Raw genomic sequence first — 134485 nt, forward strand, 5'->3', positions numbered from 1 at the left:
TAATGAAAGCATTATGAATAAAAATGAATAATTGTGCATAATGATAAACTTTACATGTAAAGTTATAGGTTTTTTATTATTTCATTAAAAATACAAAATTAAGCAGAGCTAATTCAACTCTGGATTTTTTCTACAGCCATGGCTTTTGAATGCTGTATATAAGTAATATGAAAATTAATCCAAACGCAAATGTTATTTAATAGAAAGTAAAATAAAGATTTATATTAATTATGAAGATTTTTATTAGAAATAAAAATCTGTACAGGTATTACAATTTGTAAACATCTAATAATTAATATGCTATTCTTTAATCTTAATCACTTCAAGTATGTGATTTGGCATCAATTCAAGGATACTGCATTTGTTTTTTTTATTTTCTTCATTGTGGAACCAAACTGATATTATTGCTTTCATCAGGTCAATTTTTGTGGTACAATTCATTTTTGAGGGTCATTTTTGACTATTACCCAAAGATTTCCAATTGGGTTAAGTCTGGGGAGTTGCCTGGAGATGGGAGCACTTTAAAACTCCATTTTTAAAAACATTTTTCAACTTTTTTGGCAGTATGGCAAAGAAATTTATGAGTCTTGGAACACTACTGTTTTGTGGGAATTTGTTTTGAAGTTGTCACAACTCTTCTTTCCTTCAGAATCTTCATACATCCATCACTTTCAACATACCATCTACTGGAAGTAATGAATAAGAGCCTTTTAATATTAGACAATCTCAGAAAATTTTTTTCTGGGAGTATAACTGATTATTAGGTATGAGCCGGTGATGTACTTTCATCTGATGATTTTCTGACGTATGGAACTGTTTGCCTCTATACATAAAAATGTAACCCATTGGAAAACATAATATTTCCAGTATTCATTTGTTCATTTAGAATGTGCTTTGGCTCACAAGCCCCTTTTTTGCATTGGTGGTGTTAAAAGCTGCTTTTTAGTTGGCCAACAAGCTTTCTCTCCCCAGCTGCAAGAAGTTGGCATCTAGCAGCTGTTACATGTAAACATCTGTTCCACTGGCAGCTAATTCTTGATTTAAGTCTACAGTAGATAATTTTGGGTTAAGTTTACTTTTTCTCACTAATAACCGATCCTGTGTTGAAGTAATTTTTCTTTTACAGTCACATTTGCCTTTATTTTAGGGTGAAAAGGAACCAGTTTCTAAACATACTAAGAAGCTGTCTGTTGTGTCATACTTTCATTAAGAAACACACTAAGAAATGTCTGTTGTGTCGTACTATTATGTTCAGAAAGCGAAGCAGTTTTCAAATGCTTTTTTGGAGTTATATCCATTATTATATTTGAAGATGCAGAACAAAAAATATGAAAATATGATTTTATAATAAAAAATAAAATAAACTTTCACAAAACACTATTTCTGAGCAATGACATTAAAATTGTTAAATAAACAATAACCAAAGAACAATTGGCTTAATTGCCAAAGAACAATAACCAAATGTTATACAGGAAACTTAAAGATTGGGTGGTCAAGCAGTGTAACCACAAAATAAAAAAAACTCCTCTGTTTGGATTAATTTGCATTTTACTGTAGATATATCAATGAAAAGTTTTAAATTAATTTTTTATTGATGTAGGATCTGTAAGTAGTATGTACTGTAAATAAATAAATAAATGAATATATTTATATATACGTAATTTATAGTAATTGGTACTGGAGGATATTAGAAAAACTGACAACAAAGTTTTTATACATTCCTGACTTTTATATAATGGAAAAATAATAATACATAAAAACAATTTAAAAAATACAAAAAAAAATTGATATTTTGTACTTTTTTCTGCTCCTCATTCCAAAAATTACCTCAAAAAAATTTTTTTAATTTGTTTGCATTTAAAAACGTTACACTGAAAAATAAACAACCAATAAAAAGTTACGATTCTTTTTTAGTGGTGGGGATGAATTACGATGAAATTTTATTATAATATTGTTATTAAAAGTTTATATAAAATAAAATTTTAAAAAATTCAAAAATTGATATTTTTAAACTTTGATCAGAACCCCCATGTTTTAATTACCCCAAAGTTTTCTTTTTGAGCCACTTGCACTACTACTATGCTTAGGAAGATATAAATTTAAAAAAAATCAGTTAAAAAATATGCAATAAATTAAAAGATAGCTTTTTTAGTTTTTGCAGAAGGGAGAGAATTTGGAGGCAAATTTCTTTTTTAAATGGTAAGATAAACATGTATTCATGTACTGAGCTTAATATAAAATGGGGTTTTGTTTGTAATTTTTGAGAAAATTAACCCCAAACAAACTATTTATCCTACCTTCTGGAGATAGTTACCAAAGTTTTACCAACAAATTGCGCCATATACACGAGACTCTGTGCCAAATTTCATTTCATTTTTCCAAAACGGTTTATCCAGTAAAAGTTTTTAATCTTCAACATACATATGTACCGAAGATCATTCCCCTCCCCCACTTTTTTGTGCTTTTTGGGGTCTGTTGGTCATGGAATGTTGAAAAATGCAAAAAAACCAATACCTCATTGTTTTGACTGATTACCATATTGTAGTTTCTTTCTTACAGCATAGCTCTTGAACTATGTTGCCATGAAAGTAATAGATCAGCGGGTGAATTTTATATTTACTTTCAGACTTCTATGAGTCAGCACAGTCCAAAATAAAAGAAATTTTTTTTTGTATAAGTCAAAATATATTAAAAGGCATTTTCAATTTTACTTTATATAAGTAAAATTAATGCATTTTCAGTTTCCCTTTTAACTTTTAAACACCATAAGTTCTTTAAATCTGAATCAAAATATCAAAATGGCTATCCTTATTATTATTTTCTAGAGTATTATTATTAATATTTTATGAATATGTTCAAATATTGTTTATACATTTTGCTTTACCATACAATTAATCATATTATCTATATATTAATTAATTACATACTTTAATGCGTAAAAAATCTTATATTTATTACCATTAAATCCTCATTCTGCAATATCTGTGTATAACAATTAACAAATTTATATTATTAGTATCAAAATTATTATTGTTAAAACTACTAATAAAAAAACATCATCAGTAATTAAAATTATGTTAGCCTACTTTATTTTACTTAATTTATGATATGAATTCAATGAAGTTCATATAATATTTGATAGCTATTATAAAGACAGATTATTAGGTGTTACTGTAATTTGGTTTGTGAATTAATTTTTTATATAATCCTGCAACTGACTCATTTCATTCAATCTTATTTATTTTTATTTTTAAAAAGTAAATGATAAACAATCAACATTCTAATTGTTAAAAATCATCAGTAGAAACAAATTGGTGCAGATAAGTATAAAAATATAAAACTAAAACTTGTACGAGTTTGTAAAAAAAATCCAGCAGAAAGCAGAAAAGGCTTTTGAAAGTTAAGATTGAAGTGTGAGCTTAAATACAGACTAACTTAAACAGCTCACTTGGATTAATCAGTCCATGACTGCAGTTGATTTTATTTTTATTGTGTCTTTATTTTAGAAATAAAGATAGAAAATAAATAATCATTTTGTAATGATTTCTAATTATTAATTACTTTGTTTTTCAGAACTTCTTTAAGTTTTATTTTTTTATAATTATATCTGTTTACTAATTTTCTAATCCTTGTAACAATGGTAATACATTTTTAACTAAAATTGTTATTTCTAGTCTTAATAAATTTATTTAAAATTAATTAGTATGTTTCACTATAAGAAACATATTTTTTCTATAACATTTTTATCTTGCTTTCTATTGTTACATTATTGTAACAGTTATAAATCGCTTTTGGAAAGGAATACATAAAAATAAAGAATAATATTGATCATGATGAACTTATGCTTCAGTACAACATTACATGATATTTTCACACAGCACAATATTCAAAAGCTTTTGTAAAGCCTTTACTTTTTCTGCTGATATTGTATACATTTTAAAATGCTTTCAGAATGTTATTTAACCTTTGAGAGTATTGCTGTAGTATATTTTTTCAGAATAAAAAAGTATTTGTGTAACAAAGTAAATTACACTTCAATATTCTAAATTATTTTTAACTTATATAATTCATGAATTTTTCAGTTTCTCCTCAATAAGTGAAATTTTACCCTAGTGCTTAAACTTAAAAGTAATTCTTTTATAGTTATAGAACAAATTTATGTGAGAACATGCATTGCATTGTTTACATTTAACACAAATAGTAATGGTGTAACATAATTATTTATACAACTGCAAAGCAATGTCGCGTCATCTATTCTGGAAAAAAGAGGGCCTATGGCCCCCCCCCTTCACGTGAAAATTTTACAAGGTTTACATTTCATTACACATGATTTTGTTAAATGTTTTTGCCAATTGTAACTAATTAGCTATTAGCTAGCGTTCATGAATCATGCACACTAACAACAACAAAAAGTTTTGCAATGAAAGGTTAAAAAACCTGAAAATTTTTAGCTGTTTATTGAGTTGTGATTTTTAACACAGGTCTAACCCCAATGTTTTCCTTTTTTATTTCGGAACACAAATATAATTTTAGATAAATGGTTCGTATCAAGAAATATAAATCGTTTGAACGAATGAATCGTTCCTGCAGCGGCCTGGCATACTACACTTTCAATTTGTAATTCACCTGGAGAAAGAGCACAAAGTCCCATGGAGCAAGTCAGGACTGTAGGAGAGTTCTAACAGTTTTATTCCACTGCTGCCCAAATACTTAAAGCAAATTTTGTAGTGGTGCACTTGAATGTTATCATGGTGAAGAAACCATGTTTCCATCCTTGAGTATGAATGGAGCTTCTTGAGAATTTCTACAGCTTTAGGTAGGCATTCCTTGGTATACCACTTCCCTGTAACTGTCCTCTGAGTTTTTAACACAACTCTAAAACTCTCTCACTAAAAAATAAAGTCATCATTCTCTTCTTTGCTGATCAAGATTTTCAAACAGCCATGGGGTTTCCTCAACTTTGAACACCCACACTTTGTTCTGAGACTTGATTGGAATATAATAATAGTACACCCAATTTTCATCTCGTTTCACAATACTGGTCACATAGAGAGATTTCTCATTTTCAAACTTTTACAAAATTTCATGGCACCATGAAGCACGTGCCATCTAATCATCAGTCAAGTTATACAGCAACTGAAGGGTTAAAAACTTTCTAACTTGAAGGTGAGCTTGTAGAATAGCACAAATTGCTGGTGAATTAATGCCAAAGAACACCTCTGTTTGGTCATAGATCTATGCCTGTCTGTCTCAAGCATTTTTCATACTGTGGTAATGTTTTCCTCAGTCATAAATGAAGATGGACCTGATCTTGAAGTGTAGGCAACAACAAAATTTCCTCTTTCAAACTCTCAGTACCACCTAAATGTTGTTGTACGATGAGAACAATCCCATCCAAGCACAGGAGTCACTTCCTCTAAATATTAATCATCACTTAACCCATGTGCAAAATTGAAGCGCAAAATTACCCAATATTCAGTTTTCGACCGTGACAAGTTTTTCTTTCACTGACACAGCTAAAAAGCAAATGACACTAAGACAGTGACTAGAGCAGCTTATGTTCTTCTTCTCCCTCTCCTTTGCTGAATGTACTTTTTACCACTGAAAGAAATGAATTTATTTGTTGATTTAACTTATCTACCCCAAATTTTCAGTTGACTGTATGCATATGAAGCATTTGATTTGTAAGTCACACTAGTCAAAGTTGCCCTTTTTGAAATAATTTGAGTTCAATATACAGCAAATTCTTGTTGTCAGCACAATGAACATTTCACTTGCAAAACTAAATGTTACCTGCATTTCAGTGCACTTTGAAGACAGCAGAATATTTTGTCACCCCCTCAGTTTTATGTCTAAGCCTGGCAAGAGATCTTATTCTTTGGAATGGCTATAACACTTTTGGTACTTATTGCCACATGTTGGAGTATCATAACCATTTGGATATGGCAATTTAACGTAGATACATATTATATCTTCACTTCTAATCATATTGTGCTGCAGTCCTTCATTATTTTTGTACATTTATTGTTTTAATAGATTTTATTTTGCTCATCTTGGTTTGTTTTCCCCTTAGCATTATTTTATTCTGAGATTGCGTAACATTAATTATAAAAATTTTATACATTTTTATGACCTTTGTACAGTTTTCACAAAATTTTATTATTGTTAAACTGTAGTGTAATATTCTTTGTTTATGTTTAAATGATAATAACTTTCCTTGCCATTCACTCATGATAAACAAATAAGATCAAATCAAATTTAACAATTAATTTTGCCCATAAAATTTAGGTGTATCAATATATGTTAGATATATTAAGTTTTTATGCGATTGCCCATAAAAGAGTCTAATGTATTTAGGGTGTATGTATGTATGTTCCACTATAGCAGCCCAACGGTCAAACTGATTTAGATGCATACATCTAAATCGGTTCCAAATGCAAGCGTTCCAATGCATGGTCATAACCATGCATTGGAATCCTTTCATTAGCAGGAGTGTCTTAGGCTATGTAAATATATATACATATGATTGAAGCTTACTCTTTTTCTGATTTAGCCTCTAGACCCACCAAAAGGTATTACTTCAGAGGATAAATGTGGATGATATGTATAAATGTAAATGAAGAGTAGTCTTGTACAATCTCAGACCAAAATGTATGTAGCAGTAGAAATTCGCCGGTTCAAGCGCAAATTTAATGAACTGTGAACTGTGAGCCTCTATCATTCTGTGAACTGGGTTTGAACCGAATGATTCAAATTAAATGAATGAATAATATTACAAAAATAATAGAATTAAATTTACATTAAACAGAATAAAATAATGTTTTATAATGCTATCAGCATTGCATTGAGGATCGAGCCCACTATAATTGAATTTGATGCTTTACAGGAACAGGGTAAAGTGGAATGGCATATGATGTTACTAATATTGCACTGGGCTGTGACGGTGCATAAACTGCAAGGGACTATCCTAGATAGAGCTGTTGTAGATTTGAGCACTCACATCTTTGCCAAGGATCAGGCCTATGTAGCACTGAGTTGCATGAGACAATTGGAGAATTTAGCCATTAGTTGTTTGGTTCCTAGAAAATTGCTGTATGATCCACATGATAAAAAGTCTCTCAAGAAACTCAGTGCTTGAGAAATCTGCAAGTTTTGATTAGTATACACCAATTAAATAAATAAATTGAAATATTTACAGTTTTCTCATTTGGCTCAGTATGTTACATATGTTGTTATATCCATAAGTTTTTGAATCGTGAATTTTTCTCGATTTCACTTAAAAGTACTGAAAAATAAAAACAATTATAATAGTTAAAAAACATGACTGACAAAAAAATAAATTAATTAAAATATTGAACTAAAAACCGACATAAAAGAAAACAAGGTGTGGAAAAAAAGAGGATTCAACATCGTTATGCAGTATTTAATTAAATAAAATAATGGGTGACCAATCAACTTTCAGGCAATTTTAATTTGTTTAAATATATTCTTCATGTAGTAGAAATAGCAGGCATTTAAGGTTCTCTAATGCTTAAGTTCTCACCAAGTCTTACACCAATAAGAAAAAATCTTGTCCTCCAATGAAAATATTTAAATGCAGTCGTGGAGGGGGGGCTCTGAATAGTAACTGTCCTGTATTAAAGAGCTGTAAAGATTAATTGGCCTATATTAAAAAGCCCCCCAACTGCATTTAAATACTTTTTTTGAAAGACAACCTTAATACCTGCGATTTATAAATCATGAAAAACGTATTTAAACAAATTAATGTATTAATTTAAATTAATTAAATTATTTTTTGTCTGAAAGTTGATTGATCACCCATTATTTTATTTAATTAAAGACTGCATAACGATGTGTAGTACTTTATTTCCAAACCTTGTTTTCTTTTTTTTAGTTTGATTTATTGTCATTTTTTTAGTTCTATTTTTTTTTTGGGCAGTCATATTTTTTTAATTTCAATAATTTTTTTATTATTTAAGGATTGAAGAATATTTTATATTTTGTTTTGGACATTGATTTATTATTAAAACAGTTTTAAGAATGAATAAAAGTTCTTTGGTTAAAAAACAAAAATTTAGCAGCTAACATTCCCTTGCAGAACTTCTCCAGTTTTACTTACTACTGTAAAAGAGAGATTATATTAAAAGAATTAAATTTCAAATTGATAAATTATTTTATAACTTTAAAAAACTGTTTTTTAACATATCTTATAAAGCAATGGAATTTATTTGCATTATTATGCCTTCATACCATGGAAATTTAACAATGTGGATCTTTAAAATTTATTACTATTATTTTTTTATTATTTTGTTATCATTATTGTTTTAGCTGTTTTATTTCAATAATAATGACATTCTTGAAATGAAGCTGTATTTTAAGAATGATATTTTAACAAAAAGTTCATCGATACCATAAATAATAAAGAAATAGAACTACAAAATAATAATAAAGGAACAACTTAAAAAACCATCATCCTGTTACAAATTATGCACGAATCCTTATAAACAATTGGTCTGAAATAATTATTGTTAAACTGAAAAATGTAGAACCCAGAAAATTAAAACAACATAATATTTTAGTACTATTAGGATTTGTTTTCTCTATTGAAAATGGTTATTTCTTTGACAGTATCAATATAGTTAGCAATTAGGATGGGTTTTACAACATTAGAAAGCTGGAGAAGTTGCACATTCATTTTGAAAGAATACTGTAATACCGAAATGATTTAATTAATCGGCTTGATCAAATGTGATCAAAATAAAATTAATAAATTAAAAGAAAAAATAATTTTGTAAATTCATCATGGTGTTGGGCTTTTAGAAGATTTTTTCAGAAATGATATGCAGCTCCTTTGTTAGTGGTCATAAATAAAGAAGTTGTGTCGGTGAAATATTAGTGGCAATTACATAATGACTTATTTGTAATTGTTATTTTTGAATTTCTTTTTAAGAAAGCTGTGATGTGTGAAAATTCTCTTCTTTTGATGTGATCTGTATTAGAATTGGCAAGTGAGTAGTTGCAGAATTATTACAACGCTGTATAGCTTAAAAAAGTACAAATTTGTTTAATTAATACTATGTAATTATACCAGCAACTTACTACTTTTAATACTAGTAAGTATACACAATGTTAATATCTAAATATGCCAACTTTAAAATGTTAATAACCAATTATTAGTGTAAAATAAATTTATTACTTCACTGATACTGTTGTGGTTTGGTTATGGTAAAACCATAAAATGATTTTATTAATCTGAAATAATTATTACTTTTTATAAAAATCTTCATGAATGGTAATTATTAGATTTTTCTTAATAAAATCTAATAATTTATTATAAAACTTGATTACTTATAAATTTTTATCTATAAAAAAATATATACAATGAAATATAATTATATTTTTATCATGTTGAAAGAAAAATTTACATAAGCTACTTTAGTTTTGCAGTTATTTTACTTTTATTTATAATACATTACAGTTAATGCTTGTGCAACTTGCTCTGTTACTTATTCATAAAAATGTTTGTCGCTTTCATGATTAAGTTATATGAAAGAAAAATATTTTTAAATGCATATTTCTGATGTTAGTGCTATTATTAATTGATTATAAATTTATCATCACTTAACAGATTTTACCACAGTTTTTAATTATTGTTTTGTGCACTGCGATTTCTATTATCTATAAGGCATTTCAATGGCAAAGTCTTTGATAAAATCTGCATGAAAAAATTAACCAGAATATTTTTTTTTTAAATGTGAATTTAAAATTCTATATTAAGTATTCTGTACAACTTTATTCACAAAACATAAATAATTTATTAAAATAATACTTCTTGTATATAATAATAAATGAAAATATCACTTGCAGCATTAAAAATTAAAAATTGTCACTGTCACACATATCCATTTGCTGCTAATTTTACTGCTGCAGCATAGCTTGGTGGACTTAGATCATACTTCTTCTGTTGTGTAACAACTTCATCATAAGGTGGAGGAGGGCTTGGTGTCCTAGGAGTTTCAGCTTCTGCTGCTATCTCAAAACACTTTAATAAAAAGAATAAAAAATCAAATGATTATCAACTAAGCACTAATTCATTACATAAATATTTCCTTTTTCTGTTTTTCCAATTAATTATAATACTGGCCATAATTTATTTAAAATTATGAGTAAGAAATTCTAAGTGATGTCTTCACTTAAGAGTTACATACCAGAAAAATGCATATATATGTTGTACTTAAGTCTGTCTTATTTACAGAGCATACATGATGTATTTCAGTTTAGTTCTATATCTTATTCTCTATAAAATCATTATTAATTTTCGTGTAATTTAATTTGTTGCTTTACACCATTTACTCATTTTTTTATGAAGATGTATGGATCAAATAGAAGATATAGGCTGTAAAGAATCATGTTACTTAAACTGTGATCAGTGAGAGTGGTATTCATACATTTATGGAACAATAATGTAGCAAAACTTATTTATGCATTAAGTTAAATGTACTTTTATAATTTTTTTATTTTTCAGAAATGACTTCTTATTTAAGAAGGGGAGGTAGATATTCTCACTAAATTAGTTTTCTTTTCTTACAGATGAAAACAAAGTTTCTTTATTTTATTTTAGGGTATAAATTGTGATGGAATAAGACAAAAAATTATTGGTATTTATGTAGTAGGCAGTCTACCTTTGTAGTTAGTTCTTAGATGGTGCCACCGAAATGCTATGTCAAAATAAGAAAATAAATACAGAAAAGAATAAATAAATGGACTAATTTAAGAATAAATGGAATTATTTTTATTTAATTAATATCAAAATTATAAATATAATGTAACCAAACTTAACCTGTGCTCATTAGTCAGGGAAACGAGTGAAGCAAGGGTAAGTTAAGTTTGATTAGATTATATTTGTAATTATAAGCATATAATTGTAACATGAGCAAGGTTAATTTCATATAAATATAGGCATTATTCACATCAATACATTTCATTTTTTGACACTGCATTAAAAAAACTCTTTTCTTTCAAAGATTTTCTGTATAGGGTAAATGAAAATAATCTGCTACTGTGATGTCGATGGAGATAAAACAATTACAAATTACAAATCCTTATTGAAATATAAAATTAATTAGAATAAAAGTAATTAAAAAAATATTAATGGATATGTGATACTGAATTACAATTACATTACATTACATTAACAAATAATTACAAGTAACAAGTATTACATTAACTAGTAATTACGTTAGTGATGGATAGCAACTTCTCACCAGACTGCTTTTAACATTTCCAGTCAGTAATTATGAGCTAGGATATATATTCACCCAGTGGTAATAAATTTGGACCAGTCTCACTCAGATTCAAACTGACAACCCTTGGTTTAAAAATACATCTTTAAACAACTTTTGTAGCATGCATTGATTGATAAAGTGAGCATAATTATTAAACCTAACATAATGTATGATTAAAACATTGATGAAATTAAAAAAAAGACAATTTTAGTATTTTTAAATTATGTTGTAAAGTGTGAAAAAAAATATAATCAATTTTTTTCTAATGGTAAAGTGGTAACATAACAATTTATTAGGAATATGCATTTCATTACACCTTTCTGTAATCTTTTCTGTCACCGTTGCTATTTTAAGTGATGTAAGAAAAAAATCTCATCACTTTATTGTACATATTCATCAGAAAATAATTATTTGAACTATAGTATAGGCCTAACTCAAACTGTTTCTCAGCAAGCCTGGCTTTATTGTTATTTCTGAGTTGATACCGTTAAAAAAGAAAATTAAAAAAAAATATATAATTACATTTATGTTTTTAACTATAAGAAATTTTAAAATAGTTACTGCATATTATACTAATTACAATCATTAGTTTGTTTTAACTAATTAAATGTAGGCTACTGAATTATTCACTCCACTGTACTTCTGAAAAAACCAAATTTATTTTGTCAGTGACTACACAGTCAGGTAAAATTTATGGTAGAAATGCTAATAAATACTCCAAAGTTAACAATAGTATGGTTTAATATTACATTATATTGATATATTATTCTTATATACAATTTCTTTTATACATGTAATTTATGATAAATAATAAATTAGGTATTATTACATTCAATACATAAAATATTCTTCCTGATATTATATTTCTTAATATTTATTATTAAAAATAATAATTTATTATTTTATTTAGTTTAATAAACATTAAAATAAAAAAATATGGTAATATAAATGGTAATATTTTACTTCTCTTCTTTTATAATCAAACACCAAAATTAAAAAAAAAAAATTCTACCCCTTCTACCCAACAAGGTTAAAATCCAGTACTGGCTATCAGGGTAGTAAAATAATGCTCCTTAAAAAAAATTAATAATAAAATCTAAATTTTTTATTAAAATATTAATATTTAAAAGGATCTTTTCTGAATTTTTGCAATTTGTAGCAAGAAAATATGGTTGTGGAAATGATATTGCTGAAAGCATTATTTGATAAAAAAACGAAAACCAGGTTTTCTTTGGCTGCCTCAAAAACCCTTTCACAGTTAAGCAAGCTGTAAATGTATTTTCCACTCTGGATAATAGTTACACCACAAAATTTTTTTATCATTATTATAATTATCAGTAGCCATAATCATCACATTACAGACCGTTTGGAAAGTTCTTGCCCTGACAAAGAAAATATAAAACTTCAGAAACTTTTAAATATCTTTTCAACTTATCACTTTGTAATTCAATATATTTAAACCAGTGACTTTCCACTTTTTTAATACCATCAGTTTAATGCAATTTGTCCACTGCAAAATAAGGGGTTGTCTCAGCTTTGACCTCCTCATTTGAAGTGAATCATTGTCCAGAAAGCCATTTCTTCAGGTTTGGGAAGAGAATGTAATTGTTAGAGCCAAATCCAGCAAATATGGCAATATAGAAGCACTTTAAAGCGTAGCTCATGCAGTTTTGCAGCAGCAACCTGAGACTTGTGTGTAGGCACATTATTGTAGTGAAATAACACTTTCTTTTTAGCTAGATGTGAATATCAAGCTTGTGTAACATAGTTTGAGCTTTTCATTACACTCCAGTAGTGAAGCATAATACTCCCTGGTGATGAACCTACCTTTTTCCAGGTAGTCAATGAAACCACACCACGAGAATTATAAAAAATTGTAGATATGACTCTTCCTGCAGATGGAACCATTTTTGCATTCTTTGGTGCATGGTAGCTGCTCCTATCCATGTTTGGATCGCTGTTTGGTCTCTGGCATGTTATGGTGAAGCACTGTTTCATCTACTGTTGAAACACAAAAGAACCGCGTTTAACAAAGTCTAAACCCTTGAGAAGTGTTTACTTGAATGTGTTTTTGGTCAGCTGTTGTGGCACCTATAGAATGGAAAGTTCTTTTATACCCAAAATATTATTTAAAATGTAGTTGAACACGTTTTATTGCATTGTTTGATTTGTTAGCACGTTCATGTACCTTCATGTGGTGATTATGTAATATAGCACTGTGGGTATTTATGATGACTTTGTCGGTACTAGCTGTTTTTGGGCATCCTGAGCATTCATCATTTTGAATGGATATACAACCATGTTTAAATTTAGCAGCCCACTTTTTTACCATCTAACACACTGAGGAGAATTCTTTAAAGTAGAATCTAACTCTTTTTTGTATGTCCATCAAAGTTAAACCTTTTAAAATAATTAATAACTGTTCAAACTTCAGTTTTATCCATTAATCAGAAAATGTCAGAACTTATTTCGTTTACTCAATCGCCATAAACAAGCAACTAAACACACATTTGAAAATTCGCTGCACATCATATGAAGGATCATATTTGACAAATATCATAGTTATTTGGTCAGACTTGTAATGTCTATCTTTCAGGATGAAAAATTTACAAACTATTCCGGCTATATTCAATGTTACTGGGTTTTGTTAAATTTCTTCTAGATGTTTCAGTCGGTAAATATAATGCGTTATTAATTAAACAAAAAATAACAATAAATAAATCAATTTTTTACCTGTTGTTCTAGAGTAAAAATCTGTAAAGTTGAGTCTGTTTCTTCAGGTACCTGGAGCCACTGGTCTGGATTGTATTCTGGCTTGTTAACACGTTTATGACAACAATAACAAATACAGACAACAACTATTAACATACCACTCATCATAGCTCTGAAATTAAATTTAGTACAGAAAAAATGTTCAAACAATGTTAATTAAAAAAGGTGATACAGGTTAATGCTAAATAAAACTAAATATTTATTATAAAGAAAATAAATTTGTCCAATTTCTGCATTAATTTTCCCATGCATTTAAAACTTTTACAGAGATTTTTATTTCATAAGAATGTTGTGTGGAAATTAAATTATAAACATAATTAGAATATTGAAATTATATATTATCTCAGTCCGTGAATATAATTAAAAATAATTATACTTTTATTTAGTAGAATATAATTATAAACAAATATATTCAATGAAATAGGTAGACAATTTATTTATTAAATAATTATTTATATGCAACAAATAATTTTTTATTTACATAATTAAGATTAGAGATTAGTACACACTACAGACTTTCTGTCTATGAGAGATTATGTATTATGATTATAGACTTTCTTTTGATCCCATCCATGGAAAGACTAAAGATGTGTCATTGATGTATGACATATTTCTTTTCATTTCAGTTTGTTCAAACATTAATGTAAATGAAGTAGGTTATATTTCTGCTGTAATTACTTATAAAAGAAAAAAGAAATGCTAAAAATATCCTCCAGTAAGCCAGAACTTATTATTCTGATAGTTTTAAAATTAATGAAAATTTTAAAAAGGTTTTATGAAAATTATGAGACATTCACAAACATTTTTTCAATATGACAGGAAGTTTTTTAAGCTTTTGTAAAATGCTTTTTCACACCACTTGTTTCTGATATCCAAATCATTACTATTTTTGTTATTCTTCAATGTATAAAGAGAATAGGGGAAAAATGGATATAGTCACATTTTGTCAGTTTTAGAGACCTTTTTTCCTTATAAAATAATAACTTTTAAAAAATTAATTTAAAAAAAAATTATTTAACAGTAACCTGTTAATAATGTTTTCTAAAAATATCAATTTCTACAAAAATGTAAATAAAAACATAAAAAAAAAAATACTTTGTTACTTTGACACAAAATTTAGAAAAAATTTTTAAAAAAGGGATTAAATTGTAGCCTTCACACTTTTGTTCTCTTGATACATTATAATAAATGAAACAAAATTTTATCTGAGAAATGGAAAATTAAAAAAAAAATATTTGATAAATATATAATATACTGTAACAAAACCGGTATAATGGACCTGAATAACGGATTCCTACCAATTAAGAAGAAAGTAGTAGAAAATATAATAATGGGAGGAATCCAGAAAGGGGCCCTACAGTAAAGGTAACAGGTCCGTTTAACAATTGTCTTTTGTAATACTGCTCACTGCCCACTGACATACCTAAACAGATTTTGTTCTGTGAGAATAGCTACCGGACCAGGGTAGGAATTTCATGGGAATGTGTGAGGACTGATAATCATTCTCACGCTTCGAGTTGGTTCCAGTCCGGCAGGTAAAGAAGATAGGAATATAACTACTCCAGGGAAGACCAGTTGAAAGGAGTATTGTGAAATCAGTTTAAAGGAGATGTTATGATGTCAGTCTGCGAGAGTACTACAATAGAGGAGTGATTTTGTGAGTTTGACATGATTAAGGTAACGTCGCAAGTAATTCCAGTGTACCAAAACAAGAAATGATTCTGTGAGTTACTAAGACTATAAGTGAAAGAGATAATGTACTAAATTTCATTCATAAATTGTTAGGGTAGTTTTATTTGTGAATAGCAAAGGTATTTGCAATAAAAGAACTTTATACTTGTCTTATATATGTTACTATTGTAGTTAATACAAGACTAGTGGTTAAAAGTGTTAAGACTGGTGGTCATGCTAATGAATTTTGTCAGTGGGACTGAATTCTGATTTCCAGTATTATTTATCTATATTTATCTACCTGTGAATAACTGACGATTACTTTAAATTCTGTTTTGTATGTAATCACTGTCTGTAATTATTATTATTATTGATTTGTCTTGTTTTACTTATGTTCTTTAACTAATAAATTGTAATTACTTAAACATTTTCAATTGTCAATCTCTCAATAACCTGAACAAGCTTCGAACACGTGACAATACTATAATGATTAGTCTGGCCTTTATTTAAAGGCCAGACTAATCATTATTGTTATTGTAAAAAATCATATTGCATCATTTGATGCAATATGATAATTTTTACAATAATAATTTTTTTCCCAATTAGTGAGTGCAGCCTATTTTTGTGTTAAACTTATTAGTCTTAGGAGATGTACCAGAAAATTGAATTGAGATTTGTAAGAAATCAATTTTTTACCAGCTAAATCTATGAATAAATAATATTTTGCTGACTTCAATTTCTTTAACCATTTTGTCAAAGTAAAATCCTTTTTATAACAAAAGTGTATAAATAAAATTTGCATCATTTTCATATATTAACCCACTTATTATTAATATGCTTATCACTACTAATCGACTCATGGAAACACTGAAGAATCAGATTCTTCATGAGTTGATTAGTAGCTCTCTAAACTGGAACAGTCACCAAACATCTAATTAGTTTGCATCAGCAATCGTCACCAAACTCATTCTTGATAATTAACTTATTAATATTGGTTAATAATTACTAATAACTTACTAATGCCAGTTAGTCTGACATAGATACACATTTCTTAGAGTATTTGTTACATTTCCTACAGTCTCACCACTACCCATTTTCCTTATAATATATAATAGAATTTATTTACTAAAAATAAAGTCAAAAAACAAAACAGGAAAAGTTGCATCTGTTCACTGTGTTAGATTTACACTAACAATGATCTAGGTTGTTGTTTGAGGCTGCCAGTAGAGTAAATTATATTACGTATAATGATAATCTTCAAGAAAATATGGTAAAGCACAGAGAATGTTGCTTGGAGTTAGTTTCTTCTTTGCGTGTTCAATGGAATAATCACTTTCTTTGCCTATATAAAGTTTTACAATATGTCTAAGTTATATAAATATATATAACTGTGTCGGTGGAATTCATGAACTGATGAGAAACTTAATAGATGTGTTGTATAATAAAGTGTGACTGTGAAAAAAAGGTAATTGTCTGTTAAATAAATATTAAGTTTTATTAAAGACAGATTCTTTATTAATAATATTTTATTAAAAATTGTTAATTAATTTTACATCTTATAAACTTAAATTTTAATACTCCTGCTGTAAGAAAATCTTTTATATGTCACCAAAGTGGAGTGAGGTTCTGTTTTAACTCTAATTTAAGGCATTTCATTTGTGCTTGTGATGCATATAGCCAAACGCGTTTTCTGATTTTATGAAATTTTGTAATGAGTTAGGCAGAGTGGCATTAATATTTATTTTTTCCATAAAATTGTTTGTTTAAAGGTGGCAGTGAATAAGTTTAATCCTTATAATTTGACAAAGTTATTATATTACATCTTTTGTTTCTTTCAAATTGTCGGGTCCCCTGGATACGTGTCCCATGGAGAAACTGTGTGGTATGGTAAGAATTTTATTTTCTGATACTGTAAACCCGGCGGAAATTCACTCGCGGATGTTAAAACGGTACGATTAAAAAAGTGAGTTTTCCGTAAAAATATTGGTAAGATGATGGAATAGTTTGTAAAAAATTTTTTTTTTTGTTTTTGTGGCAAAAAAAATCGCATTAGTAATTTTATTTTCAAGGACGCACGGATAGAAATTTTGAAAATTATAGAATTTATTGCGAGATCGGCATTGTCAGTTCTATCATCCATGATAAGCTGGATTTCTACAAAATGTGTTTTCAAGGCGGATCCCAAGTCGATCGAGTCAAAATCCGAAAGCCACCCGAAAACACATTTGTACGGAACTATTTTTTTTTAGAGGAAGGTAATATTTTTTTTAGATTTGTTAATCACATAATAACTTGTGATAAAACTTGTATTCATCATTTTGAATCGGAATTCAAACTTCAAAGTATGGAATGGAAAGGAAACATCCGAGTTCGTTCGTAGGAAAAATCCAAAATCTATGCGTCAGCCGGTAAAGTGATGCTAGCGGTATTTTGGGCTTATAAAGGCTTAATTTACTGCGATTATCTGGAAGAGTAATGTACAATTATTATCGGATACTATTACGAACAGCCAGAAAATAAAATGAAATTAAAATAATGGCGGAAACTGATGATGTCCTGATTCTTTCTTAAAGCGCAATTCTTTTGCATGATAACGCTCGCCTTCATACCGCTCGGAACACGACGGAAAAGTTGAGTCGGGAGGCGTTGTCACATCCAACTTACGTCTTGATTTCGCACCATGAGATTCTTTCGTTTGGTCCTTTCAAAGACTTTTACATGGCACAGAGATAGGCAACAATAAGCTCAAGATTGCAGGACAATAATGGTTAGATACCGTGGTAAATAATTCTTTACTTTTGGAATTCAAAAATTCATAGAAAGATGGGGCTAGTACCTAAATATAGAAGGCAGATAATGTTGAAAAGTAGCGTTAGTTTCAGTCACTTAATAAATAATAATTTTTATGAAGTTTTCGGTCTTTTTAATTATTAAACTACCCTCGTAGTAATATTGCTAATATACTACTTGTACAACAAAACTGCATGAACCCGAGACCTTTTGATAGCAGTTGTTTTATGTGGTACCGATGGAATAATATTAAAATAAGTACAGATTTATAAGATACAATAAAATATAACGATAACTATCGGCAATGATGGCTACCACTGCCATCATGATTAGTTGTCCATTGGACCTTCTTTTTTCAATAAAATAAAATACTTTTTAAACTTAATTTTTATAAAACTTAACTACAAAATCAAAACACATAATAAACAAACATATTAATTATAATTTTAAATATATTTCCACTCACTAAAAATTTTGTTTTAATGTATTATCCAAGCGCTTTCAGAGTCGTGTCTCCATTATCAGGGATTATTTAAAACTATGAATTTGTATTCGTGCATATAGTGTTATAAGTATGATTACAATTAAAATTAAAATTGTTATTTTCACAAAGTCGCTCGTCAATATTTAAAATAAGTTAAGTGCTCTGAAAGCGCTTGGATAATACATTAAAACAAATTGTTGGTAAGTGAAACATATTGTTTATAAAAATTGTAACTATATCTATACCAACAGAGCGAAATGTTAAGAAAATTAAATCTAAACAAACGTTTTACTTAAGTACTATCTAGTCTTTCAAATAAGATGGCTTAACAATAGTTGTAGTTAACTGGCTTAACCACCAGTTTTAGTTTTAAATATATCTTGCGAATTATGAAAACTATCTGTGCCCATATAACATATATCTTTATTAATAGATTTATGTTCCCTTTAAACTGGGTGCTATTAAAAGGTGTTTCTTTTCTAATTTCAGGATTGAACTGTGTAAAATTAAATTTATTATTTATTAGAAATTTTCTATTTCTATCAATCATTCTACCGTTCTCAAGAGAAACCATGAATTTGGCTTATTAAAAATGGCAATAATTTTACCATTATAACTAGAACTTAGATTGTCCTTAATTAAATATTTGCCAACACCTGCCTTTTCAGCTTTTTTGAGTACCCCTTTTAGTTTGAATATATCTTTCTGCTAAGCCGTTTGACTGATAATGAAAAGGGCTACTAGTAACAAGTTTAAAACCCCATTTGTTCACAAAATTTTTTAAATATAAAACTAAATTAGTTCGAGCTGTTATCAGAGTATAATAAATCAGGAATACCGTTTCTAGAAAATATAACTTTAAGTGATGAAATGGTACAATCAGTTGTTAAGTTTTTTAATTAAACAAATTCAAAAAACTTACTAAAATCATCTACTACAATAGTAAAATCATTTTCTTATATTTAAAAACATCAGTTCATGAGATGTTCCTAGGAATATCTGACCGTCACTTGTTTTTTTTTTTTTTTTTTTGTTAGATTTTCTGTATTTTAAATAGGTAACAAATACAATCTGAATTGATTCTCAAAAGCTGGTAATTTAAAATGATCTCTTTTGATGGCTTTATTCCGATTTTGAGGGTCTAAACTTATTCTTAATGTACCATTCGGCTTTCTAACTACCACTAAATTACTTACAAAATTTGTCAGTTCATATCTATTTTCAAGATAATATCTACACGAATCATTTTATTTAATCCATTTTTCAATTATGACTCTGATGGGAACACCCCTCTAAGCTATTACCCTTGGATAAATTTTAAAGTTATTTTATTAATTCTTCTCTATTATTTTGTTTATTATTTATTTTTTTACAAATATATATATATTTTTTTTACATTATTTTATATATATATATATATATATATATATATATATATATATATAATATTTATTTTAAACTAAATTTATATATACTTAATTTTTTTAATTTATTATTTATTTTTATTAATTCTAACTTACTATCAAATACATCAGTAAATTCTAAAAATATATTTTTTAAACTTAACCTACTTACATTATTAGTTGAAGCCTAAAGGACTTTAATCAACTGTATTATAATTAACTTCAACTTTATTTAAATATCTATCAAATTACACTTCAAAATAGTAGCTAAACCTAAAACAGCTGGAGTTTTATCTTTGCTTTTTACTACTTGAAACTCAATGAGATTGTTTTTCAATTTTTTTAAGGTACATTAAAGGTTTACTTTTACAAATATATCAATTTGTATACATCATGGTTAAATAACCTAATTTTATTATAAAGAATATCACCTTTTAGATTTAGTTTCTTTAGTATATCTACAGGCATAACATAACATTCGCTTCCAAAATTCAGTATAAAATTAATAGTTTTACCATTGATATGTAAGGCATCATCAAAAGAATTTATATCATTACCTGAATTTACACTACCTACAATTAAATTTTCAAATTCAGGCTAAATCTACAGAAGAACTGACATTATCTGACACTAAATTCACTTACAAATACAGAACACATATTAGAAATATGATTATACTTATTACACTTATGACACTGTTTTTGCTAAGCCGGGCAAATCATGACTTCTACCGTTCTTGGAACATAACTTATGTCGATTTCTAAGTGCAGGCCTATTACTCTTCGAATTGGCTGGAGTAGTAGTTTGCACTTTTGCACCTTGAGTTACCATAACGTTTTGATGGATACCATTAACTGAATGATCGCTAGAAATCCTTTTTTATGTAATGGCGCAAGTTCCGAAGATTTATAAATTTGGGAGCATTTCTTAGTATTTAAACTCTCTTCTTTCAATAATCTTTCTTTACGATGTACATCATTTAATCCTCTAATGATTTGATCAAGGATTAAACTTAATCCTTAATTGGTCAAAACCATAATCTTTATTTAAATTTTTAAGTGAGGTTAGAAATTCATCAAATGTTTTTCTCTCTTCTTTTCACACGTAAAAATTTGATGACACAACAAAGTTTCATTTCTAATAGGTGTGCAATATCTTTCAAAAGTCTCTAGTGTTTTATTTATATCTTTTTTATTTACTTCTGCTGCTCCTGACGCTTTAAAATATATTTAAAATTTTTGCTTCCATTTTTACTTTCTTGTACAAAGTAAAGGAAGTACTGTGATCGCGAAAATTCCGGTTTTCAGATATCAACGGAAATATTCATTTTGACCATCCCTGAATCTATTTTGACTAGTTTTGGCGTGATGACTGTACGTACTTATGTATCTCGCATAATTCAAAAACGATTAGCCGTAGGATGTTGAAACTTTGGATTTAGGGCTGTTGTAAGATATAGTTGTGCACCTACTCCTTTTTGATTGCAATTGACTGAACCAAAAGTGTCCAACATAGCCTAAAATCCAAAACAAATTGGATTTTGTACTTTTTCTTAAGTACAGCAATAAGCCCACATTGAGAGATTTTCAACGATTGTCATAAGTGGTACTTATTTTTCATTGGTTCCAGAGTTATAGCCAAATAAAATTTTAATTAATGAAATATTTGGATCTTACAAGGGGAAGGCACATCGGTTCGAATCAGACTTCATCTCTTTTTTTTTTAATTTAAATATATTGATTTATTAATAATTATTAACGTGTGATTGTAATTTTTTTTTACAATAAATAATAAATTCAATAACAATAAAAAAAAATATGAAAAAATATCAGAAATTATTAATGAAATAAAACTTTTATGTACTTTGCAATTTAAAAAAAATGTGCATATGTAATTTAATAGGCGTACAATGAAGTCATGTAGTGTCTACATCAGATTTCTAATATTTATCTTCCAAGTTACTTCGCAGTATTAAAGGAGGTTATTTCAGCTTATCCAATGTGCCGCCTCGGGCTAGGGAATTCTACAGAACTTTTTATGTATCGTTATATTTTATTAAAGAACTTCCCTGTATCATATTTAATACATTACATTTAAAACCGCTCCAATCTACGACTTTGCTATGTTATATATGATCCCGTGGTAAAATATTAAAATAAATACACTTGTAAAAGATACACTGTACGTGTAATGATAACTCTCAGCCATGACGGATGCCACTGCCGTCACGATCACTCTTCCATTACAGTTACAATATTACTACCCTGATCTCCCCGAATTATTAAAAAATAGATCTTTTGTGGGTAAATGACAGACAGGATGAAATTCTCTGTTTGGAAATAAGGAATTACTAGTTAATTGCTGTAAATATTTTCCAAACTCATTTAAATAAAAAAAAAAAAATATATGAATAGTCCAGAAATAAAACATAATATCTTAAGAACAGATGGAACACGATGCAAATAGATTTTTAAACAAATTAAGGAAGTGAAGTCATCCGGAAATTTGGTTATTTAACTCCATGAAAATTCGACGAATACATCAAATAACAGGATAATCGTAGTATAAAACTAAAATTAATCGGATTTCTATGCCTTATTACTTTTTAGTAAAGTTTGTGATTGTGATTTGTGTTTGCGCGAGTAATTTTTAAGAGGATTTTATTAGATATAATACATTATAATTTTATATCTTCACAAATTAGAAACGCAAAATATCGATTTAAGCATTAAGTTATTTATAACTTATTACAATACTTGTAATGATTTAAGCATTGCAACAGTTTTTAAACATTTTTTTTTCGAATATTTTGCCACGAAGTAGGGTGTGCATTCTTCAATGCGTACTACTTACATATACATGTGTGTATATGTAAATGGATATTTAAGCCGTTCGTTAATTGTAGTACTATGTTCTACAGAAACTACTCTGCAGTAGTCTCTGTTTTTAAAAAGAATATTAAACTACACTTAGTTACAGCAAATTTTTATAATTATTTAATTTAAAAATATGATTTGCGTTGTACATTTAAAAAAAGATGTAGTTTTTATTTATTATTTAGTTATGAAATTAAAATTCTCGCTTCATTCTTATATATAAACAGAGTTATCGATTGAACGACCCTGACGAGTATTTCCAAGTATTAATAGTTCAAGAAGGGGATAACAAAAATGTAAAGTAGTCGGAACATTAATATAAATATGCTTTGAATATTATTACGGAATATTTATACTTAAAAAAGTAAACGTTGTTTTTTTTTTTAAATAATGCAAGCAGTATTAAACGGATAAACTAAGCTTCAAACAATATGTCATTGGAATAGTTCAGGAAAAGGTCAGGTAAGGGCGTATCTCTGTAATTAATGAAGAATGACCGAAAAAATTCAAGATAGACACCAATAAATATATTGTCTACTTAAAAAAAAACCTGTCTATTTACAAAATATATTTGTCTACTAGTTAATCGCATTTTTTGAGTGATACAGCAGTTGAAAATTACTCATTTTAAAAGATAATAAAAAAATAAAAATAAAAAGTTAAATTTTTTTTTTTGTTTTTAAAAACATGCTCTTTAAAAAAAGAAAAAAAAATTGCACTCATTTTTTCTCAAGGAAGTACTTTTAAACAAAATTTCTATTTATGCATGATTATAAGAAAAAAAATCGTGGGGTACGCACTCATGTATACCAACCGTACGTTTTTCCTTTTAGTCATGCATAAATAAAAATGTATTTTTTATGTTGAGTAGATTCTGGCTGCTGAATCCTCCCCCGGCATTATATAACATCCAGGAGAATGTGCTCGAGAAAATTCTTTACCCGAGCAACAGATGAGACCCAAGTAATCTTAACTCGGCTAAGATGTCCTGTATGGACATACCAGGGTCACCCACGCTCAACTACTTGGCTCTCCTCAGAAGATCTGTTGGGCTTGCAAGGTCAAATGGTCCGTGTACTACCTGCTCTATGATTGCCAAATCTTTGGAACCATCCGACAAAATTTATACCTGGTTTCGGGTATGAAATTTCTATTAAATCAGAACGAAGGTATAAATCGTCTGTTGCGGTTCCTCTCCACCAGTACAATGAAGAATACGATTTAGTGATTTTTGTCCAATTTATTTATTTTATTTTGTATTTATTGTTGTCACTTGTCTATGTTTATTATATATTATTCCTGTTTCTTTATTGTTTATTTTTATTATTTATTATTTTTGTTGTTTTATATAACACTACCTGATAGTGTTACTGTAGTCGCTACTGACTATAATTGTTGATGCAACTGTAAATAAAAGCATTAAAAAAAAAATTTTTAAAGTAATTTCTTAAAAACAAAATTAGTACGAACTATTATTATTATTTTTTTAAAGCATGTTTTTATAAACGTAAAGAATTTTTTTTTAATTTCCTCTACAGAAGTAAGTTGCTTGAAATCATATTTGAAAAATTAAATTACAAAATTTCTATGCAAGTTTTTTATTTTACCATTATTTAAAAAAAATAATTTTTTGTAGTGTAAGTACTTAAACTGACAAGTAAGTTTTTACTTTTGGTTGTTTTCATTCTTTAGGAAATAAAATAATACTTATATGCAGTTTTATTTTATTTTGTAACCTGGAGTATTAGTTCCCGTTATTATAAACGATACCAGTTACTTATAATTAAATTAGATGGTTAGCGTACATAAATTTTATAAGGTAAGTTTACATTAGTTATATTAAGCTTCAACAGACACTTTATCAACTCATACTGAATCGATAGTCAAAATCAATCAGATACATACCTACATCTTAAGCTCCGTTTCTCAAGATGTTCCCTTTGTATTATTTATATGTATATAAAATATATGAAATGAACAAAGGAATATTCCATTATCACCCGATTTACGTCTCTGTGTAAATTTTCACCATTGTATGACGTTTGGAAATGAGTTTAATTGAGGTTGAAAAATTTGAGAATACGGTTGAACTACTGTAAGTTAAAGAAAAGCACGTAAAATTAGATTGTGTTTGGATAACGATGAATAAACTGTTCAGATCGAAATATAGTATATCATTTTTACGAATTAATTATCGATCAATAATGAACTGATCATTTCCGGGGTGAAAATCTCTGATTTATGGAGCCAATGTATCCTAGGTTTTGATCTGACTGAGAGGATGATAGTCTATAGATTAGCTCAGCAACATGAACCTTTTCATGTTCTCCGCAAAATGACCTAATCACTAAAATTTATATTTAGTAAATCTAGGTTTCTTAAACTCTTATAAAATTCAATTGTTTTAATTATTTCGTGTTTGTAATTCTAAAATATTTTTTCTTTTCAGAAATAACTTATTTTATCTTAAAAAATATATTTACAGTTACTTTTTTACTTTCATGCTGTATAATATAATTTATATATATATATATATATATATATATATATATGAGAATGTGACCCGCCGAGTCAGTCTAACTGTTAAACCCATCATCGAAATGTCAGCTGATTTTCGAAGTCGACAGTTCTAAGGTTCGAGTCCTTGTAAAGGTTGAGCTTCAATTAACCACACGTCTCAGGAGCGGTCGACCTGTTCCAGATTAGCCGGTACATTTACGCTTATATTGCATTACGACAAACCTGGCAAGCCGGTGGTAGGAGCGATTGCACTGGCCTGTGTACATACACCCAACCCGGCAGTAGCTGTAAAACTGGTTAGAGAAAACAACATTTACGGGAATGTAAGCTAATCGGGTTGCGACTGACGTGCTGTTACGCTCTTAGTTCGGTTAAGTTCTTTAGTTTAGTTCGGTTTTGTTCTTTGTTTTCGTTAATCCGGTGTTTTATTTCATTCATTTAGTTTGTTTTATCTGAACTGTTTTGCTGTTTGACTGTCTTACCCGGCGGTTGTTTAGCGTCGCTAGGTGAAGTGAACCTAAACCCACCGGGTTGGTCTAGTGGTTAACGCGTCTTCCCAAATCAGCTGATTTGGAAGTCGAGAGTTACAGCGTTCAAGTCCTAGTAAAGCCAGTTATTTTTACACGGATTTGAATACTAGATCGTGGATACCGGTGTTCTTTGGTGGTTTCAATTAACAACACATCTCAGGAATGGTCGAACTGAGAATGTACAAGACTTACACTTCATTTACACTCATACATATCATCCTCATTCATCCTCTGCAGAATTATCTAAACGGTAGTTACCGGAGGCTAAACAGGAAAAAGAAAGAAAGAAGGTGAAGTGAACCTTTGGGATATTTTGCTAACTTTTTTATATTTTGACTGTATATGAGTTTTGTAGTGAAATCTAGTTACGATAATATTGTTTTAGTGGCCCCGCATCAAATTTAAGCTTTTTATTGTGAATTACGGAATTTAATTTTGTTGTGTCGGCTGTTTGTTTACACCGGTACAGCTGTTTCAACTTGTTTTTAATGACATTGCTTTTTTACTGGTAATACAATTTTTTTGGCTATTCTGTTATTCCACGTTCTGGTGGGTCACGAGGTGTGACCTCGCATTCTTCGATCTCAATTGGTATATCGGGGAGCTGATGCCCCAGTCGAGAGTGGCTGAAAGAGGGGGCTTTACGAACAGCTGTAGTACATATTAAAGACCTGGATGCCGAGGTGACGAGGAATGAGGTTATGACCGCGATCAAGTCATCCACCTCTTTTGAGTGACACTACCTCTGCTAAGGTTACGTTGTTGAGGCCGGCGTTAGGTTGCACTCAAAATGCCACGGTGGTTCTGTCGCCAGTTGAAGCACGGTGGCTGACGGCCGGTGGGAGAATATTCGTTGGTTGGCAATCGTGCCGAGCTGAAGGAGGCCGGAGGTAAACTGCTTCAGATGCTGGGAGGTTGGACACACAGCCTCCACATGTAAGGGAATAGACAAGAGCCGTGCCTGCTATAATTGTGGTGGACTTTGGCATGACTTTACATACGTGTAAACACATCTTTTACAGGTGCATACGCTGGTTACAGACGAAGGAGAAGCTGGGACTAGTACTCATTCCAAAGAATACTATCAACTTCACGCTGACAGGAAAAGAAGAATGGGCTGCGGTTGAAAAGCTTGCCGCTAACATCATACAGCAAAAGGTGGTAGAACTTTGTGGATGAGGTGCGGATTAATGTAGATGTACCAGCCAGGATGGAAGACCTACGCTTGAGCATAAATGCCTGGAATAAGACCTTCAAGACAGTGGAGAAGAAATCGACCGGATAGAAAAGGGCTGACGGAGCGCCTCCTGCTGAGCCGTCGCACGTCCGCGCTTGCGTGGATGGTCGACGCTGATGATGCACGGGGACTCTCGATCCCCTGAGCTCGAAGGCACCTCCCGGGGCTGTGTTATGCTTAATTGCGAGTCAGCCCCCGGGAGGGGAATTGGTGAGATAGGAGGTTTAGTCGGTAGAACCCCGATTCACCAAAAAAAAAAGAAAAGCTAATCGGGTTATATTTTTTTTTTTTTGCGAGCTTCTTTCATATCTTGACGTTTCATGACCCCTCTAATAAAAACACACATTTAAGATTAAAAATTTCAAGAAGGATCTATGTACATACGTATGTATGTTGGTCTGTTTTTGATATCTCCAAACTAGATAGATGAATTGTATGAAATTTGAAATTACTATTTACATATATGGGACAATGATGTCGTTTAAATCAGGTCACAATTGATTTATAGTTATTATGTTTTTTTTATTCGATTTTAATCCTACATTTAAAATGACTAAATCGGATTAAAATCAAAGAAAACAGTTGATATATTAAATAGTACTCACTTCGGCTTGGTCAAAGGTTGAAAAGAGTAGGCTTTTGATCGGTGAACACCTGTATCATAATATAAAAATCTGTTTAATAATTATCCTCATTATGATACAGGTTCCACCGAATAATTCAAACGTTATAATACAGCCGTAGAAAAAAAGTATTTTTACAACTAATAATGCATCTTAAGACGCATCATTAACACTAGCATTTAAAACTGCATCTTAAGATGTATTTAGATATTTGTACGCATCAGATATCCGTATCATCGATCAGTTAAAACGATGATTATACATCTTGTATCGCTAAACATACTATCGATTAACTGAAATTTAATAAATAATGGACTGATGAAATAGTTTATATCGTAACTTTATGTATCATAACTTTCTACGGCGATAAGATGTACATGCAACTGTGGTTACATTTTTATAGAATGCTTTATTTAATATTATTAAAATAGTTAATGCATTTAAAATAAGGAATAATTTGATTCTATAAAACTTAACAAAATCTCATTTTAAGATTCCTGTGGTAGTATTATCATGTTGATATGGCAATTCAAGTAACTGATCTTGCTGATGCGAGTTGTAAAGTAAAAATAAGAAAGTTCTCTTATCTTGCCGAATAAATATTAAATAAACAAAAGTAGAGATATGTAATATATATACAAACATACATATATATTCATATAGTTAAAGATCACATGAAGAAAAAGGTTTGGACTAGATTTATTCTCACTTTAGAAGTATTTTAAAGCAACTTGTAAACAAATACTGTTAAAAATAGCTAATCATAAATAATATTTGTACTTCTGTCGATATTGTGCTGATGAATTTTAACTGTTCTGTAGCCAAAAATCAGTATCGATTTGACGTAAGAGTTATAAACAAAAAGATATAGAAATTAAGTAATTTTTTACAATCGATAACCATTTTAAATTTATTTTTGTTTTGGTAAAGTTGAATTTTATTTTTTACTTTCTACAACTTACAAGAGGCTTTGTAAATTTTATTAATTATTATTTATCAGTATAAGTAATAAAACTAATAAAATTTTTTTAACCGATTAAAATTCAACGTAATTTGTTTTGAGAATTATTTTTTACATTTTACTTTACCAATACGTTTCGAACTACAGTAATTTAAAATTTCTTTCCTTGATATTGGTAAAAATAAAAAAATAATTTTCGAAACATAATGCAACTTCTTCAATTGTTGATGCCAAATTAAGGTAAGATGCTTATTATTGGAAAACAGATAAATAAATTATAATTAACAATTTAAGATTACTAGTTACACATACCGTATAATAATTACGTACAATTAAAATTTTCACAAATTGTATTCTTCATTTTATAAACGCTCTTTATTTTATACATAAATTATATTTCATATGAATAAACAACCTAGTGTTTAATGAAAGTAATAAATCTAAAATTGTTAAATGACAGACAAAGAGGAAATGAGTGTGATATGCAATCATTTATATCTTCATAGACAGCCCTGTTTGGGAGATAGTACTATACATAATGTAATAAATTAGAAGTTTATTAGTTTTTCGTGTACAACTTCACAAGTTACAGTGTAAACAGTTCCTTTTATTATTTTAGGATTTTTATTTATTAAATAAAAATCATGTCAAATTTTTAATATTGTAGTGTTAACAACTGACTTTTCATCGATTCCTTATGAACATAACTTGACTAACGTAAGTTACTTGGATATAAAATATAAACTATCATATATAATTGAGCGTAACTGTTACATCGCACAAATTATATAAATGTTTGTTTATGCTTTAGGTAAAATTTAGTAAAACAATAGTATATCATTTATGAGGTGACTGATTAAATTTTTATCCAATTATTAGTAAATGATATTATCTTATTTTGACCGTTATTGTTTGAACGGAATTGTTATACGTACAATCATTGCTATTTCTGAATTTCATACTTTTGACTTCGTACAGGTTGTATCGTAATATAAAATCTAACTTGATATCGTTTGGATCAATTTAATTTTTTCTTTCTAGAGAATATAATAAATCAGTTTATTCATAGACAATACACACATGTTCACCCGTACATTTGCATATAAAAAACATCCATCGAAACAAATATTTTTCCAAAGCATTGTACTTTTACTAAAGCAAAACGTGAATTTTATTTAATAATTTTTGACTCGCATTAGTCTTACAGATTACAGTAGCAGCATAGCAATATTTACTCTCGCTTAAGTCATTCACTTGGTAGAACAATAACCGACATAGAAAAGTTTTCCAGTTTGATTTTTAATTTGGGTTTATTGCTATCTTTTATTATTTTTATTACTTTCGTCTTTTATAGTTCATTATTTCCTACATTGAGGTTGAGAAAAGAATTTGAAAAAGAGTTTTTGTCCGATTGCAATTTACGACAACACAGTCTAGATATTCCATTTGCACAAACTGTATATGAACGATTTCATTCATTACCTTGCTGTTACTTAACCTTTTGTTCAAATGGGAAAGTAAATACAGGAATTCGGGTAAAAATAATTTATTACGAATATCATTTAAGTTAAGTTTCGTTAATAAATTTTACTGAATTAATATTACTTAATAATACATTTTTGCGTTTTTTATTAGGCGGAATGTTTTTAAATGTATTATTTCCTATGAAAAGAGAAGATTAAGATTTTATATTACGGTAAATTATTATTATTACTTTAAAATTAATTATTATCTACTATGTATAATGTAGACTTAAATAAAAGTAAATAATTTAAACTAATGAACAATTTAAGAATTGAAAATTATCCTTGAGTCAAGGACTAACGTGGTAAACGCTATTCAGTCTTCATTTCACAACAAAAAGAGGTTATATGGTTGTCACCCACACGCAATCACCCTTAATAACATATATCAGTGAAGATAATTATCACTGACTGAAATTTTAACCGGTATAAACTGGATGATACCCTGCAATCTACCAATAAATAACGACCCAACACTAGGTTTCCTGAAAACTCCTTCCTACAACATAGTATAATAGAAATGTTTTAATTAAAAACTTAATTAATTTAATTTAAGTGTAGGATCTATGTTGATATGTAACATTACTATTAATCAATTAATGGTAAATTATTTATCGATTAAGCGGATTTCTTTAAACAGCGACATGAAGTTAAGCAATTTCTCATTTTGAGTTTGGGTAAAACTAAATACATAAATAATTTTGAGCAATTGACAGTTTAAAAGGGAATTTTAATTTTAGAATAAAAAAGAAAAGAATAAACAAAAGCTTAAAAAATGTTCAACAATTTTTTTTTAATTTAAAGAAACAATATCAATATCGCTTTGTGACTTAGGAGTTTTTTTGGATAATCTTAGGATTCATGTTTATTAAATAATTTTATACAAAAACATATATAAGTCTGTGAAATTTGTAAAGTTATTGTTTAGAATTATTTTTACAAAAATTATATTACTGATTCCACTTCGGTCGTGGATATTTTGTTTTACAGTTATAACATAAGTTATAACTAATATTTTATATTTATATAAGAATGATGCTACTCAAACTATTTAAAATCTATAACTTTTAATTTATTTTTCTAGAGTATTGCAATACTTAATAAAAGTACAGAAATACTAATAAATAATAAACTATTTATTATTTATTTGAAAACTGGAAACATTTTTTTATACAACCACTGAATTTTGTATGGTTTAATTTATGCAAATGTCTGAAACGTGTTTACATAAAATTTGTTGGCAATGACACATTATTATTATTTTAAATATATGATTTTTCATTAATGAAAATAAAATTTACATAAATTTATGCATACAATAATTATAACGATATAAATATTAATCATGTCAACATCTCATCAAGAAAATTGAATCAGAAATAACTTAAATGTTTTGGGGTTTTATGCTATCATCAGGAGAATTTAAAAAGAAATTACAACACATTTATGTTGATATTTTCAAACGTTTTGTATTAAAATTTCTAGGATAAAAATTTTGACAAAGACGGGCGTATTAGTTTGACAATAATATTATAAATGTGCATTTAATTTCTGAAGCTCCCGAGGTTTTTGTATGAGATCGATTTTAAATTATTTGTATTTATTCTATTCAGTGGTATTACGACACTGTTTGATTATGTGATAATAATAATCATAATAAAAAAAATAATAAAAATAATAATAATACTGTAAATTTAAGGAGAGGTTAGTTTTGCTCACCCTCCAAGAAGAACATTTACACCGGCATGAAGAGGCGGTGTTGTTGTCATATTTCTGTGTTCTGCCACTGGCGCTCTTTCCCTTGCAGCCGAAAGTAATGCTAAACGTTGTGCAGAAGGAAGCCCACTTATCATTATATATTTCATTAACGTTTCATAACAACATACATATGTTTTTAATAATTCAAATTAAAATTATTTATAAAATTTTCTATAAAAATATCATTAGTTATAATTTATAGGCTGATAATAACATGGACGGAAACAAGGCACATAATACATTAACTAGTGCGTCCATTAAATAAATTATTAATGTTTTTCAATATTATTCATACATTTAACCTGTTACTTTTTATTGCACGTTCATTTAATTTATCATAAAAAACTGAATTCTGTAAATACGATATCTTTTGTTTTTATCTTAGATAAAAACAAATTTGGTTAAAATAAATCTGTAAGAAAAAATTCTGTTTACATCCATTCTTAGACAACAAAATTTTAAATATTCTGTAAAGATCAATCGCTTTAAAAAATAATTCGGTTACATAACACAATTTATATTCATGTTAAAATAATATTATATTTTAAAATAACTTAATATAAAAATATTTTTAAAAGCTATTTTATACCATTTTTCTTGTATTAAGAGCACTTATTTCACAACATAAAGGCAACTCTGTTATTGAATCTGTTAAAAAGCATGCGCTAGAAGATAGAAACAATTCACTTATTACTTTGAGGTGCTGCTACCTAACGTTTAACAGTTGAATTTCTACCCATGTATACTGTAAAATCGATGGTTAAGCGTTTGTTTGACATTTTTCAAAACATTACAATTATTTATCGCCAGAAAAATTAACAGAACACTTTTATTCTATTTAATGATAACAGGCATAATTGAGAAATCCGTTCTATAAGTTTACTTAACCGACTAAATTGTTTAAATTATTTTTTTATGTAGTTGTAACAACGATTACCGGTCATTACTTTAATAAAGAAACTCAGATAAAAACATAAATGAAAAACATTCCAACCCTAATATAAAAATCAAACTCGAGACGTTCAATATAGTTTTTTTTTCTCTAAGGTACAAATATTTATTATAATTTTTTTATGTAAGATTGGGTCTTAACAACTATGATAATTAGCCCGGTGGAAATTGGTAGCGAAAAGATGTCATGCCCGATCATCGGGTTTCGAACCGGGGACCTCCGCTGACTACGGAGGTTTTTTTGAAAAAAGATTCTTATATTTTTATCGGTCATTTTTTTAATTTTCCTTTAAACTCACAGACTAATTCCCGGATTTATAAGTAGTTTTTAGTAACTATTTTATTATGATTATTTACTTGTACGTTTTGAATATTTTGAGTTTGAATGAATGAATTTTCTTAACAGCCGAATAAAATTTTTAAATTTCCTTTCAATGCTGAATTAACTTAAAAATTAAATACGTAACATCTAGTTTATAAATATTTTCTAAAACGGTTCAATATAAAATAACATTATTATTTGTTCGATTAGACTTTCTAATAGCTTTTGCTTGTATGTAGGTAATGGGTATGCTAACCCCGAGCTGGTGATTGAACTCGGTTCAACCTTTTGCATAATAATCGGCTCATTTGCCAACATTCTACCAAGGTAACTTATCGTAAAAAAACGAGTAAATTAAATCGGGAAAAAAAAATTTTCCTGATAATTGTTTAAGACGTCTAACTGGTATAGTAATATTTTTTGGAAGTTGTTTATTCTTTTATTTTGCTGGAAAAAACAGCCAAGTAGATAGGAAAAAGGAACTTAAAATAACAATGTTATTATTTTTGTAGTCTATAGTCCGTTTGATGCAATTAAATTAACAACTTTTATATCCAATAAAAAACTTTATAATAAGAACAAACGAGTAATTAAGCTATCAGAAATTTTGAGACTTGTTCATCGAATTTATTTTATTGTATCAAATATACTTACTTAAACAAAAATATCGATCTCTAAAATACCTTCTTTTTATTTAAATAATAAACGTTCATTAAGATCATTATCGGAATCAGTACAAGAAACATAATCTATAATTGTTGGTATTATCAAACATTTACCTTGCATATATTCTTAATTTACATGAAATTATTCACATGATCACTTTACTTTCCTGGCATCATAGCTCAGGGCTATGCAGCAAGATGGACAGTATGGCAATCAGTCAAAAAACTGAGTACGGGTTGTGTTTCATTTACCAACGTTCATGACCCCAAAAAACAAAAAATGGTTGAAAGTAAGTACATAAATTACTTCCAACATTTTGTACTTACCAATATGTACTTGTAATACCAATATGTACTTCCACATACATATTGTGTTACGTACAATATGTACGTGTTTGAAGCTTAATAACGTTTGATTGGATAAGTCTATTTTGATGAGATTTTGTACAGAGACTCTTGTACATGAGATAAGCTGTTAAAATTTTAGGGACGATATCTCCTCGGGGTGAGGTAGATAGTTTTTTGGGGTCAATTTTCCCAAAAATTTGCAAACACAACCCTACTTTATATTACGCTCAGTACATGCGTGATGGTTTTTTTACCGTTTAAAAGAAAAGTTTGCCCCAGAAAAAAGCTATCTTTTTATTTACTGTATATGTTTAATAGAATTTTTTTATGTTTTCTTAGGCATAGTAGTAGTGGAAGTGACCCTAAAAAATACTTTGGGGGCTTAATTGAGGGTGGGGGAGCCGATCAACTTTTAAAAATATAGATTTTTTGAATTTTTAAAATCCTTTTTTTGGTTTAAACTTTTAATATTATTAAAAGTATAAAAAATAAACGTTTTATTATAATAAAATTTCATCGTTCTCACTCATTCCCAAAAAAATATATCTTTGGTAACTTTTTATTGGGTGTACATTTTTCAGTAGAATTTTTTTTTAGTTTATCTCATTTAACACAGTAGACGTAGAAAAATCAAACATTTTTCTTGTAAGGTGTTTTTAGAGGTGGTGGATCAGAAAAAAATACCAAATACAAATATAGAAAATATACAGATATACAAAATTTTTAAACTGTTTTTGGTTTATTTAAAATGTCATGATAATTTTACGATAAAATTTTATCATAAACTACCCCCACCCCCAAAAATAGAATCTTAGGTAGCTTTTTTCATGTATCATGATTTTTTCACTATACAAGAATAAATAACTAATGCCAGGAAAGTATTACAACTTCTTATTTAATAGACAAGTAGAAGAAAAATCAAGAAATTTTATTAACGATGTTTAAAATTATTTAAATTACTTTAATTTACCTAAAATTTTGTGCATTATCATCTTTATATTCAATTAAATATATATTAAATTTATATTTAATATATAAATTATATGATATATATATGTTACGGTAAATTTGATTAATCCGGTGATTATGCATAATTAACGGGTAGTTTGTTTAATCGCCTCCAATGTTGTAGAATTTAATACATATATAACAATTCATTAAATATATCGATCATTTTACATATTCTCTATGTTCACATATTTTAAATATTAAAATAACAATTCGACTATAAACAGAAATAACTGAATATATTATTTAAATATTCAAAACATTACTCTTAATTAGTCGAGGTTAGCGAGCGAAGCGAGTGTAGGCTATGTTTGGTTAGATATGTTGATTATGTGTACTGACGAATCGTATAAGTTATTACATAACCTACACTCGCTAACGTAGTCTAATTAACGTTAAATATACAAATTATATATGTTATTCTTCAATGTTGGAGGCGATAATTCAAATTCACCGGTAATTATGCGTAATCACCGGATTAATAAAATTTACCTTACCATATGTTTAAAATTATTATACATATGTATACTAATACACAGATATATACAAATCAATATGCATAATATATATATATTTGTTATCTTTTTTATTTATTATGAACTAAAGGAATTAAATTAATAAAAATTTTGTTAATGCAATTATGTAACTTCACCAATTATTCAGAAAGACGATATTTTAAAATCATAAGCGTACATTAGAATAATTATTATAATAAAAACTAAATATTTTTATAAATAAAGTAAAAATCGGAAGTGATTTATGAAATAATAAAAAAGCTAAATTTAAAGAATAACTCATAATTTTTTCGCAAGATTTCCTTATCTCAGTCCAAAAACGATCCATACCTTTTGAAAATTTTAAATATTTCCTACAAATTTAAAAAAATTGTTCATTATTTCGAGACAGTATGGAAAAAAAGAAAAAGAAATAAAAACGTGTTATACATGTTGATATAAATCGTGATGATATAAAACACCGCTTAGGTATTCCACTGCCGATGATTGGGCGGGGACTCCCATGGGATTTTCTTGGAACTTGGTATTGGGACGTAAATAAAGACCGTAGTCCCCAGTGGAGGATCCCTTTGGGGTTTCTCACTTGAGGCGTGGTGTAAAGACCGAGTCCCAGTGAGGGGAATACCTATAGGATCCCCTCATTAGAGGCATGGCGCAGAACTTAAAGACCGTATCCCGGCTACCTGGGGGAACTATGGTTCTCGACGAGGTAGCTTGAGGCGATAGCACCCCCCGGAGCTGTGTTTGTGCTTAGTTTAGTGTCCGGATCCAGGGGTGGGATAAAAATGACGAACTCAAAAAATAAAAATGATATAAAACGTGCTTCCTGTTTATACAAATTAAGTTAACTATATTTCTTAAAAAAGTCTTTTTTCCATTTAAAAGTTTAATTTTAAAAAAAAAAATGAACAGTAGAATAAAATAGATAATAAAAACTGATAATGAAAACAAAAAAAATATACGAAAGGAATTATTACAGCATACAAAATATTTACCCATATTTTAGTTTTCATCTACTGGCCAATTTACATGGAAAAAGGGAGTTTTTGTTTTCCATGATGGAAGTTCTGAGTTCAGTCAGAACCTCCACCGTGAGTTCTGATCCAATCAGAGTTGCTATTTATTTCTCACAAACATACATTAAAAAATTTCCATAACACATGTCACATATGAATTAAATCATGAAAAAAATTTACTCGTTCGTTTCTAGCATAATTTGGCTACAAAGATTTGTTAAAAAGTTGTTAAAAAACAGATGACAAAAATTTGTTATAAAGTTTCATACAAAGTTGTGTAAAGATGTTTTTCTCTAATAATCTCTAATATTCTATACATTTTTTATTGTTATGAAAGAGCGGGCATCAACAGCTGCGATCATTATCCTGGTGGAATTTTCTAGCGTATGAAAAGATACCATGCCTGACCGGTATTCAAACCCGGGACATACGCCCAAAATGCCACCTACTCAGTCAAGGAGGTCGGCTGAAGATTTTCTTTTCGATTTAAGTAGCTTTAAAAGTATTAAAAAAGTTAAAAATTTTTAATTTTCATTCTCATTGGCTAATCGATATCGTATTTATAAATGTTATAATTTTATTCCTTTAAAATATATTTTCTTCTGTATTAAGAAAAAAAAATCATTACTCTTACGTGAAATTCAAAATGGTTGTTAATTAATTTATATTGCATTTTTAATGAAATCATTGCGTTGATAAAATAAGCCTATTATGATATAAATATATAATGCACTTTTATATTATTCTATTAAAAGTAAATAAATAAATTGAAGCCAATTAAAAAAAAAATATATTTCTCTTATCACACCCATGACCCGAGTGTAGATAGTCCTAGTAACGTATTCGTGTTGACTATATGCGTCGAGAGTACAGATTAATCGTCATTTTCCCGCTGCTACTTTTTCGTTACCATTTCTTCTTTTGTAATCGTAACGCATTCTAGTGGTAAGAGAACGTACTGCGCTGTAAGGACGATATTATGAAGGCCGTATTAGTCACGTGTTTCTCAGCTGTTTGTCTGTTCTTAACCTGTTTATTGTGCGTATTTTATGGTTAGGATTTGATGTCATTATGTGTTTAAAAGTAATGTTTTAATATAGTTTTTATAGCATTAACTATTACAGGTTAATAGATAAATCCTTTTTTTAGTATTGTTTTACTTTTTTGTTTGCTTTTTAGAGGGGGTTTTTAGTACAGTAGATTAAAAGTGAAAAATAAGTTTATTCCTATTATTCAAATTTACTATGTTACATTTAAAGTTGCCAATCTGAAAGTTAAGTAAAAAAATAAATAATAATAAAGTATGAATTTAAATGTACTAAAATATAATATTGTAATGCGTGTTTTGTATATGCTAGTGTATTAAGGATTTAGATTTCTGTAAAAGCCTTTGAACAGCACAAAACTCACAATCTGTTCAAGGAAAGGTGAGGTAAATGGGTTAGGTTATTCAAACATTATTAATTTTTTATAAATTCAGTGACTTTTTTAAGTGACGAATAATTTAAAAATGTAATGTCTATCGAGTGATTTTTTTTCAGAGAAGATAAATGTCTAATACTTAAAACGAAAACATGAAAATTTATTCAATTTTATATTTCTACTTTTTTTAGATACTGTTATGATATGATTGAGTAAATTTATAATAAAATGAAAATGACATTGTTAAAGCATTTTTAGTTTGAAGAATTAGATTTAATTAAATATTACTAGTATTGCGATACACACCTCATATTACAAAGATTTTAAAAAATTAAAAGAAGAAAATTACATATTAATTAACATAATCAATAATATTCCATAAAGAAATGTAAAACCTATCTGAGAATATTATTTACTTGTATATTTAGTTTTGACATTACGATGTGGAAAATCTGCAAAAGTCTGTGACCCAAGCAGCGTACAATTTAACGTAAGTACTAGTTAAATATTTGGTAACAAATTTATTAAACATTTATAAGTAAATAAAAGTTAATTTTTTAGACCGGCAAAATTAGTATGAATTATTTATATGAAACATTTTAAGCGGTTTTATGAATTTACTTTTGGATTATTATCGTTAAGGTAAATATTTCACCGATAAAATATTGGTATTACTAAAATATACTGATGGCGTACATTTAACAGATTACAACTTAACCGTTAGTTCTGGACTCTGCATGTCATCTTTTTAAAAATAATGAACTTAATTCAATTAAATCCATTCCACCGAGCCAGCAACCTCTGTTGTAGAATAATAGTATCTTGTCTTTCATCTGGAAGGTCATGGATTTGAATTTCCGGTCTAGGAATTGAATTTTCCCGGTCTAATGTGGTGTTTTTTAATACGTTAAAATATTTTCGGACGGTATTTCCGCTTGAAAGATTTAAACTTATTAAATAGAAAGTAATTATTAAAAAATAAATATTAAGTTATAAATGACATATTTCTCATAGATGATAAGTAACAATTTCTGTTTAATTCTAATATACGTTTTCAACACAAAAATGTCTGGATTGATAATGTTATTTTTGAAAGTAACTGAAGTCGTCTGGATTAATTTCATCCCATTACCTATGAAAAATTAATGAGATTAAAATTAAAGAATGAGTTTCACGTATTTACATGTCCACCTAAACACTTGTTCGTAAATAAATTGAAGAAAAAAAATGCATACTAAATATATATATATATATATATATATAAAACGGGGTAAAATCGGTGTAAATAGTAAATAATGAAGATTTGTAAACTGTAAATTCTAAGGCTGAGAAAGACCTGAATTGATGCTGCATACAAAGTGTATCACAAAGTTCTTCCGGGACTTTTATAACCTATTCTACTCGTGAAAATAATGGAAAAATTTAAAAACAGGAAAAAACTAAAATAATGGAAAGATTTTAAATTTGACATTTTTCTCCCCTAAGTTTTCAAAAACTATTGCAGGTACGGTTCTGGGATCTACTTTATTAGATTTTACAGGTCAAAAATCATACGAAGTCACTAATTTTGCCCCTTAATTAATGTCCTAAAAATTTCAGTTTGACTTCATTTCACCGGGGTAGCTGAAATCTGAACGAAATTTTTTCAAAGCTGTAACTCGCAAAGGAGTCATTTTAGGACATATGTTTAGATATACTTTTTCCATCATTTTCCCGAATAGAAGAGGTTATGAATGTTCCGTGAGAAATTCCTGTATATATATTCTTTTCAGAAATTTATGAATAAAAAAGACAGTAAAAAAAGTACAAAGATGAGCGCACTATATTGTTGAGAGATTATTTTTTTTTTTTAGAAATTTCCGTTAGCAATATTCGTAAGAAAGGAACTTTAAAATACAAATTGTTGATTTTTTTATTTTTATTTCCAAGAGATTATTTCTGCCAACAATTCAGGTTCGTTGAACCCTACTTTTCTTCTTTAACGAATGGATAAAAACAAAATCTGCAATTATTTTTTATAAATAAAATGGTAAAATGTCAAACATAAAATTAAAAAAATTACTTTAATAATATAAATGAATATATTTATAAATTATATAATTTATAATTTAAAAATAAAAACGGAAAAATGTGTATATTCTTTTTTTATTTACTGAAATAGACTTTTTTTAATCGATGTGAAACATTTATTATTTTTAAATTATTGTTTAAAATGATTAAACTCCAAAAAATGAAAATGCCATGTGATATTAATAGATCTAAAGAATCCTTTTAAAATAGCAATGACGTATTTACTTCATATTTACTTAATTATGATATTTACTTCTGAAAAAAATATGTTTTTATTTATTATTAATTTTAATATAGCTAAAGAATTTTCCAAAGATACGAAGTTTTATGGGTATTCATAAATTTAGTAAGTAAATAATATTAATTCAAAATAAACATAATAATTTTGTATTATAGCTTAGCTAACGAAGGAAAGCACCTATTGTTTTAAAATTGTTATTAATAGAAAAAAATAAACTACATCAAATTAAAAAGAATTTTATATTTTAAATTATTCTTTTAGCAACTCATTTAAAACAAGAAAAACATCACAAAAAATTTGCAAAAAGTTGTGAGAAAACTATGACTTTTTATTTCTTTTTTTGTATATGGAGTGTCCAATTTCTAACATCCACAAGAAAAAAAAAGTTTAAATAAGAAACTTTTATCAGTTTTTTTAAAGATTATTTCGGTGAAATTGGACATTAAAAAAAATGCTTTCTTAATCTCCGATAATCATATCGAAAAAGGTTTTTGACTGTATAAAATTGTATTACAGAAATTAAAAATGATTAACTATAAAAATAAAATTATATTTGTTATAAACCTTGAAAGATACTTTAAACATTTTGGTTCGTTTAGATTCTTCCGATTGTTCGCGTGAGAGATTTTGTCAAGTACAAATCGTAAATCCATAAACTACTCTTTATGAATATTAACGGTTAGATCAATTATCTATCATTTGAAAAAAATATATATTCTGCTTTAAGAGATGTAGTAATTTAATAGTTAATGCATTATCTTATAGCAATTTAATACCTCATTTTACCTATATTATTAATACTTTGTAATGCCCAAAAATAAAACAAAACCTTATACGTGAACTTTTAGAATTTTATTACAGCGACTACTACAGCTTTAGTAAAGGGAAAATATTCGTAAGTTAAACATATATATGTATATATTAGAACTTTTATTTATTTTTTAAATGTTAGCGTATATATATATATATATTGGAACTTTTATTTATTTTTTAAATGTTAGCGTAAATTAATTAACTATAAAATGCAAAAACTTATTATATGGAGTTATATTCTTTAAACTATTCCCTTTTTTACTCAAATCTATTAACTAACAAGCAAAAATTTCGTGTTTTTTATAACATGATGACGTTGTTAGTATAATGATTTGTTCATACTCGTAATATTATCCTCCTTTGTTGAAAATTTACGTTTGTAACGAAGGCAAAAAATGTTTGATGAAATTAGATTAATCTTTTAGCCGTTTTAAACAAATGTTTTGAAACAAGTCTACTTAGAAATAGGATTTAATTTTTAGCGTAAAGTTCAAATCTAAATATTAAGCTCTCGTAACAAAGTAATACTAAATAAATGAGTAGATATATGTAAACTATATAATCTTCTGCAGCCAAAGCTGTATACAATTAAATTTACAAACTATGTTCACTTACAGAAGTTATAAACTGCATTAGTAGTACAAACTTAGTAATATACAAACTGTGCGTGCAAATATGTAGCGTTATATTATAACTTAATTATAAATAATTGAAGATACAGGAAATGAAATTATTTTTACCATAAAATAAAATTCGTGTAGTGGTTGTACAAATCAAATATATACCATATCAAATGCTTTAAATGAAGAACATAAGTGTAATTTTTTAATTCGGACAGATCACTTCTTGAATGTAGTAAATTATTAAACATGCTGAAATAATATTGCCGTTCAAGAATGTTTCTATCAAACAATGGTAGATTAAGTGACTGTAACCGATTACGATTGAGTGATGCTATACATATTTTGTCTTGATTCTGAATTACCAGTACTAAAACCATTACTAATTAATGTATTTCATTTGCATTTTAAAGTACATCATTTATCTTCGATTTGATTCATATCATCTGAAAAAGTTTCGTTAAAATCTGTTTACTCAATTTTAGGTTGAATATTTTTGAACTAACTTCTTTAAATTTTTTAATTTAGTTTTTAGAGAATAGTTATCACGGATTTTTTAGTTAAAATTATTAACGTACGTTTGAATCTTAGTGATAGAAGATTTGACAGGATCCGTTTGACCTTTAATGTGGCTAAAGTCGATTCTAAACTTCTAAGCTGTTTGTCATACCAATAACAATAAAAATCTATAACAATAACAATATAAAAAAATCTATTAAGTAATTGAATCGATGAATTATGGATTGACAAATAGTTACGTTATCTGGACGATGTGATCTGTAGAATGTAACGCATATTATAATGCACATTCCGACACTTACACAATACTCGGCTAACATTTATGTGGCCAAAATTATCCACAACCTGTGTGGAAGACCATTTTTTATGTAGAAATCGTGCCACACATTTTATTTTATGGCTAATGTATTGTACCGATTGTCGATTTTCTAAATGAATGTAGAAGGTTTAAAGGTTATAATATTTATTTTCGCAAACACATATATGAATAGAATGATTAAAGAACTGTACCCTGTACCTTGTCTTCAAAACTCTTTTTTCCACCCCCTGGGCCAGTGGTTGGTGATATAAAAAAACTTTACTTACATAAGTATTAGGCCCTTATCCAAAGAATAGTAGGAACTTTAAATAAATTCCACATATATATATTTTTTTCGGTCATCCTTGCCGTAAGGGTTGGTCATATCAAAACTTGGTTCAGACAAAAGTTTTAGCTAATGTTTAGAGGACTAACGCCTACAGATCTGTCAAAAAATAAAGACTCTATTACACAACACCGGGAGATGTCGTGTAATAGCAAAAAAAGGGATTTATTATTAATTCTAACTTATTGTTAAATTTTGTGTAATTTATTTTGGTTTAGTTATCTCTAAAATATAGATAAGGTTAATTACAACTTTATTTTGTTTAAATTTACGTTTAGATTAAAATTTAGTCATGATAGGTTGATTTATTTTCTGTTGAAAAAGTGGTCTGGGTTTTTTGAATAATATTAATTTGAAGTAGTTTTAAACCAGTTCTGTGGGTGATACTCAGTCTTTTCTTTGGAGTCTTATTACAGGTATTTATTGTAACTGGAACTAATTTATAAAAATATTTCTTGACTTATTGCAATTGGTGACTAATAATTATTTTCTCCATAACTTTATTTTCATTTACGGGGCTATTGCAGTGCAATTTCATAAATTTTTAGCTTAAATATTTTTGTTTGAAAATAGTTTATATATAATATTTATTTAAGATAATATGCATAAATTAAGAATTGTTATGAAGTGATGTGGAAAAAGATTACAATTGTAAATGGAGTTCATCTGACACATCGATTATTTAATTGGTTTGTTCAATACTTAGCTATTCAAGCAAGTATGCAGTATAGAAATTATATTATGAACGGCTATCAATTGTGATTATTGTGTGCCTTTGTGAATAGCATTCTATCAACGGATTAATATTATTACTGCTACCACATATCAACTAAAATAACGCATATCAGCTTAAATCACTGTACTTCTATTCTGTTATTCATTGTTTATGGAAAATCTTTTGTTGGTTGGGTAAATCTAACTGTGTATTACACGCATAATACTAACAAGTATTTTGTACGTATTTAATAAATATTAGGTATGTATGTCTTTGTTTTAAAACATTACATTATTATTATTGTTATTATTATGATTATTATTATTATTTTTACATTATTATTGCAACTGTGGGGCCACATATTATATGGCTGTAATTTTGTACTTTTTCATGGAATTATATCTCTTTAAGATTAATAAGAATGCTGTGTGATGCTTTGGTATTGTTTTTTGTTCCATTAAAATTAAAACATCAGGTACGACTTATTTATTAATTTAAATAACTGTTGAAATGATTATACGGCATAAAAAATATAACGTATTTAACTTCTTTTTTTTAACTTAATCTAATTTTATAAAGAATTTTTAAAAAACATTTTCTTTTCTTAAGCTGATCAACCAATTAAATATCTAATATAAATGTAATTTTTGTTACACATTAATCATCTTTACTTTGTTAATTATGCTAAGAGATTAAAGTAATGCATTTTAATTTGTAATAGAGGACGTAAGTATGTTTATAAGGAATGTTTCAAAAAGGATACACCCCTATGTTAAGAAGGTAGTAGTCACGCATAGGTAAATTTTATTTCTCCCTAAATGTCAGTTGGCCATACTGTACTCAAGGTTAGCAGCTTGTACAATTGAAGTGTGCTTCTTATGCACTAATGCTGTACCGTTATAAATTCATCTCTATTGTGTTAACTATGTCGTTTTCCAAGGACGAACGTGTGTTTATTATTGAAACTATTGCGCGTATTTATCTTACGAACGAATGAAAGACAAGTTTCGGATAAAAGTTCGCAATTCTTCAGTTCCTAATAAGTCGGCAGTATCGCGTTTGATTAATAGATTTCGTAAGACTGAGAGTGTACATGATCGGAAAAGCACCAGTAGACCGTTACTGTTAACAGTAGAAGTTCTGGAGGATGAGAAAAATTTGACTCGCTCACCCATAAAATCGCTCAGGAAGTTATCTTCACAGACTGGGCTTTCACTAACTACAGCTTTCAGGGCTACTAAAAAATTACAATCGTGTGCTTATCGCACCGGTGTCGTTCAAGAACTGAAAGAAGTAGACCACAAAAATCTTTTACAATATTGTCGTTGGTTTCGTGCTCTTGTTGATGGCAACAGTATTGAAATTTTGGATCGTGTTTATTTCAGCGACGAGGTACGGTTTCACTCACATGACTACATTAACATCCAAAACTGCTGAATATGGAGCACTGAAAATCCTCACGCGTTTCACGAACGACCATTACATGCACGTAAAATTGGTGTTTGGTGTGCGATCTCCCGGTGTCGTGTAATAGTGTCTTTATTTTTTGACAGAACTGTAGGCGGTGAAATCAAAATTCTTTATGCATCATACATCTTACTACAAAAAGATAAGCTAAACAAAGCTAGAGAGTTCATACCCTATAGTTGGTGTGGTTTATCGCAACTTAATCAAACGATTTATTGACATATTAGGTTTAGACGAATGAGAATGTCAATTCCATCAAGATAACAACGTGTCATATTGCTAATGAAACGCTGAATTTATTACGAGAATTTTAGATAGATTTCATAAGAAAGCTACCTATTGTAATGGGTATCATGATTATGAAAAAATCATGGGTATCTGGAAAATTTCGACATATCTTCGTGTTTCACATTCCCCAGACCCCAAAACCACTTTCAGCTCAAAATTGTATGTATACATTTATATATACGTATTTCACTTTCTTTGCGCCAATCTCTTTCAAATTGTTTCCTAAAAATAACTCGACTCAAAATCTCGGTCGAGTTCGTAAAAAGCCAAAATTTATCAATGGGGTTGAAATGGGGTGGCTTTTTCGAAAAAATAAAATATCGCTATTACCTTTTTATTAAATAAAATATCAAATTCGTTTAAAGTTCCTACTATTTTTTGGATAAGGGCCTAAAACTTATGTAAGTGAAGTTTTTTGATATAATAAACCACTGGCCCAGGTGATGGAAAATAGTGGGGTGTGAAGACAAAAAAAATCATATCTCCCTTAATAGGCACAGTATAGAATCGGTTTAAAATGGTCATTAGTCCTCTAAATATCACCTAAAACTTTTATCTGAAACAATTTTTTACATGACCAACCCTTACGGCAAGGGATGACAAATTGTTGCTGGAATTGTAAGATGGGGCTTGACGTATGCTAAACATGTGAAACTTTTTTCACATGCAACCATTGTCGTATTAAGTAAATTTGAAGTTTTTCTTAATTTTAAGGTGGAAGTCTTTTTTATCTTCCCAGGCTTCCAAGATTCCCAGATCTTACACCAGCAGACGTTTTCCTTCGGGAGTATTTATAAATTGTAGTTTTCAAAAATAAATCCTCATAGACTTGACAAATTAAAGGCTGTCATTGAAGTGTGATTTCAAACATTACGAAAAGTGGCTGCAAATGTTATGAAACGTGTACGAACCTACATCGGGATTACAGGAAATCATTTTTGACATCTATTGTAAAGTTATTAAAGGTAATTTGAATATTGTTGTACAAGTATTTTATTATCGTTATTTTTTTAAAAAATAAATTCACGTCGTCAAACAAAAGAGTTGCGTCCTTTTTCAAACACCTGTTATATACGTACACACCGTACTCTGTAAGCGCAATTAATTTTGTGTAATTTTTTTGGCGGTGTAAGCGTAATAGTATATTAATTTATTACCAGTCTAAAATAGGTTTACATATTAAAATTAATAAATTTTATTTATTGTTTTTTTAACATCAATTATTATTGTTTTGTGCTGACCACGGTTGAAAAATGGAATGGGGAATAGCGAGTTATTTTATTAGAAATATGATATATATTTCGTAGAGATTGAAAAGATTGTACGGGGGTTGAGTGTTTAACAAAAGATTTACAGTCATAGTTTACTCCGAATTAATTATTTGTTAACAACGAAAATATGTGATTTAGTGCTATAATAAATTAGTAGTATCTTTACATTAATACTATGTACCCCGCCTTCATTTCAGTGTCCTATTACAGATATTTAATTCACGTAGATCGTTTTATAAATGATATTGATTGTAATTGATGGTCTCAATAATCCGAAAATCGGTAATCATGTGTGTAATTTTAGGTATGTTCATCTGTAGTGCTATTTTATAGGTAAATTTCTAAATTTTTAGCGTAATCTCATATTGTTATCGACACGAACAATCGTTCTTAGATTTAATATATTCAAGTATGACTATGTCTATATTATCGTCCACCAGGATGAAAATGTAAATCGACCTGGCTATTTTCCTGATTTTTGTATCATTTAACATAAACACAGTCATCGAGCCGTTATTTTCTGGTTGAAATAATTACGTAGATAGATAGTATTTTATGTAGTGGTTTAATGTTATTGTGACCAAATGTAAGCATTTGTATCATTTTTTTAACATCCTATTTAATATTACTATTATTATTAATAATTTGATTTTTTCCTTAAATTTAATTCTTTTGAATTTTTTATGTTTTGGGTTTACTTTTAATAATTGAACTAACATGAATTATATTACAAACGAGCTGAATATTTTAAATGCAAACGAACTTACTTTATTGAAAATAACTACCATTTAACCACTAATGTTAATAATTCTGTTGCATTTATTTAGTAATATTTTAGGGTGAATATATTTTTTCCTTTATAGTTCTCACAGTAATAATAAAGATTGGTAGTTGTTTAGCCAGGACTCATTGATACAGATAAATGTTCTTCAACATTAAGATAAATGTTCTTCAAAAATAAGTGCCTAGTCCCAGGAAAATTTATTAAAAGAAAAAATTAATTTCCAAATTAAAAAATAAATCTTTTAGAATGATATGAATTGCGTATGAAGGACAATTTGAAGGAATTTTCGAAATATTTTAATTGTAGCTTTTTAAATGAGCTTTGGAAGTAATTGTAAGATGTAATGACGTGAAGAAGACCTCGAGATCTGCAATGTATTCACAATATACCGGTATTCAGTCACAATGATCATTGATATTAATATTTATGGCTTACTTATTTATTGAATTTGTTTTTGTAATATCTATCGGTAATAATTCTTTAACAAACGATGAAATATTGAAAATTCTTTGTAATTGATTATTTCCTGTTTCTGATGTTATGTTTAATTATGTCGTTTCTAATTGTTACAAATACTATAGTCTACGCATTTGCCCTAAAGACGATTCGTTTTCTTGTAAATCGGAAGCAATCCTATTTTTTAAGAAAAATAATAAATTGCCGCCCTTATCTACTTAAAAACTATTCAATTAACTTTAAAAAGGTTTCATCACATTTTATGGTTTTATGTTGGTAAGAAGCTTTAACGTTCAACATTTGATAATTAATTCTCTACATGACTGGATGGTGTGCAAATTGAACAAGTGCAAGAATTTAAATATTTGGGCTCGCTGATCCAGGAGAAGAAAGTAGCAGCCACGGCGGAAATCTACAGTCGAATTGGTCAAGCAATCGCAGCATTTCTTCCCTGAAGCGGTTCTTGTGGAAACAAAGCAACTTCTCGCTGAACACCACAAAGTTCGTCTTTTTCGAACCCTAATCTTGCCAATTTTATTGTATGGAGCAGAAACGTGGACACTACTTAAGACAAACCTGAGCAAACTTGGACTGTTCCAAATGCGATGCCCACGTCATACCATCAGAGTCTCCACGAAGTGAGACTCATCACATTCGAAATGAGGATATCTGCCATCGCTGCGAACAACAGCCAACAATCGAGGAACAGATTCAAAAACGAAGACAGCGATGGTTTAGCCATGTCTGCAGAATGAATGGAAACCGGTTACCATTCAAATTCCTCTGGCATGAACCCATTGCAGAGTCCAACGAACAGCTCCAAAGAAAACGTGTATCAAGCAGATCGATGGGATAAAAAATCGCAGACTAAACCTTAATGAGGCTAAATAATGGCCTTGGATCGCTATGTATGGAAGCGTTTTTTTTTGTGAAATCAGACAACCATTGGCACCCACAGTAGTTTGCAGGCTTAGGAGTCGATCCAATCCAAACGCCAGCTAGTGATCAAGAGAAGAAAAATACATTACTGGGTTTACGTCTGGAAAATTGACTAAAACAATTTTTATGGAATTTATTCACTTAAGCGTCGATAACAAAACTGATGTCAGCTTTCGATGGTTCCGATGAATAAATATGATTAACAAGTTTTCCTTTTTTTTCTAGAATAAATTTAATCCAATGTTTTTACAGTTACCTCATAAATTATAAGTATTTCTATTGTAAGAGTGATTATACACATTAGAAAAAATATGTAGGCTTAATTATACATTACTTATGCGTAATCAAAAGTAGTTATATCAAAAGAAAGTATATATTTGCTAATGTGATGAAGAAAGTTATTGACAGTAAATCTACCTAAATTTCCAAATGTTAACTATATTGTAAAATAAAATAAAATTTTGTGAATTTTTAAGATATTAATTTAAAAAAAAAATAACAATAATAATATTAAAACTAATTATTCAGTGTACTATAAAAATTTGAATTTTATAATACTAAACTTTAAATACAATAATTATGTTAAGCAGGTATAAATTATAATAAATTTAAAAAAATAGTAATTAGGTATATATAGTCAGTAATTTATTCATTTAAAGAAGAAGTTTTTTTTCTTATTGATGATTACAATATGGCAAATTAAAAGCAGAAAAAAATAATGGTTTTTATTATTGTTATTACTTTGATTCTATTTGATAAAAAAAACCGCAACCAAGCATTATTAACGGTTGATTTTAAATGGGGAAGTGAACTCGTCTGCATCTATACTGAATATTAATCTTGACTCTTGATACAATATTTATGAGCGATAAAATCAAATTGTTTGGGTGAAAAATCTCTTGAAAACATCTCTTCATTTCCAATATTTTTTTCCCGTTACATAAAATATTAAAAATATTCATTTAAAAAATCTTTTATAATTGCAAAATATAATCTTTAAAATAGAAGAGCAATAACCTGAATGACGTTCTTCATTTATTAAATGAGTAGTTTGTTGTTCAACTTATAAAAAAAAACTTAACCAAATTTTAAATAATTCAATTAAAGTAATAGATTTTCTTTTTTCATGACTTTTTATATACGATTTCTCTAAGTTCTCTTTTCCTTTGTGCCCGTATTTCTTACCGAATATCTGACATTTTAATCAACTGTAGTCTGACGGACGTATTTAATTCTGAAACTAGGAATTAAGTATTTCTATTTGCTTTTGAATTAAGTATTTATTTCGGTTTTTCCTTTTGCAGAGGATAATCCAGTATTATATAAAAAAGTATAACCAATATATTATGTGAAACGATTTAAAGAAGACGAAAGACGTAAGAGGACACGGCTGATTAGTAATTTTAAATCTAGATCGAAAATATGAAATATTACCGTCACAAAAGAAAAGTGATCTATTCAGTTGTTAATGTATAAAGAAAGCAGTAAAAGAAGATGTGCTGAACATTTATAACCAACAATATCTAAAACTGAAGTAAACTAATAACTGTAACAGAAAAAGAATTGCTTTAATTTAAATGATCAGTATTAAGTATTTAGGATTTAAATTTACTAGTCATATTAATGTAAACTTTAATTAATAACGCGGTAGTTTTGGCACAAATAAGTCAAATACATATACCAGGAGGTTTTTGAAAAATTAGATCTCATTGATTTTTTTTATTGACTGTTGTTACCCAAAGTTACATTACGAGGTATGTTCGGAAAGTAAATAAAAAATGTCTAAGTACAACATGAAAGTAACTTACAGCGTGTCTGTAGCTGCGAAGGGAACTTTTCGTTTCAAAGTTGGCCCTTCTGTGTGAAAGGGAGATCCAAGTGAAAAGAATGGCCTAAGTGGAAGTCAGTAGCTTGATTCTTTGCATCAGAACCGGATCTTAAAATGAACCCGGTGGTTCCCGATCACGCCAAGTATGAAGTGCCAGCCCTCATTTGATATCTCGCTATCGCTAAAAATATAAAGCCTGACAACATCCACAGCGAGTTTTTTTCTGTTTACGGCGACGTGATAAAGTAAAAGAGTGGTGTAGGGAGTTGAGGGTTTAAATATGATAGAACAAACATCCATGATGAACATAAGAGTAGATTGTGACAGACGAGTTGGTTGAAAAACTCGAACGGCTGATTCTTGAGGACCGCCGTTTGACTGTGGATGAACTTTATGAAATATGTCCAGAGGTCGGTCGAACTGTGCTGTATAAAACAGTAACCGACAGTTTGAATTTTTGAAAATTGTGCGCGCGGTGGCTACCGAAAATTTTAACAGAAGGACACAAAAAATATGGAGTTCATTGTGTACGGGAGTTTCTTGATGGTGTTTCTTATGGGCTCGAGGGTGAAGAATTTCTCGACTTTTTTGACTGGAGATGAAACCTGGGTGGTTCACTGCACTGCGGAATCCAAAAGGCAATCTATTTGGTGGTAACATACTGGTTACCCATCGGCAGAATATTCAAAAACAACAGTCTCCGAAAACATCATGTCAAAATTTTTCTGGAATCAAAAAGGAATTTTGCTCATCGATTTTTTGACCCCAGGTCAGTCCATAAATGCCGAGAGATATTGTGAAACCCTCCGAAAGCTTCGTCGGTACATTCAAAACTAAAGAAGAGGGCAGCTGGAAAGGGAGTTTGTTACACGATAACGCTCGGCCCCACACTACACGCAAAACGGTCGACCTCCTCAGCAGTTTTGGTTGGGATACTCTAAACCATCCTGCCCATAGTTCCTACCTGACATCAAGCGAGTTTTTCTTTTCACCCTTTTTAAGGAAGAAAAACGCTTTTCAACTGACGAAGAGATGAATAATGTCGTGTGTGAATGATTAAAGGAGATGGTGGCATGTATTTTTGATACAGAAATACGAAAGTTGATACCCCGACTGACCAAATATTTCAAACTGGATGGCGTAAAAAAATAGAGGTATGCTTGTGTAATATGTCATATAAGTTTCATTAATAAGTATGCATTCTTCGATTTATATAAAATGTTGTAACCTTATTTTCTAGACATACCTCGTACATTGCAGTTTTTCAGTTACATTCTACGTATTTCGGGTATCATAATGTAATCGACGTAGGCGATTTGATTTTAGGTATAAGTCACTACAAAACTGGCGTAGTCATTATTGTGAATAACATGCAACCTATACATCAGTTACTAAGGAAAGTATAGAGCAGAATAGTTTCCTCTTTCCTTTTCCATGAGAAAATTATATCATTGTAAATAAACATGCCAATTTTTTTGTAAGTTATTTATGATAATCAGCCGCTTCAAGTGACACTGTGATCGCAAAATAACATCATTACTCTAAGAGAAGGTTGAAGATTAATCGGATTGTAACGATTGAACCTCGGTTACTTTACGTGCGCCAAAAGAAAGGTTGAAAAGAAAACGTAAAGCAACAACATAATTAGTTTCCGATCTGAACAATGCGTTATATATGAGTCATTGTTATACATAGGCTTAGCTCAGAAATAAACTATAGCCGCTTCTAATAACTAGATGATTGTCAGCTTCTTCTTGGAGTATACAAGTGATTTTAAGAAGAAAGGAGCTTACCTCTCCGTTCATTTTCATTACATTCCTATAACGCATACTAATATATTTTTTCGACTAATAGAATTAATATTTAAAACCAAAAGACGTAAGTGATCTTTATTAATATTATTTGTAAATATTTTTACAGCAAAGGGTTTCTTCCCATCTCCTGCTTATGTAGGCAGATTTCTATAAATAATCTAATTAATAATTAAGTTCTAAAATGATTTTCTCTTCTTTGATTTGCAATCCCCAGATTGATTTACAATTCTTCAGAGTTCTCGATCTAGTGCTAGTCCATTAAGTTCTTTAGACGATTGAAAACAAAAATATTGAGTTATTTGACTAATATATTCTAGTCGAGTTCTTCCTCTACAATTCATACCCTCCACAGAACTTTCACGATATCTAAAAACCACCAGTCGTACCAAAACACATGCCCTCTTCTCTTCTTAATTTGATCCATCAAACATTCTGGTTCACCGATTTTTCTTAAACCCTCTACGTTGGCTACTTTCTTTGTCCACGATATTTTCAACATTCTTGGTAGCACCACCATTCGAAGCCTTCAAGCCTCAGTCTTTAAGTTTTCCCAAATGTCCAAGATTCACGTAGAATAGTACGCTCCACACGTAAGTTTTTAGAAACTTCCTTAATTTTAGGTTAATATTATTTTATGTGAATAATTTCCCTTACATACTGATAACTGTTTTTTTCTCGGTTTACCCTACTTATTACATTTTTCATGCTGCGGCCATCAGTTGTATTTCTGACATGCAAATACGTAAAATCCGTAACACTTTCTAGATGCTTTTTATTTAACGTTACATGAGGTGTCAAATTCTGTTTGCTCGCAACATGTATTTTTGTCTTGTCATAATTAATTTTCATATAGTACGTGGCAATTCTTTTGTTTTAAGTGGTGGTATCCTTTTCTCGTAGAACTTTTATCAAGTCTTAATTTCTGCTAAAACCGAATAACGTCCGCCAAAAAAATCAATCTATTTTCTCACCTTGAATCTTAATACCAGTTATGGATTCCAATCTCTGTCGCATCTCATTTAGAATCCTATGAATGAAACCATTGAAAAGTACAGGTGATAGAGAGAAAACCTTATGTAATGTTTGTTTTTGCTTGTGCTCCGCGTTGTACAACGACCCTTTCCTCTTTATAGAGATTCCAAATAACCCTCCTGTATCTGTAGTTCACTCTTATTTTCCTTACCATCCTAAAGAAAAGACTCCATTCAATTGTATAAAAAAATTATTGTATTTCTACAAAGGAAACAAAGGTATCTTTTATCTTTCTTCAGCCGTTTTTTTTCAGAAGTAATCATAAGCGATATAAGCGATAGAATTGCATCTCTTGTATCCGCTCCTTTCTGAAACCAAACTGGTCTTCAGTAATGTAAAATCTATCTTCGCTCTTTTTAAAAATGACCGTTTTTAATACTTTTGAGGCAGGTGATATTAAGCTCAAGGTCCGGTAGTGTTTGCACTTTTTAGCAGAATCCTTTCTTGACAAAGGTACAATTACGTTCGTTGGAACATCTCCAGTTTCATAAATATCACATATTAATATATATAAAGTGCATTTAGTGTTAGTTTCCTTACTGACTTTATTTGATCAGCCGGAACATCATCAGCGCCTGGCTTTTGTATCTTTCAGTTTGGTCAAACTCAGCTCACAATATTTGGTTCTCCCATTTTCTTCATCAACTCCTTCCAAAGGTTGCAGGACGTCTTATGTTAACATTCCTGCCTTCTTAAATATCTTCAAGATATTTTTTCCTCCAAATCGCGAATTTCTTTTGTTCATATACGAATTTGCCGATACAGACAATTTTCTCTCTATAATTTCCCTTTTCTTCTAAGTTTACCGAAACATATTTCACACTTCTGTACGCAGTCTCTGTATTCCCAGGTGATATCTGTTCTCTTACTTCGTTACATCTTTCTTGCAAATAGTTTTCCTTCGCTTGTTTTACACTTTCTATTTATTTCATTTCTTACTGCCTTGTACTGCCTTCTATCTTTTTCAGATTTATCATGCTTCAGTTTTTTCCGTCCATTTATTAAATCTTATCAGTGATCCATTCTTGTTTGGTTTTTTGTTTCTCTTTTACCCAGATTAAAATGATTTTATGACACTGATTTTTATTTAGTTGTAAAATAAAATAGTATTTTTAAGTAATATTTACTTTAAATAAAACCGTACCAAACACAAAGTGGGAGTTAGTTTTATAAAAGACGAGAAAATCAAAAAGTATCCGATAATTTTGTTTTTAGTTTTCACAAAGGTAATATTTGTAAGAGGCACTTTTAATTCACACGAGGAAAACAATTTTCAGTGATTTTTCCTAATTATTCGCTTTCAGTGAAAAACGATTTGGTTGTAAAATAAATTAAAACATGTTTATCCGTAATAATCTTTTGTTAACACTCTTTACCTCATACAATTATAATTTTTATTCTTTCTTTTCTTTTTCTTTCCTTTCAATAGGTTCTGCAAGTATATTTAATTTCATTTTATTCAACTATGGATGTTTTATAAGAATTTTTAAATAATATCATTAAATTACAAAAAAAAAAAATAACGTACTGGACCTTTAGTAATCTAATATTATTATTTCACTGTATACGTCTTCATATTATTTAAAGTGTTTACATTGACTTTGAAATATCTGCAGATTGACTTAACTTTAGAGAAAGTTTTTCAATGTGGAATCAGGATTTTGTCGATTATAAAAGGGCTATCCTGATAAGTATGAGAGAAAAGGTTTTAAAAATTCTACCTTTTGAAAGTATCTTGAATTTATACCAAATATAAAAAAGGAGAATAAAAAAGGGATCGTAAAAACATAAAATAATTAAAATAAAAATCGGATGAATCAAACTGTACATCCTAAAATGAAAAATGAGAGTTCTGTAATATTTTCTTGAATTAGGTTACGAAAGTTTACAAAAGTTTATAAAAACAGATACAATATTATTGATAAATTTAAACGTTAAACGTAATGTAAATATCATTGGCATAGGAACTTAGTATTAGTCAAATATAAACACCGCAATAATATTTTGTTTGTACAATTTATTTTGTTAAAAGTAGATGGGTTGTACGACTAATTTATATACGTTTTAGAATAATTTTATTTAGTTCATCTATAACTGCGGTAATTTTATGAACATTATGCGTATAAGTACATACGTATTAAACACATAAATGTTTATTTACCGATCAATTTCATACTGATAATATTAAATAAAGCCAGTCTGCACTAAAATAATCCAATAATAATAAACAAAACGGTTATTATGTAATATTATGATTAATTTATTCACTTTTCGTTGTCATTTTTTTCCTTTCATCATGAGCTGTTTGTTGCGCAGTATCGCTTCTTTCTACCAATTTCTACACATTGTTAAAAATATTGAATATAATATTAAATTTGTATTATATATGTTTGGTAATGTAAGAAATTATACTCTCTTCTAATGTAAAAGTAGAATATTTTAATTAGTCATGATTAAAGAAACGTAATTAATCTTCTGTTGTTTAAAAAAAATTTCCTTTAATATTTCACAATATAAAATTATATTAAGGCTGATTTAAGCAGAAATGCGATTCAAAAGAGGCTCAGAGAGAAAAATAAGTAATTTGAATATGTATTAAAATTATTCTGCTACTAGAACGCATTTTAATAAAATATTAATCAAACATAACTAATAATGTTTCATGATCAAAACTATTTTTCAGGAAAATAATATATACATATATATATATATATATATATATATATATATATATTTACACATATTTATACTATCTAAAACATTTGTAACATTTAGGCATTACGTGCGGAGGTCCCGGATTCGAATCCCGGTCAGGCATGATATCTTTTCATACGCTAACAATTTCTACGGGGCTAACGAACATAGTTATTGATGCCCGACCTTCTATATGGAAAAAGATACATATATATTTATATTTTTGTAGAAATCTGTTTACATAATTACGCGTGGCAATGTTTTATAATATACCTTTTATTATTAATTGTTGTTTGGTAAAATTACCTCTTATTTTCAGCTAGTATCTTATTTTCTGGAAAATAGGTATAATTAAAAAAAAAAAATAGTGACAAAATTCTAACAGTTTTCAACATGTTATTTTAAATTTATGGTTTTCATTAGGGGGATTAAATATGAAACATTCCGCTAACCTTAACTAAAAGAGAAGAACAAAATATTCAAATGCTACATCTCTATATAGAATAGCTACAGAGAATAGTCCCTGGAAATTTAAAACGAATGTAAACTGTGTACATAATCACATTTTCGATTTTTTTTTCAATTTTTTTTGTTCCGATCTAAAAGTAGTTCATGAATTAAATAAAACAATTTTTATTCATAAAATTGAACCTGGATTGAAAGTGGACATTTTCCAAAGAATACGTATGTCTGTAATCAATAAAGCTTATAGATTATGTATTAGTGTTACAAGAATAAAATAAGTTATTTTTCATTTTTACTCCAATATTATAATAAAATGATAGAACAAAGCTCAATTGCAATTAAGTAAGCGTTTTTAAGACTGTTGTTAATTGGAACACAATACGGTTAAAATGTGACTAAATTTATTTAAATTTTATGTGATACCGGTATAATATGATTGTTACCAAAACCCACTTCAGTGAGTATCTAAATACAATAAAAAACGAATTTATTTTTAATTTATTTGAACCACGGTTCAGTAGCGTGGTTCAAATAAATAGCTCGGATAGCGGACATATAAAAAACGAATTTTAATATTTAACATATAGATAATTTATTCTAGACTTATGAATTAAAAAAATTCCAATAAAGATAAACCAAATACCCAATCACAAACTCCAAACACCATAAAAAAATCAAAGACAAAAATTAAAAACTCATTAAAAATCAAAATCATTATTGAAAGAATGATTTTTTTCCATATAAAATCTTCCTTTCATGTTAAAATATTAGTAATATAACGCAAGGAATTAATTTATTTTTACATAATTCACTAATTAATATAAAATTATTTATTAAAATCGATTTAACGTGAGGATCATAAAAAAATTTGTGTTGAAAACAATTGATAATTTCGTGCGTAAAAATAGTGTCGCCGAGTTGCTTCGTCCTTCGAGTACTTGGCACCTTAGAATCTTGTAGTAGCCCTGAAAAGGGCCGTTTGTGCGTTTGATGAGGTAGCTCTGAGGAGGGATATTGAGTGTGGTCGCTGGTCTTCGGCGATGACGGCTCGGCTTGAATGGTTGTAGTCAAGGAGTTGCGGCTCGCAATTCACTAAGTTGTACCTCGCACCGATACAGCGTCTGCTGTAGTGATAGCTCCCAGAGCCCCGCAATGTTGGGTCAGCGTCGGTCGTCTTCCGCCGGCGCGCCCGAGGCGGTTCTCCCCGACCGGTGCTCGTCCCGCTACGTCTTCAACGCTGCACCTCCTGGCGGTAGCGGGCTTCATGCCGGTCCGCTCAGGCCTGCTGCTCCGGGCGGAATGCTGGTATCCGCAAAGAGATCCCACGTTGGCTGGCCAGGAGACTTCCCCCTTTTTTCTTCTTGTTCTTCTTTTGGTGATAGTCTGGGAGCGAATGCTCTCGCGGAACGGAACGCAAGGATAGAGGGAGAGTTTGTGTCTTCTATTAGTGGTAGAACCTGAACAAATTTCCTTTCATTTATCGGGCGGGTTATTATTTATTTAGTGGACGTTATAATTATTTTGTTTTTATATATGCTCTCGCATTACTGTGCTGCTGCTGCTGCTGCTTATAAAGCCGCCAGCGTGTGCTGGGAGGAGAGTGCAGGGGCGTAGCGTCGACTGCACCTCCTTTGACATATTAATGTCTAGCGTCGCGCTCACCGATTGGCAGCACAGCACGAGACAACAATAGATAATATATTTTTTACATTAAAATTTCTTTTGGTAACTCTAATTTACATTTCAAATGTAAAGTGGAGTTGCAGCTCCGCTGTAAAACAACAGAGTTGTAAAATTATCTCTAACATTGTAAAATATTCTTCTAGTTTCTCCAGAATCAAATTTTCTTTTCGTATACAGATCTTAATACTAAAATGTGAAGTAAAATAATAACATTATGCAAAACTTTTACTTATTAAATTTTTAACTTGTTATGAAGCGAGTTCTTTCTTTTTTACCGTTATGAAATGTTAAAATCTAGGGTTTCTTATTTTATTCCGCAATTACTTTTCTATACAGTTTCAATTCGTTACTGAAATATCTGACCAAAAAATTAAACGAAAAATCAAAAAAATGCCTTATCTGACCTTTTATTTTAACCTAACAAGAATTTACGTACATTTGGAACATTTTAACTGCTTAATAAAACTGTTTAATATGTAGATTAATCCTGTCATATTCCTTGCCCAGTTTGGGAGATTTTGAATCAACGGTTTTCCAATATTACCAGCCATTTTCCAAGTAATGGTTTATTATTCAGGAATTGGTTGTTAAAAAAATGTAAATAAATAAATGACTTTTGAATAAAACAACCATAATAAAAATGGTTGCAGAATGAAAAGTGTATAAATGACTGCATAAAAAACTATTGGCATGAACTATAAAGTTTGTTCACTCAAAAGAGCAGTGAATTTATGAAAAAAATGTTGTTACGCAGTTAATGTTTAAAAGTTTAAATGTTTTTGGGTGTTACACAGTTTTATAAATTTGGGTATGATTTTTCTAAGTAAAAAAAGTTATATTTCTTTGGTTTTTCTTCAAATATTTTTCAATAATAAAATAAAATTTGCATAATTTATCGAGAAAGTATTTGTAAGATAAAGTAAGTCCAATCTCAGTATTTAATTATTATTCTGAAGCGATGTAAAAAGCTTCAAACATACTTGTAAAGATAAAACATAACTAGTACAAAAAAAAAATCCTTAGCATTAAATAGTGTCGTTTATAACTCGAAATTACATTTCACAGAAAGCTATAACTTGACAATAAATAGCTATCTAGACAGTGTATCATTTACGTCCAGGATGTTTGTACCAACCCAAATTTTCCAAATCTTGCATCACAATTTTACGAAATTAAAATTAGAAAAAATATAAATAGTTTTGTTTCTTCTCAACTCTAATAATCTGTAGTGTTTTATTACCAAAAGTTGATTGATCGAAAAATTTTCTTATTTTAATTGTGTATAAAAAAACGAATTTAAAAACATAATATCTTAAACTTTAAATAAGCTGTAAAGAGAAGTAATTTATAATCTAAACAAACCTCATTAATATTCAGTATTATAGAACTACATATTTATATAATGAATAGAAGATTGAATTGAATGAAATAATATATCTCTCATCATTCACTTCATTCATGGTGCCTGCTTTCAAAACAATTGAAGATATGTTCTTGAAGATACAAAATTTGAAATATATATATATATATATATGTGTGTGTGTGTGTGTGTGTGTGTGTGTGTGTATATACACTTTTTTTAAAAGCTTCCAAACCAGTAGCAAAGCAAGAGACAATTTTAATCTTATTATTTATAAAAAAAACTTGACTTTTAAAAATAAAAGTTGTCTATTTTCGTTTTATAAAATGAATTTTTTACTTATTTATTGTATGAAACATTTTATCTTTATTATTTTTAATTTATTTAAGTAAAAAATTAGGTTAAAATTCATTGGTTATCATACAACTTCATGGATGAGTGTTTAAATAAATAAGTATGGCACTTTTCATACGCTAAAAGATACCATTTACATATCCCACGCACAAGCTTCAAGGTTACGTAGCGATATCATCAAGCAAAAGAAAAAAAATTGTGATCTTTTTGCTTTGACCTACACAATCATTTATTCCTCTCTCTATTTATGAACTTTATATACAAAATTATTTGAATATAATTTTGCGCTAAATTATAAATAAACAATTTTTCTGATGTGGTTTTTGAAGGTAACACGTACGTAAAATTCTAGTTCAAATTCCCTTTCATTTTTCGAGCTTTTGCTACATTATGCTAAAATTAGTTACTAGAAACGAACTCATAGCATAATAAAAAAATATATTTCATTTTTTTTTTTTTTATTAGTGTCATGGTTGTTACTAAACTTATTTTTTATATTAGTTTATAAAGAAAAATCCTATAAAAAATATCTGAGGCGAGGTGCAAAGTGTTTTCGAAATATATCCTGGATTTTGTGTCCGAAGAAAGGATTAAGCGCTGGAAGCAGTTAGTTTCCCTTAAGAGAGACTATTTTGAAAAGAGACATATAAACTAGATAACAAAGTTTAAAGTTTAAAAATAGGTTAAAGTTTTTTCAAACTACAGTTGTTCATTAATTTTTTGACCTCCGTCATATACATACAGTCGCATTAAAAAAAAAATAAATAAAAAAAAATATATATATACCTTTTTTGAAATATGCCATTCCTCTCGTATTATTTCATCATCTCCTTTTATATCTTTTCACTCCTTTTACTGCCAGTGGTGAGAACCCACTTTTCGTTTCCTACTAATGTTTTAATTTCTGTATGAATACTATTGTATTCATACAATACTATTGTAGGATATTTAGGAAATATCCTATATCCTAAAATGTAAATGGTGTTTACATATTTCAAATTTCTTTTCTACTTCTTTACAGTTTTAACATTCCACACATTTCTCTGTTACCAGATTAATTAAATCAATATGTCTAGGTCCACGAACTTAATCGCCTCTGTCATTTCACAGCAAATAAATTCTTTCCTTTCTTATCAGTTTTAAGATCTCTTCATTTACGAATTTAATTGAACAACATAATCTACAGTATTCGTCTGTAACACAACGTTTCAAAGGGCATTTTTATTTTCTTCAGTTCACTATTATAAGGCACTTCATTCCACACAATTATTTTCAAAAATTCTTCGTAATTTTTAGATCGATATTTGATATTAGTAGATTTTTTTGTTGTTTAGTAAATGAAAGCTCTCCTCCTTATATTAGCCTGATTTCTTAATAGGTAATACTTGATTAACCTTTTTAACTACTACACAAAGAAGATTCTTCTGCTTTTACTATAAAGTATTGTAAAATTTCTCACTATCCACCTTTTTTAAGTTAATTCAGAGATAGGAGTATTAATATTGCTGGAGATTATGTTCACAGGTAAAAATAAAATGTCGTATTGATTTAATAAATAGTTTTAATTCCAGAGAAATTATTGTCTTTAATTATTCAATGACCCTCGTGTATATACAAGTATGATGTGTATGAAGAATTTTATTATAAATCAATTTTATTAGTTATCAATTTACTATTCTTTTTTTTTTAAAGCGATAGTATTTTTCCATCTAATTAATATTTGCTTTGCACTGTTTCAGGTTTTGCTTAAAATACAATAAAAATCATGATACCATTAAGGAGATTAAAAAGTGTACTGTATATGTCAATCCTAGGATCATTAGCTTTTTGTACTTTTTATTGGTACATATTATCTTCCGAAAAACATCAAGGAAATCGCTTATTTATGGATGGGTATGTATGATTCATGTCAAAATTACATTTTATAAAATAAATTTGAAAGATGATGATAATAATCATCATCAGTCTCATACGTGAAGGCCAATGCCGGTTCCGGCTTATAAATATCAACTCATCTCTTCTTGTTCTACAATGATTTTTTTCCCCCCAAAATTGATAATTTAATACAAAATTAGATAAATTTTCATGTGACATCTGTGAAGACTAATCTAGTCGGATCAATTCTCTAAAGTGAAAATATTTGCAGTTGGTTTCTGATAAAGATATTCTGAAACTGGACTACCAAAGTACACGCCCCTTAATTCCCAGTAAATTCTTTTCTTTGCTGATAGAATTTGCTTTCCTTCTTTTCATATGTGAAGCTGTCACTTTCACAATAGTATAGGTACAACCATTGATTTATAAAATTTTAGTGTCATATTTTACTTTATGTTTCCTTTCAGGGTCTTTCTTATTGTGTTCCACACACATTTAAAGGTGGAGAGCGTATATTGGAAAATTATCTGTATTTGAAAATATCCTCTCTTCCATGTTCCCAAACCAAGGGATTTGAAATGTAGAGAACAATGACTATTTTAATAGTTAATAAATGACTATATTATGTTTAATAGTTATAAATGATTATTTTAATTTTCGTAAAGGAAAGCCACCATCTTAATTTTATTAATGGTATTTTAAAGCTATATTTCTCTACAACTTAACTTAGTAAATGAACCGCTTTTTGTAAATCATTTTCAGAATCTGTTATGATGATTTGATCATCAGCAAATAAATAATAGAGTGTTAAAATAGTCAGAGATATCGATGTTAATCCCTTCAAGTTCCAATCGGACATTTTCCATCCCTTACCAACCCAATTCTTAATGTAATTAATAAATGAAAGAGATGCAAACTACAGCGCTATCTTAAATAATGATATAATTAAATTAAATTATAATAAACTGAACTTTACTTCTGTTATAAATTCTGATTACAATTCCTACCGAATGAATAAAAAACGTTATTATTATTTTTTAATAATAATCGTGCAAAAGTATTCAATTTACTAATTAAAACATATGTTTATGTTTTATTTGACAGAATTTGAATATTACGAAATATTTCGGTATTTTACAATTTTTATTTGTAAAATAGCTTTATAACTTTATAAATTAATCTACACATTTTTAGTATTTATAAAATTTTTTCCCACTTCAAAAAAAAAAAATAATTTATCAGTTTTTAACTGTTTATACTTTTAAATGCCTTATTTACGATCAATGGGAATTTTTTTACTTTGAAGAGAAAGTTTTTCTGATGGAACTATAAAAGTATTAAATGTCCTTCACATAAAAAATATATATTTATATATATAGAAAGAATAAGATGATCAAGTAAACGACTATGACATATTTTATTTTTATCAGGTTTAAATCTCATAATAATGTTTCAAGTATTTTCACAAGATAATGGAAAAAAATTGGAAATATTTAGGTGAAAAAAACTTTTCTGTCATTCCAGGCAGCTTTAGTACCACGCTCAGTTTAGTGTTTAAGCTTGTTTCTTTATATCGTTATTCATTTATTAAGTTCCAGATTTCTTAATATTTTTAAATTTCTTTCAAAAAAGTTTTTTTTTGTATGGGTTGCATTTATTTTCTAGGCCTGCTCACATTTTATGAATAAATAAAAAAGCATAATTATTATAATGAAAAACATATATAAAACCGATTTCATAAAACGAAATAAAAAAAGTAAAAACTAATAGTATTCTTGTTTAAATTCCAATATTTTGTTGAGGGAGCTAGATCAATCTTTGATATATTGTTGGTGTTTTTTCGTAATTCAGCACTAAATCAAAAACAAAATAATTTAGAATTTTTTTATTTTTATTCATTTCTGTAGTAGTTTACTTCCTTTTATAAAAAAATATATAAACAATTATATATAATCTCTTTTTTTTAATTTAGATATTTATTTTCTGTTACTGAGTTTATATTCTGCAGTTGGATTCTAATAAACAACATATTCTGTCTCTACCATTCGGGATTATATCAAACTAAATTTATTTAAACGGAGGACTGAACTCTACGGCTACGATTAGATAAAGCCGTGTAAGAAATCTCGTGTCTTTTAGAATTATCGAATGAATTAAATAATCTGTTAAAAAGGAGCAGATGTAATATACACCAAAAAGTGAACGAAAACCAATATAGAAATATATTTACAGAAAATATTTTTCGATTTATGACTGTAAGAAATCTTAATATTGTTTTTAAATCAGATTAAATAAAAATAAGTAATAATTTATTTACTTTAAGCTTTTTATGTCCATTTAATCCACATCAGGTTCTTGCACCTGTTGAATTAGCCAGGATTTATGATATGATGGTCTTTTGAAGTAACTATGTACAGTTACAAGAGCACATTTCTCTTACTATTATGTTTTGATCATGAACATCATTATTTTTATTTAATGCTAATGATCATATATACGGTAGACAGGATGTTTCTTTAATAAACAAACTTGGAACTGCCAGTTAAACCGCCTTTATAAATACTTTTCTACAAGAGGATGTTTTCCAGTATATTTAAAAATAAATTTTAAAGATTTAAAAAAAATTAAATAATCTCTGAAAATTAAATGATTGTAATAGTCTATAAAACAATTTCCCATCTAATACGTGTGTGAGGAAAATTAGATCACGATAATCGCCATTTTTTTTATTTTTTCAAGAAATTTTCCTTAAACGAAAACCACTAGATAATTATTAATGTATTTGTCACATGTTAAATATTTTTTGATGATAAAAACTGATAATAGAAATTTAGTTGCTTTAGTTTAAAGCATTAAAATTACACTTAATTAATTTTTTAATTTAATCTGATTTAAAAAATTATATTAACGTTTTTTACAGTGAAAATCAATAAATATTTTTTGTAAAGATATTTCTAATTTTTTATTCACATTTTTTTACGATTGACGATATATTTTTTGATATATTTTTTAAGTTGATAGAAATTAATAATCCAATTGTAAAGTCATAATTAAACTAAGTCGATGAAGTTAGTTAATAAACATCATCAAATTTTATTTTTTACAACAATAAAGATTATTATGTTTACAAAAAATTTTCGAATTAAAAACAAAAATTATTTCAACCTCAGGGAAGACTTTTTAAAATTATTATCATCAAGAAAAGTGGATGAAATAGTCGATAAAAAAATGCCAGACCTTTGATAGTTATTATCTCAGATGCAAGCTGATATTTCCTCAGATTTCCATGTACTTATTTTAAACAGTTCTACATTAACCAAAATTATCAATCATAAATATAATTTTATTATCTTTCTTTTTCATATGAAAAATAAAGTTTAAAAAAAGGCTTTATTACACATACAAAAATGGAAAAAAAAGATAAATAAAAACTGAATATATTTTTGTATAGCAGGAAGTAAATTCAAACAAAACGATTAGATCAAATGTTATCTTTTTATTAAACAGATCAACGTTCATTGGTCTACATTACGTTGAGAGAAGTACAAACACTCGGTAAAAAAATAAACATATTACAAATAGTACAAATCATCAACAAATCTGTATGGTTTATGAATGAGTAAATTTAAATTTTGACCTACTAATGTTGAAAATAAAACCATATCATCAAACTGTAGTTCAGTTACCAATTTAAAATGAAGAATACACAGTCATTAATTTAATCACGATTGAATGCTAATTCATAATAGTGCTTATAAATTGCTAGATTTATTCATACTCGTAGTAAGATTTATTCTTTTGTTTTCTATTATTACAGCATACTCGTATTTATAATAAATTATTGTTTCATGTTTATATATATATATATATATATATATATATTTCATAATTTTTATAAACTAACATTTTTACTAAATTTTTTCATGGCTTAAACTTATACTCAATAATTCTTTTTAATTTTTTGTCTATAGTCGATAAAAATCATTAACGACTTATAAAAAACTAAGTGTTCATAAGATATTGGGCAATAAATATCAAATATCGGATAACAGATATTGAAACAGAAACATGTCTACTACTTTCACTGACTACTTTAGCAGACTACTTTCACTGCACCACAGTACTCCGTAAGGGATCTCACAAAAACAAAACCGCTTTATTGTGTTCTTCATTCCACTATCGCAACAATCTTTTGATGTATTTCTTCCGGTTGAGCAAACTCTTCACCTCTGAAGCCAGGTTGAATTGACGACGAATAGTGCCGAACATTAGGCCGCCTAGGAGTATGTGATTTAAGGACCATTTTACATAGCACGCCTCATAGTTTTGCTGAGGAGTACCAAATGGGTGGACGTGGATTAGCTTCGTGCGCCCAATCCTCAGCAGCGTTAGGGTTATTTGGTCTCTTCTGTTGTTTGGGATAAAACGTCGAAAGACGTTATATTATTTGGGAAAACAATTTCCACCTTGTCCCGGATACTGTAGAAGGCCGTTAGAGAACTCAGCAGCCAGAAATTATTCCAATGAGTAAGTAGTTTTACACGGATTGCCTTCGTGAAGTAGCTCTCACACGTTAATTCCAGTCGCAGGCCATTTGTTGCCGCTCTTTTGGCAGCCTTATCAGATCGTTTGTTCCCGAGGATACCGCAATGACCCGAGACCCATACAAATACCACTTCTTTATTCTTGAGAGAGTGTCATAGATAATTTGAATGTAGTACAAGCTCTCAAGTACACTACTAAGTTAGTTATTATCAGGAAGTTGTCTTCACTTAGGTCTTCAATAACTCTCAAGGCAGAATAAATTGCGGAGAAATAGGACATAGAGAAATAGGTGGTACTAAGATTATATATTGTCTCATTATCAGGAAGTGTTATTGAACAGCCACACCCGTCGGCCGTGACAGAGTCATCTGTATGTGTAACCGTTGTACTTCTTAGTCATCTAGCTAAATTGGTCCCTAGCAGATCGATAATGTGGGTCCCGTTTGCGTCTTCCAGACGGTAAATATTCAATCTTTAGATATGCGCGCAGCCAAGGCGCGCCACATCCTATTTCCTTTTTTTGAATCCTCGGAATAGACAGGTCTCTTCTTGGAGGTAGTGAAGTAGTCTGCGGTCGAAAGGATGGGGGTAAGGACGTTTTTGCTCAAATTGTTAAGTGCAATCGGGCCAGTTCACCTGACTTGAGCTGTGGGAATAATTTTTTATATAACTTTCAACATTATGTTAGTAGTTTTTCTTAATTATAAAAATATTCATAGCAAATCATTTTCAATTTAACTACTAAAATATCATTAGAGTTTAATTGACGAGGATAGTTTTAGGAATGTGAATCTTAAGGCTAGTGAATTATTATAACTAACAAAGAGGTTTGAAATAGTTCAGTGTGGATAATTTTCTAAGTAAAAAAGACTTTAATGCTCGTTCACACATAGAAGTATATACTTACAAAAAATTCATACAGGAAAATTAAAAAAGTACAAACAAGAATTTTTTTTTTTTGGTGAGTCAGACGAAGCCCAATTACGGGTGAAGTGTCGGGCTTGTTAACAGGTTCCGCTAGATGTTGTTAAATTGCGTATGTGCGTATGTGTGAATTTCTTAAAAATTATTTTTCTTTCTGAAAAAAGTATGACTGTTGAAGTGTATATATACGTGTATATATATATATATATATATATATATATATATATATATATATATATATATATATATATATATATATATATTATTATTATTATTATTATTATTATTATTATTATTATTATTTTCGGTCATATATCTCTAATGTGGAATATTTAATTACGTATTATATACCGTGGAGCCCCTTTGGTCTCCTTATAATCAAATATGAAGCCTTTTTTTATCATGTGGTATATAGATGTGCTGTGTCCAAAATGTTCTAAACATACGTACAATCACTCATAGCAAAGTATATATAATACTTGTATAAGTATGATTAGAAATTTCTGTACAGATTCAAATTAAGATTTAATAATTGTATGTACGCTGTGGGCAGTACTTAATTAGATGTTTACCAGTTTGGAATGGCTCTCATAACTAGTCGTAGGAGGAAATACATAATTCATAATTCTGTTTTTAATTTGTTCATAAAATGTTTGCTTCTACCATATCCAATTCGTAGGCGATCAAGTCTGCACCACTACTGGTAGACTAAAGCCCGGCACTTGTGCATGAAGCCCCTCTATCCATTGGCAGCCGTACTTTCGTCACACGAGATTTGCCATTTTTGTTTGATATTAAAAATAGGAAGACAGATTTCTACCTAAATGCTCATTACAAATATTTAATACGATATTCGCAAGTTTCTTTTTTCGTATTATTTCTCAAACTCTTTTAACCCTAACTTATTTCAATAAATGAAAAATTTGTTTTCATAGTTAAGAAACTATTTATTTCTTAGTTTTATTTTATCGTATTCCAAAGGAAATTTCACTTTTATTTTTTTTCTTGAAATACTTTTTATTTCATTGCCAAAATCTTAGAGGAATAATTGTAATTTCTCAATTGTATCTATATGTAGCGTTTCCAAGTAAATTATAAATTTTTCTTAACCGACCGGGTCAGAATAATGGTGAACACTTCGTCGTAAATCAACAGATTTCAAATTTAATAGTTCTCAGATTCAAATCCTAATAAAGGTAGTTGCTTTTATTTTGATTGGAATACTAGTTCGTAGATATCGGTGTTCTTTGATAGTTGGTTACAATTATCTACAGTCTTAGGAATGGTCGGCCAGAGTTTGTTCAAAATATTATACATTTACTGGTATAATTACATTACACTGATAAGTCGCTAATGACCCTAATTGTTGATGCGGTTCTAAATAAAAATATTAAAAAAAAACATTCTTTTAAAAAGAAAATATAATTTTCATATTAATTCACAGTATTTCGTTTTAAAATTAGACTTGTAATAATATTTAAACTCGGTCCTATTAATTCTGTTAAATTACGATTACACGCATAAATATTGCTACAAACATAAATATGCAAGTACACTAATATCAAAATATATTAGTTGAAAAGAATCCAAAACTCGCATACCGTAATTTTAATTTAAATTTAGTTGGCAAAACTTATAAAACCAGTTAGGTAAACAAATGTTATAAAATTAAAGAATTTTAACGAAAATGTCGAAATAAATGTGTATGAGCATTATTTTGGTAGTTCTGCTACTCAGTGTAAATAAAAGATTAACGGTTAAAACTGTGAACTAAAAAAGTTTTAAAATAAGTGTAAAAATTATGAACATCGCATTTTTTTCGCACAGCAGCAAAAATGAGCAGTCGCATTTTTTTGTAACTGATCAGCGACAAGCTAATTAAAGTTTTACTATTTAATTAAAATTTCTATAAATACTAATATACTCGCTCAGTAGTCTAAATCTACTTATAAATTAAATACTAGATGATTTTAATTTTTGAAATATAGTAGAAAAATTAAAATAATAGCACCTAAATAAAAGCAACTATTCGATTTATAAATAAATAAATGTAACTATTTTGAGATATACGTAATATGGTATGGCATAAATAATAGTCGGGAATAAAATAACTACTTTTTTTTTCTTTAAATATCTTCATCTTTTTATAGAAAATATATTTTCGTGGATGTATTACATGTTAAATTTAAATGAAACAATGAAAAGCTCATAGATAAAATTTTATATTATTTCTACTTTAAATTGTTATACTTTATATTATTCTAATTTTTATGGGATAATCGTAAATAAATTAGTTATAAATAAGTGAATCATTACTGATAAGATTTTATTTTTTTTTAAGAGACAAGGTTTGAATACATATATCTGAACAGATCGTTTTGGAAATTAAAACTTAGAGAAAAATTATTAATCTGCCTCATAAACAGCTAATAAGTTTGATTAATTTAGTTTCGAATATAAATGAAAGGTAATAGAATTGGAGACAAACTAATTTGCAGCTTGGCAAGTGTTATTAAACTTAGTAATGAACTCAAATTTCTAAAAATATAACAAACAAAAATAATTATATAAATATTATATAATATATAAGAGTACGCGTAAACGCGTACTCACAAAGCGTTCATTCTTGAGCACACAAAGGAAGCCCTTATCAGCTCTCGGACACAATGTTATTATAAAAAACAATTTAATTTAACACACCAAACTTAAAAGTTAGATAACAGTTACATAAAACAAATAAAATCGACGATTAAAACGCGCAATTTAATTAATTTCAATTTAATGCCAACATTTCAGAGTTTTATGCCAAAAATGAAAAAGAAAAGATGTCATGTCTAAAAGTTATAATAAATATTTTTCCCTTTTTGCAGAAAGAGCATTTTGTAATCAGTATTTGAGTAAAGATAATAAAATTATTCCGTAAACTTTACAGAAACATTTTTAGCTAATAATACAGATATTTATTTTTAAATAAAAAAAATATTTATCAATAGATAAATTTAACAGAATCTTAATTACTCTTTTCACTTCGGATAAATTATGATTTTTAAATTATTTTGTTTTAATTTTTTATAACATTTCCCCTTCTTTATTTTTATATTTAAAAATTAAATGCTACAAAAGAAATACGCAGCAGGAAGTTTCCTTCGCTAATTAATTTCACTTTCTTTACAATTTGTAGCTAACCGTTGTTCGCTCTTTAAATAAAGTATTGTACTTACTTGCTGGATACATTTTTAAATTAATTCCATTTTTTAAAAGAATTAAAATAATATAGTTAAAATTTAAGAAATAAAAATAGTACAAGAGTAATTCTACAAAAACTAGACGTTACAGAACTAATTGATCAAGATAAAAAAATAGTTAAAGAAATGGCATCGTTAAAAAAATTTCGTGAGTTTTTTCTACCTAAAGAAGGATTAATTATTAATCATAAATTCTGTTTTTATCAGGATAAACGTTTAAAATAACGTATTAAAACACGTTATTCAAAAAGCAATTTTCTTTTAATAGGATACCTCATATTATGCTAGTCAATTCATCATACTCATAGTAGTTCTAGGGTAGATATTTCCCGATTTAAAATCTACAGCCTAGCTATTTTAATATAGGTTATTCCATTAGCTTTAAACTATGTATTTATTTATCTATTTAAACTGCATTAGTTATTTCACGTTTTATTATGAACTTGTTAAAAAGAGGTTTTCTGCTTTGCGCCATTAAGTAGATCAGAGCCAATTAAGTATAGATCAGATCATTAAGATCATCAATTAAGATCAGATCAATTATAGATCAGATCAATTAAGTATAGATCAGAGCCAAACCTTATGAAATGATATCACTGTGACGGGAATAACCGTGTCTGAAATCTACAGCAAGCATCATATTCTGTACTTCTCCAACGTTTGCTATTGATGTGTTAGTGCTGTAATAAGTAATGGTTGGTTTACGCTCTTTTGGTAGGAAATGCTGAATGTGAATTGGACTTTTTCCACCTCGTATGCTATTTGGGGTACATCACTATTAGCTTTATCAAAATATTGGTGGCAGGAAGGTTAGCCTGAGGCTTATTAAGATGATATATGATATGTGTATTTTAACTTTGGTACTACTATTGATTGCGTTGTTGTATTCAAGTCATACTAGCCGACAAATTAGTAATAAATTCTGCCAGAGATAGATGCGGTTTATGCCGTACTTTTATTGCGTAGAGAAAACGCATTCAATAGTTCGTTTTCGGTAAAGAAAAATAAAACAGAAAAGAACAACTATGAGATTTAGAAATTTCGTTTTAAAGAAGTGAGGAGTTACTTTAAAGATCAATAAAAAAACGAAAAATTGTTTAAAAGTTCAGTTCTCTCTTCTGTCCTCTACTCTCAAATAATGGACAAAGAAGGAAGGGTTATTTAAGTAAATAAAGAATACTCATAATTTTTTCTTTATAATACACAAAATTATCCTAAAAGTTTATTTCTATCTTAAAACCAACGGAAGTTTTTTGCTAGAGAAATAACAGACTTTCTCAAGAGGCAACGTTAAAGTTATTACCGTATATCTTGATTTTGTGTGATAAATTAAAAGAAATAACGTAAATATTTTTAAATAAAATTTTTTAGTCCAAGTTTTTAAAAGAAAATTATTATTTTAAAGTAAGTACGCTTATACGTATTTTTAGAGGTAATCAGGTAATTCCTGTACGAATGTTTGCCAGTATCTTTACTGACAGTGAGGATAGCAAAATATAAATCTAATAAGTTTGTAAAAGAAAGACAAGAAGCAGCTTCTTCATTTCCTTCGTTCAATTTAGTTTAAGTGGCTTCTAACAGCTTCATTCTGTTACCGCATAAACGTGACGTCATCTCTTTTTCACCTTACTCTCTGCTGTTTTGTTTTATTTTTATTTTGATTCTAGTGGTGGAAAGACTCTTTTCCTTTATTTTCTTATGGTGTATGAATTCATTAACTTTAATCATTGTAGTCGTGAAAAAGTATTCGTAAAAATGATTTAGTCTGATTAACATTTCTATAAATAACTTAATTTATAACATACATACATTTTTCGCTACGATAATTTATACTACAGATAAATTATTTCTTATCATTTAGCGACAAAGCAATAAATTTTTTAAGTGCATGATTATTATAAGTACTGTACTGTAGTTTAAGAAGTATTCATTTAGTCTTGACTAAAGCAGGCTGTAAAAAAAACTATTAGCAAACCTAAAAACAATTAGCCTACTTATAGTGGTTATACCATAAACTACTAAATACGCTACACTAATATTATTTTCTTGCAAATTTTTTCTTGTGGTGAACAAACGTAATCCCAACTCACATTCATCCGTAAGAACCTTTCTTTCGTAAGTTTTTAACATGTAACTTTGAAATTTAGCGGTTCGTTACTCCCTTTCTTGAATAGTTATTTGGTATACGTTGATTTGTTTAAATTAGCTCTGAGTTTTATTTTTTTATATACATTTACATTTAAAAACATTAGTTAAACATTTTCCCACATCGACTGTCTTACTTTTTATTTTCAAATAACAGTTCAAATTCTGGTTTAAAATCAACACATAAAATTTATCATTAGACATTTTAGGAATTACAAAATAAAAAATAAAAATTTATAATTAGGAGATTTTGAAACATAATATTTAATTCAACACATATTAATAAAATATAAAGGTGGAATACAGAATCTACTTAATAGATTTTTATAATTGTGCTAAAAATAAGTATTAAAAAATATCGTTAAATTTTCTTTACATTAATCATATAGAAATACAAATAAAAAAATAATAAATATCAGTACAAGTCGCTGAACATACTTATAACATGAACGAAGTAAACATACACAAGTCACTGAATGCATACAGACAGTAATAAAATGCATTAAAAATATGAGACGTAATTCTCACAGACAAGCTTTTAAGTTTCATGCGTCATCTATAATACATTTAGAGACATACTGCATATTCTCAACGTTCGTATACTCAATATTATTTACAACGATTACGTTGTTATATTTTATGTTTGGTTAAATAACGAATACAAAAACAGTTTAAGAAACATTTTAAACATTATTTTTCGTTCTTAATGGGAAATAAACTCATTTTATACAAAGTTAATCTTGTTCTTTTCTGTTTGATTCTTCGGAGTTTCAATATTTACTTGAAGAAAACCTGTAGAAATTATGATTAACTACAAAACTACTCCAATTTTTGCCTGTTTTTAAGATACTAACATTTCGACGTTCGCCTAATTTCATCTTTTATAACTTTATATATAGTGTTTATTTATGTATAAGAATAGATTTATACCGATATATATGTGTTTTTTTCTTTTGTTTTAAATGGTCGGATGGCTATAGAAAAAAAATTAAAAAACACAATTTGTTTTGTTTATGTAAAACTACAAGCCGACCAATAACTGTTACAGGTGGATGATATTAATTCTGAAACATGTGAAAAATGCCATGCCTGACCGAGAATCAAACCCTGTACTTTAGTACGATACTATTCGTTTTAGCAAAATTGTTATAGAAAATACATATTTCATTACTTTAGTTAATTAATGGACGTTAAAAACGGTTATAAAGGAATGAAGAATACCCGTTAAAACCGATGGAAATCTCATCTGAATTTTAGGAAATGTTACAACTGTTTCACGTAACCGTTGAATAGAATGCGAACGTGTTTGTAATGTTGTTTCGCTGCGGAGAAAATTATTTTAACTATGAGGTTTTCAAAACCTCATTAGTTAGACATTCCATAAAGAAAAATTAAGGTAAAGTTCTCATACCCAAGGTTGGTTTTTTTTTTAATCTCAAGTACAAAGTTACCTTTACAATAGGATATAACCTAATCACATTTAGACAGTCAATTTTGTTTTAAATTAAATATTCCTGGAACGTTTATGGTTATTTAATCTCAGTGACACGATTAAATTGTTTTCCAACCACTAATAAGTAAATATTGTTTACTTCTAGATTTTATTCTTATTATCAAACTGAAATCGTTTGTGCAGGTTATATGAAGTGTGTTCTGCATAATAAAAAAAGAAAAAAAAAATACTTAAAATATTTTACAAAGATGAAATTTTTTAGAGCCGGCATAATAGAAGATTAATTACGTAAAATCTTTTACGGACAATTGTAAAATGAGATAAATGTCAAAAAATATATTTATTCTGTAAGGGAAAAGAAAAATATATTTAAAAAGAAAAGATATTAATTTTGTAAGAAAATTCTTTAGAAACATTTTAGTGAATATTCAAGTCTCTAACTATTCATGCCTGTTAAACTCATTGATTACCTAATTTATTTTTTAAACTAAATAATAACATAAAAAATGATGCATATCATTTAAATTACTTGTTAAAAATTAGATAATCAATTATATATATACAATATACTAGCAGACCCGGCAATGGTTCGCTATTGCTAGATTTGTGTGTATATATATATATATATATATATACACACACATATATATATATATATATATGTAATTAAATGAACACAATTGAAAGTTTGATAAAATATTAACAAAATGAACATTACGGAACTTCACAAAATTTAACCTTTCCCTTTTCCCCATTTACCATTCTCCTTTCCCCATTTTCAATTTACCACATCCCTTTCCCTTTTGCCCTTTCACCCATTCCCACATTTCTCTTTCCCGTATTTCCCCCATTCATCTTCCCCCGTTTTCCCCTTTTATTTTTTCTCCTTTCCATTTCCTTTTTGTCGTTTTTCCTTTTTCCCCTTTCACAATTTTTTCTTTTTCTATTTTCCCTTTCTTCCCCTTTTACCTTTTTGGATTTTTCCCTATTCCCTTTTCCGATTTTCCCTTTTTACCCGCGCGTAAATCGGTCCAGTAGTTAGTCTATAGCGGATACACACATCGAAACCATTTAAATGGAATCGTAAAATATTTAGTATATTAGGTATTTAGTAATATCTTAGTTATATAAATAGTAGGTATATAAAAACAGGCGTGTATTCGAATGCAACGTTGTGTCAACATTTCAAAGCAATCGGTAAAAACTTTCGGAGATTTAAGATTTTGAACAAATGAACATTTACATTTTTATTTACATAGGTACACGAGAATATTATTATCGCCAAAAAGTATGCAGCATTATTTAATAATTAAGAATAAATGTTAATGATTTACTTCTAATGAACAGGGTAATGAGAAAAATAATCTTTTTTTAGTAATTTTCATTTTTCATTTGATTGACAAAGAAATTATTCTTTCAGTAAAATCTTGATTAGGGAAAGAAATTAAATTGACAGCGATGTAATTAGAAAGAATTGAAAAATAGTATATGTTCATATATTTTATTATAAAAAAAATATTCTTATAAAATCAAAATTATTATCTAAATTTGATTAAGTGCATTACTTTTGATTATCACCAACCAGTAAACTGTATATATCGCTTATATTCCATTGAATTATAATTCTTTGAATTTAAATTGAGCTCTGAAATTGAAAAAATTGAAAAATTGAGCTCGTAATTGATTAAGAAAGGTTTAGTGTCAAAAAATAGTTTGTTCATTAGCAATAAAACAATTGATCTACTTTTGTTTGTATGCATCCCTTTTTGTTTATTTATGTTTAGAAAAAAAAATTAAGGTGTCTGAGAGAAAAACGTTAAATAATAATTTTTAAACCAAGGTAAGATTAATTACTGTGTAGAGTTTAGAGAAACTCAAAACGCTGTACAAAAAGGCATTAGATCGGCCTACGAGATAAAGCTTGGTTTTAAAGGCAGTTAAACTAAGGTGTTAAGTATTTAATGCGCAACCGATGAGCCAGTTGATGATTGCGAGTAATATCAGAATTAGGAGGAAGGACCTCCCCCCACAAAAATGGAGATCACGTGTTTAGTTTGTAAGTAGAAGTCGCTTGGTGACGGAAACTTCCGCTCCATGTACCTCTCTATTTTCTGTATGTAAAAGACTGATGAAAAATTTAATGAAAAAATCGTTACAGATATACTTATATGTAACTATATTGTAACTGTGTCATAAATAGAGAGAAAGTTCCGAAGTTTGACTAAAACCGGAGCTCGCTTCGCTCTCTTAATTGTTAACTATTAGACAAGATTTTAGTATTTAATCTTCAAATAATCTAGTTTAAAGTAGTCTGTAGTTAATTTTATCTATCTTGGGTTAATTAGAGTGAATTTAAGTCTCCGTCTTAAAGAAATTTGTTTTATTTAACTAAAACTAAATCGTATACAACTTATCCAGGATTTGGCTTACTCCTGCTTAGCAAATAGTACAACAACCCTTATTCTGTAAAAGCTATGACTTTAATTGTTACTTTAACTATTGTTTGAAAGCTCTTTACTCTTTTCAACTACATGTTATTATTGCTGATCTATTTAAAACATCTTGATATATTTGTTTTTACATATGTTTGTTAATATTCAAATGATGCGTTCTTAAGTCTATTTTAGTCTTACGGTATCGGAATGTATTTTTGAGATCTCTTTACAACCTCTAAGTTTTCTGTTTTCTTTTGTGTACGTCTCTGATTTTGAACTTTGCGATTTGCCTGGAATTTTTTTTAGTATTTAAGTAGTATTTTTGTGTAGATATAAAATTCTGCAGCCTTTGTTGATTGTGTTTTACATCTGTTAATAATATGCCTTGTTGAACGTTAAAAAAAGGAATTTAATAGAAGAAAGTATTTTGGCCTATTGCTATTGAAATATAATTATTACTTTTAACATATTGAACATAGCATAATGCCTTGGGAATTTTCAGTGTGAGACAATGGCGAGAAATGGCCTTTGTCGATTGTGTTTGGAGCACACAAGTTAACTCATGAATTTCTCATATCACCTGGTGTACATTCAACAGTCTCTTGGATAACTACTATATAACTTGTTTGTCACATTCCCTTAATTGTGTACGAACTGTGGCTTTTGGTTGTAGATTATAATTGACACATGGAATAAACAAAAAAAAAAAAAAAATATATATATATATATATATATATATATACTAGCATTTTCGTCGCGGCTTCACCCACGCTGTATGGTTTCTTGCGTTGCCCGTCGGGATCAATTTTTTTTAAATTTTATATTATTAATCAAGTAACCGGAGGCAGATGCAGTGGGGTTGTACATACATTAATAATGACAGTGTGTGTTGGTTGAACCACCGCGCCGAACGCTGTCGCACTCCTTAAAAAATTGAAATTCAATAAAATCCGAAAATAGTTTTTAAATACTTATCTGAAGGTTATTTACAAGTCCAAATCTACTAAATATCTCGTCTAGTATAGCCGGAAATGGGGAAAATTTGCAATTATTGTTCAAATATTTTATCTTTTTTCACCACTTTCAAGGTTGAAATTCGAAAAAACCAAAAACCCCGGTTGTTACTCCATTTTAATCTTTTAAACACCGAATTTTTAAAAAACTTTTCTTAGTGTGTACTTACATGTAAGAGGAACATGTATACACATTTTCATCAATTTTTCTTCTATAGTTTTCGCTGATTATTAATCACTTAGCACATTTTTTTTATGTATATATATATATATATATATATATATATATATATATAAATTTATTTTAATTATTTCCCTAATACGTATTTTCCAATCTGTTCAACTAGAATAATAAACACAACGGTAGAGGAGAAAGGAACATTTGACGCTGCTGAGTGAGGTGAGGCATGTGTGAACCCCTTGTTTGAGGCTAGATGAGGCAAGGTGAGCACCCCGTGCGAAGCTATAACAGCAAGTTACTAACAGTCTCGTGCGAGATTAAAAGCCTCCGTGGCGCGAGTGGTAGCGCTCGGCCTTTCATCCGGAGGTCCCGGGTTCGAATACTGGTAAAATAATAAAACCTCTTAAAACATAAATTTAATAAAAAACTATAACAGTGAGCGACTGAAAGATATGATCTTCCACCCTATAGATAAACAGTCATGCGTTGGTCTTTGAATGATTTTAACATTATGTATGCGTCTTCTTCAGCGGTCGGTTTTTGAATGATTCAAACACGTTTATGAGTGGTTAATTTATACCAGTTTCTGTCATCCGCACACATCTAATATTGACGCACTATTATCTATTAAAGACATTTTCCTGCAATTAATAAGATTGTGCGAATTCGTAGAATACAGAATCTAATTGGTGATAAGCAGGTCCAAACATGTTCGTGTGGTTTGCGGTTGATTAGAGTTTCATGTTTTATAAGGAAAAGAAAAAGATAAATTAATTATTATTCTTATCGGAGTCGAGCGGTCGTGTGTGGTAGATAAGATAGTGTGAATTCGTGGAATACAGAACGCGAATGGTGATAAGCAGGTCGAAACATGTTTGTGCGGTTTGCGGTTGATTACCGTTTCATGTTTTATAAAGAAAAAATGATAATTTAATTATTATTCTTATCAGAGTCGAGCGGTCGTGTGTGGTAGGTAAGATAGTGTGAATTCGTAGAATACAGAACGCGAATGGTGATAAGCAGGTCAAAACATGTTTGTGCGGTTTGCGGTTGATTAGAGTTTCATGTTTTATTAGGAAAAAAAGATAAATTAATTATTATTCTTATCAGAGTCGAGCGGTCGTGTGTGGTAGGTAAGATAGTGTGAATTCGTGGAATACAGAACGCGAATGGTGATAAGCAGGTCAAAACATGTTTGTGCGGTTTGCGGTTGATTAGAGTTTCATGTTTTATTAGGAAAAAAAGATAAATTAATTATTATTCTTATCAGAGTCGAGCGGTCGTGTGTGGTAGGTAAGATAGTGTGAATTCGTGGAATACAGAACGCGAATGGTGATAAGCAGGTCGAAACATGTTTGTGCGGTTTGCGGTTGATTACCGTTTCATGTTTTATAAAGAAAAAATGATAATTTAATTATTATTCTTATCGGAGTCGAGCGGTCGTGTGTGGTAGATAAGATAGTGTGAATTCGTGGAATACAAAACGCGAATAGTGATAAGCAGGTTAAAACATATGCGTGCGGTTTGCGGTTGATTAGAGTTTCATGTTTTATAAGGGAAAAAAGATAAATTAATTATTATTCTTATCAGAGTCGAGCGGTCGTGTGTGGTAGGTAAGATAGTGTGAATTCGTAGAATACAGAACGCGAATGGTGATAAGCAGGTCAAAACATGTTTGTGCGGTTTGCGGTTGATTAGAGTTTCATGTTTTATAAGGAAAAAAAGATAAATTAATTATTATTCTTATCAGAGTCGAGCGGTCGTGTGTGGTAGGTAAGATAGTGTGAATTCGTGGAATACAGAACGCGAATGGTGATAAGCAGGTCGAAACATGTTTGTGCGGTTTGCGGTTGATTACCGTTTCATGTTTTATAAAGAAAAAATGATAATTTAATTATTATTCTTATCGGAGTCGAGCGGTCGTGTGTGGTAGATAAGATAGTGTGAATTCGTGGAATACAAAACGCGAATAGTGATAAGCAGGTTAAAACATATGCGTGCGGTTTGCGGTTGATTAGAGTTTCATGTTTTATAAGGAAAAAAAGATAAATTAATTATTATTCTTATCAGAGTCGAGCGGTCGTGTGTGGTAGGTAAGATAGTGTGAATTCGTAGAATACAGAACGCGAATGGTGATAAGCAGGTCAAAACATGTTTGTGCGGTTTGCGGTTGATTAGAGTTTCATGTTTTATAAAGAAAAATGTTAAATTAATTATTATTCTTATCTGAGTCGAGCGGTCGTGTGTGGTAGATAAGATAGTGTGAATTCGTGGAATACAGAACGCGAATGGTGATAAGCAGGTCGAAACATGTTTGTGCGGTTTGCGGTTGATTACCGTTTCATGTTTTATAAGGAAAAAATGGTAATGTAATTATTATTCTTATCGGAGTCGAGCGGTCGTGTGTGGTAGATAAGATAGTGTGAATTCGTGGAATACAAAACGCGAATGGTGATAAGCAGGTCAAAACATGTTCGTGCGGTTTGTATTGATAAGAATTTACTGTTTAAAAAGAAAAAAATAATGATTTTTTAATTTTTGTTATAATCGGAGTCAGCGGATGTGTGTGGTCAGTGATAAGCAGACCGAAATACGTTTGTTTTCTTTAATAGATAAGATTGTGTCAATACTGGATGTGTGGGGGGTGATAGGAACGGGTATAAATTAAACACTCATAAACGTGTTAGAATCATTCAAAGACCGACGCTTGACTGTTTATCTAGAGGGCGGAAGATCATATCTTTCAGTCGCTCGCTGTTATAGTTTTTATTAAATTTATATTGTAAGGGCTTTTACTATTTTACCAGTATTCGAACCCGGGACCTGCGGATGAAATGCCGAGACGCTACCACTCGTGCCACGGAGGCCTCGGGTAACCTCGCGCAAGACTGTAACTCGCTGTTATAGCCTCGCACTGGTTGCTGCTCACCTTGCCTCATATAGCTCGCACAAGGGGTTCACACATGCCACACGTCACCCAGCAGCGTCGAATGACCTTGCATTTATGCTCAAATGCTCGTTTCTTCTCTACTCACAACCTCCCTACAGCCAAATGAATTGAGGATAATATCTGTGACCATTAAGTAAAGTGTAGTATTGTACAGACTCAAGCTGACCATTCCTCAGATGTATCGTTAATGAACCCCAACCACCAAAGTACTCCGGTGTCCATTCAGAAGTATCCAAATTTTTATAAAAGCAACTATCTTTTACTAGGATTTGAACTTTCAACTTCGAAAATCAGCTGTTAAACAACTGATTTGTGACGACGAATTAACCACTAGACTATCCCGGTGAGCATATAAATAGATGATTTTGAACTGCATGGCTGAATTAACTTAGAATTAATCTTTTTATAAATTAAGTAAAAATTTTGAACACTTAGTTGCTTTTTTAACAAAGTTATTCCACATCAAACCTAAACATTGTGTTTTTCGACTTTGGGTTTTATTATAATTTTCCCAACAACTACACGAGATACGGTTCTAGGACCTATTTTTTTTTTTTTGTAATTATCCGGTCACAAAACGTACAAGACCACCAAATTTGCGTCATAATTTATGTCCCGTAAAATTCAATGTGGCCGCATATTACTGGTGGATAAAAATTCCGAGCGAAATCTTTCGCTAGCCGTAACTAGCTAACAAAGCGTTTTTGAACCTATGTTTATTCAAACATTTTTAAGTGTAGAATCATTTTCAAAGAGATTGCCGTGCAGTTCAGAATCTCTCTTTCTCTCTCTTGTAATTTTGATTTCTCTTGTAATTTTGATTTTTAATTTGATTTTGTAATTTTGATTTGCTAGTTAAATTACTTTGCGGAGATTCAACCCCGAATGGTGTTTCCCTTTGTTGTAAATCGTAATTAATAAAAAAATTCTTGATATATTTTTCAGTTGATTATTCCACTGCTAATTTTCTGAAAACTGGCATTCCGTTTTACATCTTCTCTAATACAGAACTTTGTTGGTCGTGATTTTTAGTCGGTTATGATCCATCCAAATGATTGAACTACTGATCTGATTTACGAAGGAATCTATAGCAAGCTCCATTTTCCTTCAATACAAATATTTAAAAAAAAATTTATTACCGTTAAACCAATTTCTTTTCTGAATGATGACCTCTCCTTTGAAATTTTATTAACCGGCTTCATGTTAATCTAAAGTTATATGTAAACTTTATTTGTAATTTTAATTTTTCTCCCGTCATTAAATCTATATTATTAAAAAATAATAGAGTGTACATTTACGTTAGCTACAATAAAAATATTAATAAATTTTTTATCTTTTTTTTAAATTCTGAATCGTTATATATCTCATTATTTACTTTCAAACCTAGCTGGCTCTTGTATTTGGAATTTAAAACGTAATGGAGTTACAATGTATTCTCAATATTATGATTTAACTAAAAAAAAATATAATTAAATGAAAAAGGTGCTTTTATTTTATTTATTTACGACTAGTTAAATAGTTTATCACCTGAAGTAGTGACAGTTGCCATGTTAAAACTACTCTTTGGTATGCGTTTAAAGTTAAACAAAGTATTTTATTTGCAATTAAAACCCGAAATAAAAACTTCGCGCAAGCGCAATTGCTTACATGTATTAAATTATTCGGGTTATAATTGAATTGAATGAAATGCTAATGTTTTATTGATTATTTTATATTATTCTAACCACTTAAATAGTATTTTTTAGTAACATAATTATTTTATCAGCTCATTAAAACTGTTATTTTCTTTTCAGAACTCCGGATTACTGGCGTTGGGAGTGTAATGCAAGTTATAATCTTTGTGAAAGACGAATTTGGAAATTTGGCGAAACCGGTAATACGCAAAGAACATGTCAAATGACGTGTGGTTTGTATTCATTGTGGCCTATACCAAACGGAGAGATATTTTTATCAAATAGAAGCGTTACTTTTAATTTTAGAACATTACAAATAATGTCCATCGATGTAGAGAATACAAACGTTAAACATATGTTGAAAGCTGCGTGTCAGATCTTTTTAAAGGATATTAAAAAGCAAAACTTAATAAATTCAATCGGTTCGTCTCCAGATGTTAACTCTGTTAAAATATTTATATCTGTTTTCGGAAATAATACAAATATACATTTACGATTGGGAACAGATGAGAGTTATAAATTAATCATAAAAAAATTAAACTCAGAAATACATGTACTGATAAAATCAGGTACTTATTTTGGGGCGAGGCACGGGTTAGAAACTCTCCGTCAACTTATGTGGGGAGATGAAATACACGGCAAGATGAGAATTATTGACAGGGCTAAAATAGTCGACTCTCCTTCGTTCACGTATAGAGGAATACTTTTAGATACAGCAAGTCATTACATTCCAGTAACAGCGATTAAAAGAACTTTAAACGCTATGTCGTCAGTAAAAATGAACGTATTTCATTGGCACATGTCAGATTCTTTCAGTTTCCCTTTTTATTCAAAAAATAATAAACACGCTATATACGGAACCGAATCTTTTAAAAAGGTTTATACGACAGGTGATATTAGGAACGTAATCGATTATGCTATACTTCGAGGTATTCGAGTTTTAATAGAGATCGATAACCCGGGTCATTTAGGCCAAGGATGGAATTGGGGTCGCAGGCAAGGTTATGGAGATTTAAACACTTGTTTCAATAACAAACAGTATTGTAAAAATATAAAATCGTGCAATCAAATTAATCCGAGTAACAGCAAAAACTACAAACTACTTCAAGACATTTTTTCTGAATTAAACAATATTAGTGGTGAAACCGATCTTAAACATCTAGGTGGAAATACTGACTTTGAGTGTTGGAAGAATTCTTCAAACATTTATGCAATGGAAGCTTATAAATTAAAAGGCTTCTCGGGTGTTTTAAGTTATCATCAAAATAAGATTTACCATATGTTATACGAGATAAACAAAGGAGATTTACCGAATATTATACTTTGGTCTAATTATTTTAAAAAATTTGACGATCCTACTGAATATATAAACAGTAAAATATATATCGCACAAGTCACCGATGAAAGTTATAATGAAGAAGAGAAAACATTGATTAATAAAGGTTACAGAGTTATAATTTCACACGAAGATAAATGGATGATCAATCCGTTATTGCACTGGACAAGAGTTTATGATCATCGACCTTGGCAGGAATTGACGTGGTCAGAAAGGGAACAGATACTGGGAGGAGAAGCTTGTCTTTGGACTCAGTTTATTGACGAAAAGACGTTGGATGTAAGACTTTGGCCGACAGTAGCAGCTTTAGCAGAAGTTCTTTGGTCGGATCCGGAAATAGAAAGTATATTAGATGCTAGCATAAGAATTCAAATTTTTAGGGAGCGTTTATTGGAACGTGGTATTAGTTCAGATACATTAAATCCTAAATGGTGTGCACAGAATCTTGGATCTTGTTTATAGATTTAGAAAAAAATTCATTAACATGACCGAGAACAAATAAAAAATGTTCAGGGAAAATACAGAATTTTTATTTACCACAGTATGTCTCTTATTGATAAAGAATTAAACATTTGTGGTATGATCATTTATGGAAGTTACCTTGATACACAATATACGGTTAGAGCATTGAAAATTAGTCGAATTATTTACGGTATTAATTTAATTTATTTAAAATCAATTTGGAGTATAGTAATTAATTAGGTTCGGTTAGTGACATTGAATTAACAGTGGCTATTTATTACCATCATCTAGTTATTTATAAATTTTTTATGCTGTAGATATTAAGTACTGACAATAAGATATAATTCCTCCCCCCCCCCCCCCCAATAAAAATTGTAATTGTAAGAAGTATTCATTAAATTTTTATAAAGTATTATTATTATTAAGTATTATTATGAAGGATTATTGGTTTTATAAAATACTAGAAGTTCTAAAACAAAATCGTTTAGTTGTTAAAAAATACAAGAATTTGTCATTCATGAACCTGTTGGATTGCTAGCAGAATCTAATTCCAAATTAGGTAAACAGTAAAATGAAGGTTATCTTAGGAGCGTAAATTATTGTATAAAGTAGAATTAAAACATTTTCATACAGACAAAGTAATTATACAAAAACTGAATACCTGTGAATTAATTTTGTTTAATCACTTTTTTTAAAGTTATGAAAAAATTGTTTTTTATTTTTATTCAGAAAATTATGTAAAAATAAAATTTATTTTATTTTTGAATGTATTTAATTAAGGTGTTTCAAGGGAAACTCCTTTATAACTTGGTTATTATGATGAAATTTACTTATGGTTTCTAATCATCTATGAAAGCGATTTAAAACATAATTTGAAATAAATAAAAAATTGTTCAAGGATAATGATGAAAAAACATAAGATATTTAAATAAAATATAACGTGTAAATATGGATGAAATTAAGTAGTATAAATCTTAGACCATGACATAGGGAATCAAAATCAGGGTACATTAACTAAGATAATATACTATTTATTTAAATTAATTTCATAAAAGTGCTATATTTATGTTTTAAATATGTACTTACAGAATTTCAATTAAAAATTTTAAGAAAACGGTATTGATATTGATGATTTGTATTTTATATTTAACAATGTACAAATATTAAATATGAAGTTATGGAAAGGCAAAAATATCAAAACAGAAACACTTTTTAAATTGTAGAAAATGAGAGAAACTTGAAAATTACAATTAATTAATTAATCGATAATAGGTCTGCTGTTTTGATATTTTTTTATAGCATAAGTCACAATATATACATTGCGAATATAATTTTTAAATAGAATATTTTGTTTTATACGAGTCTCAATTCTAAGAATGTAAAAAAAAATCATACAAAATAAAACTCGCAAAAAACACTAAGGTAAACGTAACAGTATGATGACAAAAAAAAATATTTTGATTTTCAAATTAAAAATAATCGAAATAAATGATTTTAGATAAAATCGAATAAAAGTATTCTAAACAATTGAAAAATATCCTCCTCTTTTTAATTGGAAATTAGTGTAAAAAGAAATTAAAGTTTTCAAGTATGTACTTGAATGATTCATTCAATTTTATTATAAAAATTTAATAAATTTAAACGTGAAATAAATGAAAAGGAGTATATTTTATAAAAATGAATGGATTGTAATTTATAACTTATTTTAGAAGACGATGAGTTTATTGTTTACGTTATCACAATGGAGCACTAAAGTAAGTTTATGGGGTTATGATGGTACAGACAGCATCTATTACATTCAAGCCGGCGTCTTTCCACTTAAGGTTACCCCGAATGACTGCACAAATAGATTATTACGGCCTTTAACTTGAATGTATGGTAAAGAAATATCGGCTCAATTCCTATGAGCTTATACGTACACATACAGTATATAGGATTCAGGTATTTTATGCTCCTTGTGACACTAAACTGTGTCTTTTTTCTCATAAAAATAAAATATAATTTTGAATTGTCACAGAATAAAAGAAACTTTAAAAGTTATTAAAAAAAAGATTTAAATATTGTAAAATTTCTTTTTTTTTATTGATTTAATTTTTTTATAAAGAATTATAGTGTTAGTATTAAAAATATTGTGAAAAAACAAAATGTAATAAAATAAATTTTCAAAACGTTTAATTGGTTTTTATTTTGCTTTCAAATTTATAATTTCATTTTATTTCATAAATATTTTATGTACTTACCAAATTATATTTACAGAACGAGTGGTGATCTAGACAGTTGAATTAGCATAATACAATGGCAGATCAGCTGCGAATACGTTCGCATGTGTTTTTCTCGCGCTCAGGATTTTGAAGTTTTAACTAGGGTTTTGTGTCGTTTTTGTTGTTTTTCGTTTTTCTGTTTACTTTATTTTTTTACTGTTGTTTGTTACTGTTATTTCTTTTTCCCCGTTCGTTTTTTTTTTACGGGTGTTTACCTACCGTAACCAGGTACTGTTTGCTTGGTTACGCAGTATTGATTTCATCAAAGACAGTTTAGATCTCTGTTTACCTTCGGCTTATGTTTGTTAAGTCGAATTTTATGAGAATAATTTTATTTAAATTATTTTGTTTGTAACGAATATTACTTGATATTTATTTGGATTATAATTAATGGATATGACAGGTCCAGGCGGACTTGAGAGCGACGTGCCGATTGATCAGCAGGGATTTTCTCCAGTTATGGGTCGGAGATCTAGCAGGCGGAGAGGGTCTGGGGTCACTGTGCAGAAAGTTTTGTCTGACAGCAGTGGTAGTAAGAGTATTGAAGAGATGGTTGTAGCAGAGATTCGGCGTGCCGATCGCTTGCTTTGAAGACGTAACTCGAAGAAGACTCTTGTTCGACGCCAGAAAAGGGTTGTTGGCTCTTCTGGTTCGTCCGCTAGGGACAACGAAATAGATTTTCCGTCTCTCCCGACAGAGTCGGGAGAGACAGGATTATATATTAGGATTGTACTTCTTCTTCCCCCTCTGAGGGGAAGAAGAAGTATAATCCTAATAATTGTATTTGCGGAGGGAATAAAGTATTATTCCCTCTATCTATCTACTTTGCACAAATAGATAATATTAACTACTGAACACCCAGAAGAAACCTGAAGATCCAGCGGAAGACCCACGCGCTAATGCAAAGGAGCGTGACAGTTGACACTAGCTATGTTGCCCGGAAGGCACTTAGTCGACAACAGCAATGTCTAATCTCTTTGGTATAAATTACTCCTAGTTTAGAGATCGTTGAAAGCTGTAAAAAAATGTGAAATAACAATAATTATTATTTTTTATTTTTGAGGTTTTTAGGGGCATCGACTACTTTGGTCATTAGCCCCATCCCACTTCAAAAAAATAAAAATAAAAAAAGGTTCAATTATTCACATTTCTATGAATCAAAAATGTTCAAAAATTTACGTTCTTCTAACTTCGAATCCAGAATATTACTTTCTAGGCTTTCCTTTCGGCCATCCTTTCTTGCACCATTTCTCCATTCTTCTGACGGCCTCAACCTCTAATGACAGCGTATCTGAGGCCTCAGACATGGCATCGTCTTCCTCTCTTTCGGATGCCAGTGACGTTCTGCGGCTGACGTCAGTTGATGAAAGTTTCGTCGGTGCTGTTAACATCTTTGCTAGGGAATCTAAACTAACAAGCGATCCACTCTCCGTGGCGGATGAGCTGGACTCTATCTTTACTGCAGTACTGGGTCCAGCTGAAATAGATGCTCTCACCGAAGCTGATCTTTGCGCTTTTGGAGGCTCTATTGGTACAGGTTTTATATTCTCTACGTCTGGTGGTTTCTCAATAATAACTTGCACCTCCATTTCCGTAGATTCAGATTTTCTTGTCACAATTTCTTTAAGCTTGTGACTAGACGACGGAGTGATCCGTTTCTCTTTGCTAGATAAGTCAAGATTTTTTATTCTTACTTCAGTTGGTGGCTTAATAATCGCAGGTTTAACTGGTGATTTAAACTGTGCTGGTGCGTCTCTGATGTCAACGGCGTCAGTCCGGGGATGAGCCTTCTCATCTTTAATTTGTTTTCTCTGATGAGTCGACTTAATCTTTGAATCAATGATTCTTTCAATCATTGTCGCAAGACTTGGTGCCATCGTGTTAAGCAAGTGCTCCACATTAATTTTAGATGTGGAAGGGGCAGCCGCTGCTTCTGCGTAAGAAGTCGATGGTCGTGGTGTACGTTGATTAACAATCTTCTTCGCTTCAGGATAACTGACCTTCTGAAGCGTTTTAACTTCCTGAATCGCTGTTTCTAATTTATATGTAGGGCAGTTTCTTGAACGACATTTGTGATGCCCTTTACAGTTAACGCAGGTTGGAGGGTCTTTACATGGGTCCCCCTCATGTGTTTTCTCTCCACATATGCATATTTCCTGCGCTTCACTTCTAGCTGCTGTGTGTCCGAATCGTTGACACTTAAAACATCTCATCGGCTGCGGAATAAATGCTCGTACGTCAAGCCGATGGATGCCAGCTCGTACCTTTTCAGGAAGATTCGGCCAATTAAATGTTAAAATATGCGAGGCCGAAGGAACAGCTTCACCATTTCTTCGCATGGTTAGTCTGCGACACTGAGTCACTCCCTGACTCGACATTTCTTGTAGAATTTCTTCTTCTGTACAATTAAGAAGATCGCGGCAAACAACAACTCCTCTGGATGAGGTCAGTGTGCTATGCGGTTGAACAGAAACCGCAAATTCACCGATCTTCTTCAACGCCTGGACTTTCTGGCTTTGCACGTCGTTGATAGTTTCGACGTGCAATCCATTAAAAGTATTTCGAATTTCTTTATCGGGACCACCAGCACAATTTGTAATTTCTCTTGCGATTAAGAATTGACTAACTTTTTGGAAGTTTCCATTCTCCTTTGCAATAATTAAAAATCTTGGCTTAGGTACACTATAGCCAAATATACTTTTACGTAAGTCTTTACTGATTCTATCAGCATCTTTCTTGATTTTGTCACACTCTTTGCTCTTTTTCCTCTTCGCTTGTGGCGAGTCGGAGGATTCTAAACGAGGGTGTTTATGTGCACCCTCTGCCACGTTTGATTGTTCAATATTCATGAACGGTTGATCCCTTCTATAGCAAGGCTAGCCGCCGGGGTACACCCCCACCCAAGGGCTACTAACCTTGGAGGTCCGATCCGGTACTCCGGTGGAACCGGCATATGTCCTGGCAGAGAGCGGATGCGCAGTCTCTGCACTGACTCCAGGCTCCTACTCACCGAAGCTTTCAGAGCTCCCATGCACCGACATGCATGGGCACCATTGCTACATGCTTGCCATCGCAGGGGGCATGCGGACAACGGAAGGGTCTCTGTTACACCTGCAATAACATTGACCCTGGCCGCCACATCGCCAGCTCTAAGAGTGGTATGAGTCCATTTCCAAAATCGTTTATTATTCCATTTCCTGCAGGCAGCCGAAAAATCCAGTCCGTTTAGTGACCTGAAGTTGGAAACAGGTCAAACGTAAAAAAGCATAAGCGAGGAATTAACTCGGAGCCCATATTAGCCAGCTATATGTAATGTACGTAAGTACAGCTGTTGCCGCCCTGGACGCGGAACATAAATGTTGTATTCCGGACGTGGGGATTATCTACCTCAGGGCATTATTATTATTATTATTAAGTTTATTGTTAAAAAATTAATTATAAATTTTATTTTATTTTACCGAATAAGAATATTAATTTATAATCATTAAGTATTAATTTTTTTTTTACATAATTTTATTATTATTACCATTAAATAATTCTTATATATATTAATAAAAATCACTTCCAAAAATTCATCATACAAGATGTGCAGAATGAAATATATTGGGAAGTATTGAATATAATATGAAGAAAATTTATAACTACTCAATAAGGCTTTCAAAAATAAAATAAAAAATACAGTCTGCTTTTGTGTTTATGTCTATTTAATCTTTTTATATCTTTTTTCAATCTTAGGAAGAACTACGATTTGTTTTTTTATACTTGATCATTATTGTTATCGTAAATGATCTTACTGCATAACAATTTTATTCTTTATAACGTTAGTGTGCTACTTTCCATTCTTTTTCCATTTGAATTTATATTTTGGTTTTTCCAAAATTTTCCTACTTACTTGTTTTGAATTGAAGTTTTCCTACGTACACTTTTCCTTCCTACTTATAGTAGGAAGGAAACTTCCTACTTATAGGAAGTTTAGTATAGGAAGTACTTATAGGAAGTTACTTACCGATTCTATAAATATTGTGTTATTTATTCTGCTGATAATGTAATAAATTTTTGAGAAAAAAAGGAAATTTTTCGAATTGTTTTTTTAAATTTAAAAATGAATAAAAAAAGTCTGAACAAAGAGAAGTTAAAAAATATATCATATTTTAAGTTTTTAGATATACCAATAATCTAATTATGTGTTTCTCATATCAATAGAAGGAATAGTTATTTACTTAAATGTAAATCAAATAGGGGATTTCATTCAAATTTTTATTTATTGTAACTCATTTAAAATTGATTTCTTTTTTTTTTGATTGGAACCATAAGTAAATCGTACGATACACTACGGCATGAAAGAGGATAATCCAATGATATTTCTTAAGATTAAAAAAGAAAAATGACGATAATACATAAATAACTAATAAGAAATTAATGTGGAGATAACGAATGTTAAAAAGAGTCCAGTCACTGAATAACACAATTACACATTAATAAAACTCATTCCGAAATATATATCTTCCTACTCCCTATATATATATATATATATATATATATATCTCTTCCTAGAATCTCATCACAATCATTGCATCATTTGCCAAAGGCCGATTAGTCGTGTTCGGTCACAAGGATATGAATAATAACACAACAATCAAATGAAGCGAACCACAGATAAACAAAAGACAAGTTAGAATAATAATAAATTAGTAATAATAGCACAAATAATATTAACAAGTTAAAAATGGAAACATATCATTTCTTACTTAAACTTACACGCTAGTTTTTTTAGAACGGATGATCCAATTAAATTTATTATTCCTAAATATTTTGAACAATCAGTAAAAAAACACTTTTACTCAAGAAAAAAAATCTGATGTGGACAACAAATGACTTCCTTGTACGCCTATTAAATTACATGACACTTTTTAATTTTTGAAAAATGTGTACATGTACATGTACAAAAAAAATCTGATGTGGACAACAAACGACTTCCTTGTACGCCTATTAAATTACATGTACACATTTTTTAAATTAAAAGGTGTCTAAAATTTTATTTCATTAATAACATTTAATATCTTTTAATTTTATTATTAAATTATTATTTATCGTAATATTTTTTTACGATCAGAGGTTAACAATTATTAAGTCAATATATTTAAATTATATATTATTTAATTAATATATTTATATTATATTCGAATAGGTGGAGGGGAGTAAGGAAAAAATTCTAATTAAAAAAAAAAGGAGATGAAGTATATATAAAGTACATTCGAACCAATGTACTTTCCCATATATCCAATTACTTCATTAATTAAAACTTTATTTGGCTATAACTCTGGAACCAATGAACATAAGTACCGCTTATGATATATCTTGAAAAGCTCTTAACGATGGCTTATTACTACAGTTAAGAAAAAGTCCAAAATTCAGATTTTTTGAATTTTGGGATTTTTTGGACCCTTTTGGTTCAGTCGATTGCTATCCAAAGGGGAGATGCATAACTAAATGTTACAAAAGTCCTAAATCCAAAATTTCAACTTCCTACGGCTAACCGTTTTTGAGTTATGCGAGATAAATACGTACGTACGTACATACATACGTACGTACTACATATCATATCGAAACTAGTAAAAATGGATTCAGGGTTGTTCAAAATGGATATTTCCGTTGAAATCTGAAAACCGAAATTTTTCGCGATCACAATACTTCGTACAAGGAAGTAAAAATCATAAAACTACACAAATGATAGAGATTTCCTTTCCTCTATAAAACCTTTAGTGTTTTTACTGACATGGCTAAATCGACAAGGCGTAGCCTTTAGTGAATAATAATGATGATGAACCTTTGATTGTAAAAAAAAAATCTACGATAAATAATTCAATAATAGTAATAATAAACAAAATCAAAAATATCAGAAGTTATTAATGAAATAAAATTTTATTTAATTTTCATTTTAAAAAAATGTTTATATGTAATTTAATAGTTGTACAAGGATTTCATATGGTGCCCACATCAGTTTTTTTTTTATAGGGATAAGTAAAACCGATCGCTTTTCTGCAAATCAATGGCGCAAACCAGTTATTGTTTCAGAAGTAGAATTTGAAAGAGGATTATAAAATATTAAAATTATCTAAATTAACGCAATTCCGAATTTGAAAGAATTTTAATGAATACTCTTTTATAATGTCTTTTATGTTACAAATAATCTTACAGAAAAATAGTCTAGCAATTGTTTTTTTTAATTTTTTACTCTGGTTTTGATTGCAGTAGTTAATGAATGAAACCTGTATTTATCATTCAAGAGCATTAAGAACAAGTGTTACCATTGTTATGGTAACACGTGTTCTTTCTTCAAATAAATTGTATTATTACTTTTTTTTATCTTTATTATTACTTATTTATCTTTAATTAGTAATGCAGTAAAATAACAATTTAGAGAAAGATTAAAATTGGGTAACAAAGTTTTTGAACGCTGTAAAAAAATTAAACTAAAAAAATATATTAGTTAATTCTTTATGGAAAATTTGTAGAAGGTTTATATTAAAATTCATTTTTTTATGGTAATTTTTCACTGTATATCATTTCTAGCTTCATGTCAACTATCGTATAATTTCACTATTAGATATCATTTCTGAAACGAATGCAGTTTATTAATTTTGTAAGTAAAACGTAATTTGGTGGGTAATACTCCATGGAGATGGTTTTGCCATTTTCCAGATAGTCTATGAGGAACACACCTCGAGAATCCAAAAAAAAACCGTAGCAGTGAATTTCCTGGAGATGGATGGTTTTCACCTGCTCCCATTCATTTTTGTGTCCTATCGTTTGGTCTCTGGCGTGTATTAGTGACTCTACATTTCACTTTTATTTATAAAATATAATGAAGGAACTCAGCGAAATTGGTTTTTAATAATTTGTTTAAACTTTATGTTTAAATACTGATGATAAACATATCAATGGTGTTTACCCGATGAGAAATGTTCATACCAATGCGTTTTTGGCGGACTTTTAAACGCGGCATACATAGAGCGGAGAGCTTTTTCATATTCCAAAATATTCTGAAAAATGTAATGGATGCAGTGCATCAAAAGTTTTGAAATTTCAGCAATCTTACGCACCTTCAGTAGGTGATTGTTTAACACGAAAACATGGATTTTTATAACCGATGATCGTAATGGTTTCTGGATATCTCAAGGGTTCAACAATTTAAATAGATTTACGACCACGTTTAAATTCAACAACCCACTCTTACATCTTTGTAAACGAAGGGGGAAAACCTTTAACGTGGAATATAACTCTTTTAGTATGACCGTTGAGGTTAAACATTTTAAAATAAAATACTTTATAACAGCTCGAAATTCAATTTTATCAATTTTTCAAAAAGTTAAAACTTAATTATTTTACTCAATTGCCACAAACAAGCAACCTAATTCAAGGGTCTGAGACTTCACAGAATGCCATATGAAGGTTCACATTTTTTCTTTCCTTTTCTCTTTAGCCTTCAGAACCATCGTAAGAATCTTAGAACTGTTGACTTCGAAATCAGCTGATTTGCGATGACGAGTTAACCACCAGACCAACCCGGTGGGTTACAAAAAGGTTCATACAAGACAAATATCATAGTCATTTCGTCACACTTGCGCCATCTCTGTTTCAGGCCGAGAACTTTCTGAACAAACCTGTTATGTGTTTGGTTTAATAATAAAATATTCATTTTTTTCTAATGTCTTGATCTTTAATAAAGATATCTAAATTATTAAAATTCCTTTTTTTCTGTTTACTTTATTTAACTTGATCACGTAATGCATGATTGTTTTTATTATGTATATATATATATATCTTTTTTTTATCATAAATTTGTCTTATAACGAAATTTATTTTCCTCATTATGATTTATTAAATCATAATAATCTCATTATCTTAAATTTTATTACCAACCGAGCTTTCTCGTTCAAAATCATTAATTGTCAACTTAGGATATACATACATCTAATAGAATTGAAGGATTTTCTAAACGTGAACACTATTTTATCACAAAAATTTGCTATTAAAGTAATTAACTATGTAATATTTCTTTATATTTTAAATTAAGGATAGAAAAGTAAGAGAAGAAAATGAAACAAGACGTGAGCAGCGAAGGAGAAGGGTGTTATTATGAATACGCCAATACCAATTTCATTCATTTATTAACAAATTTATGTTTTTGCTTATTAAATTATGTTTTATCAATTTTAAGATTCTTGTCTTTTATACTTCTAAAAATTAATTGAAAGAATATACCGTTCATTTTTTGCAAATAAATAAAAAAATTAAATCTGCTCCACGTTTTAATTGACATTAGTTTTTTTCTTTTTTTTTTGGAACATGCATACACTTGTAGAATAATCAACATTATTCTCATTGGCATATTTGTGTTTACTTTGGAATTCTCAACTGTTTTACGAAACTATTCTGATTGTTAATTTTTACCAGTTCTAGTTTACTTACCTAGGTCTTGGTGCCATTCTATTTTGATTTCTCAATCTTTGTAAAAGTTAAATAATTGTTTTCTAAGTCTACTGGCAATCATTCTATATATGTGGCCAAAAAACTTCATTCTTCTTTTCCGAATTTCCGTTTCTAAATTTTTTATTTCTTTGTTAGATTTTAACCTGTAACTTTCCTCTGTTTTTTGATCGAAAAATCTTTCTTAACATTCTTCGTTCTTCTTTTAAAAGATATTTTTACGTTAAACTTTTGTAAACAGTCGCTTGCATGTAAGGATTTAGGGCAAATTCTGTTTTGTAGCGTCTTAGTTTAGCTTTATAGCTCAAGCATTTCTTATTGTAAACATCCGCTTTCAGTCAGTCTATAAACTGTTTCCATTTTACAAATTCTACTTTTAATTCCTTCTTTTTCGATTAAAGTTGTTGTTATATTCCCAACATACTTAAATTTGCCTACTTTGTGTCCTTTTTTTTGTCCTTTATCAAAAATTATTTCTTCTACATATAAGAACTTTTTTTTTAACCTCCGGGACCACCGTAAGGTACTGCTTCAGAGGATGAGATGAAATGTTTTGTTATCATGTTAAATGTAAATATTATCATGCAAATGTTTCTTATCATGTTAACTCAGTTCTTATCATTCGATGTTACCTAATCATTATTAGTGCAGATTAAAATTAATATATGTTTTTACATCATTCAAGTAATCCTTTTTTACGTGATTGTTTATTATTCATAGTATAAGCTTGAAGCTTTCGCATAGAAATACTGATTAAAAATTTTGAATCATAATGAAATTTGTTTAGCCTGAAAAAGATTCAAACCGATCAACATTTGAATGAGATACTAAGACCCTAAAAATTTGTCACAAAGATCGGAATTTATAAGCCAATAATTTTGAATTCACTAATTTTTTTTATGAGAAAAATTATGCAGATTAAAACTGGAAAGAGTAAAACAAAACATTTTGTGTTAGTATACAGCGTACAGATTTAATATATAAATAAAATAGAAAGTAGAAGTATTAGAGTATTAACAGTCTCCTCGTGTTTACAGAACCGCAACAGAATATGAACATCTCTAACAATATTAATGGTTGTAATAATGCCCGTGAAGAGAAATATAACAGAGAAAATAAGAACTTTTCTTATAAAATGCTTCACAAGACATCTGGGATTACATTGAACACATTCTAGGGTTATTGTGTGACGTAACCAGTGACGTCATTTGAATCAATGATCCACGTGTTCAGAGGGCAGTTACCCCTACTATGACGTCATATTGACCTAGTGCGAACTTTCCTTTTGATACTTCAAGGCATACTTTTAAAGCTTATCAGCATTAATCTTTTTCAGAAAATTACAAGAACAGGACTAAAATCTACTTATGATCATTATTTAACGCCGTTTTTTATTTATATAAAGTTCAGCCGAATGTTAATAGAATAATGTATGTAGTTTTTTAAATATTTAAATTGTCATAGATATTCCAAAAAAATTTAAATCTTTATCGTTCAGAATATTTGAATTTTTGTTTTTAAATTTTTAACTTATTTATCCAAACTTGAAAATTATTATTATGAAGAGTCTTTTACTCGAGTATAAGTTATTCTAAACAAAATCACTTGAAATTTGTACAAAATGAGCCAACCTAAGATAAGCGATAATTAATTTCCTAGTTTTTTAAGCTTAACTATCAATAAAGAATACAAATTAAAAGAAAATAAGGATATGCAATGATAATGAAAATTGAATTTCCATAAGAATGAGCGTAGTACAGCAAAAATCCGATGTAAAATCACAAACCACGCGAGATCGGGTGAAAACAGATTGTCCTACGATCTCTTTTGAATAAATTTCTTGGATTATTGCTTTTTTTTTTGCGAGGGTATTTCTCATATGTCTCTGAAATTTGAATTCCATATATTTTTATTCTTTTAGTGTTTTATACTACGGCCCTGTCCGTATGAAGTCCCTTTTTATTATAATACATCAAAATTGTTTTTATAATAAAATAAAAAAATAAAAAAGTATAGAGAACCTACGGCGATTTATAGCAGCGTACGATTTGCGTTTAGGTATTATATTTGAACGCATAACAATCTACTATCATAACCAAGCGATCTCTATCCAATATAACAAACTTTTTATGCATAATTACAGCACTTGATCTTCTTAGTAATATCAATTTAGCAGTGCACTCACTACACATAAATACCCCATTGTTACGAATAGCAATTTTAACAATTATTATTTTAACAATTTTAATTTATTATTATGGCAATCCAAAATAATAAGAGTATATTATTATCATCAGTAAATATGTAGTAATACATGTTAAATGTAATACAGTTTCCCATGCTGAATGAACATTTTTTTTGTGTTCTATCACAATTTTATACTCTATCAAATATATTAACTAAATAATGCTTAATGTTAGATATAATTTTACGATGAAATATTTAATTTGCTTAGATAATACTGAAATAATTAAATTTGTTAATTTTAACAGAACATGCGCGCGCGCGTGTGTGTGGTGTGTTCTTTGCGTTGTGGCAGAGGGGAAGCGACTCAGCCTTTATTCCAGAGGTTCCGAATTTGAATTCCGGTCAGGTAATATTCTTCATACAAAAAACTTTTTCCCATTTCATATTTCCATGATACAAATTCAAGTGGCGAATTAATTAATTAATCAACTTACGGGGTGAATTAAACATTAAAAAAAAAAACGTTGGTTCTTTATTTATACTTGGTATTCTAAATGCGGTTATAAAATGTGAATATCTTCACGTATTTGGCCAGCAGAATTACAGCAGAGGGTAGATCAAAGAAAAAAGAGATAAGTCGCATAAGCCTGGCTAAAAATGAATTTAAATAGAAGGAGGGACCATTTTACTTCTAATAAACTTAATAAAGATCTTAGAAAAAGACTGCTAAAGACCTTTGTATGAAGTGTGTTTTTGTATGGTGACAATGTCAGTTGAGGAGGAAAGCTTTTGAAATGTGGTGCACCGCAGATTGATGAAAGCCCGACGGATGGATAGTGTCCAATGAGGAGATCGATGTGGCGAAGCCTTGTGTCTTAAATATTTTAAAACAATAAGCAATAAAGGGTTGGCCATTTGTTAAGACACGAGGGGTTACTTAAAACAATAATACGAGTACAAGTTACTGGGGAAGGGAAGAACACTGGAGGTAGGCCAAAACTGAAATACATCTATCAGATTACGGGTTGTACTTAGATGGAGTTGACAGGACTTGCGGAGAATAGTGATGTATAGAAATCAGGTGCAAACCAATCATAGGATTGACAATAAAAGAAGAACAAAAATCTAAATTCAACTTGAGAGTTAATTTTTAAGGTTAATATTTTACTTTGAATCTATCTTGTAGTGATGAGATGTTTTCATCATAACTCTCATATTAGATAAAGTAAAAATAGAAATAAACCAAACTTCAGAATCTACGCTTGCATCGGTAAATATTTTGATTTTGGCAAGCAATTAAAACTTTTTGGGGACGTTTTTCTAAGTAGAATGAAAAGAAGTCCATTAGGGTATGAAAAATACTTCAGAATTATATAGAACGAAGAATATTTCAAAATACTAAAAGCCGACCATTTTTTAAGCAAAAACTTATTAGTATTTTTTTTTTCTAATTCTGTAGCAAGATTTCTTTCGAATTTCCCTGCCTACATTGTGAACTTGACATTTGAGGTATTTAATACAGTTCATCTTTATTTCTCTTGAGAAAATCATCGCACACGTGTTTGTAGCAATTATGAAACAAGTTTATCTTTTTTATTAAATAATAACGTAAAAATTGTATTATTAAATTAATATTTGTAATTAAAAAAATGTATTGAGTGTAACGTAATGACTGAGGAAACTGTTACGATTTGAGTGATTTTTACTTGATATTTTAACGTGTTGGAGGTACATATGCCGTATTTATTCGTGTAATTCACGAACTTGAATTTTAAAAAAATATTCTTTAAAAAAATACTCAAAAATAAAATATTCAGTCAAATGAATATCATTTTCTCGCTGATTATCACATTTAGTTTCATTATAATCTATGTAAAATCATTTCCTCGTATCTAATTTTAGATAAAAAAATGTTGGTCAAAAAAGTGCACGAATTACGCGAGTAAATACGGTATATATTTTTCAAATTTCAATTTTTTTTAAATATGAAAAAGTATAACTTATTTTTAAAAATTCGTTTTTACAACGACTTATTTCTAAACATTTGGAAACTATCTGTTTTTAATTTTGCAGAATACATTGTACTTTATGAAAATGGTCAGGTAGAAATTATCGTTGTAGCATTAGGAAGAGTTTTATCTTGCAGAGTTTTAATAATACATAGAGTAGTAAAACTGAAGACTTATTATTTTTATTAGGACTTTTTATTTCGTAAATATATCCGTAAAGTAGATTTAAAAATAAATTATATATACCTAATTTATACTAAAAAAACCTGTATAAATGACGTTTTTGCCTTGTTTATGTATTTACATCCCATGTATTTTCTTAACTCAAACTGACAGCGCGAAGTATCTTGGGATCAACATTGATAAGCAGTGAATTGGTATCAACGTGCTATTACATTACCTTAAACTTTAAGCACTAGTCGTAAAGTTTTGAAAAAACTTACACTTTTGATCTCTACTTTGTCCTCAAAATTTCTACTTTATCTATAGCATCAGGTTAATGAATTCTTTTTATACCCATTTCTGTATAAAGCAGCCAAATTTATTGTTGTTCAAAACCATCAGTCATTGGTAAAATACAAAGCTAGCAATCGAAACTATTAAAAAATATAAGTATGCACCGTTATATGTAATAAATGATAATTAAGATACATTGAGACATTTAAGACTTACATATATATATATGTATATATATATATATATATATATATATGAACGGCGATATATGTGATACGTATATAACATAGTAAAATTAAGGATAAAATTAATTATAACCCCACCCGATTATTTATCGATCTACTTCCGTCAGACCTAGCAACCAATCTTATAAGAAAACTGAAACGATGTTAAAGTAAATAAATTATACGAAATGTCAACCTCAAATGTGCATTCAAAGAAATTAATCATCGTTTACTATCCGTCCTCTTATTGTCATCGATGAATAGTTTAATGATCTCCTACTCGACTTTCATACGCATTTTTAATTTTACCTTATTTATTACATTCAATTTATTTTATTTTCCATAACTTTTAATAAACTGAGTAAAAAAAAATTAATTTTAAATTTTCAGAAATTATGAATTAATATTTAATTTTTACAAACTATTATCTAGTTGTTTTTTTTCCATTATACGTTTAAAATGAAATTAAACACAGTTTGTTTAGGCTTATTTTTCTTTGACTTTTTTTCTGTACCGGGTTATAAAAAATAATACCAGGGTTTTAATCTGTTATATCTTTTGGTTAAGGTAAATCGTTTTGATTAAATGCTATAATCAAATAGAAAAAAAAGGATAGTTTTAGTTGCGCTCAGGTGTATATATTGATTCCCTACCTTTCCGCACGTGTTGTAACATAAAGATAACTTGATCGTATTGTGTTTAGTGATGAGCTAACATTTCATTTTGATGGAAAAGTTAAAAACAAGATGTTCACAATGAACACTTGTAGAGAAAAATTCTAAGAGTTCTCTTTTATTTTCGCTACTGAAAGGTAAAGATAAGAGTTATTGAAGAGCTTTAAAAGCCCGATGTTCTTTGTTATACACCCTATAGATTCGTTATTGAAGAGGAATGTACAGTAAAGTTTGCTCATATAGTAAATGAGTTGATTAAAGAATAGTATTGTACAGTATATTCCTTTCATATAATAAGGATACAAGAAGAAAATTTATATATGTGATGCGGTCTAAGCCATAAGTCGGCACGCGTTATTTAGAAGTAGAACAAAAATCAACAAGCAATGTCAAAACAATACATTTTTAGCTTTCAACGACATCTGCTGAATGAATTCAGTAACTAATCTTTCAGCTAAATTCAAATGTTGCCAACAGCTTTTAAAATACTGAAAACGGATCTTGAAATACACCTGCGCATTTTAGAAACCATGCCATAAGTCGTTAATGTTAAAACTCCATTGCGACTTACGGCATGGTTTCTTCAGAATTTCTTCTAGAAAATTCTGGAATTCTTGCTGTGAGAATAATGTAATTTCTTCAGTACTTTCTGTGATTCTTATTCATTAAAAAAATGTTAAAATGATTCTGCTTATTTTTTTTTTTTAGAATATGTTAACATAATTCTACATAAAATACGGAAAGTTTAATATAATATTCTCATGGAAACATTCTTTTCTTCCTCGACTATTAAATTTTACTTCTCAAAAACTTTGAATGCCTTTTTCCTGAAAATCAACATTTCATAAAAACGGATTTGAAAAATCAATTAAAAATTCCATATTTATGATAGAAGGTTGATTTTGGTTTCAAAATTTTTAGAATTTTGTGTTCTATTAGAAACTGTGAAAACTAGAAAAGTTATTTTTCCTACTGATGGTACGGCTTCATAGACAGCATTACAAATTCTGAATATTTTTCTTAGCCTTAAATCAAATAATTCGTAAATATTTGTAAAGTGAATTACCGGGATGAAACTATTTTCAAAGCTTTACATACAAAATAATCAAACGTATAATAAAAATTGTAAGGTATTACAATATCCCGAAGGGGAAAATTTTAGTGACAAAGCTGACAATATTTTCAGGAATGATGCATGGGCGTGAACACAAGAGTGAATAATATAATGAATTACAAAGAAATCTCAAGTAGAAAATTTTCATGTAAAAAAAAGTAAAGGTAATTTCGTAGGTAAAGGTAAGAGGAAAATTTTATGTAAAAAGAAGAAACAGGATGGTAGGGAAAAAGGAAGATTGCTCTTGGTTCGGGTGTGTAATAAGAAAAAAATGAGTGTAATGTGGGTAGAAAGATGATTCTAATAGTACTTTTAGGAGAAAAGAGTAGTATAACAAGTAATTAAGGAAGAATTGATGTTTTAGAGAAGGATAATCAACAGATAAATTAGGGAGAGAGCATGTTGATAGAAAGCGGTTGATGGAGAAAGTTAATTTAAACCTGTGATAAACCATGAAATATTTCGCGATTACTATAAGCTGAGGTAAAAGAAAACAATTTAAAAAATATTTAATTGTACTAAGGAAAAACAGTTGTAGAAAATTGATTTAAATTTAAAACCTAAATATTAATTAAAATATTTATTGCTAAATGTTACAAGTTAGTATTTATTTAATCTAAAATATATAGTAATCTCATGATAAAAAAAGCATTTTTTCCTATAAATAAATTACATAGAAGTTTTATAACCTTGTGATTAAAATATTAAAATAGTCTTCTGAAGCGCATATGAATAATTTTGTAGCCTAATTGTATTTTTGACTCCGGTACTTTCGGATGATAGATTGAGAAGCTATCATTCCTTTGTGGTGGCCGGAGAGAGCTATTTGTTGTTATTAATAATTTTTTATTTTCATTTGTTTATTTCCTTTTCTGCATCTACGAAAACGGTTGAAAAATTTATTTAAAGTATTCAGTATTAGCTTAAAAATAAAGCTACCAAATTAAAAAAATATATATTTACTCATCCTCTATATTAAGTTGGTTATTTCACTAGTTTATCTATTTATTATTGTTTCAAAAAAAAAAAAAATATATATATATATATATATATATAAAAAATACAATTTGTTGCAAAATTTTTTAAGCTTACAGAATAAATCAAACTTTACAATATTAAATACAAATAAACTTAGTGTTGAAACTGACAACAGAAGAAAATCTTGAACGCTAGCAGCGAGTCACAGTCGGAAATGTTCTTATAAATCAAAGTAATAAAGTTGTACACTTATCTCAACAAAAAATAGAAAACTCAACAAAACACAAAAAGAGTAAGATAATATTATTATAAAAGTTTCAAAAATTCTAATTAAAAAATATGTTTGTTCTTTTCCAATTTTCCATAAATTTTAGTATTTTACTTTCAATGAACTCATCGAATAATTTTTACGGAAGGACATTGATTAATTTTGATCTTATATCATCCAACTGCCAACGAAAAGTGGTAAGTTTAGAATATATTTTTAGTCTCATATCTAAGTCAAGAAGTGTGTCTAAGTTTTTTTATAAACCTGATTAATCCTGGATATAAATTTAATAGATGTTTAATTTAATCATATTAATAGACGTTAATATTAAATAACAGATCAATAACTTATAAAAGAAGTTAGGCCAATTTAAATCTTTTTCATACATTATCGAGGAATTTCATTTTTAATTCATTATTTAATATTTAAAAATTACAAAAGATTTTGTGGAAATATTTGCTCTGCGAAAAGCAATCAATCCTCATTTTTTTCAGATGACGAATATCGAGTGCTTTGGTCACTTTGGTCACGAGTGTATCGGAGCAAGCAGAAGAGATTCTTTCTGCGAGGAAAGGACCAAAGGAAGACCTCCAAATTCATGCTAAGGCGGAGGGTCAACTCGCGGAAAAACTGAAGAAGGAGATATCCGCTAAATATAAAGGGCTGAATGTGGCATTAGGAGGGAGACAAGGGAGGAAAGTCCATTTCCTCCTTAAGGACCTTAATGAGCTCACCACGGTAGCGGAGACTAAGCCTCTAGAGTATCGTGGGAGAGACTGGCGCGGCGAAGGTGGTTTCCACTCGGCTGGAATTTGGGACCATTAAAGTAGCCATGTGGCCGAATTGAGTCCTTATGTTGATAAATTGATTAAAGGAGGTCACATACGAATAGGTTGAGTGACCTGTAAGGTTATGTTAAGATCAGAGGAGTGTTGTTTCAGGTGTTTATCATCTGGAGATCGAGGTGCAAGTTGTAAGGGCTCCGATAGAACAAAATTGTGTTTCAACTGCGGGAAGGAGGGGCACCTGAAGAGGGATTGCGGGCAGAATACTAGTTGTCCCGCCTGCAAAGTTGAAGAGAATTTGTTTGGAGGGCGGAACTGTAGGGCTTCTTTGCGGCTATGAAGATTTAACAGATAAATGCATCGAGGAGCCCTGCGGTTCATGATGTACGTATAGCTGCGGTTATGCTGGATCATATGGTAGATTTGGCCACTTGAGGTGATAGCTTGAACAAAGCAAAATATAGATCTGTGGTGGGCAAAAATTGGTCCAACAAAAAGCAAAAATAAATATCTCTATGGAAGTTAGTAAAAATCAGTTGTACAGATAGCTGGAAGCGGGACAAGAGCAGTATAAAATGACTGCAAAAAGTGGGTAAGACCTTTCACGGTATAAATAAAGAGGATTGTATCAATGTATGGAAAATGTTGAAGTTCAGAGGAAATATAGTAGATGGAAACCTGCGGCAGTCGCCCAAAAATCAAAAGACTATGGATCAATGAAACTACATAAAAATATTCTGTATAAATAATATATTTAAGTATCATTGTGTTAGGAGTTAAAATTTTTTAGTAGCCTAGAAATAGGCTAATAAAAATAACCACAAAAACTCGGAAAATAATTTTAAATATGTGTGTGCGTGCGTGCATGCGTGGTGTGTGTGTGTGTGTGTGTGTGTGTGTGTGTGTGTGTGTGTGTGTGTGTGTGTGAGCGAGAGAGAGAGAGCGAGTAATTAATATATGGGTACATGTGGAGTATCCAATTTAATTTCACTTTAAACATTTTAACTCATAACTCCTAAATTTTAACTCTATATATATATATATATTTTTTTAAATATATATATAATGTTTAAAATTTATTGATGGATGTTGTAAACTAAATATGCAGTATCAGAAAACTTCAAAGTGTCTTTTAATTTTACTATTCTTTGTAATAATTAAAAGACGCTCTCATGACTGGCAACAATTCCATTTTTTATATATTTAGTGTAAAGTTAGAAGTGTTCAGTATCTTTGTAGTAGGGGTATACTTTAAGCAATCATCTAAGAAACAAAAACTTTAGAGAAGACTACACTGTGTTAATTTAAAATTACATGAATGAGAACTTCAAAAAACGTTAGGCATTTATTTTAAATTAATAAATAAATATATATATATATACACACATACATCAGATAATTTTAAGAGCACCCTCTCTCTCTCGGCTCCTAACTTTGATGAGTAATTCAGGCTCTCTACCTTCTAATGATATAGAACTGGGTTAAAATATCTAAAAATAATAACACCAATGAAGTGTACAGAAGTGATTAGGCGTTATCAACAGAACTTATAAAATGTAAAAAAAAAAAAAAAAAAAAAAAACATTGTTAAGGGTTAAGTTGGAATTTTTACTATTTGATAGACTTATAGACTTACTTCTATAACAATCATCATAAACCTTTTATGATGGTGTTTGAATACTCTAAAAAGATCTCTTCCTATAAAATAATAATATTTATAAAACTGATAAAAATATTATTTATAAAACATTGATTTAAGTAAAACAAAATAATAAAATAAAAAATTCATCAGAAGATAAAACAATTATCTTTTTTTTCCATCTTGTAGAACAAAATCGTAATATATTTTAGAAGTTTTTTAATTGTTTTTTAACAGAGTCATCAGGTAAATCCTATCAATATAAATTATATTGTACGTGTTTATAGATTAGAAATACAAAATTTCTTTTAAAAAATCAGATAAAATTTCAATTAAGTTTTTAAGTATCTTCGGTTTATAATACGACGCTCTTAAGATTATTAATTTGTTTCAATTCCGAAGATATAAAAATCCACTAAGTAGTAGGTTACAAAGAAATCTAATGTCCCATCTTTGTTTTTGATCTAATGCTTATTATTCAAAGTAAATTTAAGTTAATATTGCACCGATAAATTTTTGATTATAGAAAAATATAAACATCGCGTAGATTGGCTATGTGTGTTTTATTTTTTTTTAAGTTCTAACTGGAATATAAAAATTTAATCTGTTTGTTGTTATGTGTGTATGTACGTGTTGTATGTGTAAATAGGTCTTAAAAATATTAAAAACATTAACCGAATTAAACAATTTACTTCTTTTAAATATTTATTAAAACTTAATTTAAAAAAAAAATTACATAGGAAAATAGTAGTAAATTTTATATCCTAGATAAAAAATATAGAAAACGTATTCGGAAAATAGAATTAACTGATGTATGTCATAATAAACTGTGACTAGTTTTGACAGGCGTATCGCATTATATGCTGTTCAGTTTTTTAGAAATTCGTTTGAAAGAGAAGTAAAAAATATTATCAGTAAAAAAATATCATTCGAGCTGCTTGCTTTCTATTTTTATACATCCATATACAGGTTCACCGACTGAATAAAACACACACCGTTAAAACCCACAAATATACTTGGCTTGCATGTTATTTTGTAAAACTACTAGCCGACCCGTCTAGCCAGAACCTCGACCCTCGGGGCCCAAGTCAGCATAGGCGAAACCCGAAACCAACTTAGGGGTCTTCAGGGCCTCCCGGGGCCACGGAGCCTATTTCAGGGCCGCAGAGCTCGCTTTAGTCGCCATTCCCATCTACCCAGAGGTCTCCACCCCCTGAATCTCCGCATTGGTCGTTATCCTCATGGTTGTGTGAATAATATTGATAAATAACGATAACGTATTCTAGGTTTATAGAAACCTCAAAAGGAAACTAAATTATAAAAGAAAGAATATTAGTAACTATGGTAAATAAAATACACACACCTTTGACGACGAAAAATTCATAACTTCTTTCTTTGCCAAAGCGGCAGAGATACAGAGTATTACATTTTAATTACGCCCGGTGATTTTGTCGTAAAATCCACAAATACAAAAAATTACCTAAGCAAAAGTCACTCAGATTGCAAGGAGACACCTCATGGTGACCTTGGGTTTGATCTTGAACTTGCCCAGGGTGACTTGAACAGGAAAATGGCTGGGTTTTCCTTATCCATATAAAACTTTAATTCCACTAAGTTGAATACTCAAATACTAGTCTTTTTATATCTTTATTTGTAGTCGCATCAGCAATTAAGATCATAAGCGACTTATCAGTGTAATGTAACTGTACCTGTAAATGTGTAGTCATGAACAAACTCAAGACGACTATTCCTGAGACTGTGGTTAATTGAACCCCAACCACCAAAGAACACCGGTATCCACGATCTAGTATTCGCCTCTGAATAAAAGCAACTGTTTTTATTTGAATTTGAACCTGAGAACTCTTGTCTTTGAAATCAGCTGATTTACCAATAGAACAACCCGGGGGGGTTAATTAATAAACTGTTAACTAAGAAAAAGAACAAATTTTTTTTGTTTGTTTCTATGTTTAAAACTTAAAAATACTTTCTTTTTTGTTTATTTCATAACAGAACTGTTGTTAAATTATTAACAACTGTTTATAAATTATTTCTTTCATAAAAATTAAAGAATATTTTGTTCCAAAAAAGTAATTTTTTTTTGCCATTTCTACAACGTTTAGATAATCCTATGTGTTATTTAAAAACGAAATGCTAAAAGCTAACTTATTATTGTTTAAACCAATTTTACAGGATTAGACTTAAATCTAAATAAAATAAACTGTAAAAGAATATCTGAATAGAACTGATTTAAATGAAACCTTCCTGAATTGAATAAAATATTAAAATTATAATGATATTGACATTTAGGAAACAGAAGTAGTGCTGTCTTCTACACGATGTTTGTATTAGTAATTATTTTGAAGCATCAGTTTAATTTTGAAATCTGTAAAATAATTACATCCATCTTATGTTCTATCCTTAAATTCACAAAATTATTTAAAAAATAAATGCATTAATTTTTTTGAAAAATTATTAATTATGTGGTAACACGTCCAAAATGGTTTGTAACAACATAATCTTGTTGAAAACAGTAAGAGTTACTGCGGTTACTGTTTAAGGATTAACATTTTTTTCTTGCCTTTTTGTGCCTTTTACCAAGGCACAGAAGATACATGATACTCACTCTTCAAATGGCCTTTTAAGATTCCATATCTAGATTTATTCTAGAATTATTTTTTGAATCTACATTTACTTATTGCAACTATTAAAACAAATTAAACAGTTCATTGAGTATATTTGCTGGTATTGTTACAAGCAGAATAAGCTATGAAAAACAAACAGGTTTATATTTTAACACTTTTCATGTGTTTGATAAATTTTTTAACAACCTCTATTATTGTAAAAATTGTTTTTATTATGCCATAAATATTATTTCAGTTTATAAGTGTCTATAATTTCATGGAAATTAATTAGCGATTAGCTATTTACTAAAATAACAAATTTAAGTTTAAGAGAAATTATAACAAATTCTCATTTGTTATAACATCATTAATTTAATAATAATTTAATTTTCAAATATTAAGTATTAAAACAATATTATATTTGACAGCATATCAAAAATCTGCATAAATACAGTGAGTTCGGAAAGTTGCTGTGTTCTGGAATTATGGACGTGTAATGGCAAAACTTTCTTAATTATTACTTTGCATTTTTACTTCACTATTTCATAGAAACGGATATTACAATAACTGGAATAGTTAATAAAATATGTTGAAAATGACCTCCTCCAACATTTATAGAACACTGCACGTTTCAATTTGATTTCAAACATTTCAACCAGCTGATGAACTAAAATGTCTTGTACGTATGCCGTTATTGCGGTTTTTAAGTTCGTGGTTTATTGCGATACGCTGCATGTTTTGCTGTCTGCCGTAGAATGTAATCTGGGGGAGTCAGATCGGGCGATTGTGCAGGCTACAAACCCCTCGAAATGATTCGTTCACCAAAGACATTTCGTAAAAAAGTCATTGACCTGTTAGCTGTGTACGCTGTGGCACCATCTTGTTGGAACCAACTATGATTGATTTCCACTTCTGTTAACTGACTAATGAAGTACTAAAACAGCACAATAACGATCGTAATTAACTGTATTTTCAAAAAAGATTGGACCCGCAATACGCGTTCTACTCATACGGAACCAGACTCCAATCTTAGCTCCGTGTAAAGATTGTTCGTGTAATTCACGGGGATTAATTGCCGACCACAGTCGTGTATTTTATGAATTATTATACCCGCCCAGATGAAACCACGCCTCATATGTAAAAAAACGCAATGTTGAGGATACCTACGAATTTTGGTTAATAAAACATTTAAACCATTGACAATAATCTAGTCTTTTGGCATGATCTGTAGGTTTCAGTTTTTTACTTACAGCTTTATATGCGTGCGGTAGCAAGTCCGATATCTTACTGCTGTGCTAACTTACGCATCGACTTTGATGAACTTTCGGCTACACCATTCCAAATATCAATTCGCTTCTTTTCATTTAATTTAGATAGTATTTCAACTTCGGTAAGCGTCTTCAACAGAGTCTGCGGCCCGAGAGATTTCGATATGAGTTCAAACTGCATTGCGGTGAGGAACAGGAGTGTTTCAAAACATCTAAGAAAATCCCTTGCCTCACTAATTAAGTATACTTAACACGAAAAAGTGTGCAACGAAAAAAATGCGTTCGTATACCGAAAGAAACATTGCGTTTCTCGCAACTATTGATTCTGACAAACGAAACGAAGCACGTTCAATCACAACTCAACAACTGACGTCTTGATATATTACTGAGTAATGTCCACTGAACCCACAGGACAACCAACCTAACGCCGAAAAACAGAATGTACCACATAATTCTAAAGTGACTTTCCGAACGCTCAGTATATGAAGCCATCACTTCTGAAAAAAATCATTCGGCTTCAAAGAATTTTGTAAATTTCCTGATCTTGACTTAAAATGAAATCAGATAAGTTCTTTAGGAATAATATCTTAACAAACTGACAAATCAGTTTACATTCATTTAAATTAATAAATTAGATGAAGTAAGTAGTTTTTGTGTTAATATACCAAAATTATGCTAATGAGGAGCAAATCCTATCGATGAAAATATAAAATAATTTTTCAACGTCTTTTAATGAAACTCATTATTAAACGTTTATTAGTTATTTTTGATCTAAGGAATTCATTGAATTACTTTGGCCGAATGACGATCATTTAAGTAAAATATTTTCCTACGTAATCCAGAAAAATCTTATTAAAATTTATACAGGTTCCTCCAGATATCGTGGAGCATTGGTAAAAATAAATAAATTAACAGCTTAAATAAAGTTCAAACGTTTAATTTAGCTCATCATTTAATAACATAAGTTAAGTTTAAAATGTTTTCTATTAAAATTTTATTTTTGTATTAAGAAATTAAATACGTAACGTTTGATTCGATCTAATGGTTGGAAAGTTAAACTTAATGTCCAAGTCTGCGACATTCAAATACTTGTTCTTGATTTTTTAAATGATTTGTGAAGGGTCTTTAAATTATTTCTCTTTGTAAATGTGTCAGTCTTTCAAGACAGTCAGTCTTCTCATAGCCTAATTAAATTAATATTATCAAGTCTGAGTACAATTTTTTTAGTAAATTATCTTTGGAAATTTTTAATACAATGTAAAATAATTGGTGTAAATTATTATTTTTGTTATTAAACATTTATATGTCAGAAGATTCAACATTAATTTTAATTGGGCTATAAAGAAATTTTCTCGAAATTGTATCATAAAAAAATATTTAGTATAAATTTAGTATATAAATTTGTTAATTATCTTTGTAGTAGGGGTATACTTTATGTAATCATCTAAGAAACAAAAATTTTAGAAAAGACTACACTGTGGAAATTTAAAATTTCATGAATGAGAACTTCAAAAAACGTTAGGCATTTACTTTTTGATTTTGATAAACATACACACACACACACACACACACACACACACACACACACACACACACACACCCACACACACATTTTAGATATTATTTCCAGAATTTTGCAGTGAAACAATTCAAGCTACGGTGAAAATTTACATTATATCTATTGAAAAATGTAGAGATTTGCCTCCATTTTCCCACGCGTACATTTTTTCATAATCTGTTTTTTTTTTGTTTTGGTTTGATGAACTTTTGCATTATTTTCTACTAACATCTACCGTTGTGCCTTTATATGTATTTTCTTTACAAATATTAAAATAGAGTAAGTCATAAGTATACCGTAATGGTAAATCTGTGTATGTTGACTAGATTCAGCAACACTAAATAATAGCTTATAAACATTTGGACTCTTTGATAGTATTTCAATATTTAAAACAATAAAATATTTAGGTATGAAACACACAGATTTTTATACGTTTACTGCACTTACTGTGGTTTTCACAGAAATTTTAATTTTAAATAAGTAATTTTAAAATGAAATCTAGAAACATTCTAGGTATTATTTATAGAAAAAAAAAATATTTGAATGATTTTAAAGTTGTAATAGTAAATAATTATGTAAAAATTTAATTTACGTTTATGAAATTTCTTACTATAAAAGTTTATAAGATTGTAAAATGCTAAAAATAAGAATATCTTTACTGTAAATGCTAATGTAAGATGTAGTCTCATCCATCACTTTAACGACAAAAATATGATAAACTACCTCGTTTTTACCGAGAAAAAAAATTCAGTTATGAAAATGCAGTTGTAGTTGGTAATTGTACAGGAATTTAAAAATCGTTAAATTTTTAAGCGTTAAACATTTTAAGGATTTTTGTTATTACCTAACTAAAAGATATAGCAAACTAGCAAAGCTTTCAATCAGATACTAAAGTTAGTCGGACAATACTTTCACTCTCCAGTACCACTTGATTATAATTTCTCTATATCTACCTCATAAATCACTGGATTGCACTTAATACTTATAAGCACTTGAATATACTCACATTAATAACGCGATAATCTTTTCAAGTTATTGGCAGTATAAAATTTGACATGATTTGCTTATTATTCTTGATAATGGCTATTTCCAAATTTGATTTGAATCTCACCTCAAACTACAGGTCTTGCGTTGGTAGCACCTAACGTAGTTTTCGATCACATACTCTAAAAACATCGTAGCCGCGTGTTCTTTAGAAACCTGATTTTCTCAAAGTATAACAGTTTTTTAAAGACTTGATGATGATGATGCTAACTTGTAAAGCAATTTTAATATGTTGTACAGCTGCTGCTGCTGCAATATTAAATAAATTTATTAAGAGAATAAACAATTATTTTTAGAATTTCTTTAAAGACGTAATAGAGATTAGCTTTTATATCAAAATAATTTTATGCTAAATTTCCCTGATACATTTTACCTTTCTATTTCCCCTCTTAAATCAGCGTTCATTATGAATTTCAGTTTTAGAAAACATATTTCACTCCTCATTCCATTCACCTACTTTCTTCTCTTCTTGTTCTTTACTTCACAACTTTCATTACACATTTACTTGTAATTTAGTAAAGTTGTATCTCACAGGTTACATTACGTTAACTCCTTGCATGAGAAACTTAATTTAAATAGAATGTTAGTTTAAGAAATTTCATCTGAAGTTCTCTGTATGTTAAAACAAGTTAGTGTATTTATTTATGAACATGTTTTGATAATAATATAGAAATACTCAAAAAAAAAAACCAAAAAAAAAACCATTAAAATAGAAACACCTTAATCGATTCCAGAGAATAACATTACTTGTGTACATTACCTTACTCGTATGTACAGAGACGCTTTTTTGCATGTGAATTTCTTGTGAAATTACCTATTCATACGAGTATTCCGAAATGTGTGAATAATTTTCAGTTTCATATACAAAATTACAGATGTATGTATATACTGGTGTATAGTATATATATTTTTTTAATATATAATATTTAATATATACATTTTTTCCATTTATTGATCTGCATTTAAATATTAAAGGTTTATATATTATTTAAGAACTTATACAAAAACTCCATTACATAATAGACTTACGGATGTTCAATTTATGCTATCATCTATAATATGTCGCCAATAAAGTTTTTGAATAAAACATTTTTGTTATTTAAATCAGAAAAAAATAGTCATCATTATATTCTGCTTTTGGAAAGTTTTGTTATTAAAAAAACGTAACATTATCAAAATATCTTGACATTGTATATTTAACTCGGTTTGATGTTTATTGTTTTCTTTATATGTGGTGCCAGCTTTGTTGTTTTAAGTATGATGGTAATTTGTAACGGTCACGTTACAAAGCCTTTCTATGTTATTTCAGCTATAATATAAAATTATACGTTCACTCCAACTTAAAATTAACTGACTAGAATTTTATTTCTCTATAGCTTTTTTTCATTGCGGTCAGATATATATCGCAAGCTGTCGGGTAAGCAGTTTTTCATATTTATTTACGTTTAACTATAATAACGTATTTATGAGTAAGAAATCTTTATTTAAAATTGACCTTCCAAATTTACTTTGCATTCACTTGTAATATATGCGATCTCCGTGGCGGAGTAGTTGCCGTTTCGGTCTTTCATCCGGAGATCCTGGGTTCTATCCCGGTCAGTCGTAGCATTTTTCATAAGTTAGAATATTCAATTTCCATATCCCAAGCACAAGCTTCAAATCTATTAGGCGAAATCAGCATGCAAAAAAAAAGGAATTACACAAATCTTGATATAACTCCAACAACGCATTTTGTTATTTACTCTTTTTTCGTTTATAAAATTAGGTTTTTTAAAATTAAAAAAATGTAAAATATATTAAAAAAAGATAAATATATCTAATTATTTGTGTTTAACCTTAAGGTTTAAAAATTATAATTTTTATTGAGTAACTAAGAAAATTCTCTTTATTTTACCATGTATATTCGATTATATTTTTCTATAATAGACGTTTTGATCTGGAATTTGGGTCACCTAATTTTTCAAATTTACTTCTATTTCTGCTGAAATTTTTTGAGGTCATTTCTTAAAGGAGTTGTAATACAATTCTATTGGCTCATTACATTTTTATCAATAGGATTCCTGATTCTTAAACTTGAAATGTTATCTTAAATTTGCTACAATAGCATTTAAATTTTATCGTACGGGAAAAAACATGTTATTGAAAAAAAAATTAAAATTTTTATATAAAAGATTAAATTTAAAAATTAAAACTAAAGTATATTGTAACTCTATATATAATATAAACTAACTCTATATATAGTAATAATATATATATCGAAAGTAATTTATATATATATATATATATATATATATATATATATATATATATATACTTATATACACATATATACTTTATATATAAAAATATATATAAAGGGAGAGAGAGAGAGGGAGACAGAGAGAACCATTAAATATTTGAAAAAGTTGTGAAGAATAATTGTTTTCATATGATGGAATTATTAAGAACGTTTATTGTGTTTCCTTTACATTCAGCTTGAACAAGTGAAGTTTTTGTTGACATTTGCATCAAAAAATTTAACAGAAAACTTACAGTGACATTAGAAAATTTCTCTAATCAATAATTCAACAATAACTTTTATTTTATTCGTTTTCCTTCGTATTTCTTTGAATAAATTCTTATCAGTCTGCTACTATAACTTCTAAATCCGTTTTTGTACTTTATTTTAATATTAAAAATAATGCTGGTAATGTTACAAAGATAAAGTTTATAAAAGAAAATGATAAATAAAAACTCTTGCGCAGTTCTGCGCGAAAACAGCTTCTCGTTTCCGATGCTCTCCTCCCTATTTCACAGTCAGATATTCACTGATTTTCAGAGTACAACGAACTACGTACGTTCGATTAACGAGTAGATCCTACACGTAATCACCAGCTTTCAACCAGTAGACCACTGTGACTCGCTCCGTAAGACTGTATGAAAAATACACCACTACACAGTTAACATAACCTTAGTTTGAGGTTCGAGGTTGTCTATTGTTGACCTTAAATTAAGCGTAACTCAAAAACGACTCGACCAATCTTCGTCAAATTTTAACACACACGACTTCAAATACACTACTATAGCGTATATAATTTCAATTAAATTGATTAATAGTTTTGGAGATTTTGAGTCATACATTTTTTACATAGTCCTATAGAGGAATAAAGGGTTACATTATAAGTGAAATGTATTTTCGTACTTCTCACTCCTCAAAACATAAAGAAAATCTAATTTTAACCCCCAATCCCACCGTGCTATCGAAAGTAATAACGACTTCTCTTCGAAAAGTTAGTAAAAAAAAACTATTTTTTAATATTCACCTTACAAAAATTAAAGAAGTGGAATAAATTGAAGGTATAATTCAATCTACTGGACTTAGGTTCATAAAATAAATAATTTTTAGATTTTAAAATGTTAAATCAGATATCATCTTTTGACCCATGAAGAAAAAGACTTCCGTCTTTTTTTTAGAGGAATTAAAAATATTTGATTGCAAGAATTTATTACATATATATACATCCAGATATATTAGTGGTATATAATATATACTAATATGAACTTTTGAAAATGAGGCTACAAAGCACTTCTGAAGTCACATATATGTTACAGTAATCCGTGCTAATAAAAAAAAATTATTTCTAATTTATTAATTTACTTAACCTTGTTTTATTCCAATGATACAATAAATTCTTGATAACTTAATCTTGTGAAGAAACTTTGTGAAAACGTAACGAAACATAATTTGTGAAGTGCAAAATTAAAAACTGTTAACATTTTAAACATTAAATTTTAGAAAAATGGATTTTGTATAACGTAATGAAAATAGTGGTTTAATAACAGTCGGATTTAGATTATAAACGATCTTCGATTATTAAGGTTAAAATAGTTTTAGAAAAATTCGTAGTTCAAATTTTAATACAATTACATATATCAGAAGAAATTATCGCTAATGTTATAATATGTCAAAGTAATAAAACCGTAATTAAAAACCCTTTAAAAACACAAGAAGTTGTATAAATGAATAAATGTTATATTTTTATTTAATTTAAACTTTTTTTTAAATATTTTAGTCTCATCAATAATTAAAGTCATTAGCAACTTATCAGTATAATGAAACTCTATCGGTAAGAGTGTAGTCTTGAATAAACTCAGGCCGACCATTCCAGAGACGTGTTGTTAATTGAAACCCAACCTTCAAAGAATACCGGTATCCACGATCTTGTATTCAAATCTGAATAGAAGCAACTACTTTTATTAGAATTTAAACAATAAAACTTCGACTTCGAAATCAGCTGATTACGACGACTACGAGTTTACTACTAGACGACCATCCCGGTTGGTTTAATTGTATTGAATTTTATGATAAAACTGACAAAAATTTATAACCAATTAAATTAATTGGTTATAAATAATTAATTAAATAATATAATTGGTTATAATTAATAATAATTGGTTACAAAATTAATTGCTTAATAATTAAATTCAAAAATAAACAATTATTATTCCCTGGATAAATATAGTACCAGGCAGATTAAGTTTTGTTTCTAATTTATTTATAATCAGTGTTTTGCTTTTGATACTATAAAATTAAATTCTTTTAAAAAATTAGGTAATAAAATATTACCTACGGTAAACTTTCTCAAAAAAAGAAGATTTTCTAGTATTTAATTATAAAAGAACAAAATTTAAGACTATAATTAAAGAGTAATCCCAATATGATTCCATGTCATATTTAAAAAGAAAAAAACCGATGTGGAATTTTTACCGTAGAAAAATTTATTATAGTTTGCAGTTATCTGTCATTTTTTACACTGTGTAGCAAGGGATTTAGGAAATCGAGTGTGTAGTGTCATTGTGGTAACACTTCATAAACGAACTTCCGTAAATAGGTCAAAAAGCAAATTGTTATTCTATAGGACAGCTCCCCATAGTTGTAGATGTAAATATAAGGCAAACCACGTGGCTGCGTAGTCAGGGCATCCACCCCATGACGTCATTCACACTGCTGACGTCACTATTGCACGTGTACAGGTGGTGAGTTGGTTCACCTTCTAAGACCATTCATTATTACGCCGTGTATATAAATAGAAGTTTACAACTGCGGTCAATTAAGCGTTTTTACTTTCAAAATGATTTAATAATTTAAATAATTTTTAATATTACAAAAAATAAAATTATAATACTGTTACTTTTTATTGTTAAAATTTATCTGGTCGTTTGTATAACTCTTTTAAACTACTGACGATGTTATATCACAAACTATTCTTTAAAATTATTATTTAATGTGCTGGTAATCAATTCTATTAATTTTAATTCGGTCTATTAATTAATTAAAATTACTGATTTGTATATATTTTCATAATAATTATAGCGTAGACTAATAAAACAATCAACGTTCATGATAAGTATGAAATATTTTTCGCTGATAAATTTTCACTAGGGCTTTCACTAGAGCCTTTGATGTTTTAAATAATTTGCTTATATTTTAAATTCCAGTATCAGTTATGTAAACATCCAAAATTGTGTAAAAAGCCTTTAAATACCATCATGATTGATTATTTAAGAATTTATTAATTCAGGATACCTATAACCTTATATTTTGTTGTTATTGTATATACATAAATTTTATTGTTAATTAATAAATTAAATCAATAAAAATAGAGAATTATATTTTTAATTTTAATATATGGTATTTGTCTAATTTTATTTACTCTACTCTTTATCAAGTCGGACTTGCTTTCTCTAAAAATTAAATTCTCAACGGATAGAAAATCTTTGTACGGTGAACTGAAGTTACACCTTGTAAGGCTGAACATAACTGAATTTTAGTTTTCGGATTTGGCACGCAGTTGTGTAAGAGTGTTTTTGGTTCAATAAGACAATAGCAACAGATTAAATGATAAATTTTCCCAAATAAGCCTTTGTCGTAGTGTGATGAAGAAATCAATTTACCGGTTTTGCTTATGTATAATCCCTTACTGAGAACTGTGTGCGTATTGAAAATAGTCTAGCGGTCATATTCCTGTTTCGATATTTGTTGTCCAAAGTTTGTCGTTTATTACCTAATTAATTATGAACACTAAATTTTATTTAAGTCGCTAATTACTCTTATCGTTGATGCGACTAAAAAAAAAAACAATTAAAAAGAGTAATAAGTAATTCTTGCATGTCAGTAATGTGTATTAAAAACGAAAAGAAAAAATATAAACGAAATATAATGTATTATTAAATAGTATTGAAAAGTATAAATCCACGTTACCAGCAATTTATTTTGAAATTCTCAAGGTCTTTCAGTGCTTAGACCATCGTCAGGAGATTAAATTTATTTTATTATGATATTTTAATCACCTGACGATGGTCTAAGGACTGAAAGATCTTGAGAATTTTAAAATTAATTGCTGGTAAGGTGGATTTATACTTTTTAATATTTATTAATATATCAGCAGTAACCATGTTTGAGAAATTGATTCTTACACATAACCAGGTAAAATTGGTTTATAAATATTGTAACGTAAAGTAGAAAATAAGTAAAATTACAGCTAATATTAAATTTACACTGTACATTTCAATCAGTATACTGATAACTAACAATCAGTCAGTGACTGGTTAATATTTAAATTTTTAAGCTTTATTTTATTATGGTATTTTAATCTCCTGACGATAGTCTAAAGACTGAAATATCTTGAGAATTTCAAAATTAATTGCTGGTAAGGTGGATTTATACTTTTTAAAAATTTATTTATCAGCGGTAATCATGTTTGAAAAATTGAAATACAATCTAATAAATTTATTACAATTAATATTTTAGTAATTTTAAATTATTTAATCAATAGTTTGTACGATTAATTACGTTTTAAATAGTAAATACTTATAAGTATAATTTTGGATTAAATAAAATTGGATGTTTGAAAGAAATTCAATCAAGATTAAATTCTCAATTTTTTGTATAACTTAAAGAGCTTACTTACTTATCATAACGGACTTATAGGATTTTGCTTTAGAAGTTCCATTTTCTATTCCGAACTATCATGCAGTTACTGGCGAACGTAATACATTTCATCTTTTTAAATAGAAATTATTCGGATTAATATTTTCTGGATGAGACCAATTTATTTATATGACGCAAAATTTTATTATTATTATTTCAATTTTTATATATAATCTTTTTTACTTATATAGCTTGTTTGTTTGTATATATAGTAGGGAAATTTGACTTCATATATAACTGAAAAATCAAATATTAATTTTCTCATTTGACGTTCAAATAGACTCATCTAATGTTAAAAGAAAATAAATAGATCAAACAGATTATTAATATAAAATATGATGCTTCGATCTTTTCTAGATTTTTTAAGGACATGGACGATTATCATTTTTAAAACACAATATCAAATGATTTGTTATATCAGACCCGGAGAATAATTTAAATAAATCCTGATTGAAAGCATTCGATTAATCAAAATTTCGTTTGATAAATTGTCTGATAATTAATTCAGTTTATAATTTATTTATATAAACAGTTAAAAATTTTAATTAATCAGAAATTGCTGTATTAGATACTTAGTTTAAGCTTTGATTTTACACCCGATTGGGCCAGGACTAGGGTAATATATGATTGAATTGTTTGTGCTCCAGTAATTCAGAAACAGCTGCACTGATTTTCATGAAATATATATTAAAAGATTCGAATTTATCACTCAACTGCCATTTGATGTTATAATATGAAGAAAAACAGTTAATTGAACTGTAGATTCCGTATTTCTTAATAAAAAAAAAATCATTTAATCCTATTAAGCGAAGATCCGAAGTATTTGCTATAATAACAGATTTAAAATAAAAATATCTAATAGTGTTTTGTAACAATGTTGTAAACCGTTACAAAATAGTAATAAAGAAAAAAAATTATAAACACGAAAACATTAACAACATAAATCAATTTTGAAATAATTTACAGCAATTAAGAAATACGAAATAAAAATACATTGCATCAAATACACCTAAATTAAATTACTAAAAATGTTAAGAAAAATAGTTATAAATTGTTAATTTTTTTGTTATGGTTTTAGTTGCAATCAGTTTTCCAAAAAAACGAAACTACAAGTAAATCGTATAAAGCAAATTGAGGTGAAGAAAAGATATCCAATGATACCTCTCGAAACAATACAATGAAAATCTGAACAAAGCAGAATACAATTAGAAGAAGCCTACAACAAATAAAATACAATCGAAGCTCTATGTAACGAAATCGAGAATCGCGAAAAAAAATTCGTTAAATAAAGGTTATTTATACTTCTAATAATTTTTATTGATTCACTATACTTGTTTATTATTAATAATTTTTATTACATTTAGTGGAGGAAATAGAAACAGTTAAAAAATTATCAGCTTCTATTACTACCGGGGTAATTGTTTGCAATAACTCGATTGCTTGTCAATGGATTTTTATAACTAAGATATCATTTCTTTCAAAATAAAACGCTTAATTAATTTTGTAGCAAGTAAAAATTTGATCAAACGAGTAATTATAAAGATATTAAGATTATTGATATGGCCGCCATTTTCAATTTTTTTTATTTTGTAGAATAAGACACTTGTCTTAGATTTGCCAAATTTAATTAAAGTCTGTTTACCCGTTCCTGAGAAAAAATGTTTTTGTTGAAAATAAAAAAAATGGCGTCCAGAAGGAAAACATAGCAAAACTACTTATGTCGATATGAACTTTTTTACTCATTTTGGTGTCCTGAATCAGTACCTGAAGTTCGGAGAATACGTCCCGGAACATGCTGTATACTGATATTCTTTTTTAAGCTTTTTAAATATCTAAAGTTTGATTGTGTGTATTGGTTGCTATGGAAAAATCTTGTGAACCTTTTGAAAAATTATTTTCAGAAATATTTGCAGATGTTTTATCATCTAAGATGTTCGTGACTTAGTGATATTGTTAGCAACTTAAAATTTACCTTTCTGAAATCAAAGGTGAACTAAAGGATTGAATACTGGGGTCGTATCTATGGTTGTCATTTAAAAGGGATTTCATTTCTATTTAAAAGGGCCTTCATTCGTTTATTTAGAATATATATGAATCATCTTTCTCAACCATTTTTTTAATCTTATAATACTTTCTTTAAAATATTTATCATGTTTTTGATATTAAATGGGAATCGAGGATTTGTTTTTGACCATGATTCTTTAAATCTTTAATTGATTCTTTGAATTTTTAGAATAATATTTAGAATTTTTAGAATTCTATTTTTTAGAATAGAGCACTAATTAGGAACTGGAAAATGGTCAGGACCCCTCGTTTCCACAGCGCTTTGTTTAAAAAAAGGTTTTTATTTTTAGAACCAAAATTCTGTAAAAGAACAATTTTCTTTTTTTATCTTGTAAATCTTTAAGTAAAATTATTGTTAAAAATTGGTTATTTAGTTTGGCAAATGTTGAAATTGATTTCTTTTATTATACAGTCCTCTAAATTTATTTTTTTTCTAACCAAGCATTAGGTTTTAATGTATCAACAAAGTCTTTTTTACATTAATTTTATATATTAAACATTTTTTTGTTTTTTATTACATAAATATTAATGATTGCGGTTACACTACAACACCTGCAGTATGATTTTTCTCAGTAGAAATATTATAATTATAATTAATAAGCTTTTATTTAAATTTGTTCTCGTTATATTTGACATGTAATAGAAAAAAACATTTCAACTGGAATTAATAACGTTTTGTTGTTTTATTACTAATTAAATATTTCAAGTCCGTAAAACGATATGTTTTATCGAACAGTTTTTTGTAACTTATAAGAAAAATAAGGATTATTATTGTTCTTTTAATTATTAATAATTTCTTACATTTCAATTAGAGTAATCTAATACTACACAACAATTAAATTAATTTAACAATTAATATAATCTACCTTACCAGCACGTTGTTACGTTCTCTAGATCTTTCGGCTTACTTGGAAGCCATTATCAGGAGTTAAAATTAATGCACAAAGTCAACAATTTTCAAATTCATAGTTAAAATTTAAAAACAGACATGATTTTCCTACTTGTATACATAACAACAAGATCTAGGGAACACAACTTACTGGTAAGTTGGATTATATAAATTTATTTATTTAACATATCAGCGGTACCATGTTTGAGAAATTATATTAATTTTTTATATCTCTATTATAAGAAAACAATTAATATGAGTATACAAAAATTAATATAATAATTTTTACATGTTTCAATAACTTTAGTATAATTCGAATGGACGTTCACGGTTTAAATATCTAATCTAGATTCAATTGTTTTTTTTATTTTTTGGTTGAAGTACAGTGAGATTTAAAGCTTGTATGTGGAATATGTAATTTTGTAGCTTATGAAAAATTCCACGCCTGACTGGGATTCGAACTCAGAAACACCGGATGAAAGACGGAGACGCTACCACTCCGTCACGGAGATTGGCTTTGTGTGTTAAACGCTTGCTTATAATGGAATTTTATTAAAATATTTACAAACAATTCATGATTGAATTCGATATCTTTTGATAATTCTAGAATAATTTTTATTTCCTGGCATCATACCTCTAAATCTATGCTGCAAGAAGGAAAGTACGGTAATCAGTCAAAAGATTTGTTATATGTGTTTCTCGACATTTCATGACCCTAAAAAGCAACAAAAAACATATGAAGGTAATATTCGTTCGTACGTATTTACATATGTGCGTGTGTTGGCGTTTTTGAAGTTTAATTACTTTTGACTGGATAAACCGATTTTTATTAAATTTTGTTCCGAAACTTGGGTATAGTTTTTTTGATATAATTTTATCTCCAGTGGATGGGTAGATAGTTTGGGAGAAAATTTTCTCAAAATTTTGCAAACAAACCCACTTTATATTATTTAGTACATGCGTGCATGCTTATCTTAACATTAAAAAAAAAAATCTGCCCCAAAATTTCCTGTTCCCAAAAATCGAAAAGCTAACTTTTTATTTATTTCATATTTTTAACCGCAATTTTTCTTATGTCTTCCTAGGTACAGCAGTAGTGCATGTGATCCAAAAATAATACTTTAGAAGTAACATTGGAGGTGGAAGAGCCGATCAAATCTTAAACATATTGATAACTTTGTTTTGGTTTATTTAACCTTTTTATATTATTATTACACATAGAATTTTATCATAATTTATCCCAACCCCAAAAAAGAAATCTTAGAAATATACAAATCATTGGTTGTATATTTTTCACTATTTTTTAGTTTGTTCCATTTAACAAAGTAAATGTAGAAAATCAAAAGGTATTTTGGAAGGCAATTTTGGAGGTGAGGGAGCAGAAAAATGGAAAAAAACCAAAATCCTTTTAAATTTTTTTACATTTTTTTGACTTATTTAAATATATAATGATAATTTTATAATAAAAATTCATCATAAAATTACCCCCACCCAATGTATAAATGTTATAAAATTACCCCCACCCAATGTATAAATAAAATTTCGTGCATCATTATTATTTCACAATAAAGAACCAATGCCAGGAAAGTATAATAAATTTGTTTTTTAAATCTCAATAACACATTTAATCATATTTTAATTGAAATTTTTGTGACCCACAGTTTGGGAAGCACTTATCTACAATAAAGTGTAATGACCATTCATTTGTATATTTGTATCAACGTTTTTTTTTTTTTTTTTTAGTATATTTCAATTAAATCGTATATGGTAAAAGAATATAAAAGTAACTTCAAACCAGAGTATCTAGAAATATATTACAGCTGATACTGATAAAACTTTAAAGAATGTATAAAATCATCTACAAAGAGAATTGTAGCTCTCGATCACAATTCTCCTTAAAAAAAAACTGTGATATTAAAGTTATTCACTAATTTTCACAAAGCATGAAGCTACGAAAATTAAGTCATTGAACCAGATGAGTTGTTGAAATAAATTTTTTTTAAAATACTTCTTCAGCTGAATTAATATATAGAGTATTTAATTAGAAAGGAAAACTGGAAAAAATACTTGTCAACAAATAACGTTTCCTTACAGTTATTGCTTTTATAATTTACAATAAAAAGTAGAAATTCTTTTAACCGCTTACTGATTCATTCATGCTTTTCCGCCATTACGGGAATAAATTTCTGTTATGTACCAGGCCACGAGATAAAGGTTTAATATAAACCAGCTGATGTGGCTTTACATTGTAAAAAAAGGTTCTAAGGAAGAAAGACTACTGTCATAATAGCCTTTAAGCTATATGGGTATGGGTGTTAGTAGTAAAGTTGGAACTGTTTCCTATGGTGGTACTACCTTCCATTTGGATTATAGTTAGATATATAGTAGGTTATTTCAAAGGGTGATTTGATAAAGATCAGATTTATTTTCTTATGTTAGAAAGTTTTTATAATTAATTTTATAGGTGAATTCAGGTACAGTATTTTATTTACAAAACATAGTATTTAATTAAATACCGAAAATATGTACGAATACATAAATTGTTCTTGTTCAAGTGCCATCTTCATCTCAAAAGTTGGCAATCTAATGTGTCTTAATTTCAAAAGCTACTGCTCGGAACATATCACTCGATGAGCATGAAGCCACTCGCTTACATTACACCATGATATTTTTGTTTCTTCCTTCACCTCTCCTTACTCAAATATTTCCCTATGTTGTTCCATATAGAATAGACTGTTCTTTCTTTCGTATTTTGTGACCAAAGTATAATAGCTTTGCTCTTACTCTTAACTGTTTTCACAATTTTTGCGCGTTTCTCAAACTTTCAACGTTCACCACCCAATCGGTCCAAAATATTCTCAAAATTCACCTGTATTAGATTAACATACTAAATGTTTAAAATACTTCTGGATTGCTGATTTTACGGTCAACGATTCTATTCCGTAATGAACATTTAGAATTACTCAAACAAAACTTTCAAACTCAAGCTCAAATGCCTGCCGCATAGAATCCTTTTCATCTTAAAAGAATCTAGTACCGATTTATCAAGAATGTCTTTAATTTCAGCGATTAAATTATTAGCAGAATCGATAATTACAAATGTAAATTGTTTAACTTTTCTAAAGTTATCACCATTTATGTTTAAAATTTATAATTATCACCGGGTAAGTTCAAGATTTTCGTGAATTTAGAGACTTTCTGACATTCAATGTTAATACTTATTCATAACTATTCTCGATCTCTCTAATACACGACCTCATGAGTTTCTTAATACTCGTACATCTTACCAAAGCCATTGTATCGTCGCCATACCGTATGTTATTTATTGCATTGACTTTAATTCCGATTTTTCCCCCTATAGGGCTTCTTTGAAAATTTTCTCAGAATATACATTGAGACATATATCCCTGCCTTACTTCTCTTTTAATTTCTATTTTCTCTGATAATTGCTTGTCAATTTAAATTATCACCGTTTGTTTTTAACATAAATTCGTAATGATTCGAATATCATGACAGACTTTGTCAGATTTGTTTATCATGTCGGACTCTGTCAAATGATTTATTGTAATCAATAAAGAATACTTATAAATTCTGATGAACTGTTCAGACATGGAATAAAGTAATGATTTCTTTTTTATTTGGTAAGAGTACGGTGAACCTGTAATGTCTTATTATTCTTTATCTTTAACGAAATTCTTTATCTTTAATTGTTAACGAAATATTGTTCTTTATTTCTTTAGTCTTAACTATACATCATACGAGTCACGTCTCGACTTTATTACGATCCTAAAAGTTAACCTATTTAAAGTTTTAAATAATCTTTACTAGTAAGAATTAATATGGTGCGCCGACTCTAGAATATTAAAATTACATGTTTTTCAATTTAAATAAATTACATTCTAACCTATAAATATTTTGTTCACTTCATTATTTACGCGACTGGCCATTCTCTACGATTTATTAGCCAAGTTAAAAGTCGTATTAGAGTTAAAATATCATTAACAAAGGAGCCTTCCACACTTCAAAAGCCCTTAATAATTTTAAGTGTATCTTATATATTTTTGATTTATATAGATTAATATATTTTTAAATATATATAAATCTTTTACGGAATAAACTACAAATATGGTACGTTAGAAAGTTTAAATGAACATATTAGGAGTTAAAAAAATGTTGAATAAGTAAAGCAAAATAATAAAAAAAAGATTCCAAATTGTGGAATTATTACAACGGGTAAATGTAATTTATAAATATATAGATTGTTTAAAATATTGTTTATTTCCTGAATTATCAAAGATATAACATAAAATGTAACCGAATGATTTTATCTATATTTTTGTTGCGTTATTGAAGTACTATTGTAGTTAAAAGTATAGGAATTGAAGTTATAATTAAACAGAAATAGGATAGCAATGTTTGGAATCGTAAATAAATTTTTACTTCAAGATTTTTTTTTCATTTAATAAGTAAAATAAATGAAAAATAAAACTATTATAGTTACACCGAACATGAAAGATAAAACAAGTACATCATTTCTAATTACGAAATATAGTTTATTACTAACAAAAATATGCAGTTTTAATTTTACCATAAATAGAATTTAATTTACTATTTTAAATGTAGTACTACCGAAGTGGTTAATGTTAACAAATGTTTAAAACGGGTTACGATTGCTGACCTTCTTGACAGACGTCTATTTATTGATTTTGGTTTTAATCTCTACCACAAACGATGCTATTCACAGAAAGTTTACAGGAGTTAGTTTAATTTTAGATGTACAGTATAATCAGTTTATATCAATTATTGCACGCATTTTGATTCTTGTACAGCACGTTTAGCACCAATAAAGATAATCCGACTGTAAATTATTAATCTTCTTTTTTTTTTTAAAGGAAAAGATTTTCATCAACACTTAATGGAATATAATTCTTATTAAAATGATTCCTCTTTGTCCTTTGAAAAATATATGTAAGAATATATTATTTAGCGTTTGTAAGTGTTATTACTGGAAATGTAGTAATTATAAGAAATGTTATTATGTTGAAGCCTTTGTCTTTTGCTTTTGTATAATTTTTATTCAGTCTTAGACTCAATACGTTAGAAGAAACATCTAATGTAAAGTTTTCCTCTGGAATTCACTCTCTTAGCATGTACGCATAACAATGTTTATTACATTTTTATTTTGAACGTATATCCAAAATAATATTATAAAAAGAGTATTTATATGTGTAAATAAAATAAATAAATATATATGTATATATATATATATATGTATACATATTTGTGTGAAATGAAGGAAATGAGCTTAAAATTGGATTACCTACAATTCATTGCTATTTATTAGTTTTAAGTATGCCATTATTCATTTATACACTATCATATCATCATCCTTATAAATTCTCAAGATTTAATTATTTATATTTGGCGGTTAAAATTAATACATTGAAGTTTTATAAAAAAGTATATAATTTTAACTAAGTGAATATGACGTAACTGAAAACTATTGAAGAATTTTAAGAAAATCCTTTTAAAAAGAATTATCCATTCTTATAAATAAAAAAATTTTAATAAATTTAAAAAAATTAAATAATTTAATAAAATTTTTTTTTAATTATTAATGTTTTTAACAAATTAAAAAAAGAAAATTAAAAATTATAAAAAAATATTTTTTTTTTAAGTAAAAAAAATTAATTTTTTAAAACATTAAAAAATTTTAAATAATTTAAATTTTTTTTTTTTTAAATTTAAAAAATCAAAAAAGATAGAAAATTAAATTTTTTTTAAAATTTAAAAACAAATGAAAAAAAGAAAATTAAAAAAAAATTTTGTTCTAATAAAAAAAAAAATAAAAATAAAAAAAAAATAAAAAAAAATAATTAAAAAATTTTTTTTTTTAAAAAGATTAAATTAATAAAAACAATTTAAAAAATTAAAAAGAAAAAATTAATTTTTTTTTAAATTAAAAAAAATAAAAAAAAGTTAAAATTTTTTTTTAAAATTACTTAAAAAAGTTTCCCTCAAAAAATGCCTCCTGTTATGTTGTACACGTTCTTGCTGACTTTGCATAACCTTGTTTACAAAACTGAAAGTTATATAGTGATAATTCATTTGCGTCATTCATTATCTCAATGATAAGGCCAACTGTTTTATATATATAGCGGGAGATTTTAAACGGTTTTATATTCCGTTTTACTTTGTGTTAATTTGCGCTTTGTGTTCTTTACTTAATATCTTCGACATTAACCTTTTCAATAAGGTGAGTGTTAATCAATTATAAACTTTAAATGTTAAATATACTTATTAGTTACGCACTGTAAATAGTATTTAAACTATTTTCCAGTTTAATAGTACGTTTAAGAATTAAATCAAAATGTTTATTTTAATTTTAATTACGTGCTGGTTGTAATTTTATATTCCAGTTTTTATTACGCACTTTTAATATGTATAATATTTTTCCAGCTAATTTTATTTTAATTAATATGATCTCTAGAATGAAATAACGATATTTATTTATTGGTATATTAAGCGTATAGTAGTTAATAGGATTATTTGATTATACGAATAAAATATTTTGTTTATTTATTCAGTTTTAACTATTGATAATAGTTAAAACTGAATCAAATAAATAATATATCCAATAATATAATTAGTATTAAACACTTTGAATATGTTAAAAGAATTTAAATAATACAATATTCTAATGAAAAATGAATTGATTGGTTTCAGTGTTTTGCAGGATGTGGCAGCTGCTGATTATCGGTATAAAAGAGATTGATGCAATCAATCAAATTGGTCGCTTTCTTTTGATAGAAAATGCATTCAGTAGTAATTTAAGCACTTATTATTATAAAAATGATGCAGTGTGTGAAGCTATTTGGATGCTTCTAGCAACGGTGTGAGAAGATATAGGTTTGTTATTGTCTGAATCGTTAGCGCGTTACGGTGCCATTAAGTATAATATTTTAATCGAGTTATCGTATGCAAAACCTCATATGAATGAGTATAGAGATGTAGGGTTTAAAACAAGAAAAAATTTTTAATTTCATACTTTTGGATTAATTAATTCTCTATCAATATTAATCATTCATTCAACGTTAGAAAAAGCCATAATCATAACTGTTAGGAGAATAGTTTTTTCAATAGAGATGGTGAATGACTCCTACAGATGTTATGAACCGGATAAGCAAGGTCGTGGTGTTCTAGAAATTGGATAAAAGCTTGAGAAAAGTAATCTATGAAGATTATATTGTGATTAATTCCCTGGAAGAATAAAAAAATTGTATCAAATGTGGGAAGCATTTTCAATATATTAACTGAGTAAATCGGAGGTAAGTTCAAATAGTAAACAAATAATAATATAAAACAGGAATATTGTACAGTAATAGAAGAAAAACAGTTACTAGGTACATAATAACAAAAAAAAATTCGATAGAACATATATCTCATTTATAAAATCAGCATTGATGGCCAAAGTGGAATAGTTACCACAAAGGAAGAAGAAGAAGACTCATAATGACATAATGAAAAATATGGGGAAGAAAAATATAACAATTTACCACTAAAAGACAGAGAAATTGGGAGAAAAGAATAGAAGAAAGGATGATAATGTCATCGGTCTCCCAAAGGACAGTAAAATGTCGAATTTATAAAAAAAAACAATTGGTTGGAAACGAAATTAAAAGGTTTTAAGTACTCGATTACATTTAAACGCGATTTAAAAGCGGAGATGAAGTACAAGCCCCGGTATTTTAATTAAAAATGGAAGTTTTTCTCCACTGAAAATGGCTCTAGCTACATAAACACCGTGTAACGGTGATATTTACGATTGACGAAATCCATGAATCCACTTATTTATACGTAAATTTAAATTTTCAGTGATAAGTATACAAAATAATTAACAATTAGTTCAATGAAAAATATTTCTAATGATATTTAATACTAATTGAATACTTCAATTTTTTTACTAGTTTTCAGTATTTGTTTAATATATAAAAATTGATTCAAACACAAATAACAGTTAAAATTTAAACGTAAATAAACAGTGATTTAGCAGCTAATAATATTTCTTACTTTTGAATAACAATGATCGTTACGGATATGATGCATATAAAAAGCCTTTGAAGTAGACGTGAGGCTAGTCCGGATTTTTTCCCTGAGAGTAATGATGTTCACTAAATTGCCCCATGATAGAAAGGTCTGTTTAAATTCTATTCTAAATAAGAGTGAAAATTTAACTTTTAGGATGTAATATCCTATAATTTGGAGGAATAGACATGCCGATATGCATCAATACATTTTCCTCAGGCAAGAAATCCTTTGCTTATTTTCCGTTGAAGAACATGGGTATTTTTTGTCTTGAGAATCTTACTGTTTTTTATGAGTGACAGGTGCCTTAAATTAGGTTTCATAAAAATCTTTGATTATGGCATCTAAGAGGCAGATATCCTTGTTGATTGGGCGGCATTTCTTTTTACCCTATTCCCCAGGCCGGATCCACAACAAAGCAAAGCACAGCCCAGGGGGTATTCTACTCAAATGGGCCTCCCCGTCCGCCGGTCATAAATCTAGTCCGACAGGTCAGCCCGCCGGTTAGATCTTTTTACTGCCTGTCTCTAACCCCTGGGGAGGGCATTAACCAATGCTAACATCAAGATCAACTAACTGAATTGCTAAACAGTTAAAAGTATTATCGTAAAATTTTTAAATCTACGCATTGTAAAAAAAAACAAAAAAAAACAGTAACTTGCCCAACGGGCTGGTTTAGTGGTTACCTGGTCGTCGCAAATTAGTTGTTTAATAGCTGGTTTACGAAGTCGAAGGTTCTGAGGTTCAAATCCTAATGAAGGTTAGTTGCTTTTATACGGATATAAATACTAGTTAGTGAATACACCGGTGTACTTCGAAGGTTGGGGTTCAAGTAATCACACGACTCACGATGGTAGACCTGAGTCTGTAACTTCTACACCTCATTTACGAGATACATATCATCCTCATTTCATTGGGTGAGGGGGGTTTTCCTATTGTACACAGCTGAAAAGATTGCAACGTACGTATTAGGGAAATAAATAATAACTGGCAAAATATTCCATCAAATTTTGCTAATTTTAAATTAGCACCTATTTTAGTTTATTTCCGTGAGTTTTTTTAAAAATCGTGTTTCTTATAATTTAAATTGTAACAACAGATAATGTTTATGGTTTTTAAAATTCTTTAATTTGAAAATCATTTTTAAAATACTTTTCTTTGAATAAGTATTGTTGCACATTTCTAGACATATTTTATTAATTAAAGTTCAGCGTTCTCATGAATCTTCCCACATCCGTATATTTATTATCTTATGGACCCTTATATCAATTTTAAGGAGGTACAAAATTTTTTTAATTTAAAATAATAGCTTAATATAATGTCTATTAAAAATTCATTTACCAGAGTTATAATCTTTTTTGACATGATTTTTTTTCTACTTCAATTAATTCAGATACGACTTTTCTTCTTTACTGTTCTCTAAGTTCTTTGTAATTCTAGTATTTCTCTAATTATTGTTAATGCCTTCAAACTCCTTATGTTTTACTTCAAGCGCAGTACGTTCTTGAAATTATTTAAATAACTTAAGCTGGATTATTTTATATGTGCAATGTTTACATAAGGTACACGAATATTTATTCTATTTTATATATAATATGTGGGTATTCAGAGTAATCAATTCAAGATGGTCGCCATTGGGATTGCAAAAACTATAAGTTTTATGAGAAACTTTAGATGGGTAACATTCCCTAGATTTTTTCCTGCATTAAACTACAGTATAACCATTTTTGTAATCTTCACCCGTTTTCCAACATTATTATTGGTCAACTTTACTATTTCAAATTAAAACCTCATGTTTTTATTGAATTTTTTGGGTAGAAAATAGTATTTAAAGACGTTCTTATTTTTGGGTGTATTTTCTAAACGCCGCCGTTACGCTGACAATTGTAAACTTGCAAAAAAATCAATACAATTTTTTTTTTTGCCTCACGATCTGTTTATTTACTATTGGTTACGAGTAAGGAATCATAAGTAAATCGTATGACAAAAAACACATGAGGGATTTTCAAAAAAACATCTTCAATGAAACATATAAAAACGTACATAAAGGTATATTTTATGGATAAAGCACATACATATATATATATATATATATATATATATATATATATATATACGCACTGAAAAAGACCACATAAATAAACGAGTTTGCAAAGGTCTAATGAAAAACTAACGAAAAAATGTATAACATCGTTAACCAGTAGACAAAGACAAAGACAAAGACAAACATACAGAAACTTCAGAAGCTCTTGTATAAAATAAATGAAAAGGGCTTCTTATCAAGGCATTAAAAGATGCTAATCAGATATATGATACTAAACCAGATTAAGAATTATTTGGATTACCCCAAGTCCAGCACATGACGGTGTTTCAATCGCCGGACATCTTCGTTGTCGTCTAGGAGAAAACACAATTCAAATCCTAAATAATTATCGCTTGTTTTTTGCATTGTTGAAAAATTTCTTTGTGTTACAATGTGTCGTCCTTATTCATTAGTTGTTTGAATTGATGTCAAGACGTTAACAAATACTGTAGTTTTTAATATCTTTAATTCGTGTTAGTTTCTTTTTTAAGTGTTTATTTATCAGTTGTTTATATCATTTTTATTTTAATGCATTTTGATAATAACAAAAAAATGGATATGCTGGGAATTTAGTTTTTAAGTAATAGGATTTCAACAGTAGCAAAAACATATATATATATATATATATATATATATATATATACAGCGATACCCTGTTAGACATCTTACTGTACATCCACCTTACATTCTGTAATAGCTTACATAGCTATTACAGAAGCTGTAATAGCTTACATCCACCTTACTGTAAGCTATTTGTAAGATTGGTCGGTTCAGAAAAACATCGCCAGAACAGAGATGTTACTGAAAATATTGAGACCATTCTGAGGCCTTCTTTGAAGCTTATCCTACAGATTCCATAAGGGAAGCACTTCAATTTCTACCCATATCTTATGGCTCAATAGCTTGTGTATAGCGGAAGCATGAAATATACAAACCTGCGGTTCTTCACACGATGGTGCCTAATGATGAAGGAAGAAGGCTTGAATTCAGCACCTGGATTGCAGAACAGGTTGTAAATTATTTTAATTTTTTTTTCTAATATTATTTTGTGAGACGAATCCAGTTTCTCCAGTAATGGAGGGCACTATCGAAAAAACTACTATTATTAATCAAAAGAAAACCCATTAATTATTAGAGAAGGACACAATCAAGTGATGTTTTCCATAAACTGCTGGTTTGCCCTCCAACAATCAAATTTTGAGCGTGCACTTTTACGAGGGAAATGTTATGAGAGCTCGATACCGTCAATTGCTGGAAGACGTTTTATTGCCATCTATTAATGATTTGCCTTTAAATTTGCGAACGCAAATGTAATTCCAACAAGATGGTGCTTAAGCACAGAACTATGGTGAGATAAAGGAATTTTTAAATTCTCGTTTCAAAAAAACAGGTGAATTGTAACTAAGGACCTATTGCTTGGACCTATTGCTATTACTAACGGGAAGTATAGAACTTTCTCTGTTATATTACTTTCTAGTGATTCGTGAAAACCGGTTTTACACATCTCGGTATTCTTCAGTGGAAGAAATAACAGCTAAGGTAATCGAAATTTTTTACATCTATCACAACACATTAACGAAAGTTGTTAATGACGTTTCCAGGAGAGCGACTGTCTGCAATTTAGTAATTATGGCCATTTTGAAAATCTGTTATAATTGACCCTCCTCTATGAATCATGAGACCTTGCCGTTGGTGAGGGGGCTTGAGTGCTCAGGGATACAGAGTAGCTGGACCGAAGGTGCAACCATATCGGAGAGGTATCTGTTGAGAGCCAGACTAAGGAATGATTCCTGAAAGAGGGCAGCAGCTCTTTCAGTAGTTGTTAGGGGCGTGAGTCAGGACGA

At 28.8% G+C, this 134485-nt stretch overlaps 2 protein-coding genes across 6 annotated transcripts; one reads left to right on the plus strand and one right to left on the minus strand.

Moving 5' to 3' along the window:
- Positions 1 to 9498: 9498 nt before the first annotated feature.
- Positions 9499 to 60501, minus strand: s-cup (spermiogenesis-related protein stanley-cup). Of its 3 annotated transcripts, XM_075360817.1 has the most exons (4): positions 33023 to 33072; positions 32395 to 32494; positions 14019 to 14169; positions 9499 to 10042 (listed from the first exon to the last, which is right to left on the minus strand). In XM_075360817.1, exons 2-4 carry the CDS (start codon positions 32442 to 32444, stop codon positions 9893 to 9895), a joined length of 351 nt encoding a protein of 116 aa, XP_075216932.1. In that variant the 5' UTR covers positions 32445 to 32494; positions 33023 to 33072; the 3' UTR covers positions 9499 to 9892. The 3 variants fall into 3 exon arrangements, with proteins under 3 accessions (XP_075216932.1, XP_075216933.1, XP_075216931.1); XM_075360818.1 differs by lacking the exons at positions 32395 to 32494; positions 33023 to 33072 and adding an exon at positions 60386 to 60501; XM_075360816.1 differs by lacking the exon at positions 33023 to 33072 and having other exon boundaries at positions 32395 to 32677.
- Positions 29732 to 85333, plus strand: fdl (beta acetylhexosaminidase fused lobes). Of its 3 annotated transcripts, none has more exons than XM_075360814.1 (3): positions 29732 to 29869; positions 62477 to 62630; positions 83297 to 85333. In XM_075360814.1, exons 2-3 carry the CDS (start codon positions 62503 to 62505, stop codon positions 84972 to 84974), a joined length of 1806 nt encoding a protein of 601 aa, XP_075216929.1. In that variant the 5' UTR covers positions 29732 to 29869; positions 62477 to 62502; the 3' UTR covers positions 84975 to 85333. The 3 variants fall into 3 exon arrangements, with proteins under 3 accessions (XP_075216929.1, XP_075216928.1, XP_075216930.1); XM_075360813.1 differs by lacking the exon at positions 29732 to 29869 and adding an exon at positions 38278 to 39170; XM_075360815.1 differs by lacking the exons at positions 29732 to 29869; positions 62477 to 62630 and adding an exon at positions 74715 to 74867.
- Positions 85334 to 134485: the final 49152 nt, after the last annotated feature.

Source organism: Lycorma delicatula, chromosome 3 (assembly GCF_047948215.1).
Source record: "Lycorma delicatula isolate Av1 chromosome 3, ASM4794821v1, whole genome shotgun sequence".
In the NCBI taxonomy this organism is placed as follows: Eukaryota; Metazoa; Arthropoda; class Insecta; order Hemiptera; family Fulgoridae; genus Lycorma; species Lycorma delicatula.

Coding starts and splice junctions, on each gene's coding strand:
- s-cup (XM_075360816.1), bottom strand. CDS start 32,540: ATGAAATATATAATGATAAGTGGGCTTCCTTCTGCACAACGTTTAGCA. Junction 14,170..32,394: donor GTAAATGTTCTTCTTGGAGG/GTGAGCAAAACT, acceptor ATTTAATTTCAG/AGCTATGATGAGTGGTATGT. Junction 10,043..14,018: donor TTTTTACTCTAGAACAACAG/GTAAAAAATTGA, acceptor TTTTTATTAAAG/TGTTTTGAGATAGCAGCAGA.
- fdl (XM_075360814.1), top strand. CDS start 62,503: ATGATACCATTAAGGAGATTAAAAAGTGTACTGTATATGTCAATCCTA. Junction 62,631..83,296: donor AATCGCTTATTTATGGATGG/GTATGTATGATT, acceptor TTTTCTTTTCAG/AACTCCGGATTACTGGCGTT.